Source organism: Hippocampus zosterae, chromosome 19 (assembly GCF_025434085.1).
Source record: "Hippocampus zosterae strain Florida chromosome 19, ASM2543408v3, whole genome shotgun sequence".
In the NCBI taxonomy this organism is placed as follows: domain Eukaryota; kingdom Metazoa; phylum Chordata; class Actinopteri; order Syngnathiformes; family Syngnathidae; genus Hippocampus; species Hippocampus zosterae.
This window is the reverse complement of record NC_067469.1, coordinates 11,392,460-11,536,638: the sequence shown is the minus strand read 5'-3', so window position 1 is coordinate 11,536,638 and position 144,179 is coordinate 11,392,460. Positions and strand designations below refer to the sequence as shown.

At 46.6% G+C, this 144,179-nt stretch overlaps 2 protein-coding genes and 2 long non-coding RNA genes across 7 annotated transcripts; 1 reads left to right on the top strand and 3 right to left on the bottom strand.

Annotated features, from left to right (window-relative positions):
- Positions 1 to 21,589: 21,589 nt before the first annotated feature.
- Positions 21,590 to 25,431, bottom strand: LOC127591894 (gastrula zinc finger protein XlCGF57.1-like). 3 transcript variants are annotated; one of them, XM_052052174.1, is made up of 3 exons: positions 24,991 to 25,431; positions 22,372 to 23,081; positions 21,590 to 22,119 (listed from the first exon to the last, which is right to left on the bottom strand). In XM_052052174.1, the coding sequence occupies exons 1-3, from the start codon at positions 25,112 to 25,114 to the stop codon at positions 21,832 to 21,834; spliced, it is 1,122 nt and encodes a 373-aa protein (XP_051908134.1). In that variant the 5' UTR covers positions 25,115 to 25,431; the 3' UTR covers positions 21,590 to 21,831. The 3 variants fall into 3 exon arrangements, with proteins under 3 accessions (XP_051908134.1, XP_051908133.1, XP_051908132.1); XM_052052173.1 differs by having other exon boundaries at positions 21,590 to 22,166; positions 22,419 to 23,081; XM_052052172.1 differs by having other exon boundaries at positions 21,594 to 23,081; positions 24,991 to 25,429.
- A 33,518-nt stretch (positions 25,432 to 58,949) lies between these two features.
- On the top strand, positions 58,950 to 125,377 carry LOC127591902 (gastrula zinc finger protein XlCGF17.1-like). 2 transcript variants are annotated; one of them, XM_052052190.1, is made up of 4 exons: positions 58,950 to 59,394; positions 120,794 to 121,474; positions 121,643 to 121,938; positions 122,140 to 125,377. In XM_052052190.1, exons 1-3 carry the CDS (start codon positions 59,268 to 59,270, stop codon positions 121,816 to 121,818), a joined length of 984 nt encoding a protein of 327 aa, XP_051908150.1. In that variant the 5' UTR covers positions 58,950 to 59,267; the 3' UTR covers positions 121,819 to 121,938; positions 122,140 to 125,377. The 2 variants fall into 2 exon arrangements, with proteins under 2 accessions (XP_051908150.1, XP_051908149.1); XM_052052189.1 differs by having other exon boundaries at positions 120,794 to 121,938; positions 122,140 to 122,696.
- On the bottom strand, positions 59,737 to 60,891 carry LOC127591939 (uncharacterized). The gene is made up of 2 exons (XR_007960034.1): positions 60,468 to 60,891; positions 59,737 to 60,394 (listed from the first exon to the last, which is right to left on the bottom strand). It is a non-coding gene; the product is annotated as an uncharacterized LOC127591939 (long non-coding RNA).
- A 15,501-nt stretch (positions 125,378 to 140,878) lies between the features above and the next one.
- LOC127591935 (uncharacterized) lies at positions 140,879 to 143,846 on the bottom strand. The gene is made up of 2 exons (XR_007960029.1): positions 143,779 to 143,846; positions 140,879 to 142,528 (listed from the first exon to the last, which is right to left on the bottom strand). It is a non-coding gene; the product is annotated as an uncharacterized LOC127591935 (long non-coding RNA).
- Positions 143,847 to 144,179: the final 333 nt, after the last annotated feature.

Below are 144,179 nucleotides of genomic sequence, written 5' to 3'. Positions count from 1 at the left end.
ATTTGCTCCGGCGCTGCACCGATGTATTTTGTTGCGATATATTTTGCACTGCAGCAAATTGTGTGGAGCGTTCACACGTACAAAGCCGCTGAGCATGACGGCATCGGCACAGCGTCGGCGCAGCCCCACTTGCGTTCACACGGCAGTTTCTGCAGCGGAGCAAAACAACAGAAAACAAACGAGCTGTCGTGTTGGTTCTTTTTAAAACGTACTGTATATACACAACTCAAGCGACTACTGGACCGGCACTGTCACATTTCGGTTTTTCGGTCTGGTGCTGGCAGGAGCGGTCTCTCTAGCACACCTGCTGGCAATCATTAATCAATAGAGACACTATTTAAGGACTCCTACGTTCGACACCTGTTGTGGGAGTATTGTTTTTGGCATTGCTTACCTCATTGCTCATTGACTAGTGGCTTTTGACCTCGTCGTGTTTTCGCGTGTCGCCTCGGTACCAAGTTTGTGTGTGAGTACCATTTTGTTTTGATGATCTGGCTTTTCTTGCGTGTACAAAGTGTTACATTGTTTTTCGTTCGTAGTTTGTGGACTTTACTTTCTTTTTCTTGCTCTTTTGTGCAAGCACCTTTTGTTAGTCGTTTTTGATCTACCTCCTGGTTCTCATTGTGGACCAGCGCTTTATGTTCTCGCTTATATTCGGTTTGGACATTAAATTGTCTTATTTCGGAGACCTTGTTTTTGTCTACGTTTTTTGGATCCCCCTTCCTAACTCGGTTTACCCGAGTTCGTAACAGAATACTCCCACCATAATGGATCCTGTAGACATTAACAAGATCATGACCGCCTTGACCAGCCAGGGGCAATTAGTGGGCCAGCAACGACAGGAGCTCTCGGAGCTCCGGGAGGCAGTCGCCGTCCTAGCCCAGCGGCTGGAGATATTGTGTTCCCAAGGGGAACACGCGACCCCCCGAGAAACGCCACCCCCAAGGGTCCCGGCGGCTTCATCCGGGACACCCTCTTCCCCGATCATTGGGCGAGAGCCCAATCTCCCCCACCCCCCTCGCTACGGGGGAGAACAGGCTCTCTGCAAGCAATTTTTACACCAGTGCTCTCTGATATTCGACCACCAACAAGCTACGTACGAGAAAGATAGCACGAAGGTGGCGTTCATTATGAGCCTGTTGACTGGTCAGGCGGCGTCTTGGGCAGTAGAGATCAGCAATGCTCAACCCGGGCTTCGGTCTTCCTACCCAGAGTTTGTGGCCGAGTTCCGGCGCGTATTTCAACATCCGGTTATGGGAAGGGAGGCCGAAGGTCGGCTATTAGCTATTCGGCAAGGACGACAATCCGTTGCCGAATACTCCATCTCTTTTCGCATTTTGGCCGCCCGTAGCGGTTACGGGGACCGCGCCCTGTGTGGTTTGTTTCGCCGCGGGTTAAGTGCGGCGTTAAAGGACGAACTGGCAACCCGCGACGATAGCCGCAACTTGGAGGAGCTCATCGATTTGGCCCTCATTGTGGACAACCGCATGCGGGAGCGTGAGAGGGAACGTACGGAAGAGCGAGGAACTACCCGTGTCCCACCCCGACGTACGGGTCGTCGGCCGGCTGAGCACGAGTCCTGGCGACCACCCGGACCCGAGCGTCATTCGTGTTCCGATCCAGCCGACGCAGAGGAGGAGCCCATGCAGCTGGGAGGCGGACGCCTGGGACCAGCGGAGAGAGAGCGTCGGATTCGGGATCGAGCCTGCTTCTACTGCGGCCAATCTGGACACCGGGCTTCCAACTGTTCCTTGACTCCGTCCCGCCCGTCCGGGCGCCCCGAAAACTGTGAGTTTGTGCCCGATACTGCGCCACGAGAGTCGAGACGGGAGGAGGTCCATCCGGGACATCCACCAAGACTCGAGTTGGACGGAACTCTTTATGGTCCGTTACGGGTCATTTCTGTTCGGGCCTTGGTGGACTCTGGGGCGGACAATTGTTTTGTAGACCCCAGCCTAGCTAAGGAACTGGGTTGCCAGGTTGAGGTCCTAAGGGAGACAAAGCGGGTTCACGATCTTGATGGGCGACTCCTGGCGGAAGTGAAAGAAATCACCGCGCCGGTGAAACTAACATTATCAGGCAATCACACCGAATACCGTAGATTCTATATCATGCGGTCTCGATCCGTACCGTTAGTGTTGGGGTTGCCGTGGCTGCGCGAACATAACCCTGTCATTTCCTGGGAACGTCCGGCAATCGAGAGTTGGAGCGCATTTTGTTATACTCACTGTTTGCGCTCGGCGGCAGAAAAGAGAGGGCCGACCCGGAACGAGCCACCAGAAGTTATTGGTTTACATAAGGTTCCGCGTATTTACCATGACCTACGCCAAGTGTTTAGTAAAGACCGTGCCCAGTCCTTGCCGCCTCACCGACCGTACGACTGCGCCATCGATCTTTTGGAGAACGCCTTACTCCCGAATTCCCGTCTATATCAGGTCTCTCAGCCGGAACAAGAGGCGCTGAGAGAATATATCGATAGCTCACTCTCGGCTGGCCTCATTCGGCCGTCTAAATCCCCGTTGGGGGCCGGATTCTTCTTCATCGAAAAGAAAGACAAGACGTTACGCCGGTGTGTCGATTATCGGGGCCTGAACGAGATCACCATCAAGAACAAATACCCACTTCCGTTATTAAATTTGGCGTTCGCCCCCCTCCAATCCGCCACTATATTCTCCAAACTCGATTTACGAAGCGCTTACCATCTGGTCCGTATTCGTGAGGGGGACGAATGGAAGACGGCATTTAAGACCCCATTAGGGCACTTCGAATCCCTAGTCATGCCATTTGGGCTGACCAACGCGCCCGCAGTATTTCAGTGTCTCATTAACGACGTATTAAGAGATTTTCTGAACCTGTTTTGTTTTGTTTATTTAGATGACATCTTAATTTTCTCTCGGACTCTTGCAGAACATCAACACCATGTCAGGCTGGTTTTGCAGCGTCTACTAGAGAACCGGTTATTCGTAAAAGCAGAAAAGTGCGAGTTTCACGTCGAGTCCATCTCCTTTCTGGGGTTTATTATCGAGAAGGGTCAGCTGAGAGCTGACGATGCCAAAGTTAAGGCCGTAGTAGAGTGGCCCACGCCCACCAACAGAAAGCAGTTGCAACGTTTCCTGGGTTTCGCTAATTTTTACCGCCGCTTCATTCGCAACTACAGCCAGAGAGCCCTGCCGTTGACCCGGCTAACCTCGTTCAAGATCCCCTTTAGGTGGGACACTGATGCTGACCACGCGTTCGCCGAACTAAAGAAAGCCTTCACGAACCCTCCAGTATTACAGCATCCTAACCCCTCTATTCCGTTTGTCGTCGAGGTGGACGCGTCGGAATCCGGCGTGGGGGCCGTCTTATCGCAGCGATCCCCAGTCAACCAAAGACTTCTCCCCTGCGCCTTCTTCTCTCGTCGCCTCAGCCCAGCAGAAGCCAACTACGACGTGGGGAACCGCGAACTGCTAGCCGTCGTTTTGGCATTACAAGAATGGCGACATTGGCTCGAAGGTACTGAAGAGCCATTCACTGTGTACACTGATCACAAGAACCTTGCCTACATCCGGTCAGCCAAGAGACTAAACTCCCGCCAAGCACGGTGGGCGCTTCTCCTCACTCGCTTCAACTTCACGCTCACCTACTGCCCGGGCTCAAAGAACATTAAACCGGATGCCCTCTCCCGCATCCATGACCCTGCGGAGAGGGACAACGAACCCCAAAGCATTGTTCCGGACCATTGTATTGTGGGGGCACTGAGGTGGGCCGTCGAACGAAAGGTCAAGGAGGCCCAGAACGGAGTTCAAGTCCCGGCTGGTTGTCCGACCGGGAGACTGTTTGTGCCCCCACCTCTGCGCGCAGAGGTGTTACAGTGGGGGCACACTTCTAAGGTGGCATGCCATCCAGGGGTGAACCGGACCTTGGACCTCGTGTCGCAGCGGTTTTGGTGGCAGGAGCTACGCAAGGATACCCAGGACTATATCAAGGCCTGTTCCACCTGCGCATGCATTAAGGCGTCCCACCAACTGCCGGCTGGTTTGCTGCAACCGCTGCCTACCCCTTCTCGACCATGGTCCCACATTTCCCTGGATTTTGTCACCGGCCTGCCTCCTTCCTGGGGAAAATCCGTCATACTCACCATAGTTGACCGCTTCTCTAAATCTGCCCATTTTGTTGCGTTGTCCAAACTGCCCTCTGCTCAGGAAACCGCCGACCTCCTAGTGAGACACGTCTTCCGTCTTCATGGAATTCCGGTGGACATTGTGTCAGACCGGGGCCCTCAATTCATCTCCAGGGTATGGAAACGTTTCTGCCAGGCCATGGGGGCCACGGCGAGTCTGTCTTCCGGATACCACCCACAGTCCAATGGTCAAACGGAGCGCATGAACCAAGATTTGGAGGCAGCTCTGCGCTGCGTTTGCCTCGATCGCCCCTCCTCGGCCCACGCAAGGTCGGCCCACCTGCCTTGGGTGGAATACGCCCACAACACCCTCGTCTCATCAGCGACCGGTCGGTCTCCTTTCATGGCAGCACATGGTTATCAACCTCCTCTGTTTCCTTCTCAGGAGGGTCAGGTGGAACTCCCTTCCATACAGCTCCACCTGAAACGGGCTCATCGGCTGTGGAGTGAAACCAGGGCTGCGCTATCGCGCACGGCTGCGAGGAACCGCCGGATTGCGGATCGGCGCCGTCGCCCTGTGCCGAGCTATCAGGTGGGGCAGAAGGTATGGCTGTCCGCGAGGGATCTACGACTGGCGGGGATGTCGCGCAAATTGGGGCCTCGCTTCTTGGGACCTTTCGAGGTGGAGTCCATCATCAGCCCCGTCTCCGTCAGGCTCCGGCTGCCTCCCTCCATGAAGGTGCATCCCGTCTTCCATGTTTCCCTGATTAAGCCTGTGACCGCAAACCCCCTGGCTCCTCCGCCCACATCGCCACCCCCTCCGCGGATTATTGATGGCGATCCGGTGTACACAGTGCGGGAGATCTTGGACTCACGGCGCAGGGGTAAGGGGTTCCAGTACCTGGTCGACTGGGAGGGCTACGGCCCGGAGGATCGGCAGTGGGTCCCCGGCTCCTGGATCTTAGACCCGTGCCTGCTTCGGGAATTCCATGCAGCGCACCCGTCGAAGCCGGGTGGTCCGCCAGGAGGCGTCCGTTGAGGGGGGGGTACTGTCACATTTCGGTTTTTCGGTCTGGCCAGCAGGTGGCAGGAGCGGTCTCTCTAGCACACCTGCTGGCAATCATTAATCAATAGAGACACTATTTAAGGACTCCTACGTTCGACACCTGTTGTGGGAGTATTGTTTTTGGCATTGCTTACCTCATTGCTCATTGACTAGTGGCTTTTGACCTCGTCGTGTTTTCGCGTGTCGCCTCGGTACCAAGTTTGTGTGTGAGTACCATTTTGTTTTGATGATCTGGCTTTTCTTGCGTGTACAAAGTGATACATTGTTTTTCGTTCGTAGTTTGTGGACTTTACTTTCTTTTTCTTGTTCTTTTGTGCAAGCACCTTTTGTTAGTCGTTTTTGATTTACCTCCTGGTTCTCATTGTGGACCAGCGCTTTATGTTCTCGCTTATATTCGGTTTGGACATTAAATTGTCTTACTTCGGAGACCTTGTTTTTGTCTACGTTTTTTGGATCCCCCTTCCTAACTCGGTTTACCCGAGTTCGTAACAGGCACGTCGTTCTCTTTCTCGGTCTCCGTGCCTTCTGCTCGAGAGTGACCGCCCAAGAAAACGTAAATCAACAATGACTTCAATGACACTCAGAAAAGCAAACACTAATGCGCCAAACAGAAAATCAAGAGAGGAAATCACAAAATAAATTATATGGGGGGCGGGGGGTTGTGAACAAACAACAAAGGAACAAACGACTCTGAGACAGTCCAGTCTCCTACAAAAGGAAAGATGTTACCAGCAAAGTCTTGTGTCGTAAACAAACGCATTACGTAAGTCCGACAGAGCACGAAAGCAACGCATTCTCGCCATACGTACTCTTCACAAGCATTTGCTCTGGAGCAAATGTAACCCAGTTGTGTTCACACGTGCAAATTTACATCGGTGCTGCTTCGCAAACGAGCATTTGCTCCAGAGCAAATTTTTAAACCACCTCCCTGAGGTGGATCAAATTTGGTCCGGTGTAAGCCTTTTTCCGGGGCTACGCCGGAGCTAATTTGCACGTGTGAACGCTCTACTGGGGCAGCCCCGGCGTAGCACCGGACCAAATCTTGCTGTGTGAACAGCCCTATAGAGAGGGTGACCTCCTACAAGTACCTGTGTTCAGTTATTTCCATTTTTCACGGCCCTCTGAATAGGGATCGTCAGTCAGCATGGAAGGATTACTCGCTCTGTACTTTTTTGATCATTTATTGAAGCACTTTTCAGCAGAAGTAGTCGAAGCAGTATCGGTAGCAGAATCAGTATTCAGGAGCAGTATCCGTATTCAGAAGCAGGTAATAACCTAAAATACACAAATTAATATATTTCTTTATACATAATTGACTTCAATACCTTCATTTGCAATAACTCACCAAGTTTATAAACCATGATTTCACACTATGTGTTATCATCACCATCATTATTCATTTTTCTAAACGTAAAAAAAACATACAACACAAACATATCAAGTAGACTCGAACAAAAGAACTACAAGTCTCAACGGTCAGAACCCGGAAGTGGAGCGCCGGCATGATTAACTCCAGCCGTAATGCAAATTACTTACTCCAAACATTCTAGTGCAGCCGCACAAACGTAGACAACTATGTAAAAAAACAAAATAAAGACACCACTGTTCCAGCAACGCTTTAGCCCACGGTGTTTAAACTGCCGATTGCGAACAGTAACTGACTGTGATTGTGATGCGGCAAACATAAAGCACAATGGACGCAAGGCAAAGCAGACAAACAAAGCACCCCCTCCAGTCAGCCCTGACGGCACGAGGTAGCTCCTTCAGCCAGAGACTGTCACACCCGCGCTGCAAGAAGGAGAGATACAGCCGCTCGTTCCTACCGACTGCTCGGGCTGCTGAATAAACATACTTGAAAACCTGTAACCATTGTAAATAGCACAGCCACCTTATGCTGCATATATGCAGTTGCATATCTGCTTATATCTACAGTATATCTTATATTTATATTGCATTCTGTACTGTGTACAGTTATTTTTCTGAAACATTTATATTGTGCATGCAACACTGTTTTTTCTTTTCTACCACTCCTTCAATTTTGCTGCTGTAGACTGCAAATTTCCCCATTGTGGGACAAATAAAGGTTATCTTATCTTATGATGTTTTCAATGCCCAGAGGACATTGCAGCTAACGTTTGCGCAAAGCAACATGTAGTAATTTTATGATTCTGGCTCTACTCTTGTAAAAAACAAAATATAAATGTGTGATTGGATAGGAATTTGAACTAAACCGCGATAGTACAAAAATGATAATCACAGTAATCCAATTTTACAACGATATCCAGGACAAGAGAAAAAGAAAACACTGTCTCTCATCTACTAAATGTCATTGCACACACCACACTCAGCCGAGACTATTGCGGAACAAATTATCGAGAATTGCCGTGCGGCAATCGACAATACCTGGCTTCTCCTGGTCAGAAGTGGTCAGCGCAACCTTTTGAAAGAATCTCATATTTCTTGCTCCCCTCTAAAAATCAACAATAACGCAAGGTGATGCCACAAGCAAGCTGCACTCGAAACCCAAACCAATTCCCGGTGGAAGCAATACAATAAACCAGTTTTTGTGAAGATATATGAATGCCGAAATCAAGTACAGTAAATATTTTTTGTATAAAAAGACCAACTTTAAACTAAACTTTATGAGATGCAGTGGCGTTCCGTCAGGGCCAGCAAGGGCCCTCTCTGCTGGCCTAAACATTCTTCAGAAAGGTAAATTTAATAAATGTACTTTTCTGAGAATAACAAATTTATTTTATTTTCATAAATATGTAAACAAAATTATTCTCTGTATTCTTTAAGTCATATTATTTCTACTTTGTCGAGTGGCTTTCAACGTTATTTTAAATAACATTGAAAGCCACTCGATAAATAACTTGGTTATTATGGTAGAGTTTTTAACCAATCATATTTTAGCTAGCTTCTGTTGCCAGGAAAATTAAACTTGCTCGGGGCCTTGTTAGAATAGAAAAAGACAATGTTGTTATGTTTTAAAGTTTCATCTTGTTACATGCTTGATTGTCCTCGAAATGCTTGGGTTCAGAGCATCTTTCACACAATGAAAGCATAGAGAGATCAAGGGACCCGATCAGATGGTACCTGACTACATCATTAGTAGACACAGTGGTGCCTGTTATCTGACTTATCTGACAAACTTGGAAAGAAAGATTTAACCTTGGACGAAAGAGAGTACTTGAACACTCCATGAGAAAGGGTCTCGAGCCAGAATTACAGACATATCAATTCAAGGAGACACTGCTTGTTAAAATGTACATGTGTCTGTTAGTTTTTGGATGCTCGTGCTGGTACCAAGAGAATGCTTTGTCTGAGGAGCGACCCAATGGGGCCGTCCAGAGGTGTGTCATGTTAATGAAGATGGGAGTGTTTTTCTGATATATTCCTTGTAATTTGCATATATAGTCAATAAAAGGGCTGGCCGGCACAGGTTGCAGAGGTCAGGTGACACTGGGGAGCGCACACTGAGTGGCTTCATGGAGAACTGCACCTCCTGCCGGCAGTGAAGGTCGATCTGTTCCTGGGTTCAAGCCTTTGTCAACTGTCCGACTGAAAATCTCTTACATTACTTCAGATTAAACAGAGCAGGCCCCCGTGCACTGTATATGAACGGGCACAGTCAGGCTGCAATAGCCAATCAGATCACGAGTCTGCGTACCAGGGCCAGGTAGAAGGGCTTACGTCGAGATTGGCCGTGCGCGTTCGGCGATTGGATGAGCACCTGCTAGAGCTATGACTGCATTTTAACCCAAAATGGCTGAAGGAGAAGACGTTGATCTTGTTGCAGAACTACTTTCCACACAATTTTCAAGACGGACCTTCCACAAAAAGCTGGATATTGTGCGAAGAGGTCGCCCAACTCCTGCTCTAGCTAGCCTGTCCCAGCAAGGAAAAGGGTTTGTCCGTCCCTTTCAGACGAGCAATTATGAACGGTGCCCGTGGATCACAGCCTCTGAGAAACGCTGCAAATTGTACTGCTGGGAATGCCTATTGCTTGCTACTGACAGATTTGGTGTTTGGAGCCACACTGGATTTACCAATTTAAGTTGTTTTACCAAGGCAGCAAAGAAAGATCAGAGGCCACGGCTGGGCACTTACAAGCTCCAGTGCGTTTAGGGGACACTTGCGTTGATCTGCAGCTCAGTAAACAGGCACTACATTGGTGAGTAAATGAATTTTATTTTACATTTCTCTTTGTCATTTTATTTTGTTAGTATTAAATTAATGGTCATGAAATAAAATGACAAAGATGCAAAAATGTATCAAATAAATCTGCTCACCTGCAATTTAATGGCGCATTGTCGTCCCCTTCGTGCATTAAAGTTCGTTCAATCTCAGCTGCTGTTGTATAGCCTATTCTCAAAATGCAAATGATCTGTTAAATTTATTTTCAAAGAATAGTTTGTTTTATTATTGTTTGGTTGGTGTCTTGCGACATTGCAGTTTTGTGAAACTGCGACATTGCGCAATTTATTGGACAGACTTGTTTCAGATCACACAGCGTAATTTGGGTGGCATTTTATTTAGTATTTTTAAATCGTATTTTTATTTTTGACAATATCTGTAAATTTAGTTTCCTGCTCTTAACTGTGAATGCATACTTGATGGTTTTAAACACTCCTGAAATTAAGTGCTGCTTGACGAGCCTATATTTTGTTCATGTATGTGACGTCACTGAAGGCCTACGGTTGAAATGCACGGCCCGCCACTGACTCCTCCTTCGCCATAATACTGCAATATCTGTTTCTTGTTTGTGTGTTCAAGGGCTGGGTTACTTGAGTCACGGGTGACGTCATAGAGAGGGGACGAGCCAAGTTGGGGAAATATCCGCGCCAAAGTTAGGCTGAGTGTGGAGCGCATGGGCGTGAGTTGTGGCCAGCAGCAGCTCCTGTGAATACTGTACGTTTATTTTCTGCCTCCTTTTGTTTATTAAAAACGAACACATTGCATCCGCGACTACACTGAAGGGAATTACAAGACTGTAAGAAAACGATCGAGTGTCCGATCACGACTAACGAGGGGGTACAGTCAAAGATTTGTAAACCAAGTGTACGGTTTTCAAAACCAGCCTTTTACTATCTTATCTAAAAATTCCCCTCACGTGGGCTTTTTCATCTTATTTTGTGATATTTGACGGGATTTGATTTCCTTTCTGTAAAATTAAGAAAACAATGTCTTTTTTGCTTGGCTCTCGACCAATGCTTTTCTGCTCAGCCCCACTCTCTCCTTGCTCGCCACTCGTCTACGTGCTGTCTGTGTCTAACTTTCCTAGCCTCCTATCGTATTTTCATCCTAAGAACAAACCATGGAATTGGTTGGCTGGTCTCTCGATGCAATAGACAAAAAATTTTCGATGAAAAGAGCAGGCAGTCGGGAGCCTACTTGCCCCTCGGGGACATTTGCTGCCGGGTACACCTTTGATCAATGGAGAAAGTGGAGAATGGTGTGCATGTCAATACTGTCCGTTGAGGATGTGGAAGACATTTACATTATCGGCCTTCTGATAACAGGTATGCTGCTGTTTGGTGTTAGCAGTTTCCTGTTCTATCGCAAAATCCAACCGACGGGAGCAGCTTTATTGGAAGTGAAAGCTGCCGGTCATTCTCCATGGTCTAGCGTGAATGTCCAACACTCAGACTCAAGCGGTGACTGAGCTCAACCGCAATATGGATGTGGTTCTTGAGTGCCTCCGTACGATCGTCAACAACATGGAAAAGTTGGAATTCCCGCTTTGGAAAGGAATTGAGGATTTGGCTGATCGGCGCCAGTGAAGGGGTACAGCCACGGACTCAAGGCCACCTGAAATTGTTGGCGGCCGTCCCAAAACAAAACAACGCTATCTGGACCTTTCCCCTGAAGGTACACATGGAAGCTAGTGCCCCCACCATCACCCCCTCCTTCTAGGCCATGGACTGATAAGCCAGGACTATCTTCATGAGCAGACCTTGACGAAGCAGCTGCGGCCTGTCCTTATCATCATCGCCTTCATTGTTCCTGGCTTTTCCCCATGATGTGATCTCCCTGATCTGCTGTGCGGTGAATGGACTGACAGCACGCCGGTCGGGCTGCGTCGCCAATGTGTGGCCAATGTATGGCCAATGCATGTGTGACATCAGTGAGATCTTCACAGAAATAAAATAACAGGAGCTGACCAAGGTTGTGGTGACAGCAATTTATTCCCTGTATGCTGACATCAAAATGGGTATGAGAGTCATCTATGTCAGCAACTGGCATTCTTTCAATTGAAAGATAGTACAGCGTAAACACGAGCCATTTCCACGAGGAACTTTAAAACATTTGAACAAAACATGTCAAAGATTCATTCGATTAATTAAGAGCAGCGAATTAACTCAACGCGCACAAAATAACTTCTTGAGGCTCGCAACATCCATCCATCCATTTTCTGACCCGCTTATCCTCACAAGGGTTGTGGGGGGTTCTGGATCATATCCCAATGATCTTTGGACAGTAGGCGAGGTACAACCTGAACTGGGTGTCAGACAATCTCGGTACCTCTGCACTGTGAGGTTGTCACTTGAATTTATTCAATCACTGAGTTTGTAATACTTTGTCCAGGGTGGCCCGGTGGTCAACAGGTTAGCACGTTGATCTCACAGTGCCAAGATCGTGGGTTTGATCCCGTCTCAGGCCTCCCTGTGTGGAGTTTGCATGTTCTCCCTGTGCCTGTGTGGGTTTTCTTCAGGTAATCCGGCTCCTCCCCCATTCCCAAATCATGCATGGTAGGTTAATGGAACACTCTCAATCGTCACTCGGTGTGAGTGTGCCCTGCGATTGGCTGGAAACCAGGTCAGGGTGTCCCCCGCCTACGGCCCAAAGATGGCTGGGATAGGCTCCAGCATGCTTGTGAGATTCATGTAGATCAGGGGTCTCCAACGTGGTGCCCGCGAGCACCAGGTAGCCCGTGAGGACCACACCAGTAGCCCGCCAGTGCTAGGATTGTGATTTGCTCGTAGAAATTATGATTTAAAAATGCAAACATGGGCAGTATTATAGATTCTATAGCTACCTATTTAGCTATCTAACTAGCTAGCTACAGTATATATCTAGCTAGCTAATGTTCTAATATTATTAAATGTAATTTGTACAAATGTTATTTCAGACGCGTATCAATTTGGTAGCCCTTTACACAATCAGGACACATGAAGTAGCTCTCACTCTCAAAAAGTTTGGTGACCCCTGATGTAGATAGTACTATGCATTTGGATTGTACATGTGTGGTTTAGCAACTTTCAGCATTTTATTGGAGCTGAGCCTGCCACATTTGCTAGGCAGCTTGCCCAAAATCGGCCTCCTAATTAATGTCTGAGCTGCCTTGCCAATATAATTTAAGAGAAACGAGGAAGCAAAATACACATGAAGTATCCAATGAAATAAACTCAAGAGAAAACAAGGTATGAGGGTCCACGACAGAGCTGAGTAAAGTATTAAAAAAAAACCGACAAATAAGGCAATTGCATCATCGAGCACGGAAGAGTTGCAGCTCTGCGACTCTGTGAGCCATCCGGTGAGACCACGCCCCCAACTTCACTGACAACATGAGACGGGTGCATGTGTTTTTGTGGTGACACGACAGTCCGCGTGGCCTCCAGGACGCAATCGAAAACCCCCGATAGCTGGGCTTCACGCGCTCGATATGCAGAAAAGCTTGCGGTAATGGGTCGATCGCGGGAAGTATGTTGATCAAAAAGTAGATTTTTGGGCACCCCTGCTCTATAGGATAAACTGCATGGGGAAAATAATTTTCATCATGAATGCTCATTGTGTATTTGTAGCCAACTTAGTCATCTTGACAGTAGGCTTTCGTAGCTCATATAGACAAAACAGCATGTGTTGCCTTCATTTTCGGCTTTTAATTTTTTTGCGGCTCCAGATATATTTGTTTTTGTTTTTTGGAGCAGGCCTCGCTCGACGAAAAAGATTGGAGCCAACAGCAACAACAAAAAAAACCCTGTTACAACAAGAATAAGAATTGGAGCAGGCAATCATTCAGTGTTCACACACACACACACACACACACACACACACACACACACAAGATATTGAAATAAAATACATCTCCATCCATCCATTTTCCGAACCGCTCATCTTCAAATTCATTTGTTCACATAACTAATTATCATGAATTTTGAAATCGTATTTACCGTGTCAAAGACGGTTTGAGTTCGTCAAGACCTCGGCGACAAGCTTTCAGGGAGCCGGAAGGGAATCCCCCACATCTTGAATTTACGAGGACAGTGGAAATGATGAGTTCTTCAGCTTATTTTTTTGTGAAGAAGGTTGCGCAGTCTAATTCTCGTCCATCTCCCCCTCAAGCATTCATTCATTCATTCATCTTCCGAGCCGCTTGATCCTCACTAGGGTCGCGGGGCCCCCTCAAGCAGTGCTTCTTAATTATTTTCTCTCATGCCCCCCATGAGCATCCCCCCAGCCCCAGTAAGAAGAAAACATCTCACACCCTCTTCATTGGGTGACAATAATTAGTATCATTTGTCTAAAAAATTGTTAAAAGTACACCTCTGCATGACAATGTATCTGTATTAACGTATAAGAGAATACAAAAAGAAAGAAATATGGAGCAACTCATAACAAAGAATAGCGTTATTTACTGTCACAGAAAAGATTTAAAGTGCATCATAAATTCAAAAATAAAATTAAATCCTGAATTAAACTGGAAACATTTTTTGACTGACCATGTCAAACCAAACGATATTGAAAAATAAAATGACATAAAATCAATAAATAATACATTCAAACTGATCACCAACATTAACTCGGGAGCACAATATTAAAAAATACTTCAACCTGCAAAACAAAAATATATGAAATAATTTGTGCTGATTTTTTTTTCATCAAAGAGGATGACTGGATTAATGACTACAATGAGCACGTTTTGCAATGCACAGCTTTTCGAAGCGAGGGTGAAGCAGGACACAGAGACTCTCGGCTCCTGCTCAATGTGTAGCTCGGACCTGTATTTTAGTTTACTGAAGTAGCAGTCACAAAGCGGGATGATTGTTGGCAATATCCAGCCCGTTTTCGCTGAAAAAACCCAAGCGGCTTATCAGTGTGATTGGGGTGTAATGTCTTTCAGTGACGCCTTAATTTATTTGGCTTCATAGTGTCCGCTGCCAAAATTTTTAGACACAGTTAAGCACACCGGTCTTTCCTCGTCTCCCACCGTAGTCAAAGTAAAGCCAAGCGCTACATACGCTTTGTCTTATTGATGATGGCTAAGGGTGTCTGCTCCTTGTGTTCAGGCCACCCCTCCATGACCAAATCCTTCAACATTTGAAGACAGGTGTCACTCACTGTGTGGTCTCTGATTTGTGTCAAATGCTGATTAGTGACGTTCAGGTAGTCGGCTTGATTAATGTCTTGAGCTTTGTCTTGCGCCCTCTGTAGCATGCACACAGACTGCCGATAATAGGCCTCATTGCCTGTGTTGACTGGTACTGTGGCGCTACTAAGTGCATCGCTGATATGCATGTCGGTGCCCTGTTTGTATGTTACCTTGAGGTTGTAGTTTTGCAATGCAAGAAGCATGCTCTGGAGACGCTTCGGAGCACACAGGAGAGGCTTGTTGAAGATAGCGATGAGCGGCTTGTGATCTGTCTCTGCTGATATTTCTTCTCTGCCGTAGAGGTAATGGTGGAATCGTTGACATGCAAACACGATGCTCAAACACTCCTTTTCAATTTGATCGTAGTTTTGTTGGGTCTGTGTTAATGCACGAGATGCATAGCTAACTGGTTGGCCATTCTGGAGAAGGCAACACCCAAGACCCTTCTGGCTGGAATCACTTTGTACGGTAACAGGCTTTGTCACATCATAGTATTTCAACAGTGGTGCTGACGTCACAAGCCTTTTGATTTCCTGAACAGCTGCATCATGCTTAGGCAGCCAGTGAAACATGACATCTTTGTCGAGAAGCCTTCGTAGGGGTTCACATATTTCTGACAGGCGGGGAAGAAACTTCGCAAGGTATGTAACAAACCCAATAAATCTTTGCAGCGACTTCACATCCGTGGGGTGGGGCATCTCTTGAACTGCCCTGATCTTCTCTGGGTCTGGGTGGAGACCATCGGATGACAAAACATGCCCATGAAACTTGAGCTCCCTGACCTTAAATTGCAGTTTCTTTAGGCTGAGTCTCAGTTTGATCTCCCTGCATCTTTCCATCAGCGCGATTAGTTTACCGTCGTGGTCCTTGATCGCTTGCGCATCTGTGTCCCCGCATCCGACAATCAATATGTCGTCAGCTATTGGTTCGATTCCAGTAAGCCCTGACAATAGCTCATCTTGTTTGCGTTGAAAGACCTCCGGAGCGACCGACACGCCCTTGGTATCTTCCCCACGGAGTCCAGAACGTCGTCATGAAGCTGCTCTCTCTGTCCCGTTTACACTGAAGAAAAGCATCCCGTGTATCCACAAGCGTAAAGACACAAGCTTTCGGGAGTTTGTACAGCACGTCGTCAAGTGTAGGCATTTGGTAGTGCGAGCGTTTTAATGCTTTGTTGAGGTACTTGGGGTCAATGCAGATCCTCATTTTCTCTGGCTGCTTAACGATAACCATATTGCTGATCCACTCTGTAGGCTCAGACACAAGGGTAATATGACCATCACGTTCATGTATATCCAGTCGGGCTTTTACCGCTGTTCTGAGGGCCACTAGGACTTTTCGTGGTGAAGTTTGTACCGGGGTCACAGAACTGTCAAGCTCAAAGCGTACCTCACCCGGGAGCGCCTGGACTGGGTCCGTGAACACATCTGAGAAAGACTCAACCAGTTGCTGCTTGGTAAGTGGCCCAGTGCTGCTCTGCCCTATCAGATTCAGTTCTTCTGGGATGGTGAAATGCATTAGCCGCAACTTCACACTCGTTGAGCCCGACAGGAGGGGGCGCTGTTTGCACCTCACAACCTCAAAGTCTATGATATGCCTTTTGCCATGAACCACACATTCAGTTCTAAAAACCCCAATTGAGTTGAGCGTTTCTCCAGAATGCAAAACTAGCTTGGTCTTGCTTGAGAGTAGAGGAACGTTGGGCGCTTCCTCTTGTCTCTGATGCTCATTACATTGCACGTGCCCCGAATCCAACTGACATCTCTGGGGTGCTCCGTTTAATGAGAGAGTAGAGAACCATTTTCTTCCATGACCATGTACAGCACCAATGCTCTCCGCAGCATAGATATCATCCTGTTCTTCGTCAAACTGTGCGTCTTCCGTGATATTAACTCTCTGGTTGGATTGAACTTTTCTCATGCACACATTTGCGACATGTTTTTCCAAATGCTGGGCACGCATCCGCTCCCTGTTTGTGTGAGCCACCACAATATTTGCACTCGACAATGTCCCTTCTTCTCTCTCCATCTTTGGGTTTATACATGCCTCGCGTGCCCCGATGCTGTTGCTTGTCTGATACGTGAATACTCTCTGAAATGCACTCTGGCGTCATGAGTTTCAATTTCATACCCGTCATTTCAGCCTCTCTGCACATATCAATGGCCGATCTTAGTGTCAGGTCTTTCTCCATAAGTAGGCGTCTTCTCACATTTTCGTCAGTGATTCCAAGGACCAGCCGGTCGCGTAGCAGCTCTTCTTTTAGCTCTCCGTATTCACATGAAGCGGCCCTCTCGCGCAGTCTCGTAACAAACGAATCAATTGGCTCACCGTCATCTTGCTTGCAGATTCCAAGCACGTATCTCTCGAATATTACATTCCGTTTTGGTTTGGAATAATTCTCCAACGCGTCCAATATCTCTTTCACGTCCTCCTGTTGTGCCACAGACAGGTTCAGGTTGTGTTTGTACACATGGCGGCAATCGCCCCCATAAGTCTTCTCAGAGCAGCAGCCTGCACTCTTTTGTCTTTATCTCCCAAACCGGATGCCAAAGAATAGTCTTCAAATTCAACACGAAGGTTATCCCAGTTGTTTGCAACATCTCCAGTCAACTTCATTTCCTCCCGGGCTGGGATGCTAATGTTAGCCGCCATGTCCTCAGCCTCGTTGCTATCACGGTCGCGATACTGCACTCCCACCTGCGTGTCCCGCACACAATAAACTCACAGCTGCGACGGCACTAATCGAAAATAGCAGTGGGTAGGATCACTTCTGACACCATGTTTGTCTTATTAATGACACAAGTCATTATGGCATTTGACTGATGCTTTAATAGCATGAAACGCAACTCATGGTAACGATGGCAAGCCGCACGTTGCCTCTTGGGTTATACCAATTTAACTAGCCCGGGGGCGATTAGTCCCCAAACAGACGCAGGTGTGTATGCCCCCGCTTCTCACTCCGAGCTCTTTTAAATTCAGATCTTCCTTCTGATCTTTCTTTTGCCCTTCTGCTTGGACTGTGGGTGCTGCGATTGATATGACTTGAATCATCACTCGTCTGATCAATCTAACCCCATTGTGGCTTAGTCTGCGGGCTAACGCCGGTAGCTTGTTCTAGCTCATGCTAACTAGCTGTCACCACACCGGCTTTCCTCCCCCGACATGGGGCTCAAAAACCTCCTCGCCCCACCTGCTTTTAAGTCCATACTCCCGACGTTCTGCCATCATCCAGTGGCAGGACTGCTCCAGTGTTCTTGTCACAGATCTTCTCTGTATCCGGTGGATTGCATCGGAGCCTCCGCCACCGGAGCTGCACCATCATCCGGACATCGCTCACCTACCTCGACGTCGCTATATCCACTGCGGGTCGAGCAAAAAAACTCTGGCTTAATATACTCGACCTGGTCCACTTCTCGACGCCCTTCCAGAAACTGCGGCCGTAATATCAACCATCATGCATTAGTCCGCCTGGCTAGCAGCTAACAGCACTGCTGCCGTCAAACACGACACCTCCGCCGTCAACTTTGGTCTGCTGAACATCCGCTCACTCACGAGCAAAGGACACCTCATCCAAGATGTCCTCGCCAACCATCAACTCGACTTTCTCGTTTTAACAGAAACCTGGCAACAGACGAACGACTTCTCTGTTTTGAATGAATCAACTCCTCCTGGCTTTGTTTACATCTGCCGTACCTGTGGCAACGGTCGTGGACTGGGTCTAGCGGTTATCCGCCGCGAGAAATGGAAAGTCCTGCCCGTCTCAGTTCCTGCATCAGGCTCTTTTGAATGCCTGGTTTTTAAGCTCCCTGGACCCTCGCCAACGATCATTGCTACAGTTTATCGCCCCCCCCCCCCCCAAGCCACATAGTGATTTTATCAGTGAATGTTCTAGCCTAATCACACATCTATTCACTCTCTCGCCAAATTTAATGTTGCTTGGAGATTTCATTATTCACATGGACAATCTTAACCTGCCACTCACCAGAGACTTCATATCCTGTCTGAAGAGCCTTGGGTACATTGTCTCATCGACTTCCCCACCCACATCAAAGGCCACACTTTGGACTTGGTTTGCTGCTCTGGTCTCTCCCCCTCCAAGCCCACTGCCGATGCTATTCCTGTAACTGATCATTTCCAGCACATCACCCCCGTCCTTCAGCAACTCCACTGGCTCCCTGTCCATTACCGCATCAATTACAAACTGCTCTTATATACATATATGGCCATCCACAATCTGGCCCCTCCCTACCTGTCCGACCTACTTCAGGTGCATACCCCCACTCGCTCCCTCAGATCCTCATCCTCCCTCTGCCTGTCGGTGGCCCCTGCCCGCCTCAACACCATGGGAGCCAGAGCCTTTAGTCGCGCTGCTCCAAAGTTCTGGAACAATCTACCCCGGACCTCCAAAACTGTACACCTCTCTCCACTTTCAAGTCCCGTCTAAAAACACACTTGTTCAGGACTGCCTACAATACATAACTGTTCCATTTCCTGTTTTGTGATTTTATGTCTTGTTTTTATACAATATTTCTATTATTTATTTTTACATTGTATTGTCTGTACAGTGTCCTTGGATAGCATGAAAGGCACTTACTAATGAAACTTATTATTATCATTATTATTATTATTAGCATTGTTAGATGTCAAATTCCCATTACACTGGCCAGCAACCAGTTCGGGGTGTCCCCCGCCTGCTGCCCCAAAACAGCTGAGATAAGCTCCAGCACGCCTGAAACCCTTGTGAGGATAAAGCAGATTGGAAAATGGATGAATGGATGATGTTTTGCGATTCACAGTCTTTGTCTCCATGGGGATCCTCTCTGATGAGTGCATTTGGAGTCTTTTTTTCCCCTGACTTTGGGGCTCGGACCTCCCAGTTCAAAGCGGCGTTCAAAAATTCCATTCTGACCTAACTTGAGACATAATGAAGATGAATATTGAAAAACAGGCTAACCTGTTCTTGGGCTCCTATTTTTATATCTCACTCCAGGGACATAGTGCCTCACCAGTCAAGAATCTCACCAATGTTGTGAAGATATTGAAGAAGACTCAAGCTGATCAAAGTTTTTTGAGCCAAGAGAACTTTATTGGCCAGCAAGCAACACAGCAAATAACAATACATTTGGATCCATCATACATTTCATGACAAAAGGGAAGATGTCCATTTTTATTTTATTCAGGATCGCATCCAATAAAAGACGATGAAACAAGTCTCGATACATGGGGTACTGTCCATACAAGAACGGTTCCGTTTTGGAAAAACAAAACAAAACAAAAAAACAAAGAATGAATCCAAATGACCAAGCCTCTCTGAGAACGAATGACAACAAACGACATTGAAAATCCACAATTCAAAACCAAATAAAAACTAACAGAAATGAAGAATCCAAAAGTATTATAACTATACCTGTCAATTTAGCGCGTTTTCATTGGCATTAATTTAAATAAATTTTAAAGGGATTAAATTTTTTCGCACGAGATTAACGCGGCACACGTCACAAGCGGACGTTACGTTGCTCTACGAATACACCAGAACAAAACAACAAGCGCGCTGCAGAAGTCCACGCCCATGTCTGTTTTGCCAGCCACGGCAGCACGAGACACCGAAAACGGATACTTAAAGACTTTATGAATGGAGAGTTTACTTTTAAAAAGTTGCCCGATTGCTCCACTGACAAGACAAAAATGATCTGTTCTTCTCTCTCTCTGTATCATACAGGTATACGATGTATGCCACTGACACGATTGTCACTTGTTTGGAACTTTTTTGTGTGGAAGGTTACAGTGTTCTGCGTCCATATAAATAGAGCGGGTTTAAATTACTTTAAATAGAGCGGGTGCAGCTTGGAGTGTTTGTCTGACCGTGGTAGCGACCTAGCGAAAATAAAACGTCTCCAGTGTTGTCAGCGAACCAAGTGTAGTCATTCGAAATGAGGTCTATACAAAAATTGTAGAGAGACTTCCGCACAAGAAGGACCAACACAATCAACATAGCCTGACTGTGTTAGGGGGAGTGGACCCCCCCTCCTTTCAGAATGGTTTGCCCCAACAGCACGGGGGAAGTGCGTGCTTTTTTGTACGGCGGGCAGTTTTGAATACAGCACATAATGAACACTGGTGTCCGGTGTCTCGTTATTCTTCAACAAACATACAGAAACAGACTGCTGTGTTCAAAGTAAACTTGAAAAAAACGAAGTATGCAGCCATGGTTTAAATCTACTATAGGCTGAGTACTAGTTTACCTTAGATGTGCACTTTATAATGTTTTATTGCTCTGTTTTGATTTTATTTTTAATAAAAAGCTGTTAAAGCAGCTGTTGTGTGACAAAATATTGTTTTCACTGTTGTTGATGGAGCGGCCCGGTAGTCCAGTGGTTAGCACGTCGGCTTCACAGTGCAGAGGTACCGGGTTCGATTCCAGCTCCGGCCTCCCTGTGTGTTTGCATGTTCTGCCCGGGCCTGCGTGGGTTTTCTCCGGGTGCTCCGGTTTCCTCCCACATTCCAAAAATATGCATGGCAGGCTGATTGAACACTCTAAATTGTCCCTAGGTGTGAGCGTGGATGGTTGTTCGTCTCTGTGTGCCCTGCGATTGGCTGGCATCCGATTCAGGGTGTCCCCCGCCTACTGCCCGGAGACGGCTGGGATGGGCTCCAGCACCCCCCGCGACTCTAGTGAGGATCAAGCGGTACGGAAGATGAATGAATGAATGAATGTTGTTGATGGACAGTAATATTGTGTGAGAGATTATGTGTGAATAACTGCTCCAAGTGAAAAATGTTCTTGTAAAATTGAAAATCAAAATTGTTATTTCAGTAAATATTTGCATTTGGCACATAGAAAACTGATTCATGATTCCATGTTGATGAGAGCATTAAAATGGGGGGAAAATAGGACAAAAAATGTCGAAGGAAATTCAGAAACGATAAAAAATGTGTGAGTAATCACGATTAATTTTTTAGTCCAGTTGAGTTAATTATGACAGTTGCATTTTTAATTATATTAAATATTTTAGTCGTTTGACAGCTCTAATTATAACGGCAATTACAATGCGAGATTTCCTAATTCATTCCAGACAAGAAAGAAAAAACTTTCCAATGCAGTCAAGGAAAATAAAACTTCAGCATCCCAGTTTGAAGGTACATAAAATACAACCAGCCTGATGAAGGCTACTCAGATCAGAAGTGAAATTTCAAATTTCATTGATAACTGTTCATCTCATCACACTTGGGATACTTAATCTGATACTTCAATGAGAATCTTTGGCCACAAACCGAGCAGGAAAACGGTTATTCAGCAGTGTGGGTTATTGTGTGGGAAACTAATTGTACTTTCTGACAGAATCTTTTGCCACAATCCGAGCAGGCAAAAGGTTTCTCACCAGTGTGTCTTCTAGTGTGTGTTTTTAAGGTTCTCTTCTCAGAGAATCTTTGGCCACAAAGTGAGCAGGCAAAAGGTTTCTCACCAGTGTGAGTTCTTGTGTGATTTTTTAAGTGTCCCTTCTCAGAAAATCTTTGGCCACAAACTGAGCAGGCAAAGGGTTTCTCACCAGTATGTGTTTTTGTGTGCCTTTTTAAGTGTCCCTTCTCAGAGAATCTTTGGCCACAAATTGAGCAGGAAAAGGGTTTCTCACCAGTGTGTGTTCTTGTGTGGTTATTTAAGTGTCCCTTCCGAGAGAATCTTTGACCACAAGCTAAGCAGGAAAAAGGTTTCTCACCAGTGTGGCTTCTTGTGTGGTGAATTAAGTGTCCATTCTGAGAGAATCTTTGGCCACACACTGAACAGGCAAAGGGTTTCTCACCCGTGTGGATTCTTGTGTGGCTTTTGAGATGTCCCCTCTCAGAGAATCTTTGGCCACAAATTGAGCAGGAAAAAGGTTTGTCACCAGTGTGTGTTCTGGTGTGTGTTTTTAAGGTTCCTTTCCGAGAGAATTTTTGGCCACACACTGAGCAGGAAAAAGGTTTCTCACCAGTGTGGGTTCTTGTGTGGCGAATTAAGCTTCCCTTATGAGAGAATCTTTGACCACAAGCCAAGCAGGAAAAAGGTTTCTCTCCAGTGTGGGTTCTTTTGTGATCATTTAAGCTTTCCTCCTCAGAGAATCTGTGGCCACAATCTGAACAGATAAAAAGTTTCTCACCTGTATGTATTCTCATGTGTCTTTTTAAGTTTCCCTTCCGAGAGAATCTTTGGCCACAATCTGAACAGGCAAAAGGTTTCTCACCGGTGTGGGTTCTCACATGTCTTTTCAAAGCCCTCATACCAGTAAACATCTTCCCACACCGAGAACATTTCCAGAGTTTGTTGTCAGTGTGACATGTCAGATCACCATCAGACTCTTCATCCTCATCACCATCAATATTTGATGATGTGTTGTCACCATCTTTCGTGCAAGGGCGCTCTGGCTCCTCCTCTTTTTTAATGTAAAGGGCCTGGGCCTCCTCTTCCACCTGAAAGTGGGAGACCTCTCTGCTCTCCTCTTCCTCTTTAATGTGAGAGGGCTCTGCATCCAGCCGCTCAGGACAACCATCTTCACTGATGTCTGCAAGACACAAGGAGACAAAAACACACGTGGAATTATGATTTACACTTAGTTCAGATTATAATTAAATATGTGACATTACCAACATCACATATTAGTAGTGGATTTTTCTTTCTTTCTTTGATTATTTTTATCCTTGGTGGTGGTTTAATTCTTTTTTTACCCTTGGTTATTTGTCAAAAGAATTGTCCAAAGTGTGACATTGCACATTTTGAGTGGTGGACAAGTCCAGAGCGCAAATTCTACCTTGTGCTTTTCAGCTTTCGCAGGGCGTTTCGTTTAAAATCAAACTCTTCAGGGGGCAACGCTTTTTTTTCTCAAATCAAATCTCTATATAATTGTCTTGTTTTGCCACAAATCGTATCTTGGCTAAGACTGTCCCCTGCTAGCCGTTTCTCATTTATGAAAATAAGCATACGTTTCTCCACTTCCTCTAATATTTGTTCACTAAACACACGAGATCCTTTAGCCACATCACTGACTTTATGACAGTCTTTCTTTTTTCTGATGCTGTTGATTTCGGCATGCCAAAGTCCTTAACCAACACAGACACATGCACACCTGATTCATATTTCACTCTCAAATCTTTCTTAAATTCAATAGTTTTGCACACTATTTTCCTCTTTTTTTCAGCAGCTTTACTACTTTCACTTGCTTTCTTTTGTGCCATGCAGAAATAACAGTCCAATTTGCGTCGATCTTAACAGACTTTTTTTTTTTAATCTTGATTGAACACGTTTGCTCTAACGGACGCACAATGGAAGCTCTTTCTTTTAAAAATATATATATTTATTGAACACGTCTGCTCACAACGGATGCGTCACTTCTTCGTCAACCCAAGAAAGCATCACTTCCTCGTGTGAGGAAGTCAAGAGAAGTCGAGTGGCGCATTCAAGTGCTCAAGCGCTCAGTTTGGTGGAGAACTGAATGTCGGTCGTAATCCAAGGCATAAAAATCTCAAAATTTATTGGTCGAAAACCGATTTGGTCGAGAACAGAGACGTTTGAAAACCGAGGTTTGACTGTATTTCTTAGTTCTGGCTAAATACCATGGGCCACAAGTAAACCTGACGCTGTTAATATTATTGTGTGTGTGTGTGTGTGTGTGTGTGTGTGTGTGTGTGTGTGTGTGTGTGTGTGTGTGTGTGTGTGTGCGCGTGTACTATTTTTGTCAATCAACATAATATCAATGACTCCTCACCCCTTTATCAATGCCAAAGCATGGAATAGGAATTGAATGATTAAAATCATGTGATGCATCTTTAAAAATAATGAACTTATGATATATAGACTTCAATACTTGCCTCGGAATCATGCCTCATATCGAATCTCTTTCATGTTTTGTGCGTACATCACACGTGAGCTGAGTGATACGCCCTTGTTCGGATGATTCGGATTAAAAATCTGACTAGCATTCCCATTTCTTAAAAGTTGTAGGTAATGCACCTTTCAGTGTCGTTTTCGCCGCCAACTCAATCCATCATCCACGCGCTTTCTCAGCGTGCGGGTGAACATATCAACCCTAATGCGCACGTAATGTTTCCTAACCCCTCCCCCCCATGAAAAATCCAGAAACGGTTATAAGCTTTTGTTTGAGTTTCTGGAAAACAATGTTTTTTTTTTACGTTTAAGTACTCTTACAGTTACAGTTTTTCTGTGACAAACTGACCCCGGCCACCCATCAGAGAAGCGAAAAGTTACGTGGCCCTCACGGGAAAGTTTGGGGACCACTGATTTATGCTTAGGGCAACAAAATGGCGAGCGCCGGCCACACCCGCACGCACGCACGCACGCACACGCACACACAAACGACGAAAATTACAACAACACTGTGTGCATGTGTGTATACAAGAAAAACATGTGAACGCTGTGAACAAGAGACACGCGTGAGAATAACAGTGTGATCGAACCTGCTCCGTAAAGAACAATTCTTGGATGCATCCTGCTCATGGCGTCCAGTAGTTGACGTTGTCGCTTGTGTTCCTCTTTTTCTCCACAAAGTTCCTCCTCGTACTCTGCTGTCCTTGCGCACATTTTCACACGAAATTTACAACAACACTCTACGCTTACGATCTCTCTCGGAGCGTTGTGTTGAGCACGAGCGCCTCTTTGTTAGCAGCTAGTAAGCTAAACGAAGCTAAAATCGGCCGAGAAAAACACCAACGTACACCGAGACGACTTTAATCGGACACAAAGATTCAACAAAAGATCTTCTGGTCCAGCGAGATGATGGTGGACGTCCCGAGTGAAGGTTTGACCACGTTAACTTCAAAATTCAGGAGAATTTTGAAAAGGGTATCTATGCTTCATTGCGGCCAGTCATGGACAGCGCTCAAGTCAGCGATTACTAAAACTCTGTATTACGGTAACGTGCCGCCAGCCAGCGTCGTTGCCCCCCTTCAAAATAAAGGCTTGCCAAATAATGTATTCCCGTTCCTGGTTTGTAATAAAACATATCTTAGCGGTCAGGCAACGATAGGTGCATCCAGGGTGAATGGAAACTGTCTCAGAATAGTACCACGAAGCATTCTGAAGTTACGACAGAAAATGAACTCCATATTAACTCTCCATCAATAACTAAAATTTTACCTCATTTTTTAAAAAAAGCATGAACATTTGAATTTTATTTATCTCAGAACCAAACCAGGCCACCTCAGGTATCAAATTTTCATTGAGATCTAATATTACATTTCAAAATTAAATCCCCCTAAAGTCTGACATTTTGACCTTTACGCCTGATTTGACAAAATCATTAAAAAATTCAATTTTGTTATCTCGCAACCAGTCCAGGACAAGGGCACACGAGGCCCGCCGGGGTATCCAACCACAGTACAGATACAGATACAGATCCAAACAAAAATATTTTTCTGAGCTTTATATTTTGTTCAAGCCAATCAATATTGTTATGGAAAACAATTGTTTTGCACGCACAAGCATAATGTGTTTTGTTTTTTGTTGTTTACTATGGCCACCTGCTTTTGAACAAAGAATAAACCATGACTGATAAGAAGCCAAAAGGCTATTTATTTTTCACACTGTTATCTTGCCTCCCCAAACTGCTTGGAAGTTACTCTTTGGAAAAGGTACCAAACTGACTGTGGAAAAACATGGGATAAAACAAGAAAAAAAAAACGACATTCTTTGTGCGCATTTTTTAACACTGCTAACCCTGCTCATGTTTGCAGGGGAGCTGAATAATCACATAGTGGATGTTGCCATACACCTACACACTGGATTAGGATCATGCGAACAATGTGATGCTGTGAATTATGTATGAGGTTCAAAACAGATCTCATGAGGTTCTTGTGAAGAAATCAACTAATGTGACAAGATCCGGCAAGTTACATTTTGTAATCGGTACCAATTGACAGTGGAGGCCTGGAGGTTATTTATTTATTTGTTTATTTAATGAGCATACATAGTTTTGTCTTAATTACAATCTGAAACAGAAATTTACCCAGTGGATATTTTTTTTGGGGGGGGGGTTGTTTTTTTGTTTGTTTGTTTGAGCCTCACATTGTGTGAATGTGTACTTGATGTTTGCATGCAGGACCAGATTGAGGGTTGACCCTGGTGAGTGGAAACATGGTGTCGTCCGTTTGGCGGCTCAATTAAATGAAATTTGGGAATTTGGTTGTTTCATGTGTACGCGCTTGGTGTAAAAACTTCACAAGCTCTGTCACCAACTTAATGTGAAAATCTGCGTCCGACTTCGTGCCTTCTCTCCTCTGGTTCGACTCGAGAGGCGTTCAAAGACAACCTCCGAAAAACGGAAATGAATTATCACCTCAATGACACTAAGAAAAGCAAAAATCAACCAATACAGAAACTCAAGCGATGAAATCACAAAATAAATTCTATGGTGGCGTTTGTGAACAGTGGTGTTTCTGGGGAGGGGCCAACAGGGGCCAGTGCCCCTGTAGCACTAGTTGTAGACCCCCCTGTGCCCCTCCTCCTCCCCCAACGAACGTTATGCAGTTGCGCTGAGTCGCCAAAGCCAAGGTGGAACGGAAGTGCGTGGTTTAATATTCTAGTCAGACCTTTTAGTGCACTGCAACACTGAACAAAGACAAGCGCGAAGGTGAAGCATCCCTCAGAGAAGCAGTCCCAAGATTACCACGACGACGAGTGTGATTATATTGTCAAGCAGTGGCGGATGCTGGTCTGTCAAGGAGGGGAAGCTCAATTTCGGGCTACATCATAAAATGTGTCCGTTTACTTATTCATGAATTCTACTCTCCGCTCCTTTTCAAGAAAATGATATGTGACCCTTTCATACCAACAAGGAGTCTTTTCCAGGGATTTAACTGGGGTGATATAAGTCATTCTGCGAACACAAGCAACTACAATATGTTGAGTGACGATGTATGCCATTGGCACTATGACTAAATGTTTGGTACTATTTTGAGTGGAGAGATACAGTGTTATGGGGTGTATATAAATAAAGGGGGTGGAGCTTCCCTGCAGTTCGCTTCTGGCAATGACAGTGCACTGAGGCACGTCGGGTGTTCAGTGACTTAGTGTTAGCGACCACACAGAAAAATAAAGGTCTCCAGTCTTGTGCCTCGAACCATCTCCATCAGCCTTTGAAACGTTGCTGGGGCGTTGGTCAGTCCCATTGGCATCACTTTAAAGTGATAGAGTCCACTTCCTGTCGTGTCCACTTCCTGTCGTGGAAGCGGTCTTCTCGCGATCTTCCTCTTTCAGTATCTGTGCTGGAGGTCCATGATGGAAACCCAAGCACAACGTGTGAGCGCATCCAAGGCATCGTCCATTCTTGGCAGAGGATGTGAATCTTCGATGGTTACAGCGTTAAGTTTTCTATAATCCAAATAGAAACGCCAAGATCCATTCTTCTTGCAGACCAGAACGACAGGCGCGGCCCAAGGACTGTAGCTCTCTTCGATGACGTCCACTTTCAGAAGCTTGTCAACTTGGCGCTGGATTTCCTGTCGCTGGTCTGGTGTCACCCGGTACGCTCTCTGCTTGATTGGTGATGCATCACCTGTGCGAATGCGATGCTTTATGATACCTGTTCTACCTTGGTCGTCTTGTTGATTGCTGAACACGACAGAGTACTTGGACAGTAAGGCTTTCAGTGTGTTGGAGTCAGACAGGTTTCATCTATCTCAACAGGAGGAGCAGTCATATCAGAAACATGTGAAGCAGCACAGCGTGACTCTTCTACAGCTACAGTGTCAATAGATGAGGTGGAATGAAACTCACCAAGGTGTTGACTGACATGCAGCTCGATGTCTTGTTTGGTCGTGTTTAGAACACGAACAACAGTCATTCCATTCTGTACTTCGCTGAGATTATGGGCCATAACAACTTCAGATGAAGGGTTGGGCATCAGGACTCCAACATAGTCGGTTGGCACTGGAGATGTGGCTGTCACACCCGCAACACATGAGGTGATGATGGTTTCACTCCGAGCAGGAATGCAGGCAGGTGTCATCATGGAGACGTTGCAGTAGGCTGCTACTTCGTGGTTCTTTGGGAGTAGAGGGAGATTCATGTCCCAGAGTATCAGCTGGCCTTTGCCAACATCAAGGAGGGCATGGTACTGGTTCAGGAAGTCCCATCCTAAGATCACAGAATGATGAGCTCCTCTGATGACCTGGAAGTCGTGCTGCAACAGTTCCCTTCCTAAGCGGATGCCTAATGACAAGGTCCACAGTGTGTCCAAGCATTGACCATTAACTCATTGAATACCAACCCTTTTCATTGGAGCAACCCCATCAATCCCTCACTTTTTACTGAATTTCGACTGAATTGCAAGGCCCACAGAATTTTCTGTTCTATGGCTATATATTGTTAAGGAATTATTCCGCTAGAAGTAGTAGTAGAACATTGTTGAATTTCATCTTGGTATGAGAACTATTGACACTAGTCTCTCTCCTGAACATCTGCTGAAGTAGTTAAAACAAAGGATGTACTTTGAAGTTTAGAGCCCATCTCCCTTTGGTTAATTAACAGCCCCCCAAGGGTTTTTATTGCCTCCACTTCCTCATAAAAGTCCCTGAAGGCTCTCAAGTGCCCTCAAAGAGGAACCCTAATCTCAAGATCTGTGACCAGCAGCAGTGGTCTATACGTTGTCATCATATCAAGATCGAACTTTGCTTGATCTTCCTTATTTCTGCTTTTTACTTGGTTATGGTGTTGTTCCTTCCTGTTTGTTCAGACACTGAAAGAAACAATGTACAAATGCGGTTGAAGGTATTTCCTGCTCAATGTTATTACAATCAACTTTAGTGCCCTCGGCCCCCACCACTTCTGGGGCCCCCCTCCGCGGGACATGTTTTAGAGGAGCTGTTATCTCCGGTATCTTTGTTCCTGCCATCGCACCAAATGGGGGGTAGTGGTGGTCTGGTCTCACCTCACCGCTCCTGGCTTCCTCCGGCCACACCGGGTCAGATGACATGTTACTTTCTTTGTTTCGGGATTTGCATGGGAGGCGTACCTCCCCGCCTCTCATTATCATATTGTCTCTATATAATCTCATGAATGTGTTTCTTCGGGGCTTCCTGATGAAATCTGAGACTCACAGGAGCCCGAATCGATTCGTGTTGCGTTGCGATAAACTGAAGAAAAGACTACGTGGTGTTGGGTCTTCTTCCACCTTATAGAGAGATAAAAGAATCTGTAACCAAGGAAGGGCCAAGAGCAAATTGACAGCTCCCATTCCTCAACAAAATATACATACAACCCGTCAAAACAAAGGTGAGACTCTCTTATCTTTCTCCGTTCGTTGGCAATCAGAATTAGAAAACAGCAAAGTTTTATGGAAAACGCCGATTTTCTGCAGAAATCCAGAGAAAATGAGCTTTTTGTAAAAGCATGCATTTCAAGCATCATTTCAAGTTTTACACTATTTTTTGCTTTTGTGACAGCTCAAATACCTCAATAATGTGTTCCTCCTACAAAAGAACATTACAAATAATGTTTTATAGCAAAATAATTTATTTGCACACATCAAAACTATTGAACTATGAACAAAAGTGCAGCTGTGGAGAAGATGGTTTTTGGCTTCCATCTAGTTTGTCACCACATCACCACCACATCAAGTTTGTCACTTTCTTTCCACCACCAAAGCCAGGAGTCGTCATCTTTTGGCTTCTGGTTGGACAATCTGTAATTTATAGAAGTATGTACAATTACCACACTTTTATTTTTCAATTTTTTTATTGTTGCTTTTCACTTACATTTCAACATCTCTCACACACACATACATGCTCGCACAGTGCTATTGACACCCTTCATTCCACATTGCTCAGCATCCAATTTGAAATGAAATGGAAAATGAATTTAACACTAGTGATTTTAGCCGAGCTGAGCGGACCAAATGTGTCCTTTTTGTTTTGTTTTTTTTAAAACCTATGGCGACATGCAAGTCAGCACATTTACGGCGCATATTTTCATCCACATCTACGAGACGCATCAACCATACATAAATGATTAGTGTTACTGGCAACTTTATAGTATAGCGGGGAATGTAGCGGTACATAAAAGTGACTGATGAGGCATAAGAAATGATGAGGTTTTGAATGGGAACTTGCATGCTGGTCAGCAGTTACCTCCTTGTTCCAGCGGCTCTGGTGAGGACTCTCAGCTGCTTTCCGTTATGTCCGAAGGCACGTATTCGTCCGACATATCGGGATATAGTTGAGTAATAACCCCTTCTCTAACCCCTCCCCCTTCTCTAAACTGCAGCGCACGTGTGTGTGTGTGCGTGCGTGTGTGCGTGTGTGTGTGCGCGCGTGCGTGTGTGCGTGTGTGTGTGTGTGCGTGTGCGTGCGTGTGCGTGTGCGTGTGCGTGTGTGTAACCCTCCCCTTCCGGCTCCCAGTGAGGTGGGAGCCGGCTCCCATCGTTCACTTCAAAGAGCCGGTCTAGGAGCCGGCTCGTTCGCGAACGACACATCACTACTACAAATCCCCGTGCTCAAACCCGGAAGTGGAACTATCAACTCCAGCCGTAACGCAAATTTCTCTTTTAAACTTTCCAGTGCAGCTGGATAAACATGACATGGCAACTATGCAAAAGAAAAAAAGCATAAAGACACCACAGTAATCGAAAGATGTCGGCCCACGTTTAAAATGCCGATTGCGAACAGGCACGAACTGTGATCGTGATGTACCAAACATAAAGTGCTACGGACACAACGCATAGCAGACAAACAAAGCAAGTGAGTATGATTAAATCTAAAAGGTAACTCGACAGATCTGCATGGTCGGCGCTAGCCATTTTGATGCCCAAAGCATAAAGGCTTAATGGTGCCCTCAACCCCCACACATCCCCTGGACCACCCCTGACAGAAGTGGCGATTATCTGAGTGTTTTTCAGTTTTGCTTTATTTTCCAAAATAACATGTCACGATTATAATAAAAACTTCCACAAAAATAAGAGCTAAACACAAATTTTTAAATGTGACATAAAACACCAAGAATGGCCTACATTTAAAATAGGGGAACATGAAAATTTCAACATTCTGCCTTGATAGACAAGGACTGCTTGGGCTCAATATTCTGGACATAATGTCAAAATCGTGAATATGAAAGAGAGAAATTGACACAGCTTTGCAGTCGTTGCATATAAAACAACTTTGTCTCCTAACATTCCATTTAATTTTCATAGCTTAATCAATCAACATTTATCAGAAATATTATATCGTGTTATTATAATTCAGATTTTTTTGTGTGGTGGGGGTGGTACTGTGGTCGGAAACACGTAGATTTATTGAAATATATGAATAATCTGGGTACATGTAAAACCACCTTTAGCAGTTAAACTGTTAGAGGTAATATCGGGTCCAAGAAATTCAGCCCGACATGGCCCGCTCGTATTTAATCCCGACCCGGCCCAACCAATTAACTTGATTTGCAGGCCCGAGCCCGGAGCAAATCCGAAATTTCCTATTTTATTTGTGAGGACTCGGCAGAAGGAAGGGTGATTTATGATAACAAATTAAAGCCTGTCTTTTGTCACAAAATCTAAGTTAAACATGACTGTATACATATTTACATGTTTTATACATGTATTTCTGTTTCTGCAGAGGGTACCTTAACAGAGAATTTTCCATCATTGATGGATTTTTTTAGGAGTTGACGGGAAAAATTTAAGGCCGCCCGTCATTTTGACGCGTTGAAAATTGGGCCATTAGCCACAGCAGCAGTACGTTCTTAAGAAATTAGCGCGGCACTTTAAGAGAGAGAAGCAGAGAGACAAAGAACAATGACCGGTGGATAGTAGAGACAGGAAGGAGTTCTTTGAATTGTCATTGTAAGAGTTTAGTACGGTACGTGTTGGGATGAGGCGACTTCTGTTCTTTTTTTTTTGCGAACCACGGTCTCTCGTGGCCAAAACTATTCACGGCCTCGAAACGAAAAACAAAAAAAGAAAGAGAAAAATGCAACACCAATAAGAGATTCTGGTCATGTCACATAGTGAGTCGTAATCTGAACTCATCTGACTCTCCGAGTACCGTTCATCGTAAATTTAAACCATAATTCCAAGTGTGTTTGTCTTCTCATGTCTTTCAGACATCAGTGAAGATGTTTGTCCTGAGCAGCAGGATGCAGAGCCCTCTCAAATTAAAGAGGAAGAGGAGAGCAGAGAGGTCTCCCACTTTAAAGAGGAAGAAGAGGCGCATGCCCCTTACATTAAAAAAGAGGAGGAGCCAGAGCACACTTGTACAAAAGATGGTGACAGCACATCGTTAAATGTTGATGATGATGATTACGATGATGAGAATGATGATGAGGATGAAGGGTGAGGTCACCCTCGCATGGTGGGATGCCTCCACGTGGCGCGAGGGGGAACGCCGGGGGACTCGAGCCCCTGCTGCGGCTAAATACCTACCAGCTGACGGGGAAGGAGGAAGGACCTCACCGGAAGGAGAGACACCTGATGCTCGCCCCGTCGGAACGGAGGGAAGTGGGAGTAGCCGCCCCACAACCCTCCTTAAGTAAAAGTCAGGCGAGGGCCCTTCTAGGACCCGCACGTGGCACGACGAGGTGGAAAAAAGGTTCCCCAGGGGGCGAGTTGGGGATGGTAAGAAGAAAGCGCAAGCAAGGCGGGATGGACCAAAGACATTTGGGAGGGTGGGTGAAAGACAGACTGGTGGGGATTCACCCCCATCCAGGCCCTGAAAGCAAGAGGGGAGCAAGGAGCAGAAACAATAAAAGAAGAGAGAGGAATGAAAGAAGGGGAGAGAGGAGGAGAGGAAGGGCGGGGCGGGAAGGGGGAAACAGAACTGAGACTCGGGACAAGAACGGTGAACGAGTGATAGTCACATGGAATGTGAGGAGATTGAGTGTGAGAGAAACATTTAGAAAGCGGTTGAGGAGAGTAGCAGAAAGAGTCAACAAAGAAAACTGGGAAGTAGTGCTGATGACGGAACTAAAGGCAGATGAAGCCGGGGTGGTGTGGTTGGGTGAGGAGGATGAACAGGTAGTGCTTGTTCATGGGAGGAAAGCCGGAGTGATGCTGAGGGGAACGGCATTAAGGACGTGGATAGAGGAAGGACAGCAGAAGTGGCTGGGAGAGAGAGTGGTGGCGGTGGTGCTGGGAGGGCTCAGGTTGGTATCGGTCTACCAACCGAGCTGGGGAACGGACGAACGAGAGATGGAGAGATGCCGACGAGATATGGGGAGCCAGGTGGGAATGGGACGGAGGGAAAGACTGATAATTGGAGGAGACTTCAATGCGAGTGTGGGAGCGAATGTGAAGATAGGAGGAGTCTGTGGGGGGCATGGGTTGGGGAGGATGAATGAAGCCGGAAGGGATTTAATAGAATGGTGTCGGGAGCACGATCTGGCATACGTTAATAGCTATAGGAGGTTTAGAAGGAGGGGGACGTGGCGACACATGGCAAGCGGGAAATGGTATGAGCTGGATGGATTTCTTGTGAAAGGGAATGAGAGACATCGCATGGTGAAAAGGATGTGGACCATGAATGAGTATGAATTGTCAGACCATAGACCGGTGTGTATGAAGGTGAATGGGGAGTGGAAGAGATGGAGGACAGAAGAGAGGACCCAAAGGAGAACGGTGCAAGCGAAGTGGGAGGTGTTGAAATTGGAGGAGAAGAAAAGAGAATATGAGGAGAGGACAAGAGAGAAATTGGAGGAGTTGAACAAGGAAGGACGGGGAAAGGAGAGTGGGTGGACAGAGCTGGCGAACATAATGGTGGAAACAGCAGTGGAGGTATGTGGAAGGGAGAGAAGAGAAATATCCAACCCTTGGACGATAGGGAGAGAGGAGGAGATAGAAGAGATGAAGAAGAGGATAGGGGAGAGGGTAGACAGAAGGAATAAGAAATTGGAGACACTGAATGCGAGGAGAAGGTTGAGAGTGAGGGGAGGAGGGAAAGGAGTGGAGGAGATGGAAGAAGAACTCACCAGGCTAAAAGCGGAAGTGAAGGAAACGCGAAAGGAATTGAAGAAGCTGCTGAGGAAACTGGAAAGAGATTGGTGGGAAGGAGTGATTGAGGACTGTCAGGAAGCATGTTCTAGAGGAAGGATTGGTGACATGTACAAATGTTTGAGGAAGTTGGGAAAAAGGGATAGACCGGCCGCTCGGAGCACGACGGTGACAACAGAGGAGTTCAGGGAGCATTTTGAAAGTGTGTCGAGGGAGAGGTACGAGGAAGAACCAAGAGTGATAGAAGAGGCAGTTCAAGGAGCAGTAGATCTCAGAAACGATAGCAGAGCGAGTGAAGCAAACAAGACCATGAATGAGGTGCCAGAGAGGGAAGAAATCATGGAGGCTATGGGGGAGATACGAGAGTCAGCACCGGGAGAAGATGGGGTGAGAATAGGTTTTATACGGAGCGCATGTGAGGAAGTGAGAGAAAGAGTGATTAAGATAGTGAGGCAGATGTTTGAGCAGAGGGCGGACCGATGGGAGGGTAGTGTAAAAGTGGGACTTATGGTACCGATACATAAGAAGGGGGATAGGAATGACAGAAACAACTATAGAGGAGTGTGCCTGCTGAGTATGGGCAGCAGGGTATTAGGGAGAATATTAGCGAAGCGACTGAGTTGGTGGACCGAACACCTGGGGCTCCTTGACGAAAACCAAGCGGGCTTTAGGAAAGGGAGGTCCACAGCAGATGTAACGCAAATGATGGTACGCATTCAGGAGGATGTAGAAGATTGTAAGAAGAGAGTGACCCAGGAAGGGGTACGGGACATGAAGGATAACAACTGGCCATGTGCAAGACTGTTAGATTTTAAAAAGGCGTATCCGAGAGTGAGCAAACCAGCGCTATGGATGTTACTAGAAAGGTACGGGTTGAAAGGCAGATGTCTGGACACCATTATGGACTTGCATGAGACGACAGAGTATAAGGTGAGGGGAAGGGAGGGAGTGAGTGGAGGATGGATGCCAGCGAGAGGGCTGAGGGAAGGATGCTCAACATCACCGATCCTCTTTAACATCTACCATCAGGCGGTGATGAGGCAGGCACTAGCGGCGAGGAATCAAGGTAACAGGGAGGAAAAAATGGTGGTGTGGAGGTGGATACCAGGAGGGTCATTCGCAGGTGAACATGGCTGGGAGAGAGGGAGCTCGGAAACAAAGGAAGTGAGGGTATCGAGCGCCTTGTTTGCGGACGACACTACTGTAGTGGGGACGAAAGGAGAGATAGACGAGAGTGTAAGGAGAGTGAAAAGTGTAATGGCCCAGTGGGAAGAGAGGAATAATGAGGAGAAGGAGGAGGTGCTGGAGTTTGGAACGCAAGAGGGGGAGGAGATTAGAGTGTTGGGAAGCTGGATTGGGACTCAGGCAGATGTGAGAAACAGGATCAAGAGGGCAGGAAAGCTATGGGGGAGTGTGAAGGGGTGGTTGAAGGGGACACGACTATCTAAGAGGTGGCAAGGGAGAGTAGTAGAGGCGTGTGTGGAGAGCAGCTTGCTATATGACTGTCAAGTAAGAACATGGATGAAGAAGGATGTGGGGAAACTTCAGAAGTGGATGGATAGGTGCTACAGGTATGTGTGGAGTGATAGGAACGGAGAACCACTGAGGCAAATGCAAGAAAGAGGACTGAATATGTATGATGTAAGGAAAATGTTGGGAGTAAAATCCATCGAGTGGAAAATCGAGAGGCGAGTGTTGCAGAGAATTGGACATGTGATGCGTATGGGAAATGAAAGACTAACAAAAGCTATGGTATTGGGATGGTGGGAGGAACTGGAAGGAAGAGGGAAGAGGATGGGGCGCAAAAGGAAAACGGTGTTGTACTGGAAGAGAGTGATGAGGAATGCAGGGATGGACTGGACGGAGGTAGAAAGATTGACGAATGACAGGGAAGGATGGAAGCGGAGAGTGAGAGAGCGAATGGATCACCTGTATGAATGGGAAAATCAGAAAGGTCACAGATATGAGGTGGGAAGGAACGAGGAAAGACTGGAAAGGAATGTGAGGAGGGTGAATGATGGGTTGGTATGTCGGTATGACGGGTGCGGAAAAGTATGCAGGAGTAGAGCTGGTCTAACCATGCACGAAAAACGCATACACCGCAGGAATGAGGAACAGGTGGAGTTTGAGTGCAAGAAGTGTGAGAGGAGGTTTGCGTCGAAAGGAAATAAAATGAGTCACCAAAGGAGTTGCACGGGAGCGTGTGAGGAGAAGGGAGAAAGGAGACAGTGTGGAGGGTGTGATAGGTGGGTAACGAAAGCAAACTATGCCAGACACGTGAGGGGGTGTGAAAGAGTCTGCAGAGAGTATGAGGGGGAGAGGTAAGGAGGGAGAGGGGAGGGAGCGGGCGTGGCGCGTGAAGGGAGGGCAGGGGAGGGGTGAAGGGCGAATGGAGAGGGGGGGGCGCGGAGGGAGAAGGGCAGCTTGCGGGAGGTGTGGGAAGGAAATGTTGGCGGGGAACCTTGCGAGACACCAACGGGATTCGTGCCGGGTGTGGGACCCGGGAGGGGGGGCAAGTCCCTGACGGGGGCCGATTGCCCAGGATCGAAGGGTCAGGTGATAATGTGACATGTCACAGTCATAAGAAACCCTGGAAATGTGCTTGGTGTGGAAAAACGTTTGCTGACAAGAGTGCTTTGAAATCACATATGGGAATTCACATTGGTGAGAAACCGTTCACCTGTTCAGACTGTGGCCCGAAATTCTCTCAGACGGGAAACTTAAAAAAAACCACACAAGCCACACTGGTAGGAAAACCTTTTTCATGCACCGACTGTGGCCAAAGATTCACACGAAAAAGGATCACTTAAAAAGTCACTCAAGACAGCACATTGGTGAGAAACCTTTTGCCTGCTCACATTGTGGACAAATATTCGCTCACAAGAGTAACTTTATAAAACACTCAAGAACCCACACAGGTGAGAAACCTTTTGCCTGCTCAGATTGTGGCCAAAGATTCTCTCACAAGGAAAACTTGTCACAAAAGAACACATGCTGATGAGAAATCCTTTTCGTGCTCAGTTTGTGGCCAAAGATTCTCTCAGAGACCAAACTTAAAAGTACACTTGAGAACCCACACTAGTGAGAAACCCTTTGCCTGCTCTGTTTGTGGCCAAAGATTCTCTCTTAAGGGAAACCTCAATGTTCACAAAAGAACCCACAATAGTGAGAAATCTTTTGCCTGCTCAGTTTGTGGCCAAAAATTCATGTGGAAATATCAGATTAAGAATCACAAGTGTGTTGATGAGATGAACAGTTGTCAATAAAGGTTTCACCTCTCATCTGACCAGGCTTCATGATTTCACGCAACGAGGCTGATTAAATTTTGTATACTTTTCTTTTTCTTGACTGCATTGAAAAGTTTTTTTGATTGTTAGCAACTGACGTCAAAGCTAAGATCATGGCGAGAATGAAAGCTGGGCAACCTAGAAACCGATTAAAACGGCTATGTGAAGTACCACCTGAGAGTCTCATGGAAAGTGTGAATGCAGCACTGAGGGCGATCCCTACCGTAACGATCACGGAAACCAATGAGCTGATATACGCTTCAGCATTAGTGATGCTAGAAATACTTGGCTGTAAGAGCAACCATGGAAGCCATGAGATACGTTACCCACCATGGAAAAGACAGTTGGAGGCTAAGATCAAGGCGGCTCGGAAAGATGTGAGTCAATTGACGGAGGCCAAGAGGTGTGATGAAAAGGCAGATACCCGAGAGGTACATCCAGATTGCCATACTTAAAGCACTCAAAATTGCCAAACAAAGGCTCCAAGCCTTGTCCAGCCGCCTAAATCGGTACACAAAAGAGAATGAGGCTAGACGAATAAACAGGCTGTTCGCAACACAACGTGCCAGAGTGTACGCTCAGTGGCAGGGTCATAACAACAGAGCTGACCCACCAAGACTGGAAATTGGAAGGTACCGGAAAGGCATATGGGAGAAGGAGGTTGCACATAACAGCAAGGCACAATGGCTGGTGACCCTGAGAGAGGAGCACAGCAACCTCCCTGAACAGAACCCAGTTACCATAACAGTGGCAGACATACAGGAAAGAGTCTCAGAACTGGACAGCACCAGGCCCGGACATGATCCACACCTACTGGCTAAAGAAACTCACAGCACTCCATGAGCGCCTAGCAGCACAAATGAACCAGCTGCTGAGGGATGAGACTCACCCAGGATGGCTAACTGAAGGACGAACGATCCTGATCATGAAGGATCCCTCAAAGGGTGCAGCGCCATCCAACTATCGGCCAATAACATGTCTCTCAAGCCAAACATCAGCTCCTGGTTGACAGAACAGTCGCACAAGAATGCAGGTCCCGAAATACCCACCTGTGCACATTTTGAATTGATGACAAGATGACTATGACTCAATGCCACATACATGGATCACTGAATGCTTGGAGTTGTATACGGTGAACCGGACCATAAGAGCCTTCGATGGAAACTCGATGAGGATGTGGAAAACCACACTTGAAGCCAATGGCAAGCCACTTTCCCAAGTGTCCATCAAATGTGGCATATACCAAGGTGATGCACTATCCCCACTGCTGTTCTGCATAGGACTGAACCCCCTAAGCCAAGTAATCACCAAAACAGGCTATGGATACCGCCTCAGAAACGGAGCTACGATCAGTCACCTCCTCTACATGGATGACATAAAGGTGTATACTAAGAGCGAAAGGGACATAGACTCCCTGATCCACACAACCAGGATCTACAGCAGCGACATCGGGATGTCATTCGGGCTTGAGAATTGTAGTCGGATGGTGACTAAGAGAGGAAAGGTAGTCCGCACTGAAGGGGTCTCACTCCCTGAAGGAACAATAGCAGACATTGAGGACAGCTACAAGTACCTCGGTATACCACAATCCAATGGCAACCTCGAACTGGCAACAAGGAAAGCGGTCACGGCCAAATACCTGCAGCGAGTGAGGCAAGTCCTAAGAAGCCAGCTCAATGGCAAGAATAAGACCCGAGCAATAAACAGTTATGCCCTGCCAATGATCAGATACACTGCAGGAATAATAAGGTGGCCAAAGGAAGAGATTCAGACCACGGATGTTAAGACCCGAAAGCTCCTAACCATGCATGGAGGGTTCCATCCCAAATCCAGCACCCTGAGACTGTACGCAAGCCAAAAGGAAGGAGGCCGGGGACGAGCGAGCCACTGAAATATCCAATCTCCATGAATACATCAAGGAGAAGGCTCCAACGGATGACGTACTCAGAGAATGTCTCAGACAATGGGGAACAGAAGATGAGGAGCTGGAAGAGGGACCATCATGGGAGGACAAGCCCCTACACGGGAAGTACCACCGGACCATAACCGAAGTGGCTGATCTCAAGAAGTCCTATCAGTGGCTACAGAGGGCTGGCCTGAGGGATAGAACTGAGGCACTCATCCTAGCTGCTCAGGTGCAGGCCCTGAGCACCAGAGCCATTGAGGCCCAGATATACCACACCAGACAAGACCCAAGGTGTAGGTTGTGCAAAGAGACACCTGAGACAATCCAACACATAACTGCAGGGTGTAAGATGCTGGCAGGGAAAGCCTACATGGAACGCCATAACCAGATGGCTGGCATAGTCTACCGAAATATCTGTGCGGAGTATGGACTGGAAACCCAAGGTCAAAATGGGAAACACCTCCAAAGGTGGTGGAGAATAACAGAGCGAAGATCCTGTGGGACTTCCAGATCCAGACTGACAAGATGGTAATGGCGAACCAACCAGATATCGTGATCATAGATAAAGGGCAGAGGAAAGCCGTTGTAGTGGATGCAGCGGTCCCAAGTGATGGAAACATCAGAAAGAAGGAACACGAGAAACTCGAGAAATACCAAGGGCTCAGAGAGGAGCTGGAGAGAGCCTGGAAGGTAAAGGTGACAGTCGTGCCTGTGGTGGTCGGAGCACTCGGGGCAGTGACCCCCAAACTAGATGAGTGGTTGCAACAGATCCCCGGAACAACATCGGACATCTCAGTCCAGAAATGTGCAGTGCTGGGAACAGCAAGGATACTGCGCAGAACCCTCAAGCTCGGGTATAGGACCCGAGATGAATGAGGGACGGACACCACCCAAGGGGTGAGACGAGAATTTTTTTTTTTAAATAATAAAAAATCCAAAAGTATAACACCATTAACAATGCTAATTTTCTAATTCAACAAACACACAAAAAATGGCAATGCACTCAAGAAAAAGAAAACTTCAGCATCCAAATAAGAAGGTAAATGAAATCCAATTCGCCTGATGAAGACTATTCAGATGGGAGGTGAAAATTTCATTGATAACTGTTCATCTCATCTTCACACTTGTGATTCTTGTTTTGTGTGGCTAATTAAGTGTCCCTTCTGTTACGAACTCGGGTAAACCGAGTTAGGGAGGGGAATCCAAAAAACGTAGACAAAAACAAGGTCTCCGATGTAAAGACAATTTAATGTCCAAATCGAATCGGAAATAAGCGAGAACATAAAGCGCTGGTCCACAATGAGGACCAGGAGGTAAATCAAAAAAACGACTAACAAAAGGAGCTTGCACAAAAGAGCAAGAAAAGGAAAGTAAAGCCACAAACTACGAACGAAAAACTATGTAACACTTTGTACACGCGAGAAAAGCCAGATCATCAAAACAAAATGGTACTTACACACAAACTTGGTACCGAGACTACACGCGAAAACACGACGAGGTCATAAGCCACTAGTCAATGAGCAACGAGGTAAGCAATGCCATAAACAATACTCCCACAAACAGGTGTCGAACGTAGGAGTCCTTAAATAGTGTCTCTATTGATTAATGATTGCCAGCAGGTGTGCTAGAGAGACCGCTCCTGCCACCTGCTGGCCAGACCGAAAAACCGAAATGTGACACCTTCTGAGAGAATCTTTGGCTTCGACGGGTGCGCTGCATGGAATGCCCGAAGCAGGGACGGGTCTAAGATCCAGGAGCCGGGGACCCACTGCCGATCCTCTGGGCCGTAGCCTTCCCAGTCAACCAAATCCTGAAAACCCCTACCCCTGCGCCGAGAGTCCAAGATTTCACGCACGGTGTACACTGGTTCACCGTCAACGATTTGTGGAGGAGGCGGCGACGTGGGCGGAGGAGCCAGGGGACTGGTGGCCACCGGCTTCAACAGGGAAACATGGAACACGGGGTGGACCTTCATGGTGGGCGGCAGACGGAGCTTGACGGAGACGGGGCTGAGGACCGATTCCACCTCGAACGGTCCAGTGAAGCGTGGCCCCAACTTGCGAGATGTACCTGCGAGTCGTAGATCCTTAGTTGCCAGCCACACCTTCTGTCCCACCTGATAGCTGGGTGCTGGGCGTCGGCGACGGTCAGCGATCTGCCGGTTCCGCTGAGCCGTGCATGAGAGTGCTGCTCTGGTCTCCTTCCATACGCGATGGGCCCGTCGTAGATGCAGCTGTATGGAAGGGAGTTCCACCTGACCCTCCTGAGAAGGAAACAGAGGAGGTTGATAACCATATGCTGCCATGAAAGGAGACCGACCGGTCGCTGATGAGACGAGGGTGTTGTGGGCGTATTCCACCCAAGGCAGGTGGACCGACCACGAGGAGGCGCGATCGAGGCAAACGCAGCGCAGAGCTGCCTCCAAATCTTGGTTCATGCGCTCCGTTTGACCATTGGACTGTGGGTGGTATCCGGAAGACAGACTCGCCGTGGCCCCCATGGCCTGACAGAAACGTTTCCATACCCTGGAGATGAATTGAGGGCCCCGGTCTGACACAATGTCCACCGGAATTCCATGAAGACGGAAGACGTGTCTCACTAGGAGGTCGGCGGTTTCCTGAGCACAGGGCAGTTTGGACAACGCAACAAAATGGGCAGATTTAGAGAAGCGGTCAACTATGGTGAGTATGACGGATTTTCCCCGGGAAGGAGGCAGGCCGGTGACAAAATCCAGGGAAATGTGGGACCATGGTCGAGAAGGGGTAGGCAGCGGATGCAGCAAACCAGCCGGCAGTTGGTGGGACGCCTTACTGCATGCGCAGGTGGAACAGGCCTTGATATAGTCCTGGGTATCCTTGCGTAGCTCCGGCCACCAAAACCGCTGCGACACGAGGTCCAAGGTCCGGTTCACCCCTGGATGGCATGCCACCTTAGAAGTGTGCCCCCACTGTAACACCTCTGCGCGCAGAGGTGGGGGCACAAACAGTCTCCCGGTCGGACAACCAGCCGGGACTTGAACTCCGTTCTGGGCCTCCTTGACCTGACGTTCGACGGCCCACCTCAGTGCCCCCACGATACAATGGTCCGGAACAATGCTTTGGGGTTCGTTGTCCTTCTCCGCAGGGTCATGGATGCGGGAGAGTGCATCCGGTCTAATGTTCTTAGAGCCCGGGCAGTAGGTGAGCGTGAAGTTGAAGCGAGTGAGGAGAAGCGCCCACCGTGCTTGGCGGGAGTTTAGCCTCTTGGCTGACCGGATGTAGGCAAGGTTCTTGTGATCAGTGTACACCATGAATGGCTCTGCAGTGCCTTCGAGCCAATGTCGCCATTCTTGCAATGCCAATACGACGGCTAGCAGTTCACGGTTCCCCACGTCGTAGTTGGCTTCTGCTGGGCTGAGACGACGAGAGAAAAAGGCGCAGGGGTGAAGTCTTTGGTTGACTGGGGATCGCTGCGATAAGACGGCCCCCACGCCGGACTCCGACGCGTCCACCTCAACGACGAACGGATAGGAGGGGTTAGGATGCTGTAATACTGGAGGGTTCGTGAAGGCTTTCTTTAATTCGGCGAACGCGTGGTCAGCATCAGTGTCCCACCTAAAGGGGATCTTGACAGAGGTTAACCGGGTCAGAGGCAGGGCTTTCTGGCTGTAGTTGCGAATGAAGCGACCGTTAAAATTAGCGAAACCTAGGAAACGTTGCAACTGCTTTCTATTGGTCGGAGTGGGCCAGTCTACTACGGCCTTAACTTTGGCTTCGTCAGCTCTCAGCTGACCCTTCTCGATAATAAAACCCAGAAAAGAGATGGACTCAACGTGAAACTCGCACTTTTCTGCTTTTACGAACAACCGGTTTTCTAGTAGATGCTGCAAAACCAGCCTGACATGGTGTTGATGTTCTGCTAGAGTCCGAGAAAAAATTAAGATGTCATCTAAATAAACAAAACAAAACAGGTTCAGAAAATCTCTTAATACGTCATTAATGAGACACTGAAATACCGCGGGCCCGTTCGTTAGCCCAAATGGCATGACCAGGTATTCGAAGTGCCCTAATGGGGTCTTGAATGCTGTTTTCCATTCGTCCCCCTCACGAATACGGACCAGATGGTAAGCGCTTCGTAAATCGAGTTTGGAGAATATAGTGGCGGATTGGAGGGGGGCGAACGCTGAATCTAATAACGGAAGTGGGTATTTGTTCTTGATGGTGATTTCGTTCAGGCCCCGATAATCAACACACGGGCGTAACGTCTTGTCTTTCTTCTCAATAAAGAAGAATCCGGCCCCCAGTGGGGATTTAGACGGCCGAATGAGGCCAGCCGTGAGTGAACTATCAATATATTCTCTCAGCGCCTCTTGTTCCGGCTGAGAGACCTGATATAAACGGGAATTCGGGAGTGGGGCGTTATCTATCAGGTCGATGGCGCAGTCGTACGGCCGGTGAGGCGGCAATGACTGGGCACGGTCTTTACTAAACACTGGGCGCATGTCATGGTAAATACGCGGAACTTTGTCCAAACAAATAATTTCTGGTGGCTCGTTCCGGGTCGGCCCTCTCTTTTCTGCCGCCGAGCGCAAACAGTGAGTATAGCAAAATGCGCTCCAACTCTCGATTGCCGGACGTTCCCAGGAAATGACAGGGTTGTGTTCGCGCAGCCACGGCAACCCCAACACTAACGGTACCGATCGAGACCGCATGAGATAGAATCTACGGTATTCAATGTGATTGCCTGATAATTTTAGTTTCACCGGCGCTGTGATCTCTTTCACTTCCGCCAGGAGTCGCCCGTCAAGATCGTGAACCCGCTTTGTCTCTCTTAGGACCTCAACCTGGCAACCCAGTTCCTTAGCTAGGCTGGGGTCTACAAAACAATTGTCCGCCCCAGAGTCCACCAAGGCCCGAACAGAAATGACCCGTAACGGACCATAAAGAGTTCCGTCCAACTCGATTCTTGGTGGATGTCCAGGATGGACCTCCTCCCGTCTCGACTCACGTGACGCAGTATCGGGCACAAACTCACAGTTTTCGGGGCGCCCGGAAGGGCGGGCCGGTGTCGAGGAATAGTTGGAAACCCGGTGTCCAGGTTGGCCGCAGTAGAAGCTGGCTCGATCCCGAATCCGCTGCTCTCTCTCCGCTGGTCCCAGGCGTCCGCCTCCCAGCTGCATGGGCTCCTCCTCTGCGTCGGCTGGATCGGAACACGAATGACGCTCGGGTCCGGGTGGTCGCCAGGACTCGTGCTCAGCCGGCCGACGACCCGTACGTCGGGGTGGAACACGGGTAGTTCCTCGCTCTTCCATACGTTCCCTCTCACGCTTTCGCATGCGGTTGTCCACAATGAGGGCCAAATCGATGAGCTCCTCCAAGTTGTTGCTATCGTCGCGGGTTGCCAGTTCGTCCTTTAACGCAGCACTTAACCCGCGGCGAAACAAACCACACAGGGCGCGGTCCCCGTAACCGCTACGGGCGGCCAAAATGCGAAATGAGATGGAATATTCGGCAACGGATTGTCGTCCTTGCCGAATAGCTAATAGCCGACCTTCGGCCTCCCTTCCCATAACCGGATGTTGAAATACGCGACGGAACGCGACGACAAACTCTGGGTAGGAAGACCAAAGCCCGGGTTGAGCATTGCTGATCTCTACTGCCCAAGACGCCGCCTGACCAGTCAACAGGCTCATAATAAACGCCACCTTCGTGCTATCTCTTTCGTACGTAGCTGGTTGTTGGTCGAATATTAGAGAGCACTGGTGTAAAAATTGCTTGCAGAGAGCCTGCTCTCCCCCGTAGCGAGGGGGATGAGGGAGATTGGGCTCTCGCCCCATGATCAGGGAAGAGGGTGTCCCGGATGAAGCCGCCGGGACCCTTGGGGGTGGCGATTCTCGGGGGGTCGCGTGTTCCCCTTGGGAACACAATATTTCCAGCCGCTGGGCTAGGACGGCGACTGCCTCCCGGAGCTCCGTGAGCTCCTGTTGTTGCTGGCCCACTAATTGCCCCTGGCTGGTCAAGGCGGTCATGATCTTGTTAATGTCTACAGGATCCATTTTGGTGGGAGTATTCTGTTACGAACTCGGGTAAACCGAGTTAGGGAGGGGGATCCAAAAAACGTAGACAAAAACAAGGTCTCCGATGTAAAGACAATTTAATGTCCAAATCGAATCGGAAATAAGCGAGAACATAAAGCGCTGGTCCACAATGAGGACCAGGAGGTAAATAAAAAAAACGACTAACAAAAGGAGCTTGCACAAAAGAGCAAGAAAAGGAAAGTAAAGCCACAAACTACAAACGAAAAACTATGTAACACTTTGTACACGCGAGAAAAGCCAGAACATCAAAACAAAATGGTACTTACACACAAACTTGGTACCGAGACTACACGCGAAAACACGACGAGGTCAAAAGCCACTAGTCAATGAGCAACGAGGTAAGCAATGCCATAAACAATACTCCCACAAACAGGTGTCGAACGTAGGAGTCCTTAAATAGTGTCTCTATTGATTAATGATTGCCAGCAGGTGTGCTAGAGAGACCGCTCCTGCCACCTGCTGGCCAGACCGAAAAACCGAAATGTGACACCTTCTGAGAGAATCTTTGGCCACAAGCTGAGCATGAAAAGGGTTTCTCGCCAGTGTGTGTGTTTGGTGTGTGTGATGAAGATTGTCTTTGGCCACACTCTGAACAGGCAAAAGGTTTCTCACCAGTGTGGGTTCTTGAGTGTACCTTTAAGGTATTCTTCTGCGGGAATCTTTGGCCACAATCTGAACAGGCAAACGGTTTCTCACCCGTCCATCCATCCATCCATCCATCCATCCATCCATCATCTACCGCTTATCCGGGGCCGGGTCGCGGGGGCAACAGCTGAAGCAGGGAAGCCCAGACTTCCCTCTCCCTAGCTACTTCTTCCAGCTCTCCCCGGGGGATCCCGAGTCGTTCCCAGGCAAGCTGGGTGACATAGTCTCTCCAGCCTGTCCTGGGTCTTCCTCGGGGTGTCCTCCCGGTGGGACATGACCGTAACACCTCACCGGGGAGGCGCTCAGGAGGCATCCGAATCAGATGCCCAAGCCACCTCATCGGGCTCCTCTCGATGTGGAGGAGAAGCGGCTCGACTCTGAGCCCCTCCCGGATGACTGAGCTTCTCACCTTATCTCTAAGGGAGAGCCCGGACACCCTGCGGAGAAAACTCATTTCAGCCACTTGTATCCGGGATCTCGTTCTTTCGGTCACAACCCATAGCTCGTGACCATAGGTGAGGGTTGGGACGTAGATCGACCGGTAAATTGAGAGCTTCGCCCTTTGGCTCAGCTCCTTCTTCACCACGACAGACCGATACAACGTCCGCATCACAGCAGACGCTGCACCGATCCGCCTGTCGATCTCCCGCTCCCTCCTACCCCCACTCGTGAACAAGACCCCAAGATACTTGAACTCCTCCACTTGGGGTAAGATCTCCTCCCCGACCCGGAGGGGGCACTCCACCCTTTTCTGACTGAGGACCATGGTTTCAGATTTGGAGGTGCTAATTTTCATCCCAACCGCTTCACACTCGGCTGCGAAACACTCCAGTGAGAGTTGGAGAGCCCCGTTTGAAGGAGCCAACAGCACCACATCATTTGCAAAAAGCAGGGATGCAATACTGCGGCCCCCAAAACTGACCCCCTCAACGCTTCGGCTGCTCCTAGAAATTCTGTCCATAAAGGTTATGAACAGAATCGGCGACAAAGGGCAGCCTTGGCGGAGTCCTACCCCCACTGGAAACGATTCCGACTTACTGCTGGCAATGCGAACCAAACTCTGACATTGGTGGTATAGTGACCGAACCACCCGTATCAGGGGGTTCGGTACCCCATACCCACGAAGCACCCCCCACAGAACTCCCCGAGGGACACGGTCAAACGCCTTCTCCAAGTCCACAAAACACATGTAGACTGGTTGGGCGAATTCCCACATACCCTCAAGGACCCTGCTAAGTGTGTAGAGCTGGTCAACTGTTCCACAGCCGGGACGAAAACCACACTGCTCCTCCTCAATCTGAGGCTGGACTTCCTGACAGACCCTCCTCTCCAGCACCCCTGAATGGACCTCACCAGGGAGGCTGTGGAGTGTGATCCCTCTGTCGTTGGAACACACCCTCCGGTCCCCCTTTTTAAAAAAAAGGGACTACCACCCCGCTCTGCCAATCTAGAGGCACTCTCCCCATTGACCACATGATGTTGCAGAGGCGTGTCAACCAGGACAGCCCCACAACATCCAGAGCCTTGAGGAACTCCGGGCAGATCTCATCCACCCCTGGGGCCTTGCCACTGAGGAGCTTTTTAACCACATCGGTGACTTCGACCACAGAGATAGGAGAGCCTACCTCATGGTTCTCAGACTGTATTTCCTCCAAGGAGGGTGTGTTGGTGGAGTTGAGGAGGTCTTCGAAGTACTCTGCCCACCGGTTCACAACGTCCCGAGTCGAAGTCAACAGTGCCCCATCCCCACTGTACACAGTGTTAGTGGTGCACTGCTTTCCCCTCCTGAGACATCGGATGGTGGACCAGAATTTCCTCAAAGCCGTCCGGAAGTCGGCTTCCATGGCCTAACCGAACTCTTCCCACGCCCGGGTTTTTGCCTCGCCGGCACCAAAGCTGTGTTCCGCTTGGCCAGTCGATACCCATCAGCCTCCTCTAGGGTCCCACAGGCCATAAAGGCCCGATAGGAGTCCTTCTTCAGCTTGACGGCATCCCTTACTGCTGATGTCCACCAGCGAGTACGGGGGTTCCCGCCACGACAGGCACCAACCACCTTACGTCCACAACTCAGATTGGCCGCCTCAACAATAGAGGCACGGAACATAATAATAATAATAATAATGCATTTTATTTAAAAGCGCCTTTCATGCCACCCAAGGACACTGTACAGACAATAGGAAAATACAATGTAAAAATTAGTAAGCGAGATATTAAATAAAAACAGGACATAAAATCATAAAAACATAGGAAATGGAAGAGCTATGTGTTGTAGGCAATCCTGAACAGGTGTGTTTTTAGACGGGACTTGAAAGTGGAAAGAGGTGTGCAGTTTTGGAGGTCCGGAGGTAGGTTGTTCCAAAGCTTTGGAGCAGCGTGACTGAAGGCTCTGGCTCTCATGGTGCTCAGGCGGGCAGGGGGCACTGACAGGCAAGGGAGGACGAGGATCTGAGGGAGCGAGAGGGGATATGCACCTGGAGAAGGTCGGAGAGGTAAGGAGGGGCCAGGTTGTGGATGGCCATATTTGTATATAGAAACAGTTTGTAATTGATGCAATGTTGAACAGGGAGCCAGTGGAGCTGTTGGAGAACGGGGGTGATGTGCTGCTGGGAAGATGTTTTTATGATGATGCGAGCAGAGGCGTTTTGAACCAGCTGGATTTTATGGAGGGACTTTTGAGGTAGGCCAAAGAGGAGAGCGTTGCAGTAATCAAGGCGGGATGTGACAAGACTGTGGACAAGAATAGCAGTGGGGGGGGGGGGGGGGGCGAAGTCTGGTAATATCGCAGAGGTGGAAATAAGCAGTGCGGGTGATGGTGTTGATATGTGAGTGGAAGGTGAGCATGCTATCCAGGATGACACCCAGACTCTTGACCTGGGGGTAGAGGGGCACAAAGGAGCTGTCAATGTTGAAGGAAAAACTGTTAACTTTAGATAAAGTGGATTTGGTGCCAAGAAGGAGGACTTCAGTTTTTATTTAAATTAGCATTTGATTTAAGAAAGTTTGTTGTGAACCATGTTTTGAGTTCAGAGAGGCAAGAGGTGAGGGAGGGGGGTGGGAGTATGGAGTTTGGCTTGCAGGAGAGTTAGAGCTGGGTGTCATTCCATTCGGACTCAATATCCTGCACATCCCCCGGGACATGGGAAAAGCTCTGCCAGAGGTGGGAGTTGCAACTCTTTTTGACAGGGGATTCCGCCAGACGCTCTCAACAAAATCCTCACAATATGTTTGGGTCTGCCAGGACGGACCGGCATCTTCCCCCACCATCGGAGCCTACTCACCACCAAGTGGTGATCAGTTGACAGCTCCGCCCCTCTCTTCACCCGAGTGTTCAAAACATGCAGCCGCAAATCCGATGATACAACCACAAAGTCGATCATCGAACTGCGGCCTAGGGTGTCCTGGTGCCAAGTGCACATATGAACACCCTTATGTTTGAACAAGGTGTTCGTTATGGACAATCCGTGACGAGCCCAGAAGTCCAACAAAACACCACTCGAGTTCTGATGGGGGGGGGGGCTTTCCTCCCAATCAAGCCCTTCCAGGTCTCACTGTCATTGCCCACGTGAGCATTGAAGTCCCCCGGCAGAACAAGGGAGACCCCAGCAGGAGTACTCTCCAGCACACCCTCCAAGGACTCCAAAAAGGGCGGGTACGCTGAACTGCTGTTTGGTGCATATGCACAAAAAACAGTCAGGACCCGTACCCCCACCCGAAGGCGGAGGGAGGCAACCCTCTCGTCTACCGGTGTGAACCCCAATGTACTGGCACTGAGCCGGGGGGCAATGAGTATGCCCACACCTGCCCTCCGCCTCTCACCATGAGCAACTCCAGAGTGGAAGAGAGCCCAACCCCTCTCAAGAGAACTGGTACCAGGATCCAGGCTGTGTGTGGAGGCAAGTCCGACTATATCCAGTCGGAACTTCTCTGCCTCACACACCAGCTTGGGCTCCTTCCCTGCAAGAGAGGTGACATTACACGTCCCTGGAGCTAGCTTTTGCAGCCGAGGATCGGACCGCCAGGGTCCCCGCCTTTGGCTGCTGCCCAGGTCACATTGCACCTGACCCCTTTGGCCCCCTACCATGGGTGTTGAGGGACCCACGTTGCCTCTTCGGGCTGAGACCGGTCGGGCCCCATGGGTGTCGGCCCGGCCACCAGGCGCCCGCCAACGAGCCCCACCTCCAGGCCTGGCTCCAGAGGGGGGCCCAGGTGACCCACGTCTGGGCAAGGGAAACTGAGTGCCATTTATTTCATTCATAAGGGGCTTGTGAGCCGTGCTTTGTCTGGTCCCTCACCAAGGACCTGTTTGCCATGGGTGACCCTGCCAGGGGCATAAAGCCCAAGACAACCTAGCTCCTAGGATCATTGGGACACACAAACCCCTCCACCACAGTAAGGTGACGGCTCACGGAGGGGTAGAAAAAAAATCCCTTGGCTTTATCCAATTTCCACAAACAAATACTTTTGGCTTGGTCCTTGAAATATAAATATAATTTCCCCCCTCATAAATGCTTTATTTAGGATAATCGTTACATCTTAGACAAGAATAGATGATTATTTCTCCATAATTGGTTCAGTAATAAAATAATCCTGGTCAGTCAACTAATCAATAATCAAGGTTTCCTTTTAAGTTACTCTGAATTTTTAACCCTTGTAGTGCACCGCTTGCGATAAATGATAAAATGATGTCTTTGAATCAAAGGCAAAGGCATTCAGAAAAACATGAGAGAGCTGAAACTTATGGAGGGGTTCTAAAATGGCGTAAATTTCATAACGTCACCGGCTGATAATTCGCAGGCATTGCAGCAATAATAAAAAAACGTTTTGATACCTTAATCTTCACAATTTACATATTTTGCACCATAGGGACCCATTATAATTCATATTTTTGAATGCATCGTAAACCTAATGTGTATACATGCATTCCACGCGATTTTTACGTCAATCGCTTTGTTTTCGCTTGGACAGACGTAAGCATGCCACATTGTTGGGTTGAGGTCATTCCAATTTTGCAACTTTAGGTGGCGTCAGAGGATCGCAAATGAGTTTGCATTTTTCCAGGAGGCTTCAAAGCAATGCATTTTACATGAACACGTCCGGGTGCTCCGGTTTCCTCCCACATTCCAAAAACATGCATGGTAGGCTGATTGGACGCTCTAAATTGTCCCTAGGTGTGTGTGTGAGTGCGAATGGTTGTTCGTTTCTGTGTGCCCTGCGATTGGCTGGCAACCGATTCAGGGTGTCCCCCGCCTACTGCCCGAAGACAGCTGGGATAGGCTCCAGCACCCCCCGTGACCCTAGTGAGGATCAAGCGGCTCGGAAGATGAATGAATGAATGAATGAACACGTCCGATTGTTCGTAGGGCTTGGATGGGATCCAGACACAATTTTTTTTTCCCTTTTGCAAAAACTAAAGAATAAAAAATCCCAAAGAACTAATAAAAACTATATATGTATGGATAGCACAGGTGCCTCTGAACATTTTGGGTGTTTGAAAAAAAAAAGAATGTTTTTATAACACAAAATACATCATTAGAAAAATTTTAAAATGCGTAACTTAAGGCCTTTTTAATTTGGAGCACACAATTAAATAAATTTAATCTACCTGTCACCCCAAAGGAATGTGCTCCAGTCGTGGATGCTATTCCTTCTGGAATCTTAACCTGTCACGTTGGGTCCGAAGCGATAAAGTGATCGCTTCGTGCCCAACAAGATAATGAGGTGGATCCCCGAAAAAGCAGACAAAGAAAAGGTGTTCCGAGAACAAATGAATTTTAATACCAAACACAAAATACCCGTCCGGGAGCAACAAACAGAAAACGCTGGTCAAAATCAGGACCAGGAATAAAAGGAAGTAAACAGAAAACGCTTGCGAGAAAATGGCAAGGAATATGGTTGGTAATAATAGGAATAGACAATAGTAGATTTTAACGACGCGTAATCACAATCGCAAGGCTACACGGCAATGAATAGAATAGGGTAATAATCGAGAGAATTGGCACGGCGTTGAATTCTCCGGCAGTAAGTCAACTGCCCGAGCACAAAGATAAAGCCTGTGTAATTAGTCCTTGATGGGTGACAGGTGTGTCGGCGGTAGGCAGGAAAAGCCTGCCCCCTGCTGGCAAACACGGGACGTGACAGTACCCCCCCCTCAACGGACGCCTCCCGGCGGCCTACCCGGCTTGGTCGGATGAGCTGCGTGGAAGTCGCGCAGAAGGGACGGATCAAGGATCCAGGAGCGGGGCACCCACTGCCGATCTTCAGGCCCGTAGCCCTCCCAGTCGACCAGATACTGGAAACCCTTACCCCTGCGCCGAGAGTCCAGGACGGTACGAACCGTGTACACCGGGTCACCGTCGACGACCCGCGGAGGGGGGGGCGGAGTGGAAGGCGGAGCCAAGGGACTGGAAACCACTGGTTTGAGCAGGGAAACGTGGAACACGGGGTGAACCTTCATGGCGGGCGGCAGCCGGAGCCTGACCGTGACGGGGCTGACGATGGACTCGACCACGAACGGACCAGTGAATCGGGGCCCCAGTTTCGCGGACGTGCCGGCCAGGCGGAGATCCCTCGTAGCCAGCCACACCTCCTGCCCCACCACGTAAGTAGGTGCCGGGCGCCGACGACGGTCCGCGATCTGCTGGTTCCGGGTCGCCGTGCGGGCCAATGCAGCTCGGGCCTCTTTCCACACGCGGTGGGCTCGCTTGAGGTGATGCTGCACAGACGGGACCTCCACCTGTCCTTCCTGGGACGGGAACAGCGGCGGTTGATACCCGTAGGCCGACATGAAGGGGGACCTACCAGTGGCTGAAGAGACGAGGGTGTTGTGTGCGTACTCCACCCACGGTAGATGGTCGACCCAGGAGGAGGGACTGCGCAGGCATACACAGCGGAGGGCCGCCCCCAGATCCTGGTTGGCACGCTCGGCTTGTCCGTTGGACTGGGGGTGATATCCTGAGGTCAGACTGACCGTGGCCCCGAGGGATCGGCAGAACCGCTTCCATACGCGGGACACGAACTGGGGCCCCCGGTCCGAGACGATGTCCGTCGGGATCCCATGGAGACGGAAGACGTGTTGGACTAGGAGGTCGGCGGTCTCCAGTGCAGATGGCAACTTAGACAGCGGAACAAAATGAGCCGCCTTAGAGAACCGGTCCACGATGGTGAGGACGACCGACCGCCCACGGGATGGAGGAAGGCCCGTGACGAAATCCAGGGCGATGTGTGACCAAGGTCGAGGAGGGATGGGCAATGGCTGGAGCAGGCCTGCCGGAGGCCTATGTGAGACCTTGCCGCAGGCGCAGGCGGAGCAGGCATTGATATAGTCCACCACATCCTTCCGAAGCTCCGGCCACCAGAACCGCTGGGTGACGAGATGCACAGTCCGGTTCACCCCAGGATGGCAGGCCACCTTGGACCCGTGCCCCCACTGCAACACCTCCGAGCGCAGAGGTGGGGGAACAAACAATCTCCCTGTGGGGCATCCAGCCGGGACCTGGACACCATCCAGGGCTTCCTGGATCTTCTGTTCAATCTCCCACCTCAACGCCCCCACGATGCACCGGGTCGGGAGGATGGTCTCTGGTGACCGGTCCCTCTCCACGGGGTCGTGGAGACGGGAAAGGGCATCGGGCTTGGTGTTCTTAGAGCCAGGAGAGTAAGTGAGGATGAAATTAAACCGGGTTAAGAATAGTGCCCAACGGGCCTGACGGGGGTTGAGTCTTTTAGCCGAGCGGAGATATTCCAAGTTCTTGTGGTCGGTGTAGACCGTGAACGGTTCCTTAGTCCCCTCGAGCCAGTGGCGCCATTCCTGTAGGGCGACGATTACAGCTAGCAGTTCACGATTGCCCACATCGTAGTTGGACTCTGCTGTACTGAGTCGACGAGAGAAAAAGGCGCAGGGGTGCAATTTCTGGTCGACCGGGGAACGCTGCGACAGAACAGCCCCGACCCCTGAATCCGAGGCGTCCACCTCTACGACAAACGGGAAGTCCGGGTTAGCATGGTGCAACACCGGGCGATTTGTGAATGCGGCCTTTAAGCCAGAGAATGCCGACTCCGCAGCCGAGTCCCATTTGAATGGGATTTTTGTGGACGTCAGACGGGTCAACGGGAGTACCTTTTGGCTGTAGCCGCGAATAAAACGACGGTAGAAGTTAGCGAACCCCAAGAAGCGTTGCAACTCCTTCCGGTTAGTCGGTGTTGGCCAGTTCGTCACCGCCTCCGTCTTGGTGGGGTCTGCTCTCAGCTTGCCCTGCTCAATAATAAACCCCAGAAAGGAGATGACAGGTACATGGAATTCGCACTTCTCTGCCTTGACGAAGAGCCTGTTCTCTAATAAACGCTGCAATACCAGTCTGACGTGTCGCTTGTGTTCTTGGATAGATTGGGAAAAAATTAAAATATCGTCGAGATAGACGAAACAGAAAATGTTCAGCATGTCTCTCAACACGTCGTTGATGAGATTCTGAAAAACGGCGGGAGCATTTGTCAGCCCGAAGGGCATAACCAGATATTCAAAATGTCCGAGCGGGGTCTTAAAAGCAGTCTTCCACTCGTCACCTTTCCGGATGCGAACCAGGTGGTAGGCACTGCGTAAATCTAATTTTGAAAAGATTGTGGCTGATTGTAAAGGAGCGAAGGCGGAGTCTAGCAACGGTAGCGGATACTTATTTTTTACCGTGATGTCGTTCAGACCTCGATAGTCCACACACGGTCGCAGGGATTTGTCCTTTTTCTCAACAAAGAAAAACCCCGCACCTAACGGCGATCGCGATGGTCTAATTAGACCTGCAGCGAGCGAGCTGTTGATGTATTCCGTGAGTGCCTCGCGCTCGGGTTTAGACACCTGATACAGCCGTGAGGTTGGTAACGGAGCGCCCGCCTGCAGGTCTATGGCGCAATCGTAGGGTCGGTGCGGGGGCAAGGAGCGTGCGCGATCCTCGCTGAACACCTGTCGCAAGTCATGATAGCAGTCTGGCACTCCGTCAAGGCAGATAGTTTCGGGGATGTCGTCACCGGCACGTTCGTGCTGCCCTACGGCTGATCCTAGACAACGTTCATAACAGTTCCGGCTCCAACTCTCTATTGCCGGACGCTCCCAGGAAATTACGGGGTTGTGAGTCCTGAGCCAGGGCAAGCCGAGAATAACCGGGGCGTTACGACACTGCATTAAATGGAACCGTAGATGCTCAACATGGTTGCCGGATAATTTTAGTTTTAGTGGTTCTGTTCTTTGCGTCACGACCCCCAGGAGGCGCCCATCGAGATCACAAACCCGCTTCTTATCGGCCAACTTCTCGACATAACAGCCCAGGTCAGCGGCGAAGTCGGTATCCATAAAACAACCATCAGCCCCCGAGTCTATCAGAGCCCTAACCCGCCGCGATCGGGACCCCTCAAATATCTCACCCTCGAGTTCCAGTCTCCCGGTGTGTCCCGGCCGGGAGTCAGTTCGCCGAGGCGTGGGGGACTCTGCGCGGGGTCGGGACTCACAGTTTTTGGAGGGCGAGGATGGGGAATGTCCCGGTCGGCTGGGAGCAGCATGAGGTCCCCGTTGACAGCTGTCAGACCGAGCCCGATCGTCGAATCGGCGCCATCTCTGCTCCGGTCCTACGTTTTCGCCACCCAGCTGCATCGGCTCCTCCCCGCAGTACGTGGCACACCGGGACGGAGAACGATCACCTCCCCGCTCCCGGTTTCTCTCTCTCAGGCGGTTGTCCAGTCGCAGGGAGAGCTCGATTAACTCCTCCAGGTTGGAGCTGTGGTCGCGAGTCGCCAGCTCATCCTTGAGCTCGGTGTTTAATCCACGACGAAACAGTCCGCACAACGCCCGGTCGCCGTAGCCACTCTGGGCGGCCAGAATCTGGAACTCGATGGAGTAGTCCGCAACCGATCGCCTCCCCTGGTGGAGTTCAAGAAGCCGGCCCTCAGCCTCTCTGCCCCGCACGGGATGGTAGAACACCCGGCGAAACGCCGCCACGAAGCCGTGGAATGAAGACCGGAGGCTCGGCTTCGCGTCGCTTGTCGCCATCGCCCATGACGCCGCCGGACCTGTCAACAGGCTCATAATATATGCCACCTTCGCGGCGTCAGTAGCATAGAGGGAAGGTTGCTGGTCGAAAACGAGCGAGCACTGGTGGAGGAAGTACCCACACTGCCCGTGCTCACCCCCGTAACGTGGGGGGTGTGGAAGCGAAGGCTCACTCATCATTGTGGGAAATGATGCGGGTGCCTCAGGGGTGGCAGGACGAATCACGGAGGGAGGTGCTCTCCGTTCCTCCACCCGTACAAGACGGGGTTCGAAATCATCGAACCTGTGAGCCAGCATGGAAACCGCGCGGCTGATTTCCGCAATGGCTTGGCCCTGCTGACTCAACTGTTGCTCTCGGCAGGGCAGAGCGGAAAAAATCCTTTCTAAGTCTGCGGGATCCATGGTGGCCGGAGAATTCTGTCACGTTGGGTCCGAAGCGATAAAGTGATCGCTTCGTGCCCAACAAGATAATGAGGTGGATCCCCGAAAAAGCAGACAAAGAAAAGGTGTTCCGAGAACAAATGAATTTTAATACCAAACACAAAATACCCGTCCGGGAGCAACAAACAGAAAACGCTGGTCAAAATCAGGACCAGGAATAAAAGGAAGTAAACAGAAAACGCTTGCGAGAAAATGGCAAGGAATATGGTTGGTAATAATAGGAATAGACAATAGTAGATTTTAACGACGCGTAATCACAATCGCAAGGCTACACGGCAATGAATAGAATAGGGTAATAATCGAGAGAATTGGCACGGCGTTGAATTCTCCGGCAGTAAGTCAACTGCCCGAGCACAAAGATAAAGCCTGTGTAATTAGTCCTTGATGGGTGACAGGTGTGTCGGCGGTAGGCAGGAAAAGCCTGCCCCCTGCTGGCAAACACGGGACGTGACATAACCCTCTTGAAAGGGGTGGACAGAACAACATCCACACCAACCCTGGACCCAAAAATGACTGCTATCAGCAAATCCTGTTTTACGTCAACATCAGTCAGAAATAACACTGTTACATATGTTCCCTGTTTCAAAGATATTTCAACAACCCCACATATTATCACTTATTGGTCTGGTTTTTTTCATAATCCACACTTGGGAAAAATTCTGGTCCGTCCCATACAAATACCTCCTGACAAATAAAGTAAGGGAAATATCTTTTGAAATGATACACAAATACTATCCCACTAAACATTTTTTGGAATGTACCCTGAAACGATGGTTCACTTGTTCTGGCAATGCCCGTACACCAACACATTTTGGAAAGCTGTATCCAGATTTATTATTGAATGTATTGATTCTGACTTTATGCTGCACTGGAAAAATGTACTATTTGGGTTCTACAAAAATAAGGAAAAAGACACTAAACAAACCTTCATTATAACTTTAATGATCATTCTCGCTAAGTTCCATATCCACAAATCCAGATGGAGTAATTCAAAACCTATTTTATTAATTTTTGAAACAGAAACAAATCAGTACCTGAGTTCTATTATAGATTCCAAAAACAAGAAAGCTGTTAAGACTCTGGCTCTATGCTCATTATTTGAATTTTTTGTTTAAAAATCCCCTGGCTTCTTTCTGTTTAAATGTTTGTAATGTAGGCATGTATTAAAAACCTGTTCGTTTTTTTCTGTTTACTGAGAATTGTATCCTGGCTTGTTCAATAAAGATTGTAAAAAAAAACACACACATTCAAGCGCCCGACTCTGCACTCGCCGTCTGCAAGAACGCTGACTTGTCGCTGAGGGGGCGGGGCTGTTCTGAAGCGGTGACATCACACACAACAGAAGTCGTGTACAATATTGCTGTGAAGAGTGGAATGAGCCTCTGAGTCGCATCAGCGCATTGTGGTTCGTCATTATCTTGATTTGAATCGTAACATTTGACATAAAATAAATGCGTATTTAATCAGCACATCATTGTTTCACGCAGTTTTATTGAAATTTGTGTGGAAAAAATAAACTGAATTTAAAAGTAGTATTTGCGTCCAAACCCTTGAATTGAAGATCATAAAAAGAAAACTCAAGCTGAAATCAATGCTTTCTAATAAAACAAAATCAAAGCAATTTTAAGGTTAACTCAATAAAACAAACAGTTAATTTCACCCAAATAAATTAGCAGTAGAAAGGTAAAAATTGCCGATTTATGAGGCCTTTTATTTTGAAATGAAACATCAGATCATAATGAAAGTACAGTACTGTGGTTAGATACCTGGGGGTGGCATAGTTTGCCCTAGACTTAGTGTAGTTGCGGGAAAACATTTAATTTTTAAATGACGTGATAATTTAGTGATTTATGGAGAGATGACTTTATTTTCTTTCTCAACTTCAGAAACCTTTTCGGTGCTATTCTGAGAGAGTTTTCATTCTCTGTGGGTGAACTCATCGTACCCTGACCGCCAAGAAATTATTTTAAAACATGCTAAATCCAAACCGCTGATAGTTTGTAAAGCTTTTATTTTGAAGGTGGTCACGGCGTTCGCTGTCGGCAGATTTCCGTAATGCAGAGCGTGAACAATCGCTGGTTTGACCGCAGTGCGGGACTGGGGCGCCAGGAGGGAATGACGCTCTTTACCAAATTCTTCTGAATTTGTAGTCAACGTGCTCAAACCTCCACTCGGGGCGCCCACCATCATCTCGCTGGATCAAAATATCTTTCGTTGAAGCTTTGTGTCCGATGGAAGTCGTCTCGGTGTACGTTGATATTCCTCGGCCTAGTTTAGCTTCAGTTAGCTTGCTAGCCGCTAACAAAGAGGCCCTCGTGCTCAACACATCGCTCCGCAGAGCTCATAAGCGTAAAGTGTTGCTGTAATTTTTGTGTGAACAATGTGCGCAAGAAGAAGAGCAGAGTTTAAGGAGGAACTTTGTGGAGAAAAAGAGGACCACAAGGGACAACGTCAACTGCTGGACGCCATTGGCAGGATGCAGCCAGAAATTGATCTTCACAGATTAGGTTTGGTCACAGTCTTCGTCTCACTTGTTTCGTATGCTTTAATAACAGCCTTCAGATGCTGTCTTTGTTGGACGCAGTGTGTGTGTTCGTGTGTACAATACAATACATGCTGATTTATAGAGCGCTTTCACAACAGCGGCAGCTGTAACAAAGCGCTTAACAAAACAGTTAACAAAGTAAAATAATAAACACAACACATAACAAAACACGGACAGTCGTGCAGTCCTAACCACTTTTCCGTCACACGCTTTGTTGTTTGAAGCAGTTTGAGATGAAAGAGGAGAGAGTCAAATGTACATATGTATATATTTATTATTTAAATACACACACACACACAGATACATATACACAGACACAATCACACGCACAGGTATACAGTAAATATTCTCTAGTATGGACTCGTGTTTGCGCTGTCCAATTTGTGCTTATAACAGAAATTCCTCATTTGGGAAATGAGCATGGTACATGTCTTTTATGAATCTGCAAGTATGTTGACAAAATGCATGTGTAACAACACAATCAATAAAATAGACAAATATACTGTTTATATAACAAAAACTGCAATACAGGTTTATCCCAAAAAATCACAACAGTAAAATACATACAGTATTTTAATATTTATTTTTTCTGTCTTGGGGAAAAATGTGTATTTTGGATTGTTTTGTTGGATGCATTCTTTGGTTTATGAGAATGTTTGTCCGCGTGTTATACAGTTTTCTTGCTAGTTGCAAGTAACTGTCCCTTTGATCACCGATGTCTGGTAATTCTTGTGCATACTGAAGGATTTATGCTGCCATTTGCATTGCTTCCTTGCTGGATGGTGGCTGGTCATCAGGAGTTGAATCGATGCCTTGTTTTTTAAAGTTTCGTAGATTTGCGTCTTTCTGACTCCAAGTGTCGACTGGGTCTTTTTAACTTTGTGTCCAGCCTCGCTCAAACGGATGCTTTTCACCCGCTCCGCTCCAGTCGTTACAGTTCTTCTACGTTTCGATGCGATGATCTACACGACGTAATTGAATAGTTAAAATCTTTTGCAATTACAGTAAAACGCACGCCAATAAAAAGTCGCTGACACGCCTTCGTTTCGAATCTGATGAATGAAAACGGCAAAGCGAACACGTTTCTTCTGTCATGTCGAGTGGGTGCTGCTTTTCAGCTCGTGCCGCGTTCTCCAGGACGGAAGTGAATAAAGTTAAAATCATTCACAATTACAGTAAAACGCACGGCAATAAAAACTCACGTATACGTCGTCCTTTAGAATCTGCTGATCGAAAAACGCGAAGTGAAAACTTGTTTTAGCGTTGTCTTTTCCGTCGCATCGGGTGGGCGTTGCGTGTATTTAAGGTCCCGCGGAATTACACCTCCATCCGGGTTACGGGTAGTGGAATTTCCGCTTACGCAAGTTCCGGTAACACGTAATATCATAGTCAAAATGTTAATGCCTAGGATTTTATTCCGGGGGAAGAATGTTCCTTTCCATAGAATTCCGGGGATGGGAATATTGACTGTATATCTATCAGTGGCGGATGCTGGTCTGTCAAGGAGGGGGAGCTCAATTTCGGCCTACATCATAAAATGTTGCCATTTATTTTTAACAAGGCGGCTTTTCCAGGGTCTTAACTGTGGTGAAAGAAGTCAGTCTGCGAACACAAGTAATTACAATAAAACCCACCAGAAATAAAAGACTAATTTGTCGTGAGGTTTTTAACAGTGTGTCGCGAAGATGATTGGAAGAAATCTCCAGTTCAACTCAGAACAGAATGAGAATTGAAAAATGCTCCCACGGATGATGACACCAAAAGATCGGTGATTGGCTCATTTCGCTGTCAATCAAAAGAGATTCCACCTCGGACAGATCATCCAACCATGCAGAAAAGCTGAGCGTCCATTTTAGGGGAGGCTAAGCTTCCCTTGCAGTCTGAGAGCAATCGCCTCGCATATATATATTATATGATTTACTGTAATTGTATATATATATGAGCGTTTTTATTGGCATTAATTTAAATGAATTTTAACGGGATTACATGTTTTCTCGCGAGATTAACGTGGCACACGTCACAGCGGATGTTACGTTGCTCTATAAATAAACCAGAAACAAAACAACAAGCGCGCTGCATAGGTCCACACACGTTTGTTTTGCCAGCCACAGCAGCGCGAGACACTGAAAACGGATACTTAGAGTTTATGAATGGAAAGTTTACTTTTAAAAAGTTGCCAGATTGTTCCAGTGACAAGACCAAAGTTACCTTTATGTTTTGCAGTCGTAAACTGAGCTATCATCATAGCACGTCGAGTCTGAAATACCACTTAATGGCCAAGCACACAGCTGACGTGAGTACTCCGCCCCCTCATCTCAGACAGACAGCTATGGATCATTTCAAAGCGAAGAAAATGGACACGACGAAGAACAAATTTGCTAAAGCCATAGCTAAATGTATGGCTACTGCATGCAAGCCTGTCAACATTGTCCACAGCTCGACTCGAGCTGAAATCATTCGCATTGCATTGAACGACTCCACAACGGATTGCCAGCGAGAGCCTCCATTACAAGCTGTGTATAGAGATTGTACGTAGCGGAGAAGGTTAAGGTACACCAGGCGGGAGAAGATGCTGTCTCGGGAGAGAAATAAGTGTCCATATAAATAAAGCGGGTGGAGCTTGTATGTGTTCGTCTGACAGTGGTGCGCTTAGCGAGAGTTCAGCGGTGCAGTGGTAGCGACCTAGGGACCACAATGAAAATAAAACGTCTCCAGTGTTGTCATCGAACCAAGTGTACCGGTAGTCAGATGTAGACACAAAACCATAGAAAAACTTCCACGCAAGAAGGACCAACAGAATCTACATAGCCTGACTGCTGTGTTCAAAGCAAACTTGAGAAAAATGAAGTCTGCAACCATAGCTTAAATCCACTATAGGCTGAGTCCTAGTTTACCTTCGATGTGCACTTTATAATGTTATATTGCTCTGTTTTGATTCCAGATGAAGAGCTGTGAAAGCAGCTGTTGTGTGACAAAATATTTTTTCACTGTTGTTGATGGACAGTAATATTGTGTGAGAGATTATGTGTGAGTAACTGCTCCAAGTGAAAAATGTTCATGTGAAATTGAAAATCGAAATTGTGATTTCAGAAAATATTAGCATTTTGCAAATAGAATTGATAGAAGTAATCACAATCATCTTTAATGGCCAAGTATGTAGAACACACAAGGAATTTGTCTCCAGTATAACACGCTGTATTAGTATCATAATAAACAAGGACATGACAAATGGGTATCGAAGGACATTTCATAATGCAAGTGAACCGTAGTACGGTGGTACCATCCAGTGACAACTGTGAGACGATGTGCAAAGTATCAAGCAGAGCTCAAGTTATCAGTGGTAGAATACAATACTATGACAGTGTGTACAGTTGGTGAAGAAAATCATTGAACCATTTTAGAGTGACCAGTAGCAGTATTTGTTGTACAAAAAGAGTGACTATGTCAGTGACTGTTTAGGGAGTTAATAGCAAGAGGGAAGAAGCTGTTTAAGTGTCTGCTGGATTTGGTGCGCATGGATCTGCCGCGCCTGCCTAAGGGGAGTAGCTGGAAAAGGTGGTGGGCAGGGTGCGGGGGATCCAGGAGGATTTTCTGTGCCCATGTTTTGATTCTTGCATTGTGCAAGTCCTCAAGAGTGGGTAGGGGGGTGCCAATGATTTTTTCCGCCGTCCTAACTGTCCGTTGGATTTTGTCCTTTTTTTGTGGTGGCCCCAAACCAAACCGTGATGTAAGAACACAGGATTGATTCAATGACTGCCGTGTAGAACTGACGTAGTACCTCCTGTGGCAGGCCATGCTTCCTCAGCAGCCTCAGGAAGTACATCCTCTGCTGGGCCCTTTTCAGGGTGGAGATGGTGTTGACTTCCCACTTCATGTCCTGGGAGACTGTGATTCCCAGGACCTTGAAGGTCTCGACAGTTGACAAAGGGCAGTTGGATAATGTGAGGGGCAACTGTGGAGAAGGATGTTTCCTGAAGTCCACGATCATTTTACAGTCTTGATTCATGATTCCATGTTGATGAGAGCATTAAAATGGGTAAAAATAGGACATAAAAACTATAAAAGGAAACTCAGAAACTAAAAAAAAATGCGTGAGTAATCACGATTAATTTTTACTGAATTTGAGTTATGACAGTTACATTTTTAATTAGATTATTTTAATGGTTTGACAGCTCTAATATATATATATATATTATATATATACACTGTGTGTGTGTGTGTGTGTGTGTGTGTGTGTGTGTGTGTGTGTGTGTGTGTGTGTGTGTGTGTGTGTGTGTGTGTGTGTGTGTGTGTGTGTGTGTGTGTGTGTGTGTGTGTGTGTGTGTGTGTGTGTGTGTGTGTGTGTGTGTGTGTGTGTGTGTTTGTACGGCTATACTTGTGAGGACCACTGTGATTATAAGACCAACGTAGTGAGGACATTTTTGACAAGTGAGGACATTTTGGCCAGTCCTCACAAGTTTTTCATTCTAAAGGCCTCTAGAGGGTTTATATAGGCATCTCTCAAAGTTTCAGAGAGGTCCTCACAAATATACCAAAAATGATTTTTTGTGTGTATTTTCATTTAAATTCAATACACACACTTTTTACTCACTACCGCCACCTATTGATTTCTGAAATATTTTTGTTCCAACAAAACTGAAACTATAGAAAACAGTCTCATGGGTTTATTAGAAAGTAAAACAATGATGTATTTTTTATTATATCTAATATTTGTCTAAGTTTAACTTTTTTAACAAACATCTTGTTATGAAATAGAACTTGTTATGCAAACCCAAATCTGGAATATGGCCTCAGACCCACACGAAATTACACCTTAAATCAAACCACTAAATAAAAAACCTAAAATAATTTAGTGAAGTACACACTTATTCCATTTGTGACATTGAGGTTTTAGTTGTCATTTCATAGCTCCACATTTGTAATTTGAAGTGCACATTTCTAACATTAAGCAAAGCTCTCTGAGTATTTTTACTGAGTAATGTTTTATATTCTATTGTATACTACTGATGGAACTATTATTTACTATTATATTTAGGGCATCAGTCTCATCTTTTCCATAAGGACACAAGGACAGAGGTGGCAGAATAAATGTGCACTCAATTGTATTAGTGTTACTTTTGAAAAATATGACATGTAAAAAAAAAGAATCCTTGAATAAGAGTAAATATGTACGTAGTGGGGCAGCCCGGTAGTCCAGTGGTTACCACGTCGGCTTCACAGTGCAGAGGTACCGGGTTCGATTCCAGCTCCAGCCTCCCTGTGTGGAGTTTGCATGTTCTCCCGGGCGTGGGTTTTCTCCGGGTGCTCCGGTTCCCTCCCACATTCCAAAAACATGCTGAGCAGGCTGATTGAACACTCTAAATTGTCCCTTTGGTGTGAGTGTGAGTGCGAATGGTTGAACGTTTCTGTGTGCCCTGCGATTGGCTGGCAACCGATTCAGGGTGTCCCCCGCCTACTGCCCGAAGACAGCTGGGATAGGCTCCAGCACCCCCGCGACCCTAGTGAGGATCAAGCGGCTCGAAAGATGAATGAATGTACGTAGTGAAAGAATCACAAGTACTGAGTAATTGGTGAGGAACTTCTTATTTATATTTTCAAACTACCACATTAAATAGAAATAGGAAAGTGCAATTAAATTAAAAAAGTTAAAGCTGTAAGCATATTTACGCCCTCAGGCATGTCGGAGTTCTCATTGTAACATACATTCAGTCATTTTCCGATCCGTTTTATCCTCACAAGGGTCACGGGGGGTGCTGGAGCCTATCCCAGCCGTCTTCGGTCAGTAGAGAGGGGACACCCTGAACCGGTTGCCAGCCAATCGCAGGGCACACACAGACAAACAACCATCCGCGCTCACACTCACCACCAAGGGACAATTTGGATTGTTCAATTAGCCTGCCATGCATGTTTTTGGAATGTGGGATCTGGAGAGAACCCACACAGACCTGGGGAGAACATGCAAACTTCACACAGGGTGGCCGGAGCTGAAATTGAACCTGGTACCTCTGCGCTGTGAGGTCAACACGCGGACCACTAGTTCACCAGGCCGCTCCCCAGAAAATCCATCCATCCATGCATCATCTACCGCTTATCCGGGGCCGGGTCACGGGGGCAACAGCTTTAGCAGGGAAGCCCAGACTTCTCTCTCCCTAGCTACTTCTTCCAGCTCTCTCCGGGGGATCCCGAGCCGTTCCCAGGCAAGCTGGGTGACATAGTCTCTCCAGCGTGTCCTGGGTCTTCCTCTGGGTCTCCTCCCGGTGGGACATGACCGGAACACCTCACCGGGGAGGCGCTCAAGAGGCATCCGAATCAGATGCCCAAGCCACCTCATCTGGCTCCTCTCGATGTGGAGGAGAAGCGGCTCGACTCTGAACCCCTCCCGGATGACTGAGCTTCTCACCTTATCTCTAAGGGAGAGCCCGGACACCCTCCGGAGAAAACTCATTTCGGCCGCTTGTATCCGGGATCTCGTTCTTTCGGTCACGACCCATAGCTCGTGACCATAGGTGAAGGTTGGGACGTAGATCGACCGGTAAATTGAGAGCTTCGCCCTTTGGCTCAGCTCCTTCTTCACCACGACAGACCGATACAACGTCCGCATCACAGCAGACGCTGCACCGATCCGCCTGTCGATCTCCCGCTCCCTCCTACCCCCACTCGTGAACAAGACCCCAAGATACTTGAACTCCTCCACTTGGGGTAAGATCTCTTCCCCGACCCGGAGGGGGCACTCCACCCTTTTCCGACTGAGGACCATGGTTTCAGATTTGGAGGTGCTGATTCTCATCCCAACCGCTTCACACTCGGCTGCGAAACGCTCCAGTGAGAGTTGGAGAGCCCCGTTTGAAGGAGCCAACAGCACCACATCATCTGCAAAAAGCAGGGATGCAATACTGAGGCCCCCAAAACTGACCCCCTCAACGCTTCGGCTGCGCCTAGAAATTCTGTCCATAAAGGTTATGAACAGAATCAGCGACAAACGGCAGCCTTGGCGGAGTCCTACCCCCACTGGAAACGATTCCGACTTACTGCTGGCAATGCGAACCAAACTCTGACATCGGTGGTATAGTGACCGAACAGCCCGTATCAGGGGGTTCGGTACCCCATACCCACGAAGCACCCCCAACAGAACTCCCCGAGGGACACGGTCAAACGCCTTCTCCAAGTCCACAAAACACATGTAGACTGGTTGGGCGAATTCCCACATACCCTCAAGGACCCTGCTAAGGGTGTAGAGCTGGTCCACTGTTCCACGGCCGGGACGAAAACCACACTGCTCCTCCTCAATTGGCGGCTCGACTTCCTGACGGACCCTCCTCTCCAGCACCCCTGAATAGACCTTACCAGGGAGACTGAGGAGTGTGATCCCTCTATAGTTGGAACACACCCTCCGGTCCCCCTTTTTAAAAAGAGGGACTACCACCCCGGTCTGCCAATCCAGAGGCACTCTCCCTGTTGACCACGCGATGTTGCAGAGGCGTGTCAACCAGGACAGCCCAACAACATCCAGAGCCTTGAGGAACTCCGGGCGGATCTCATCCACCCCTGGGGCCCTACCACCGAGGAGCTTTTTAACCACATCGGTGACTTCAACCACAGAGATAGGAGAGCCCACCTCAGAGTCCCCAGGCTCTGCTTCCTCCAAGGAAGGCGTGTTGGTGGAGTTGAGGAGGTCTTCGAAGTACTCTGCCCACCGGTTCACAACGTCCCGAGTCGAAGTCAGCAGCGCCCCATCCCCGCTGTACACAGTGTTAGTGGTGCACTGCTTCCCCCTCCTGAGACGTCGGATGGTTGACCAGAATTTCCTCGAAGCCGTCCGGAAGTCGGCTTCCATGGCCTCGCCGAACTCTTCCCACGCTCGGGTTTTTGCCTCGGCGACCACCGAAGCCGCGGTCCGCTTGGCCAGTCGATACCCGTCAGCTGCCTCTGTGGTCCCACAGGCCATAAAGGCTCGATAGGACTCCTTCTTCAGCTTGACGGCATCCCTTACTGCTGGTGTCCACCAGCGAGTACGGGGATTGCCGCCACGACAGGCACCAACCACCTTACGGCCACAACTCAGATTGGCCGCCTCAACAATAGAGGCACGGAACATGGGACTCGGACTCAATGTCCCCCGTCTCCCCCGGAACATGGGAAAAGCTCTGTCGGAGGTGGGAGTTGAAACTCCTGACAGGGGATTCCGCCAGACGCTCCCAACAAACCCTCACTATACGCTTGGGTCTGCCAGGACGGACCGGCATCTTCCCCCACCATCGGAGCCTACTCACCACCAGGTGGTGATCAGTTGACAGCTCCGCTCCTCTCTTCACCCGAGTGTCCAGAACATGCGGCCGCAAATCCGATGATACAACTACAAAGTCGATCATCGAACTGCGGCCTAGGGTGTCCTGGTGCCAAGTGCACATATGGACACCCTTATGCTTTAACAAGGTGTTCGTTATGGACAATCCGTGACGAGCACAGAAGTCCAATAACAAAACACCACTCGGGTTCTGATCGGGGGGCCGTTCCTCCCAATCACGCCCCTCCAGGTATCACTGTCATTCCCCACGTGAGCATTGAAGTCCCCCAGCAGAACAAGGGAGTCCCCAGCAGGAGTACTCTCCAGCACACCCTCCAAGGACTCCAAAAAGGGTGGGTATGCTGAGCTGCTGTTTGGTGCATATGCACAAACAACAGTCAGGACCCGTCCAGCCACCCGAAGGCGGAGGGAGGCGACCCTCTCGTCTACCGGTGTGAACCCCAATGTACAGGCACTGAGCCGGGGGGCAATGAGTATGCCCACACCTGCTCTGCGCCTCTCACCGTGAGCAACTCCAGAGTGGAAGAGAGTCCAACCCCTCTCGAGAGAACTGGCACCAGAACCCAGGCTGTGTGTGGAGGCAAGTCCGACTATATCCAGTCGGAAATTCTCTGCCTCACACACCAGCTCGGGCTCCTTCCCTGCCAGAGAGGTGACATTCCATGTCCCAAGAGCTAGCTTCTGCAGCCGAGGATCGGACCGCCAGGGTCCCCGCCTTTGGCTGCCGCCCAGCTCACATTGCACCCGACCCATTTGGCCCCTCTCATTGGCGGTGAGCCCATGGGAAGGGGGACCCACGTTGCCTCTTCGGGCTGTGCCCGGCCGGGCCCCATGGGTGTAGGCCCGGCCACCAGGCGCCTGCCAACGAGCCCCACCTCCAGGCCTGGCTCCAGAAGGGGGCCCCGGTGACCCGCGTCCGGGCAAGGGAAACCTAGATCCATTTATTGTATTCATCATTGGGGTCTTTGAGCCGTGCTTTGTCTGGCCCCTCACCTCGAACCTGTTTGCCATGGGTGACCCTGCCAGGGGCATAAAGCCCCAGACAACTTAGCTTCTAGGATCATTGGGACACACAAACCCCTCCACCACGGTAAGGTGACGACTCACGGAGGGCCCCAGAAAATCCAATTCATTTTATTCTGCTTTGGACATTGAAACTGGAAAATATGACTTGCATTCAATAAGTAAAGAATTCCAATTCCAAGAAACCAAGAAACGATTAAATTCCATATTAGAGTTTGGAATTATGTTGCTTTAAAAACAATTCTAAATTTTTAAGTCAGTTTAAATATACTGTGTGTGCGGTTGTGTTTGTGAACATATATATAATTTTATTTGCTGTAATTATTTTAGGAGTATGTGACATTGGTGATCCTCGTTACTCAAATACTGTATGTAGATGTTGCTCAAAATTTATCATGCTCTCCTTCACATCAGACCTCAAAGTTCACAAAGGCTGTGGGAACTTTGATAATTGACTTAATCATTGGCCAAGAAGAGGAGCGGCTGTTACCTGCTCCAAAACGAAGTTTTTGCAGCACCCCTCCCCCCAGACATGAGTTTGTTTACATTTCATTTAGCAGAGCTGCGCAGAAGCCAGCCACAACGCTTTGCAAGAAAAAAATGAGTTAGGTACTGTATTGCAGAAGTGTCCCCAGCATATCCAATTTATTTCATTCAGCTTTGGACATTGAAACTGGAAAATATGACTTGCATTCAATAAGTAAATAATTGTTTCATCTAAATTCCATATTAGAGTTTGGAATTATGTTGCTTTAAAAACAATTGTAAAATTGTAAGTCAGTTTAAATATACTGTGTGTGCGCGGAGTATGTGACATTGGTGAGCCTAGTTACTCAAATACTGTATGTAGATGTTGCTCAAAATTTATCATGCTCGCCTTCACAGCAGACCTCAAAGTTCAAAAAGGCTATGGCAATTTTGATAATTGACTTAGTCATTGGCCATGAAGAGGAGCGGCTGTTACCTGCTCCAAAACGAAGTTTTTGCTGCACCCCTCCCCCCAGACATGAGTTTGTTTACATTTCAATTAGCAGAGCTGCGCAGAAGCCAGCCACAACGCTTTGCAAGAAAAAATGAATTAGGTACTGTATTGCAGAAGTGTCCCCAGCATATCCAATTTGTTTCATTCTGCTTTGGACATTTCAACTGGATCATTATGATTTGCATCCAATAAGTAACAACAGTAAGTATTCTTTAGTAAGAAATCATGTTTGCGTTGCTCAATCAGTCTTGATAACAGAATTTCCTTATGTGGGACATGACTACGGTACACGTCCTTTATGAACATGCAAGTGTGTTAACAAAATACATGTGTAAGAACACAAGCAGTAAAATGCAAAAATATATGCTCCAACAACACAAATAACACAAAAACGGCAGTATACAGTACAGGTATATGAACAAAATACATTATAACAAGAGTAGTCACAAAATGAGGGCTCTTTGCTCCAAAATGAGACCTATAACAGCTGGTGGCTTTTCTTTCCAATCACTCACTATCTCGAACTTGACCTCCCCTCGATCACCACCCAAGACAGCATTGCTCAGCTGATGTTGTGCAACAAATGTCTGAAGGCATCCACGGGACATCTTCAAAGTCCTCCATGCCCATAGCGCGATGGAACTCGCCTTCTCTCTGATTAGCGCTCCAGTTAGCGCAAATTGTTTTCAAATCTCTAAATGACCTTTTCAAATCTCTAAATTACCTCGTGCCACCTTACCTCGCTGACCTCATCTGGTCTGCGGACCAGACATTATTAGAAGGACCAAGAACTAAACTGAGGCTCAGAGGGGATGGAGCCTTTTCTGTTGCTGGTCCCTCTCTCTGGAATGACCTCCCACTGAACATTCGGCAAGCCTCCTCGCTGCCCATCTTCAAAACGCGCCTCAAAACTCACTTGTATTCTTTGGCATTTGACTCACCATGACTTAGATTTGTTCTTGGTTTTGCTGTTCTGTGCTTTCTACCGTATTTATTACAGACTGCGTTACTGTTTGTTGTATATGTTAAATTGCTCCATGTAAAGCACTTTGTATGCAGCGATGGCTGTTTGAAAGTGCTCTATAAATAATGTTGAGTTGAGTTAGCATGATAGCAGGTCAAGCATTCCAGGAAACGTTCATTTACTCTACAGTCCGTCGAGGGTTGGACTGTATGAGGGTTGGAACGTAGATCAACCGGTAAATTGAGAGCTTCGCCCTTTGGCTCAGCTCCTTCTTCACCACGACTGACCGATACAAAGCGCGCAGAGCAAGCAGCAGCCGCTTCACCGCTGCGCCTGTCGATCTCTCATTCCCTCCTGCCCTCACTTGCAAACAAGACCCCAAAATACTTAAACTCCTCCACTTGGGACAAGATCTCCTCCCCGACCCGGAGAGAGAACTCCACCCTTTTCCGACTGATTTTCATCCCAACCACTTCATACTCAGCTGCGAAACGCTCAAGTGAGAGTTGAAGGGCCCTGCTTGAAAGAGCCAACAGTCCCACATCATCTGCAATAAGCAGAGATGTAATACCGAGGCCACCAAAATGGACCCCCATCAACACTTACACTGCGCCTAGAAGTTGCCAATGTCCGTAATGTTTATGAACAGAATCGATGACAAAGGGCAGCCTTGGCGGAGTCCAACCCTCACTGGAAACGATTCTGACTTACTGCCGGTAATGTGAACCAAATTCTGACATCTGTGGTGGAGGGACCAAAGTGCCCGCATCAGGGGACTCGGTACCTCATACTCCTGAAGCAATCATATAATGTAATATCGTACTCAAATGTGTAATGCATAGATTTTTATTCTGGGTGAGGGAATTTTCGTTTGACAGAAGTCAATAGATGGCAATACTTACTGTAATTATGTTTCATTGAACAATTATAATATTTAAGTCTGGTTTAAAAAATATGAACAGGTATATACATTTGTGTTATTACAGTTGCTGAAACATATAGATGTTGCTTGAAATTTATCATGCTCCCAGACCGCAGAGTAAAATAAAAGTTAAAGGCTGAGCAATTTTAGTTTATCGTTGGCCATGAAGGGGGGAGGGGCTGTTCCCAGCTCCAAACCCTCGCAGTTGCACTGTTTGAACCTAGTTTATTCAGCTCCCCTCCCCCACACTAGTTTGAGCACGTGATCAACTAGGAGCGCGGTTCATACAGCAGCAACAAAGCTTTGCAAGAAGAGTTGAGTGTTGCAGTCGTGTCCCCAGAAAATCTAATTCGTTTTATTCTGCTTTGGACATCGAAACTGTATAATACGAATTGCATCCAATAAGTAAATAATAATGATGTTTCATCACAATTCCATATTAGCATTTGGGAATAATGTTGCTTTCAGAACAATTACAATATTTTAAGTCGTTTTTAAAATATGTGTGTGTGTGTATATACTGTATATATATACAGTATGTATATACACACACATGTATATATGCTGTGCTCATTTTAGGAGTACATGACATTGGTGTAAACAAGAGTTCATAAAATATGTTGATATTGCTTGACATTTACTATGCCCCACTTCAAAACGGACCTCAGAGGAAAAGTGAAGGAGTTTTGGTTATGAAGGGGCGGGGCTGTTTTCACACCCCAAAACGTCACAGTTACGTTGCAGGAAACGAGTTTCTACAGCTACCCTCCCCCACATCACACTCGCTGACCATCAATTAGGAAACGCGCGCTTTGCTACCTGCACAAAAGGAAGGCGTTGAGAAGAGTGAGCGTACGAGTCAGCAACATCGAGAAAACCCCAGAAAGTGACAAATACTTCAGAATTAAAGCAGGTAAGACACTCAAGTTTTGAATATTTTCTTACAAGTTAGTTATTCTAAGTAATTCGGGCAGGCTCAAAGGTTCGTGTTATATCAGCATTAGAGTGAAACCAACTATATGAATAACTCTACTATGCTGTACCTAAGGAGTTGTCACCAAGATAGAAAGTTTCCTCTCAAACAATAAACTTTCAATAGGCCGTCAGACACACAATACAGCGCCACAGAATAGGCCGTTGGTGTGGTAAAATGAAGTTTTAACACCCCCCCCCCCGCCGCTGTCGTCTCGCCGTCGTCGCCATTTTAGTTGAGCAGAAAATTAGTTGCAAATGACCCAGCGTCTTTCGCCGCCGCCGCCATCTTAGTTGAGCAGAGAATTAGTTGCAAATGGAACCAGTGTCTTTCCATATACAGAAAGTAACTGCAAAAAGACGATGTAAAATACCAAGCAATTTACAGATAAAGTGGGTTGAACGAAATATTATACTGTGAACCATTATCAACACAAAAGTTAAAATTAAATAATAAATGAATAAAAAACAATAATAAAGGTTAAATGTGTGGATCACCAAAACCTATGCATTTTGGGCTGAAAAACCCCCCACTTATATGAGGAGAGATGCATATTTTCTATGTTTGTTAAGCTTTCTACTATTTTATGGGGACATTTTGATGATTTTTTTTGTGGCAACATACATTGTCACTGTCATCAACCTTTGCGATTTGTAACCACACTCGCTCATCGTTTATTGATCCAAATATCCTTATTGGCAAAGCCGAATTAGTGGTGATTGAAACTTTGACTTTTCAAACGTCAAACCAGTTATTGGCCCAGGCTTATAAAAACACACTAGTGATGCATTCTCAGCATGAATCTTAACCTTATCATACTCATATCAACTTAGTGATTAGACGTTAATCGGCAAATTAGTGGATGAATGTTGATGTTGATTTTCTGAAATATCGATTGCTGGTATTGGCAGCCTCCACGATAACCTTAAAATAATGCCAGTATCAGCCTGATACCATTATTTGGTTTCGGCACTTACCTATCTTTGCCAAGCACTGGAAATGAGTGATATAGACATTTTTAAAAATTATAATAAGTCGACTTTTAATTGATTACCCGGTCAGTTTCAAATGCTGTATTTGCCCATATTAAACAAAATAAGTTATTTCTATAAGGTATTTCTGTTTTGCCATGTTAATGTGTTCGATTAATATTTTATCCCACAGAACTATCTTGTCATGTAAGCCTGAATTATCAGTACTATTCTCTAACATCATTAATTGCAATGGTATTTTCTGATCTTTTTTTTTTAAATAACAGATGGACAATCCCACTGAAGATGGTGATTATTCTGACTCAAGTCTTTTTGGATCAGATGAGGAATACAAACCAACTAAGACATCCTCTGAGTCGAGTGATGACGAGGAGATATTCCATCCAAAGGTAGAAAAATTGTTCTTATGATACATCCAGTGAAGACTCTACAAGTCATCAGACATATGAAGCAGAGGAGCACAGTCATGTCTGCAATTCGTAAAGAAGGTAACCCATTAACCTATGTAAAAACAAAAGATGAGCAAAGAAGATCCTTCTTTAACCATAAAAGCATTTACAAAAAGGGAAGGCAAACGAGTTTGGCACAGAAGTCATTATTGCTTCTACTGTGGCCAATCAAATTTAAAGATGGCAAGGCAATTGGAAAGGAAACATAAGGCATCACAAAATAAATTCTGTGGGGGGGTTTGTGAACACATAAAGGAACAAACTACAAACTCTGAGACGGTGCAGTCTCCTACAAAAGGAAAGATGACAGAAGTACAAACGAGCACGAAAGCAACACATTCTACCCGTATGTAATCAACTCTTTTCACGCGTAGCAAGTCTACTCCTGTAGCGTTCACACGTCCCATTTTATATCGGTGCTGCCACGCATACTAGCATTTACTCCAGAGTAAATGTTTAAACCACCTCCTGAGCAGGGTTACATTTGCTCCGTTTTAAGCTGTTTTCAGGGGCTACACTGGTGTAACTTTGTACGTGGCAACGCTCGACATGGGGGCAGTCGGCTTTTGGGGTGGGGGGGGGGGCAGAACGGATGAATGGACATGTCAAGAGTTTTAATTTCTCCATATTTTGTTCCGGTCAGTTGTCACGCAGTATGAGGAACATATATAAATTATATTTAATCCTTGTGTATTTTTAGCCGTTATAAATCAAATGTTTCTTGGGGGAAATAATGCGGCGTAAATTCACTCTAGCACCTAAAGCACTATGAAATGACATACAACAAAAATTTCTACTGTACAATATTACACGATCGATTACAGCATTGTTTTGGGTATTTTTGTATTTAGATTCATGTTCTTACCATTTCATTTATCAAATGCATTGCCCACATTGGACAATGTAATCTATCAATATAAAAGTTGTTTTTCGAAACCCCTGCTATTCGTGTTCAATAGAGACCAGGCTCGTTCACTGGCTGCCACTGGAATGCACTTGAAGGGGGAAGATAATTTATGGATGATGGTTATTTTGAATCAGGAATCAGTATTTTATTTCTGCCAAATATTTGCATTGGTCTAACAAAATTTTATTATGTCCGTTGGTTCACACTGACTAGCATGAAATCATACAAGATGTTCTTGTAACATACCTTTCAAATGTTATATGTTGCCCAGTAAATCTTCTCTATTCTTAATGGAAGCACGAACTTGTATTTAATACATAATACAATGATTTGCATGTCATGTTCAACCTCTATTTAATTGGCTACCCTACTATGTTGGAATTGATGGCTGCAACACGTTCCAAACAAGCTGGGACAAGGTGGTTTTGGATGCAGTGCTCTCTGATGGGTCGAAGGTCATGGCCTTTGAATGTTATCTGTTTTTGGCCTTGCCGCTTACATGCACTGATTGGTCCAGATTCTCTGAACCTTTTGATATTATGGACCAAAGATGACGTAATCCCTCAATTCCTTGCAATTATACGTTGCGAAACTCTGTCCTTCAACGATTCAACTTGTGGTGACCCTCACCCAATCTTTGCTTGTGAATTCAGGATAGCTACTTTTTGACCCAATCATGGCACCCACCCATTCAGTTAGCCTGTTCACCGGTGGGATGTGACAAACAGGGGTTTGATGAGCATTTCTCAACATTATTTTTTTTGCTAGCAGTTCCATCTTTTATGGAACGCATTACAGCCATTAAATTCTAAGTTAAATATTATTGGAAAAAATTAAATGTACCAATTTGAACATTGAATGTTGTCTTGTCTTTGTAATGCTTCACTTAAATATAGGTTGGACATGATTTGCAAATCATTGTATTCTGTTTTGATTGATGAGCATAATGTCCCAATTTCACTGGAATTGGGTTACTAAATGAATGCCTTGATAGCATATTTTTGTTCAACACTGATTTAGTAAAATGTGTCACTTTGTTCTCCTTTTCATGTGGTGGTATCGACCTTTAGCCCCAAAAAGGGAAAAGCATCTCTCCAAAAGAGGGAAGACTGAATTGGATGGTAAGCTTTGGATGAGGAACTATATCTCTTTTTTCATAATTTAACCAGTTAAAATGCATGCAACGTATTTGACAATGAGTGTCAAATCAGGGATGTCCCATTTCATTGCAGATTCGAGTCCAGGCGGGGACCCTGGCGGTCCGATCCTTGGCTGCAGAAGCTAGCTCTTGGGACAAGGAATGTCACCTCTCTGGCAGGGAGGGAGCCCGAGCTGGTGTGTGAGGCAGAGAATTTCCGACTGGATATAGTCGGACTTGCCTCCACACACAGCCTGGGTTCTGGTACCAGTTCTCTCGAGAGGGGTTGGACTCTCTTCCACTCTGGAGTTGCTCACGGTGAGAGGTGCAGAGCAGGTGTGGGCAATGCTCACGTGGGCAATGACAGTGATACCTGGAGGGGCGTGATTGGGAGGAACGGCCCCCCCGATCAAAACCCGAGTGGTGTTTTGTTATTGGACTTCTGTGCTCATCACGGATTGTCCATAACGAACACCTTGTTCAAACATAAGGGTGTCCATATGTGCACTTGGCACCAGGACACCCTAGGCCGCAGTTCGATGATCGACTTTGTAGTTGTATCATCGGATTTGCGGCCGCATGTTCTGGACACTCGGGTGAAGAGAGGGGCGGAGCTGTCAACTGATCACCACCTGGTGGTGAGTAGGCTCCGATGGTGGGGGAAGATGCCGGTCCGTCCTGGCAGACCCAAACGTATAGTGAGGGTTTGTTGGGAGCGTCTGGCGGAATCCCCTGTCAGAAGGAGTTTCAACTCCCACCTCCGACAGAGCTTTTCCCATGTTCCGGGGGAGACGGGGGACATTGAGTCCGAGTGGACCATGTTCCGTGCCTCTATTGTTGAGGCGGCCAATCTGAGTTGTGACCGTAAGGTGGTTGGTGCCTGTCGTGGCGGCAATCCCCGTACTCGCTGGTGGACACCAGCAGTAAGGGATGCCGTCAAGCTGAAGGAGTCCTATCGAGCCTTTATGGCCTGTGGGACCCCAGAGGCAGCTGACGGGTATCGACTGGCCAAGCGGACCGCGGCTTCGGTGGTCGCCGAGGCAAAAACCCGAGCGTGGGAAGAGTTCGGTGAGGCCATGGAAGCGGACTTCCGGACGGCTTCGAGGAAATTCTGGTCCACCATCCGACGTCTCAGGAGGGGGAAGCAGTGCACCACTAACACTGTGTACAGTGGGGATGGGGCGCTGCTGACTTCGACTCGGGACGTTGTGAACCGGTGGGCAGAGTACTTCGAAGACCTCCTCAACTCCACCAACACGCCTTCCTTGGAGGAAGCAGAGCCTGGGGACTCTGAGGTGGGCTCCCCTATCTCTGTGGTTGAAGTCACCGATGTGGTTAAAAAGCTCCTCGGTGGCAAGGCCCCAGGGGTGGATGAGATCCGCCCGGAGTTCCTCAAGGCTCTGGATGTTGTGGGGCTGTCCTGGTTGACACGCCTCTGCAACATCGCGTGGTCAACAGGGAGAGTGCCTCTGGATTGGCAGACCGGGGTGGTAGTCCCTCTTTTTAAAAAGGGGGACCGGAGGGTGTGTTCCAACTACAGAGGGATCACACTCCTCAGCCTCCCTGATAAGGTCTATTCAGGGGTGCTGGAGAGGAGGGTCCGTCAGGAAGTCGAGCCTCCAATTGAGGAGGAGCAGTGTGGTTTTCGTCCCGGCCGTGGAACAGTGGACCAGCTCTACACCCTGAGCAGGGTCCTTGAGGGTATGTGGGAATTCGCCCAACCAGTCTACATGTGTTTTGTGGACTTGGAGAAGGCGTTTGACCGTGTCCCTCGGGGAGTTCTGTGGGGGGTGCTTCGTGGGTATGGGGTACCGAACCCCCTGATACGGGCTGTTCGGTCACTATACCACCGATGTCAGAGTTTGGTTCGCATTGCCAGCAGTAAGTCGGAATCGTTTCCAGTGGGGGTAGGACTCCGCCAAGGCTGCCCTTTGTCGCCGATTCTGTTCATAATCTTTATGGACAGAATTTCTAGGCGCAGCCGAAGCGTTGAGGGGGTCAGTTTTGGGGGCCTCAGTATTACATCCCTGCTTTTTGCAGATGATGTGGTGCTGTTGGCTCCTTCAAACGGGGCTCTCCAACTCTCACTGGAGCGTTTCGCAGCCGAGTGTGAAGCGGTTGGGATGGAAATCAGCACCTCCAAATCTGAAACCATGGTCCTCGGTCGGAAAAGGGTGGAGTGCCCCCTCCGGGTCGGGGAGGAGATCTTACCCCAAGTGGAGGAGTTCAAGTATCTTGGGGTCTTGTTCACGAGTGGGGGTAGGAGGGAGCGGGAGATCGACAGGCGGATCGGTGCAGCGTCTGCTGTGATGCGGACATTGTATCGGTCTGTCGTGGTGAAGAAGGAGCTGAGCCAAAGGGCGAAGCTCTCAATTTACCGGTCGATCTACGTCCCAACCCTCACCTATGGTCACGAGCTATGGGTCGTGATCGAAAGAACGAGATCCCGGATACAAGCGGCTGAAATGAGTTTTCTCCGCAGGGTGTCCGGGCTCTCCCTTAGAGATAAGGTGAGAAGCTCAGTCATCCGGGAGGGGCTCAGAGTCGAGCCGCTTCTCCTCCACATCGAGAGGAGCCAGATGAGGTGGCTTGGGCATCTGATTCGGATGCATCCTGAGCGCCTCCCCGGTGAGGTGTACCGGTCATGTCCCACCGGGAGGAGACCCAGGACACGCTGGAGAGACTATGTCACCCAGCTTGCCTGGGAACGACTCGGGATCCCCCGGGGAGAGCTAGGGAGAGGGAAGTCTGGGCTTCCCTGCTAAAGCTGTTGCCCCCGCGACCCGGCCCCGGATAAGCGGTAGATGATGGATGAATGGAAAAAACCTTACACCCAAAGAGCAGGCAAAATCTAAATTGGAGAAAAAGACAAGTACTTTTATTTTTTTTTACGTATGAAATCCACATTGTAAAGCTATCACAAGGTGGTCTTTGTGAGTATCATTAAATTGCAATTGTCATCATATTTAGGGTCTCCCAGAGCAAATTTGAGGAGACCATGGAATGAAGAAGAAAAGGCTGCTGTGGAAAAACACCTGGGGAGACTTATAAAAGGGTGTCAAGCAAGAACAATGCACTGACTGCAAAATGAAAGAGCCGCAGGCCTTGGCTCAAAGAACCTGTAAAGACGTAAAGAACTTCAAGAAAAGATCTGCTTCTCGAGTTCTTCATTTTTAAATTTAAATTTTCTTGCTGGAGTATTTTTTTTTCAATTCTTTTCTACTCTTCCTGAGCAGTGTTGTTAAAAATGTTCTACTTGAGGTGAGATTTAATGTTGACATGTACTTATAAAGTTTTACAATATATTTGATTTAGTTCCGTAAATTAATTGGCCAAAGCATGGGTCACTTTTATTGTAGTAGTAATTGTACAGCAATCAATCGGTTCAAGTTGTGATTGATATATAATGTATAAATGAGGAACTCTGCTTATCTTGAGTTGAAACTATCAAATTATTCATAAAACGGACTACTCACACTTTTTAAAATTAAAATACAAAATGTCTGCTGTGTAATAGCAGGTTAATAAGAGAGGAAAAACTCTGAAGGCCATACCAAAAGTTGATTTGTATGCTTAACTGCAACAAAACCAAAAAAGATAAGATATTTTAACCAAAGTCACAACAGGAGTGAGGACTTTGAATGTGCCCATTCAGAGTCCTCACTCCTGCTATGATTTCAGTTTCAAGTCTACTTTTTATTGCTCTGTTTTTTAAAGAAGTTGAAGTGGGGAAAGTAGTTGGGGTGACATCTAGTGTACAAATCTAAGACTAGTTCCTCTCTAAACCTATCAGAAAGGGTGGTCCTCACTCCCTATCTGGAGTTACCCGGACCTCACAAATATAGTCGTACAGGAATGTGTGTGTGTGTGTGTGTGTGTGTGTGTGTGTGTGTTTGTACGGCTATACTTGTGAGGACCACTGTGATTATAAGACCAACGTAGTGAGGACATTTTTGACAAGTGAGGACATTTAGGCCAGTCCTCACAAGTTTTTCATTCTAAAGGCCTCTAGAGGGTTTATATAGGCATCTCTCAAAGTTTCAGAGAGGTCCTCACAAATATACCAAAAATGATTTTTTGTGTGTATTTTCATTTAAATTCAATACACACACTTTTTACTCACTACCGCCACCTATTGATTTCTGAAATATTTTTGTTCCAACAAAACTGAAACTATAGAAAACAGTCTCATAGGCTTATTAGAAAGTAAAACAATGATGTATTTTTATTATATCTAATATTTGTCTAAGTTTAACTTTTTTAACAAACATCTTGTTATGAAATAGAACTTGTTATGCAAACCCAAATCTGGAATATGGCCTCAGACCCACACGAAATTACACCTTAAATCAAACCACTAAATAAAAAACCTAAAATAATTTAGTGAAGTACACACTTATTCCATTTGTGACATATTGAGGTTTTAGTTGTCATTTCATAGCTCCACATTTGTAATTTGAAGTGCACATTTCTAACATTAAGCAAAGCTCTCTGAGTATTTTTACTGAGTAATGTTTTATATTCTATTGTATACTACTGATGGAACTATTATTTACTATTATATTTAGGGCATCAGTCTCATCTTTTCCATAAGGACACAAGGACAGAGGTGGCAGAATAAATGTGCACTCAATTGTATTAGTGTTACTTTTGAAAAATATGACATTTAAAAAAAAAGAGTCCTTGAATAAGAGTAAATATGTACGTAGTGGGGCAGCCCGGTAGTCCAGTGGTTACCACGTCGGCTTCACAGTGCAGAGGTACCGGGTTCGATTCCAGCTCCAGCCTCCCTGTGTGGAGTTTGCATGTTCTCCCGGGCGTGGGTTTTCTCCGGGTGCTCCGGTTCCCTCCCACATTCCAAAAACATGCGTAGCAGGCTGATTGAACACTCTAAATTGTCCCTAGGTGTGAGTGTGAGTGCGAATGGTTGAACGTTTCTGTGTGCCCTGCGATTGGCTGGCAACCGATTCAGGGTGTCCCCCGCCTACTGCCCGAAGACAGCTGGGATAGGCTCCAGCACCCCCGCGACCCTAGTGAGGATCAAGCGGCTCGAAAGATGAATGAATGTACGTAGTGAAAGAATCACAAGTACTGAGTAATTGGTGAGGAACTTCTTATTTATATTTTCAAACTACCACATTAAATAGAAATAGGAAAGTGCAATTAAATTAAAAAAGTTAAAGCCGTAAGCATATTTACGCCCTCAGGCATGTCGGAGTTCTCATTGTAACATACATTCAGTCATTTTCCGATCCGTTTTATCCTCACAAGGGTCACGGGGGGTGCTGGAGCCTATCCCAGCCGTCTTCGGTCAGTAGGCAGGGGACACCCTGAACCGGTTGCCAGCCAATCGCAGGGCACACACAGACAAACAACCATCCGCGCTCACACTCACCACCGAGGGACAATTTGGATTGTTCAATTAGCCTGCCATGCATGTTTTTGGAATGTGGGATCTGGAGAGAACCCACACAGACCTGGGGAGAACATGCAAACTTCACACAGGGTGGCCGGAGCTGAAATTGAACCTGGTACCTCTGCGCTATGAGGTCAACACGCGGACCACTAGTTCACCAGGCCGCTCCCCAGAAAATCCATCCATCCATCCATCATCTACCGCTTATCCGGGGCCGGGTCGCGGGGGCAACAGCTTTAGCAGGGAAGCCCAGACTTCTCTCTCCCTAGCTACTTCTTCCAGCTCTCTCCGGGGGATCCCGAGCCGTTCCCAGGCAAGCTGGGTGACATAGTCTCTCCAGCGTGTCCTGGGTCTTCCTATGGGTCTCCTCCCGGTGGGACATGACCGGAACACCTCACCGGTGAGGCGCTCAAGAGGCATCCGAATCAGATGCCCAAGCCACCTCATCTGGCTCCTCTCGATGTGGAGGAGAAGCGGCTCGACTCTGAACCCCTCCCGGATGACTGAGCTTCTCACCTTATCTCTAAGGGAGAGCCCGGACACCCTCCGGAGAAAACTCATTTCGGCCGCTTGTATCCGGGATCTCGTTCTTTCGGTCACGACCCATAGCTCGTGACCATAGGTGAGGGTTGGGACGTAGATCGACCGGTAAATTGAGAGCTTCGCCCTTTGGCTCAGCTCCTTCTTCACCACGACAGACCGATACAACGTCCGCATCACAGCAGACGCTGCACCGATCCGCCTGTCGATCTCCCGCTCCCTCCTACCCCCACTCGTGAACAAGACCCCAAGATACTTGAACTCCTCCACTTGGGGTAAGATCTCTTCCCCGACCCGGAGGGGGCACTCCACCCTTTTCCGACTGAGGACCATGGTTTCAGATTTGGAGGTGCTGATTCTCATCCCAACCGCTTCACACTCGGCTGCGAAACGCTCCAGTGAGAGTTGGAGAGCCCCGTTTGAAGGAGCCAACAGCACCACATCATCTGCAAAAAGCAGGGATGCAATACTGAGGCCCCCAAAACGGACCCCCTCAACGCTTCGGCTGCGCCTAGAAATTCTGTCCATAAAGGTTATGAACAGAATCAGCGACAAACGGCAGCCTTGGCGGAGTCCTACCCCCACTGGAAACGATTCCGACTTACTGCTGGCAATGCGAACCAAACTCTGACATCGGTGGTATAGTGACCGAACAGCCCGTATCAGGGGGTTCGGTACCCCATAACCACGAAGCACCCCCAACAGAACTCCCCGAGGGACACGGTCAAACGCCTTCTCCAAGTCCACAAAACACATGTAGACTGGTTGGGCGAATTCCCACATACCCTCAAGGACCCTGCTAAGGGTGTAGAGCTGGTCCACTGTTCCACGGCCGGGACGAAAACCACACTGCTCCTCCTCAATTGGCGGCTCGACTTCCTGACGGACCCTCCTCTCCAGCACCCCTGAATAGACCTTACCAGGGAGACTGAGGAGTGTGATCCCTCTATAGTTGGAACACACCCTCCGGTCCCCCTTTTTAAAAAGAGCGACTACCACCCCGGTCTGCCAATCCAGAGGCACTCTCCCTGTTGACCACGCGATGTTGCAGAGGCGTGTCAACCAGGACAGCCCAACATTTCCCCCGGAACATGGGAAAAGCTCTGTCGGAGGTGGGAGTTGAAACTCCTGACAGGGGATTCCGCCAGACGCTCCCAACAAACCCTCACTATACGCTTGGGTCTGCCAGGACGGACCGGCATCTTCCCCCACCATCGGAGCCTACTCACCACCAGGTGGTGATCAGTTGACAGCTCCGCTCCTCTCTTCACCCGAGTGTCCAGAACATGCGGCCGCAAATCCGATGATACAACTACAAAGTCGATCATCGAACTGCGGCCTAGGGTGTCCTGGTGCCAAGTGCACATATGGACACCCTTATGCTTTAACAAGGTGTTCGTTATGGACAATCCGTGACGAGCACAGAAGTCCAATAACAAAACACCACTCGGGTTCTGATCGGGGGGGCCGTTCCTCCCAATCACGCCCCTCCAGGTATCACTGTCATTCCCCACGTGAGCATTGAAGTCCCCCAGCAGAACAAGGGAGTCCCCAGCAGGAGTACTCTCCAGCACACCCTCCAAGGACTCCAAAAAGGGTGGGTATGCTGAGCTGCTGTTTGGTGCATATGCACAAACAACAGTCTGCTCTGCGCCTCTCACCGTGAGCAACTCCAGAGTGGAAGAGAGTCCAACCCCTCTCGAGAGAACTGGTACCAGAACCCAGGCTGTGTGTGGAGGCAAGTCCGACTATATCCAGTCGGAAATTCTCTGCCTCACACACCAGCTCGGGCTCCTTCCCTGCCAGAGAGGTGACATTCCATGTCCCAAGAGCTAGCTTCTGCAGCCGAGGATCGGACCGCCAGGGTCCCCGCCTTTGGCTGCCGCCCAGCTCACATTGCACCCGACCCATTTGGCCCCTCTCATTGGCGCTGAGCCCATGGGAAGGGCGACCCACGTTGCCTCTTCGGGCTGTGCCCGGCCGGGCCCCATGGGTGTAGGCCCGCCCACCAGGCGCCTGCCAACGAGCCCCACCTCCAGGCCTGGCTCCAGAAGGGGGCCCCGGTGACCCGCGTCCGGGCAAGGGAAACCTAGATCCATTTATTGTATTCATCATTGGGGTCTTTGAGCCGTGCTTTGTCTGGCCCCTCACCTCGAACCTGTTTGCCATGGGTGACCCTGCCTGGGGCATAAAGCCCCAGACAACTTAGCTTCTAGGATCATTGGGACACACAAACCCCTCCACCACGGTAAGGTGACGACTCACGGAGGGCCCCAGAAAATCCAATTCATTTTATTCTGCTTTGGCCATTGAAACTGGAAAATATGACTTGCATTCAATAAGTAAAGAATTCCAATTCCAAGAAACCAAGAAACGATTAAATTCCATATTAGAGTTTGGAATTATGTTGCTTTAAAAACAATTGTAAATTTTTAAGTCAGTTTAAATATACTGTGTGTGCGGTTGTGTTTGTGAACATATATATAATTTTATTTGCTGTAATTATTTTAGGAGTATGTGACATTGGTGATCCTCGTTACTCAAATACTGTATGTAGATGTTGCTCAAAATTTATCATGCTCTCCTTCACATCAGACCTCAAAGTTCACAAAGGCTGTGGGAACTTTGATAATTGACTTAATCATTGGCCAAGAAGAGGAGCGGCTGTTACCTGCTCCAAAACGAAGTTTTTGCAGCACCCCTCCCCCCAGACATGAGTTTGTTTACATTTCATTTAGCAGAGCTGCGCAGAAGCCAGCCACAACGCTTTGCAAGAAAAAAATGAGTTAGGTACTGTATTGCAGAAGTGTCCCCAGCATATCCAATTTATTTCATTCAGCTTTGGACATTGAAACTGGAAAATATGACTTGCATTCAATAAGTAAATAATTGTTTCATCTAAATTCCATATTAGAGTTTGGAATTATGTTGCTTTAAAAACAATTGTAAAATTGTAAGTCAGTTTAAATATACTGTGTGTGCGCGGAGTATGTGACATTGGTGAGCCTAGTTACTCAAATACTGTATGTAGATGTTGCTCAAAATTTATCATGCTCGCCTTCACAGCAGACCTCAAAGTTCAAAAAGGCTATGGCAATTTTGATAATTGACTTAGTCATTGGCCATGAAGAGGAGCGGCTGTTACCTGCTCCAAAACGAAGTTTTTGCTGCACCCCTCCCCCCAGACATGAGTTTGTTTACATTTCAATTAGCAGAGCTGCGCAGAAGCCAGCCACAACGCTTTGCAAGAAAAAATGAATTAGGTACTGTATTGCAGAAGTGTCCCCAGCATATCCAATTTGTTTCATTCTGCTTTGGACATTTCAACTGGATCATTATGATTTGCATCCAATAAGTAACAACAGTAAGTATTCTTTAGTAAGAAATCATGTTTGCGTTGCTCAATCAGTCTTGATAACAGAATTTCCTTATGTGGGACATGACTACGGTACACGTCCTTTATGAACATGCAAGTGTGTTACCAAAATACATGTGTAAGAACACAAGCAGTAAAATGCAAAAATATATGCTCCAACAACACAAATAACACAAAAACGGCAGTATACAGTACAGGTATATGAACAAAATACATTATAACAAGAGTAGTCACAAAATGAGGGCTCTTTGCTCCAAAATGAGACCTATAACAGCTGGTGGCTTTTCTTTCCAATCACTCACTATCTCGAACTTGACCTCCCCTCGATCACCACCCAAGACAGCGTTGCTCAGCTGATGTTGTGCAACAAATGTCTGAAGGCATCCACGGGACCCTTCAAAGTCCTCCATGCCCATAGCGCGATGGAACTCGCCTTCTCTCTGATTAGCGCTCCAGTTAGCGCAAATTGTTTTCAAATCTCTAAATGACCTTTTCAAATCTCTAAATTACCTCGTGCCACCTTACCTCGCTGACCTCATCTGGTCTGCGGACCAGACATTATTAGAAGGACCAAGAACTAAACTGAGGCTCAGAGGGGATGGAGCCTTTTCTGTTGCTGGTCCCTCTCTCTGGAATGACCTCCCACTGAACATTCGGCAAGCCTCCTCGCTGTCCATCTTCAAAACGCGCCTCAAAACTCACTTGTATTCTTTGGCATTTGACTCACCATGACTTAGATTTGTTCTTGGTTTTGCTGTTCGGTGCTTTCTACCGTATTTATTACAGACTGCGTTACTGTTTGTTGTATATGTTAAATTGCTCCATGTAAAGCACTTTGTATGCAGCGATGGCTGTTTGAAAGTGCTCTATAAATAATGTTGAGTTGAGTTAGCATGATAGCAGGTCAAGCATTCCAGGAAACGTTCATTTACTCTACAGTCCGTCGAGCCACAAGCAACTTGCTTTGAGCATCTAATCGGATGCATTCCATGTTCCCTTCCACAGTCATTACCATTCCTTTGTTTGGATGCAACGATCGACAGGACGTAAATGTAAATGAATGGAATAGAAAGTCGTTCACGATTCCAGTAAACTCATGCTAATAGAGAGATTCTGCTGTTTTTGTGCCAAAGAGAGTAAAAAGTGGTGCAGACAGTTATTCCGCGGTATCGAACGGGACTTGCTTGAGTTTGCTCTAATTCGAGCTTCCGTATGGCTTCCAGGTTCCAGGTATCGGAACGTTCGTCCGTTGTTATGAATCGATCACTAATGTAATATCCATCCATCCATATTCCACCGCTTATCCAAGGTCGGGTAACAGGGGCAGCAGCTTTAGCAGGGAAGCCCAGACTTCCCTCTCCCCAGCCACTTCTCCTAGCTCTTCCCGGGGATTCTGAAACGTTCCCAGGCCAGCTGAGTGACACAGTCTCTCCAGCGTGTCTTGGGTTGTCCCCGGGGCCTCCTGCCGGTGGGACATGCCCGGAACACCTTTAAAACTCATTTCGGCCGCTTGTATCTGGGATCTCATTCTTTCGGTCACGACTCATTGCTCATGACAGTAGATGAGGGTTGGAACGTAGATCAACCGGTAAATTGAGAGCTTCGCCCTTTGGCTCAGCTCCTTCTTCACCACGACTGACCGATACAAAGCGCGCAGAGCAAGCAGCAGCCGCTTCACCGCTGCGCCTGTCGATCTCTCATTCCCTCCTGCCCTCACTTGCAAACAAGACCCCAAAATACTTAAACTCCTCCACTTGGGACAAGATCTCCTCCCCGACCTGGAGAGAGAACTCCACCCTTTTCCGACTGATTTTCATCCCAACCACTTCATACTCAGCTGCGAAACGCTCAAGTGAGAGTTGAAGGGCCCTGCTTGAAAGAGCCAACAGTCCCACATCATCTGCAATAAGCAGAGATGTAATTCTGAGGCCACCAAAATGGACCCCCATCAACACTTACACTGCGCCTAGAAATTGCCAATGTCCGTAATGTTTATGAACAGAATCGATGACAAAGGGCAGCCTTGGCGGAGTCCAACCCTCACTGGAAACGATTCTGACTTACTGCCGGTAATGTGAACCAAATTCTGACATCTGTGGTGGAGGGACCAAAGTGCCCGCATCAGGGGACTCGGTACCTCATACTCCTGAAGCAATCATATAATGTAATATCGTACTCAAATGTGTAATGCATAGATTTTTATTCTGGGTGAGGGAATTTTCGTTTGACAGAAGTCAATAGATGGCAATACTTACTGTAATTATGTTTCATTGAACAATTATAATATTTAAGTCTGGTTTAAAAAATATGAACAGGTATATACATTTGTGTTATAACAGTTGCTGAAACATATAGATGTTGCTTGAAATTTATCATGCTCCCCTCAAAACAGACCGCAGAATAAAATAAAAGTTAAAGGCTGAGCAATTTTAGTTTATCGTTGGCCATGAAGGGGGGAGGGGCTGTTCCCAGCTCCAAACCCTCGCAGTTGCACTGTTTGAACCTAGTTTATTCAGCTCCCCTCCCCCACACTAGTTTGAGCACGTGATCAACTAGGAGCGCGGTTCATACAGCAGCAACAAAGCTTTGCAAGAAGAGTTGAGTGTTGCAGTCGTGTCCCCAGAAAATCTAATTCGTTTTATTCTGCTTTGGACATCGAAACTGTATAATACGAATTGCATCCAATAAGTAAATAATAATGATGTTTCATCACAATTCCATATTAGCATTTGGGAATAATGTTGCTTTCAGAACAATTACAATATTTTAAGTCGTTTTTAAAATATGTGCGTGTGTGTATATACTGTATATATATACAGTATGTATATACACACACATGTATATATGCTGTGCTCATTTTAGGAGTACATGACATTGGTGTAAACAAGAGTTCATAAAATATGTTGATATTGCTTGACATTTACTATGCCCCACTTCAAAACGGACCTCAGAGGAAAAGTGAAGGAGTTTTGGTTATGAAGGGGCGGGGCTGTTTTCACACCCCAAAACGTCACAGTTACGTTGCAGGAAACGAGTTTCTACAGCTACCCTCCCCCACATCACACTCGCTGACCATCAATTAGGAAACGCGCGCTTTGCTACCTGCACAAAAGGAAGGCGTTGAGAAGAGTGAGCGTACAAGTCAGCATCATCGAGAAAACCCCAGAAAGTGACAAATACTTCAGAATTAAAGCAGGTAAGACACTCAAGTTTTGAATATTTTCTTACAAGTTAGTTATTCTAAGTAATTCGGGCAGGCTCAAAGGTTCGTGTTATATCAGCATTAGAGTGAAACCAACTATATGAATAACTCTACTATGCTGTACCTAAGGAGTTGTCACCAAGATAGAAAGTTTCCTCTCAAACAATAAACTTTCAATAGGCCGTCAGACACACAATACAGCGCCACAGAATAGGCCGTTGGTGTGGTAAAATCAAGTTTTAACACCCCCCCCCCCCGCCGCCGTCGTCTCGCCGTCGTCGTCGCCATTTTAGTTGAGCAGAAAATTAGTTGCAAATGACCAAGCGTCTTTCGCCGCCGCCGCCATCTTAGTTGAGCAGAGAATTAGTTGCAAATGGAACCAGTGTCTTTCCATATACAGAAAGTAACTGCAAAAAGACGATGTAAAATACCAAGCAATTTACAGATAACAAAGTGGGTTGAACGAAATATTATACTGTGAACCATTATCAACACAAAAGTTAAAATAAAATAATAAATAAATAAAAAATAATAATAAAGGTTAAATGTGTGGATCACCAAAACCAATGCATTTTGGGCTGAAAAACCCCCCACTTATATGAGGAGAGATGCATATTTTCTATGTTTGTTAAGCTTTCTACTATTTTATGGGGACATTTTGATGATTTTTTTTGTGGCAACATGCATTGTCACTGTCATCAACCTTTGCGATTTGTAACCACACTCGCTCATCGTTTATTGATCCCAAATATCCTTATTGGCAAAGCCGAATTAGTGGTGATTGAAACTTTGACTTTTCAAACGTCAAACCAGTTATTGGCCCAGGCTTATAAAAACACACTGAATCTGTAACCAAGGAAGGGCCAAGAGCAAATTGACAGCTCCCATTCCTCAACAAAACACACTAGTGATGCATTCTCAGCATGAATCTTAACCTTATCATACTCATATCAACTTAGTGATTAGACGTTAATCGGCAAATTAGTGGATGAATGTTGATGTAATTCAAGGAGAAAAAAAATGCTCTGGCGTGCAGAGATTTAGTGAATATGCGTTCATTTTAGTCGCCACATACTAAGAGAAATTTCTTCTGGGAATATAATAGGATGAACGTGGAAGGAATTCAAACAAATTTGATTAAAAAGTACACATGATGCGTTCAAAGAATTAATGTAAATATTGTAATTATATACAGAAATTGCATCTTAATAGGTGTATGAAAAGATTGACCTGGGTACAGCTCACGTGGAAAATTGTTCTCTCCGCACTCTGTGTCGGCCATCATTGTTATTGGATTGCCAAATACTTGGAAATAAGCCTCTCTTTGTGACGCAGATGATTCGCCAAATGTGTAGTGGCAACTAGTACAGTATTAAATTTACATTTATTAAGTTTTTAATTTTCTGAAATATCGATTGCTGGTATTGGCAGCCTCCACGATAACCTTAAAATAATGCCGGTATCAGCCTGATACTATTATTTGGTTTCGGCACTTACCTATCTTTGCCAAGCACTGGAAATGAGTGATATAGACATTTTTAAAAATTATAATAAGTCGACTTTTAATTGATTACCCAGTCAGTTTCAAATGCTTTATTTGCCCATATTAAACAAAATAAGTTATTTCTATAAGGTATTTCTGTTTTGCCATGTTAATGTGTTCGATTAATATTTTATCCCACAGAACTATCTTGTCATGTAAGCCTGAATTATCAGTACTATTCTCTAACATCATTAATTGCAATGGTATTTTCTGATCTTTTTTTTTTTTTAATAACAGATGGACAATCCCACTGAAGATGGTGATTATTCTGACTCAAGTCTTTTTGGATCAGATGAGGAATACAAACCAACTAAGACATCCTCTGAGTCGAGTGATGACGAGGAGATATTCCATCCAAAGGTAGAAAAATTGTTCTCTTATGATACATCCAGTGAAGACTCTACAAGTCATCATACATATGAAGCAGAGGAGCACAGTCATGTCTGCAATTCGTAAAGAAGGTAACCCATTAACCTATGTAAAAACAAAAGATGAGCAAAGAAGATCCTTCTTTAACCATAAACGCATTTACAAGAAGCGAAGGCAAACGAGTTTGGCACAGAAGTCATTATTGCTTCTACTGTGGCCAATCAAATTTAAAGATGGCAAGGCAATTGGAAAGGAAACATAAGGAATCACAAAATAAATTCTGTGGGGGGGTTTGTGAACACATAACAAAGGAACAAACTACACAATCAACTCTGAGACGGTCCAGTCTCCTACAAAAGGAAAGATGACAGAAGTACAAACGAGCACGAAAGCAACACATTCTACCCGTATGTAATCAACTCTTTTCACGCGTAGCAAGTCTACTCCTGTAGCGTTCACACGTCCCATTTTATATCGGTGCTGCCCCGCATACTAGCATTTACTCCAGAGTAAATGTTTAAACCACCTCCTGAGCAGGGTTACATTTGCTCCGTTTTAAGCTGTTTTCAGGGGCTACACTGGTGTAACTTTTTACGTGGCAACGCTCGACATGGGGGCAGTCGGCTTTTGGGGTGGGGGTGGGGGGGCAGAACGGATGAATGAACATGTCAAGAGTTTTAATTTCTCCATATTTTGTTCCGGTCAGTTGTCACGCAGTATGAGGAACATATATAAATTATATTTAATCCTTGTGTATTTTTAGCCGTTATAAATCAAATGTTTCTTGGGGGAAATAATGCGGCGTAAATTCACTCTAGCACCTAAAGCACTATGAAATGACATACAACAAAAATTTCTACTGTACAATATTACACGATCGATTACAGCATTGTTTTGGGTATTTTTTTATTTAGATTCATGTTCTTACCATTTCATTTATCAAATGCATTGCCCACACTGGACAGTGTAATCTATCAATATAAAAGTCGTTTTTCGAAACCCCTGCTATTCGCGTTCAATAGAGACAAGGCTCGTTCACTGGCTGCCACTGGAATGCACTTGAAGGGGGAAGATAATTTATGGATGATGGTTATTTTGAATCAGGAATCAGTATTTTATTTCTGCCAAATATTTGCATTGGTCTAACAAAATTTAATTATGTCGGTTGGTTCACACTGACTAGCATGAAATCATACAAGATGTTCTTGTAACATACCTTTCAAATGTTATATGTTGCCCAGTAAATCTTCTCTATTCTTAATGGAAGCACGAACTTGTATTTAATACATAATACAATGATTTGCATGTCATGTTCAACCTCTATTTAATTGGCTACACTACTATGTTGGAATTGATGGCTGCAACACGTTCCAAACAAGCTGGGACAAGGTGGTTTTGGATGCAGTGCTCTCTGATAGGTAGAAGGTCATGGCCTTTGAATGTTATCTGTTTTTGGCCTTGCCGCTTACATGCACTGATTGGTCCAGATTCTCTGAACCTTTTGATATTATGGACCAAAGATGATGTAATCCCTCAATTCCTTGCAATTATACGTTGTGAAACTCTGTCCTTCAACGATTCAACTTGTGGTGACCCTCACCCAATCTTTGCTTGTGAATTCAGGATAGCTACTTTTTGACCCAATCATGGCACCCACCCATTCACAGTTAGCCTGTTCACCGGTGGGATGTGACAAACAGGGGTTTGATGAGCATTTCTCAACATTATTTTTTTTGCTAGCTGTTCCATCTTTTATGGAACGCATTAAATATGATTGGAAAAAATTAAATGTACCAATTTGAACATTGAATGTTGTCTTGTCTTTGTAATGCTTCACTTAAATATAGGTTGGACATGATTTGCAAATCATTGTATTCTGTTTTGATTGATGAGCATAATGTCCCAATTTCACTGGAATTGGGTTACTAAATGAATGCCTTGATAGCATATTTTTGTTCAACACTGATTTAGTAAAATGTGTCACTTTGTTCTCCTTTTCATGTGGTGGTATCGACCTTTAGCCCCAAAAAGGGAAAAGCATCTCTCCAAAAGAGGGAGGACTGAATTGGATGGTAAGCTTTGGATGAGGAACTATATCTCTTTTTTCATAATTTAACCAGTTAAAATGATGCAAAGTATTTGACAATGAGTGTCAAATCAGGGATGTCCCATTTCATTGCAGATTCGAGTCCAGGCGGGGACCCTGGCGGTCCGATCCTTGGCTGCAGAAGCTAGCTCTTGGGACATGGAATGTCACCTCTCTGGCAGGGAAGGAGCCCGAGCTGGTGTGTGAGGCAGAGAATTTCCGACTGGATATAGTCGGACTTGCCTCCACACACAGCCTGGGTTCTGGTACCAGTTCTCTCGAGAGGGGTTGGACTCTCTTCCACTCTGGAGTTGCTCACGGTGAGAGGCGCAGAGCAGGTGTGGGCATACTCATTGCCCCCCGCCTCAGTGCCTGTACATTGGGGTTCACACCGGTAGACGAGAGGGCTGCCTCCCTCCGCCTTCGGGTGGGTGGACGGGTCCTGACTGTTGTTTGTGCATATGCACCAAACAGCAGCTCAGTATACCCACCCTTTTTGGAGTCCTTGGAGGGTGTGCTGGAGAGTACTCCTGCTGGGGACTCCATTGTTCTGCTGGGGGACTTCAATGCTCACGTGGGCAATGACAGTGATACCTGGAGGGGCGTGATTGGGAGGAACGGCCCCCCCGATCAAAACCCGAGATGTGTTTTGTTATTGGACTTCTGTGCTCGTCACGGATTGTCCATAACGAACACCTTGTTCAAACATAAGGGTGTCCATATGTGCACTTGGCACCAGGACACCCTAGGCCGCAGTTCGATGATCGACTTTGTAGTTGTATCATCGGATTTGCGGCCGCATGTTCTGGACACTCTGGTGAAGAGAGGGGCGGAGCTGTCAACTGATCACCACCTGGTGGTGAGTAGGCTCTGATGGTGGGGGAAGATGCTGGTCCGTCCTGGCAGACCCAAACGTATAGTGAGGGTTTGTTGGGAGCGTCTGGCGGAATCCCCTATCAGAAGGAGTTTCAACTCCCACCTCCGACAGAGCTTTTCCCATGTTCCGGGGGAGACGGGGGACATTGAGTCCGAGAGACGGGGGACATTGAGTCCGAGTGGACCATGTTCCGTGCCTCTATTGTTGAGGCGGCCAATCTGAGTTGTGGCCGTAAGGTGGTTGGTGCCTGTCGTGGCGGCAATCCCCGTACTCGCTGGTGGACACCAGCAGTAAGGGATGCCGTCAAGCTGAAGAAGGAGTCCTATCGAGCCTTTATGGCCTGTGGGACCCCAGAGGCAGCTGACGGGTATCGACTGGCCAAGCGGACCGCGGCTTCGGTGGTCGCCGAGGCAAAAACCCGAGCGTGGGAAGAGTTCGGTGAGGCCATGGAAGCGGACTTCCGGACGGCTTCGAGGAAATTCTGGTCCACCATCCGACGTCTCAGGAGGGGGAAGCAGTGCACCACTAACACTGTGTACAGTGGGGATGGGGCGCTGCTGACTTCAACTCGGGACGTTGTGAACCGGTGGGCAGAGTACTTCGAAGACCTCCTCAACTCCACCAACACGCCTTCCTTGGAGGAAGCAGAGCCTGGGGACTCTGAGGTGGGCTCTCCTATCTCTGTGGTTGAAGTCACCGATGTGGTTAAAAAGCTCCTCGGTGGCAAGGCCCCAGGGGTGGATGAGATCCGCCCGGAGTTCCTCAAGGCTCTGGATGTTGTGGGGCTGTCCTGGTTGACACGCCTCTGCAACATCGCGTGGTCAACAGGGAGAGTGCCTCTGGATTGGCAGACCGGGGTGGTAGTCCCTCTTTTTAAAAAGGGGGACCGGAGGGTGTGTTCCAACTACAGAGGGATCACACTCCTCAGCCTCCCTGGTAAGGTCTATTCAGGGGTGCTGGAGAGGAGGGTCCGTCAGGAAGTCGAGCCTCCAATTGAGGAGGAGCAGTGTGGTTTTCGTCCCGGCCGTGGAACAGTGGACCAGCTCTACACCCTTAGCAGGGTCCTTGAGGGTATGTGGGAATTCGCCCAACCAGTCTACATGTGTTTTGTGGACTTGGAGAAGGCGTTTGACCGTGTCCCTCGGGGAGTTCTGTGGGGGGTGCTTCGTGGGTATGGGGTACCGAACCCCCTGATACGGGCTGTTCGGTCACTATTCCACCGATGTCAGAGTTTGGTTCGCATTGCCAGCAGTAAGTCGGAATTGTTTCCAGTGGGGGTAGGACTCCGCCAAGGCTGCCCTTTGTCGCCGATTCTGTTCATAACCTTTATGGACAGAATTTCTAGGCGCAGCCGAGGCGTTGAGGGGGTCAGTTTTGGGGGCCTCAGTATTGCATCCCTGCTTTTTGCAGATGATGTGGTGCTGTTGGCTCCTTCAAACGGGGCTCTCCAACTCTCACTGGAGCGTTTCGCAGCCGAGTGAAGCGGTTGGGATGGAAATCAGCACCTCCAAATCTGAAACCATGGTCCTCGGTCGGAAAAGGGTGGAGTGCCCCCTCCGGGTCGGGGAGGAGATCTTACCCCAAGTGGAGGAGTTCAAGTATCTTGGGGTCTTGTTCACGAGTGGGGGTAGGAGGGAGCGGGAGATCGACAGGCGGATCGGTGCAGCGTCTGCTGTGATGCGGACGTTGTATCGGTCTGTCGTGGTGAAGAAGGAGCTGAGCCAAAGGGCGAAGCTCTCAATTTACCGGTCGATCTACGTCCCAACCATCACCTATGGTCACGAGCTATGGGTCGTGACCGAAAGAACGAGATCCCGGATACAAGCGGCTGAAATGAGTTTTCTGCGCAGGGTGTCCGGGCTCTCCCTTAGAGATAAGGTGAGAAGCTCAGTCATCCGGGAGGGGCTCAGAGTCGAGCCGCTTCTCCTCCACATCGAGAGGAGCCAGATGAGGTGACTTGGGCATCTGATTCGGATGCCTCCTGAGCGCCTCCCCGGTGAGGTGTACCGGTCATGTCCCACCGGGAGGAGACCCAGGACACGCTGGAGAGACTATGTCACCCAGCTTGCCTGGGAACGACTCGGGATCCCCCGGGGAGAGCTGGAAGAAGTAGCTAGGGAGAGGGAAGCCTGGGCTTCCCTGCTAAAGCTGTTGCCCCCGCGACCCGGCCCCGGATAAGCGGTAGATGATGGATGGATGGAAAAAACCTTACACCCAAAGAGCAGGCAAAATCTAAATTGGAGAAAAAGACAAGTACTTTTATTTTTTTTACGTATAAAATCCACATTGTAAAGCTATCACAAGGTGGTCTTTGTGAGTATCATTAAATTGCAAATGTCATCATATTTAGGGTCTCCCAGAGCAAATTTGAGGAGACCATGGAATGAAGAAGAAAAGGCTGCTGTGGAAAAACACCTGGGGAGACTTATAAAAGGGTGTCAAGAAAGAACAATGCACTGACTGCAAAATGAAAGAGCCGCAGGCCTTGGCTCAAACAACCTGTAAAGACGTAAAGAACTTCAAGAAAAGATCTGCTTCTCGAGTTCTTCATTTTTAAATTTACATTTTTTTGCTGGAGTATTTTTTATTCAATTCTTTTCTACTCTTCCTGAGCAGTGTTGTTAAAAATGTTCTACTTGAGGTGAGATTTAATGTTGACATGTACTTATAAAGTTTTACAATATATTTGATTTAGTTCCGTAAATTAATTGGCCAAAGCATGGGTCACTTTTATTGTAGTAGTAATTGTACAGCAATCAATCGGTTCAAGTTGTGATTGATATATAATGTATAAATGAGGAACTCTGCTTATCTTAAGTTGAAACTATCAAATTATTCATAAAACAGACTACTCACACTTTTTAAAATTAAAATACAAAATGTCTGCTGTGTAATTGCAGGTTAATAAGAGAGGAAAAACTCTGAAGGCCATACCAAAAGTTGATTTGTATGCTTAACTGCAACAAAACCAAAAAAGATAAGATATTTTAACCAAAGTCACAACAGGAGTGAGGACTTTGAATGTGCCCATTCAGAGTCCTCACTCCTGCTATGATTTCAGTTTCAAGTCTACTTTTTATTGCTCTGTTTTTTAAAGAAGTTGAAGTGGGGAAAGTAGTTGGGGTGACATCTAGTGTACAAATCTAAGACTAGTTCCTCTCTAAACCTATCAGAAAGGGTGGTCCTCACTCCCTATCTGGAGTTACCCGGACCTCACAAATATAGTCTTACAGGAATGTGTGTGTGTGTGTGTGTGTGTGTGTGTGTGTGTGTGTGTGTGTGTGTGTTTGTACGGCTATACTTGTGAGGACCACTGTGATTATAAGACCAACGTAGTGAGGACATTTTTGACAAGTGAGGACATTTAGGCCAGTCCTCACAAGTTTTTCATTCTAAAGGCCTCTAGAGGGTTTATATAGGCATCTCTCAAAGTTTCAGAGAGGTCCTCACAAATATACCAAAAATGATTTTTTGTGTGTATTTTCATTTAAATTCAATACACACACTTTTTACTCACTACCGCCACCTATTGATTTCTGAAATATTTTTGTTCCAGCAAAACTGAAACTATAGAAAACAGTCTCATGGGCTTATTAGAAAGTAAAACAATGATGTATTTTTTATTATATCTAATATTTGTCTAAGTTTAACTTTTTTAACAAACATCTTGTTATGAAATAGAACTTGTTATGCAAACCCAAATCTGGAATATGGCCTCAGACCCACCCGAAATTACACCTTAAATCAAACCACTAAATAAAAAACCTAAAATAATTTAGTGAAGTACACACTTATTCCATTTGTGACATATTGAGGTTTTAGTTGTCATTTCATAGCTCCACATTTGTAATTTGAAGTGCACATTTCTAACATTAAGCAAAGCTCTCTGTGAGTATTTTTACTGAGTAATGTTTTATATTCTATTGTATACTACTGATGGAACTATTATTTACTATTATATTTAGGGCATCAGTCTCATCTTTTCCATAAGGACACAAGGACAGAGGTGGCAGAATAAATGTGCACTCAATTGTATTAGTATTACTTTTGAAAAATATGACATGTAAAAAAAAAGAGTCCTTGAATAAGAGTAAATATGTACGTAGTGGGGCAGCCCGGTAGTCCAGTGGTTAGCACGTCGGCTTCACAGTGCAGAGGTACCGGGTTCGATTCCAGCTCCGGCCTCCCTGTGTGGAGTTTGCATGTTCTCCCTGGGCCTGCGTGGGTTTTCTCCGGGTGCTCCGGTTTCCTCCCACATTCCAAAAACATGCGTGGCAGGCTGATTGAACACTCTAAATTGTCCCTAGGTGTGAGTGTGAGTACGAATGGTTGAACGTTTCTGTGTGCCCTGCGATTGGCTGGCAACCGATTCAGGGTGTCCCCCGCCTACTGCCCGAAGACAGCTGGGATAGGCTCCAGCACCCCCGCGACCCTAGTGAGGATCAAGCGGCTCGAAAGATGAATGAATGAATGAATGTACGTAGTGAAAGAATCACAAGTACTGAGTAATTGGTGAGGAACTTCTTATTTATATTTTCAAACTACCACATTAAATAGAAATAGGAAAGTGCAATTAAATTAAAAAAGTTAAAGCTGTAAGCATATTTACGCCCTCAGGCATGTCGGAGTTCTCATTGTAACATACATTCAGTCATTTTCCGATCCGTTTTATCCTCACAAGGGTCACGGGGGGTGCTGGAGCCTATCCCAGCCGTCTTCGGTCAGTAGGCAGGGGACACCCTGAACCGGTTGCCAGCCAATCGCAGGGCACACACAGACAAACAACCATCCGCGCTCACACTCACCACCGAGGGACAATTTGGATTGTTCAATTAGCCTGCCATGCATGTTTTTGGAATGTGGGATCTGGAGAGAACCCACACAGACCTGGGGAGAACATGCAAACTTCACACAGGGTGGCCGGAGCTGAAATTGAACCTGGTACCTCTGCACTGTGAGGTCAACACGCGGACCACTAGTTCACCAGGCCGCTCCCCAGAAAATCCATCCATCCATCCATCATCTACCGCTTATCCGGGGCCGGGTCGCGGGGGCAACAGCTTTAGCAGGGAAGCCCAGACTTCTCTCTCCCTAGCTACTTCTTCCAGCTCTCTCCGGGGGATCCCGAGTCGTTCCCAGGCAAGCTGGGTGACATAGTCTCTCCAGCGTGTCCTGGGTCTTCCTCTGGGTGTCCTCCCGGTGGGACATGACCGGAACACCTCACCGGTGAGGCGCTCAAGAGGCATCCGAATCAGATGGCCAAGCCACCTCATCTGGCTCCTCTCGATGTGGAGGAGAAGCGGCTCGACTCTGAACCCCTCCCGGATGACTGAGCTTCTCACCTTATCTCTAAGGGAGAGCCCGGACACCCTCCGGAGAAAACTCAATTCGGCCGCTTTTATCCGGGATCTCGTTCTTTCGGTCACGACCCATAGCTCGTGACCATAGGTGAGGGTTGGGACGTAGATCGACCGGTAAATTGAGAGCTTCGCCCTTTGGCTCAGCTCCTTCTTCACCACGACAGACCGATACAACGTCCGCATCACAGCAGACGCTGCACCGATCCGCCTGTCAATCTCCCGCTCCCTCCTACCCCCACTCGTGAACAAGACCCCAAGATACTTGAACTCCTCCACTTGGGGTAAGATCTCTTCCCCGACCCGGAGGGGGCACTCCACCCTTTTCCGACTGAGGACCATGGTTTCAGATTTGGAGGTGCTGATTCTCATCCCAACCGCTTCACACTCTGCTGCGAAACGCTCCAGTGAGAGTTGGAGAGCCCCGTTTGAAGGAGCCAACAGCACCACATCATCTGCAAAAAGCAGGGATGCAATACTGAGGCCCCCAAAACGGACCCCCTCAACGCTTCGGCTGCGCCTAGAAATTCTGTCCATAAAGGTTATGAACAGAATCAGCGACAAACGGCAGCCTTGGCGGAGTCCTACCCCCACTGGAAACGATTCCGACTTACTGCTGGCAATGCGAACCAAACTCTGACATCGGTGGTATAGTGACCGAACAGCCCGTATCAGGGGGTTCGGTACCCCATACCCACGAAGCACCCCCCACAGAACTCCCCGAGGGACAGGGTCAAACGCCTTCTCCAAGTCCACAAAACACATGTAGACTGGTTGGGTGAATTCCCACATACCCTCAAGGACCCTGCTAAGGGTGTAGAGCTGGTCCACTGTTCCACGGCCGGGACGAAAACCACACTGCTCCTCCTCAATTGGAGGCTCGACTTCCTGACGGACCCTCCTCTCCAGCACCCCTGAATAGACCTTACCAGGGAGGCTGAGGAGTGTGATCCCTCTGTGGTTGGAACACACCCTCCGGTCCCCCTTTTTAAAAAGAGGGACTACCACCCCGGTCTGCCAATCCAGAGGCACTCTCCCTGTTGACCACGCGATGTTGCAGAGGCGTGTCAACCAGGACAGCCCCACAACATCCAGAGGCTTGAGGAACTCCGGGCGGATCTCATCCACCCCTGGGGCCTTGCCACCGAGGAGCTTTTTAACCACATCGGTGACTTCAACCACAGAGATAGGAGAGCCCACCTCAGAGTCCCCAGGCTCTGCTTCCTCCAAGGAAGGCGTGTTGGTGGAGTTGAGGAGGTCTTCGAAGTACTCTGCCCACCGGTTCACAACGTCCCGAGTCGAAGTCAGCAGCGCCCCATCCCCGCTGTACACAGTGTTAGTGGTGCACTGCTTCCCCCTCCTGAGACGTCGGATGGTTGACCAGAATTTCCTCGAAGCCGTCCGGAAGTCGGCTTTCATGGCCTCGCCGAACTCTTCCCACGCTCGGGTTTTTGCCTCTGCGACCACCGAAGCCGCGGTCCGCTTGGCCAGTCGATACCCGTCAGCTGCCTCTGGGGTCCCACAGGCCATAAAGGCTCGATAGGACTCCCTCTTCAGCTTGACGGCATCCCTTACTGCTGGTGTCCACCAGCGAGTACGGGGGTTGCCGCCACGACAGGCACCAACCACCTTACGGCCACAACTCAGATTGGCCGCCTCAACAATAGAGGCACGGAACATGGTCCACTCGGACTCAATGTCCCCCGTCACCCCCGGAACATGGGAAAAGCTCTGTCGGAGGTGGGGGTTGAAACTCCTTCTGACAGGGGATTCCGCCAGACGCTCCCAACAAACCCTCACTATACGTTTGGGTCTGCCAGGACGGACCGGCATCTTCCCCCACCATCGGAGCCTACTCACCACCAGGTGGTGATCAGTTGACAGCTCCGCCCCTCTCTTCACCCGAGTGTCCAGAACATGCGGCCGCAAATCCGATGATACAACTACAAAGTCGATCATCGAACTGCGGCCTAGGGTGTCCTGGTGCCAAGTGCACATATGGACACCCTTATGCTTTAACAAGGTGTTCGTTATGGACAATCCGTGACGAGCACAGAAGTCCAATAACAAAACACCACTCGGGTTCTGATCGGGGGGGCCGTTCCTCCCAATCACGCCCCTCCAGGTATCACTGTCATTCCCCACGTGAGCATTGAAGTCCCCCAGCAGAACAAGGGAGTCCCCAGCAGGAGTACTCTCCAGCACACCCTCCAAGGACTCCAAAAAGGGTGGGTATGCTGAGCTGCTGTTTGGTGCATATGCACAAACAACAGTCAGGACCCGTCCACCCACCAGAAGGCGCAGGGAGGCAACCCTCTCGTCTACCGGTGTGAACCCCAATGTACAGGCACTGAGCCGGGGGGCAATGAGTATGCCCACACCTGCTCTGCGCCTCTCACCGTGAGCAACTCCAGAGTGGAAGAGAGTCCAACCCCTCTCGAGAGAACTGGCACCAGAACCCAGGCTGTGTGTGGAGGCAAGTCCGACTATATCCAGTCGGAAATTCTCTGCCTCACACACCAGCTCGGGCTCCTTCCCTGCCAGAGAGGTGACATTCCATGTCCCAAGAGCTAGCTTCTGCAGCCGAGGATCAGACCGCCAGGGTCCCCGCCTTTGGCTGCCGCCCAGCTCACATTGCACCCGACCCATTTGGCCCCTCTCATGGGTGGTGAGCCCATGGGAAGGGGGGCCCACGTTGCCTCTTCGGGCTGTGCCCGGCCGGGCCCCATGGGTGTAGGCCCGGCCACCAGGCGCCTGCCAACGAGCCCCACCTCCAGGCCTGGCTCCAGAAGGGGGCCCCGGTGACCCGCGTCTGGGCAAGGGAAACCTAGATCCATTTATTGTATTCATCATTGGGGTCTTTGAGTCGTGCTTTGTCTGGCCCCTCACCTAGAACCTGTTTGCCATGGGTGACCCTGCCAGGGGCATAAAGCCCCAGACAACTTAGCTTCTAGGATCATTGGGACACACAAACCCCTCCACCACGGTAAGGTGACGACTCACGGAGGGCCCCAGAAAATCCAATTCATTTTATTCTGCTTTGGACATTGAAACTGGAAAATATGACTTGCATTCAATAAGTAAAGAATTCCAATTCCAAGAAACCAAGAAACGATTAAATTCCATGTTAGAGTTTGGAATTATGTTGCTTTAAAAACAATTGTAAATTTTTAAGTCAGTTTAAATATACTGTGTGTGCGGTTGTGTTTGTGAACATATATATAATTTTATTTGCTGTAATTATTTTAGGAGTATGTGACATTGGTGATCCTCGTTACTCAAATACTGTATGTAGATGTTGCTCAAAATTTATCATGCTCTCCTTCACATCAGACCTCAAAGTTCACAAAGGCTGTGGGAACTTTGATAATTGACTTAATCATTGGCCATGAAGGGGAGCGGCTGTTACCTGCTCCAAAACGAAGTTTTTGCAGCACCCCTCCCCCCAGACATGAGTTTGTTTACATTTCATTTAGCAGAGCTGCGCAGAAGCCAGCCACAAAGCTTTGCAAGAAAAAAATGAGTTAGGTACTGTATTGCAGAAGTGTCCCCAGCATATCCAATTTATTTCATTCAGCTTTGGACATTGAAACTGGAAAATATGACTTGCATTCAATAAGTAAATAATTGTTTCATCTAAATTCCATATTAGAGTTTGGAATTATGTTGCTTTAAAAACAATTGTAAAATTGTAAGTCAGTTTAAATATACTGTGTGCGCGCGGAGTATGTGACATTGGTGAGCCTAGTTACTCAAATACTGTATGTAGATGTTGCTCAAAATTTATCATGCTCGCCTTCACAGCAGACCTCAAAGTTCAAAAAGGCTATGGCAATTTTGATAATTGACTTAGTCATTGGCCATGAAGAGGAGCGGCTGTTACATGCTCCAAAACGAAGTTTTTGCTGCACCCCTCCCCCCTGACATGAGTTTGTTTACATTTCAATTAGCAGAGCTGCGCAGAAGCCAGCCACAACGCTTTGCAAGAAAAAATGAGTTAGGTACTGTATTGCAGAAGTGTCCCCAGCATATCCAATTTGTTTCATTCTGCTTTGGACATTTCAACTGGATCATTATGATTTGCATCCAATAAGTAACAACAGTAAGTATTCTTTAGTAAGAAATCATGTTTGCGTTGCTCAATCAGTCTTGATAACAGAATTTCCTTATGTGGGACATGACTACGGTACACGTCCTTTATGAACATGCAAGTGTGTTAACAAAATACATGTGTAAGAACACAAGCAGTAAAATGCAAAAATATATGCCCCAAACAACACAAAACGGCAGTATACAGTACAGGTATATGAACAAAATACATTATAACAAGAGTAGTCACAAAATGAGGGCTCTTTGCTCCAAAATGAGACCTATAACAGCTGGTGGCTTTTCTTTCCAATCACTCACTATCTCGAACTTGACCTCCCCTCGATCACCACCCAAGACAGCGTTGCTCAGCTGATGTTGTGCAACAAATGTCTGAAGGCATCCACGGGACCCTTCAAAGTCCTCCATGCCCATAGCGCGATGGAACTCGCCTTCTCTCTGATTAGCGCTCCAGTTAGCGCAAATTGTTTTCAAATCTCTAAATGACCTTTTCACATGTCTAAATTACCTCGTGCCACCTTACCTCGCTGACCTCATCTGGTCTGCGGACCAGACATTATTAGAAGGACCAAGAACTAAACTGAGGCTCAGAGGGGATGGAGCCTTTTCTGTTGCTGGTCCCTCTCTCTGGAATGACCTCCCACTGAACATTCGGCAAGCCTCCTCGCTGCCCATCTTCAAAACGCGCCTCAAAACTCACTTGTATTCTTTGGCATTTGACTCACCATGACTTAGATTTGTTCTTGATTTTGCTGTTCGGTGCTTTCTACCGTATTTATTACAGACTGCGTTACTGTTTGTTGTATATGTTAAATTGCTCCATGTAAAGCACTTTGTATGCAGCGATGGCTGTTTGAAAGTGCTCTATAAATAATGTTGAGTTGAGTTAGCATGAGAGCAGGTCAAGCATTCCAGGAAACGTTCATTTACTCTACAGTCCGTCGAGCCACAAGCAACTTGCTTTGAGCATCTAATCGGATGCATTCCATGTTCTCATCCACAGTCATTACCATTCCTTTGTTTGGATGCAACGATCGACAGGACGTAAATGTAAATGAATGGAATAGAAAGTCGTTCACGATTCTAGTAAACTCATGCTAATAGAGAGATTCTGCTGTTTTTGTGCCAAAGAGAGTAAAAAGTGGTGCAGACAGTTATTCCGCGGTATCGAACGGGACTTGCTTGAGTTTGCTCTAATTCGAGCTTCCGTATGGCTTCCAGGTTCCATTTATCGGAACGTTCGTCCGTTGTTATGAATCGATCACTAATGTAATATCCATCCATCCATATTCCACCGCTTATCCAAGGTCGGGTCACAGGGGCAGCAGCTTTAGCAGGGAAGCCCAGACTTCCCTCTCCCCAGCCACTTCTCCTAGCTCTTCCCGGGGATTCTGAAACGTTCCCAGGCCAGCTGAGTGACACAGTCTCTCCAGCGTGTCTTGGGTTGTCCCCGGGGCCTCCTGCCGGTGGGACATGCCCGGAACACCTTTAAAACTCATTTCGGCCGCTTGTATCTGGGATCTCATTCTTTCGGTCACGACTCATTGCTCATGACAGTAGATGAGGGTTGGAACGTAGATCAACCGGTAAATTGAGAGCTTCGCCCTTTGGCTCAGCTCCTTCTTCACCACGACTGACCGATACAAAGCGCGCAGAGCAAGCAGCAGCCGCTTCACCGCTGCGCCTGTCGATCTCTCATTCCCTCCTGCCCTCACTTGCAAACAAGACCCCAAAATACTTAAACTCCTCCACTTGGGACAAGATCTCCTCCCCGACCCGGAGAGAGAACTCCACCCTTTTCCGACTGATTTTCATCCCAACCACTTCATACTCAGCTGCGAAACGCTCAAGTGAGAGTTGAAGGGCCCTGCTTGAAAGAGCCAACAGTCCCACATCATCTGCAATAAGCAGAGATGTAATACTGAGGCCACCAAAATGGACCCCCATCAACACTTACACTGCGCCTAGAAATTGCCAATGTCCGTAAAGTTTATGAACAGAATCGATGACAAAGGGCAGCCTTGGCGGAGTCCAACCCTCACTGGAAACGATTCTGACTTACTGCCGGTAATGTGAACCAAATTCTGACATCTGTGGTGGAGGGACCAAAGTGCCCGCATCAGGGGATTCGGTACCTCATACTCCTGAAGCAATCATATAATGTAATATCGTACTCAAATGTGTAATGCATAGATTTTTATTCTGGGTGAGGGAATTTTCGTTTGACAGAAGTCCAAAGATGGCAATACTTACTGTAATTATGTTTCATTGAACAATTATAATATTTAAGTCTGGTTTAAAAAATATGAACAGGTATATACATTTGTGTTATTACAGTTGCTGAAACATAGATGTTGCTTGAAATTTATCATGCTCCCCTCAAAACAGACCGCAGAGTAAAATAAAAGTTAAAGGCTGAGCAATTTTAGTTTATCGTTGGCCATGAAGGGGGGAGGGGCTGTTCCCAGCTCCAAACCCTCGCAGTTGCACTGTTTGAACCTAGTTTATTCAGCTCCCCTCCCCCACACTAGTTTGAGCACGTGATCAATTAGGAGCGCGGTTCATACAGCAGCAACAAAGCTTTGCAAGAAGAGGAGTTGAGTGTTGCAGTCGTGTCCCCAGAAAATCTAATTCGTTTTATTCTGCTTTGGACATCGAAACTGTATAATACGAATTGCATCCAATAAGTAAATAATAATGATGTTTCATCACAATTCCATATTAGCATTTGGGAATAATGTTGCTTTCAGAACAATTACAATATTTTAAGTCGTTTTTAAAATATGTGTGTGTGTGTATATACTGTATATATATACAGTATGTATATACACACACATGTATATATGCTGTGCTCATTTTAGGAGTACATGACATTGGTGTAAACAAGATTTCATAAAATATGTTGATATTGCTTGACATTTACTATGCCCCACTTCAAAACGGACCTCAGAGGAAAAGTGAAGGAGTTTTGGTTGTGAAGGGGCGGGGCTGTTCTCACACCCCAAAACGTCACAGTTACGTTGCAGGAAACGAGTTTCTACAGCTACCCTCCCCCACATCACACTCGCTGACCATCAATTAGGAAACGCGCGCTTTGCTACCTGCACAAAAGGAAGGCGTTGAGAAGAGTGAGCGTACGAGTCAGCATCATCGAGAAAACCCCAGAAAATGACAAATACTTCAGAATTAAAGCAGGTAAGACACTCAAGTTTTGAATATTTTCTTACAAGTTAGTTATTCTAAGTAATTCGGGCAGGCTCAAAGGTTCGTGTTATATCAGCATTAGAGTGAAACCAACTATATGAATAACTCTACTATGCTGTACCTAAGAAGTTGTCACCAAGATAGAAAGTTTCCTCTCAAACAATAAACTTTCAATAGGCCGTCAGACACACAATACAGCGCCACAGAATAGGTCGTTAGTGTGGTAAAATCAAGTTTTAACAACACCACCCCCCCCCCCCCCGCCGCCATCATCTCGCCGTCGTCGTCGTCGCCATCTTAGTTGAGCAGAGAATTAGTTGCAAATGGAACCAGTGTCTTTCCATATACAGAAAGTAACTGCAAAAAGACGATGTAAAATACCAAGCAATTTACAGATAACAAAGTGGGTTGAACGAAATATTATACTGTGAACCATTGTCAACACAAAAGTTAAAATAAAATAATAAATAAATAAGAAAAAAATAAAGGTTAAATGTGTGGATCACCAAAACCTATGCATTTTGGGCTGAGAAACCCCCCACTTATATGAGGAGAGATGCATATTTTCTTTGTTTGTTAAGCTTTCTACTATTTTATGGGGACATTTTGATGATTTTTTTGTGGCAACATACATTGTCACTGTCATCAACCTTTGCGATTTGTAACCACACTCGCTCATCGTTTATTGATCCCAAATATCCTTATTGGCAAAGCCGAATTAGTGGTGATTGAAACTTTGACTTTTCAAACGTCAAACCAGTTATTGGCCCAGGCTTATAAAAACACACTAGTGATGCATTCTCAGCATGAATCTTAACCTTATCATACTCATATCAACTTAGTGATTAGACGTTAATCGGCAAATTGGTGGATGAATGTTGATGTAATTCAAGGAGAAAAAAAATGCTCTGGCGTGCAGAGATTTAGTGAATATGCGTTCATTTTAGTCGCCACATACTAAGAGAAATTTCCTCTTCTGGGAATATAATAGGATGAACGTGGAAGGAATTCAAACAAATTTGATTAAAAAGTACACATGATGCGTTCAAAGAATTAATGTAAATATTGTAATTATATACAGAAATTGCATCTTAATAGGTGTATGAAAAGATTGACCTGGGTACAGCTCACGTGGAAAATTGTTCTCTCCGCACTCTGTGTCGGCCATCATTGTTATTGGATTGCCAAATACTTGGAAATAAGCCTCTCTTTGTGACGCAGATGATTCGCCAAATGTGTAGTGGCAACTAGTACAGTATTACATTTACATTTATTAAGTTTTTAATTTTCTGAAATATCGATTGCTGGTATTGGCAGCCTCCACGATAACCTTAAAATAATGCCGGTATCAGCCTGATACCATTATTTGGTTTCGGCACTTACCTATCTTTGCCAAGCACTGGAAATGAGTGATATAGACATTTTTAAAAATTATAATAAGTCGACTTTTAATTGATTACCCGGTCAGTTTCAAATGCTTTATTTGCCCATATTAAACAAAATAAGTTATTTCTATAAGGTATTTCTGTTTTGCCATGTTAATGTGTTCGATTAATATTTTATCCCACAGAACTATCTTGTCATGTAAGCCTGAATTATCAGTACTATTCTCTAACATCATTAATTGCAATGGTATTTTCTGATCTTTTTTTTTTTTTAATAACAGATGGACAATCCCACTGAAGATGGTGATTATTCTGACTCAAGTCTTTTTGGATCAGATGAGGAATACAAACCAACTAAGATATCCTCTGAGTCGAGTGATGACGAGGAGATATTCCATCCAAAGGTAGAAAAATTGTTCTCTTATGATACATCCAGTGAAGACTCTACAAGTCATCAGACATATGAAGCAGAGGAGCACGGTCATGTCTGCAATTCGTAAAGAAGGTAACCCATTAACCTATGTAAAAACAAAAGATGAGCAAAGAAGATCCTTCTTTAACCATAAAAGCATTTACAAAAAGGGAAGGCAAACGAGTTTGGCACAGAAGTCATTATTGCTTCTACTGTGGCCAATCAAATTTAAAGATGGCAAGGCAATTGGAAAGGAAACATAAGGAATCACAAAATAAATTCTGTGGGGGGGTTTGTGAACACATAACAAAGGAACAAACTACACAATCAACTCTGAGATGGTCCAGTCTCCTACAAAAGGAAAGATGACAGAAGTACGAACGAGCACGAAAGCAACACATTCTACCCGTATGTAATCAACTCTTTTCACGCGTAGTAAGTCTACTCCTGTAGCGTTCACACGTCCCATTTAATATCGGTGCTGCCCCGCATACTAGCATTTACTCCAGAGTAAATGTTTAAACCACCTCCTGAGCAGGGTTACATTTGCTCCGTTTTAAGCTGTTTTCAGGGGCTACACTGGTGTAACTTTGTACGTGGCAACGCTCGACATGGGGGCAGTCGGCTTTTGGGGTGGGGGGGGGCAGAACGGATGAATGGACATGTCAAGAGTTTTAATTTCTCCATATTTTGTTCCGGTCAGTTGTCACGCAGTATGAGGAACATATATAAATTATATTTAATCCTTGTGTATTTTTAGCCGTTATAAATCAAATGTTTCTTGGGGGAAATAATGCGGCGTAAATTCACTCTAGCACCTAAAGCACTATGAAATGACATACAACAAAAATTTCTACTGTACAATATTACACGATCGATTACAGCATTGTTTTGGGTATTTTTGTATTTAGATTCATGTTCTTACCATTTCATTTATCAAATGCATTGCCCACACTGGACAATGTAATCTATCAATATAAAAGTTGTTTTTCGAAACCCCTGCTATTCGCGTTCAATAGAGACCAGGCTCGTTCACTGGCTGCCACTGGAATGCACTTGAAGGGGGAAGATAATTTATGGATGATGGTTATTTTGAATCAGGAATCAGTATTTTATTTCTGCCAAATATTTGCATTGGTCTAACAAAATTTAATTATGTCGGTTGGTTCACACTGACTAGCATGAAATCATACAAGATGTTCTTGTAACATACCTTTCAAATGTTATATGTTGCCCAGTAAATCTTCTCTATTCTTAATGGAAGCACGAACTTGTATTTAATACATAATACAATGATTTGCATGTCATGTTCAACCTCTATTTAATTGGCTACACTACTATGCTGGGACAAGGTGGTTTTGGATGCAGTGCTCTCTGATAGGTCGAAGGTCATGGCCTTTGAATGTTATCTGTTTTTGGCCTTGCCGCTTACATGCACTGATTGGTCCAGATTCTCTGAACCTTTTGATATTATGGACCAAAGATGACGTAATCCCTCAATTCCTTGCAATTATACGTTGTGAAACTCTGTCCTTCAACGATTCAACTTGTGGTGACCCTCACCCAATCTTTGCTTGTGAATTCAGGATAGCTACTTTTTGACCCAATCATGGCACCCACCCATTCACAGTTAGCCTGTTCACCGGTGGGATGTGACAAACAGGGGTTTGATGAGCATTTCTCAACATTATTTTTTTTGCTAGCTGTTCCATCTTTTATGGAACGCATTACAGCCATTAAATTCTAAGTTAAATATTATTGGAAAAAATTAAATGTACCAATTTGAACATTGAATGTTGTCTTGTCTTTGTAATGCTTCACTTAAATATAGGTTGGACATGATTTGCAAATCATTGTATTCTGTTTTGATTGATGAGCATAATGTCCCAATTTCACTGGAATTGGGTTACTAAATGAATGCATTGATAGCATATTTTTGTTCAACACTGATTTAGTAAAATGTGTCACTTTGTTCTCCTTTTCATGTGGTGGTATCGACCTTTAGCCCCAAAAAGGGAAAAGCATCTCTCCAAAAGAGGGAAGACTGAATTGGATGGTAAGCTTTGGATGAGGAACTATATCTCTTTTTTCATAATTTAACCAGTTAAAATGCATGCAACGTATTTGACAATGAGTGTCAAATCAGGGATGTCCCATTTCATTGCAGATTCGAGTCCAGGCGGGGACCCTGGCGGTCCGATCCTCGGCTGCAGAAGCTAGCTCTTGGGACATGGAATGTCACCTCTCTGGCAGGGAAGGAGCCCGAGCTGGTGTGTGAAGCAGAGAATTTCCGACTGGATATAGTCGGACTTGCCTCCACACACATCCTGGGTTCTGGTACCAGTTCTCTCGAGAGGGGTTGGACTCTCTTCCACTCTGGAGTTGCTCACGGTGAGAGGCGCAGAGCAGGTGTGGGCATACTCATTGCCCCCCGCCTCAGTGCCTGTACATTGGGGTTCACACCGGTAGACAAGAGGGTTGCCTCCCTCCGCCTTCGGGTGGGTGGACGGGTCCTGACTGTTGTTTGTGCATATGCACCAAACAGCAGCTCAGCATACCCACCCTTTTTGGAGTCCTTGGAGGGTGTGCTGGAGAGTACTCCTGCTGGGGACTCCATTGTTCTGCTGGGGGACTTCAATGCTCACGTGGGCAATGACGGTGATACCTGGAGGGGCGTGATTGGGAGGAACGGCCCCCCCGATCAAAACCAGAGTGGTGTTTTGTTATTGGACTTCTGTGCTCGTCACGGATTGTCCATAACGAACACCTTGTTCAAACATAAGGGTGTCCATATGTGCACTTGGCACCAGGACACCCTAGGCCGCAGTTCGATGATCGACTTTGTAGTTGTATCATCGGATTTGCGGCCGCATGTTCTGGACACTCGGGTGAAGAGAGGGGCGGAGCTGTCAACTGATCACCACCTGGTGGTGAGTAGGCTCCGATGGTGGGGGAAGATGCCGGTCCGTCCTGGCAGACCCAAACGTATAGTGAGGGTTTGTTGGGAGCGTCTGGCGGAATCCCCTGTCAGAAGGAGTTTCAACTCCCACCTCCGACAGAGCTTTTCCCATGTTCCGGGGGAGACGGGGGACATTGAGTCCGAGTGGACCATGTTCCGTGCCTCTATTGTTGAGGCGGCCAATCTGAGTTGTGGCCGTAAGGTGGTTGGTGCCTGTCGTGGCGGCAATCCCCGTACTCGCTGGTGGACACCAGCAGTAAGGGATGCCGTCAAGCTGAAGAAGGAGTCCTATCGAGCCTTTATGGCCTGTGGGACCCCAGAGGCAGCTGACGGGTATCGGCTGGCCAAGCGGACCGCGGCTTCGGTGGTCGCCGAGGCAAAAACCCGAGCGTGGGAAGAGTTCGGTGAGGCCATGGAAGCGGACTTCCGGACGGCTTCGAGGAAATTCTGGTCCACCATCCGACGTCTCAGGAGGGGGAAGCAGTGCACCACTAACACTGTGTACAGTGGGGATGGGGCGCTGCTGACTTCGACTCGGGACGTTGTGAACCGGTGGGCAGAGTACTTCGAAGACCTCCTCAACTCCACCAACACGCCTTCCTTGGAGGAAGCAGAGCCTGGGGACTCTGAGGTGGGCTCTCCTATCTCTGTGGTTGAAGTCACCGATGTGGTTAAAAAGCTCCTCGGTGGCAAGGCCCCAGGGGTGGATGAGATCCGCCCGGAGTTCCTCAAGCCTCTGGATGTTGTGGGGCTGTCCTGGTTGACACGCCTCTGCAACATCGCGTGGTCAACAGGGAGAGTGCCTCTGGATTGGCAGACCGGGGTGGTAGTCCCTCTTTTTAAAAAGGGGGACCGGAGGATGTGTTCCAACTACAGAGGGATCACACTCCTCAGCCTCCCTGGTAAGGTCTATTCAGGGGTGCTGGAGAGGAGGGTCCGTCAGGAAGTCGAGCCTCCAATTGAGGAGGAGCAGTGTGGTTTTCGTCCCGGCCGTGGAACAGTGGACCAGCTCTACACCCTTAGCAGGGTCCTTGAGGGTATGTGGGAATTCGCCCAACCAGTCTACATGTGTTTTGTGGACTTGGAGAAGGCGTTTGACCCTGTCCCTCGGGGAGTTCTGTGGGGGGTGCTTCGTGGGTATGGGGTACCGAACCCCCTGATACGGGCTGTTCGGTCACTATACCACCGATGTCAGAGTTTGGTTCGCATTGCCAGCAGTAAGTCGGAATCGTTTCCAGTGGGGGTAGGACTCCGCCAAGGCTGCCCTTTGTCGACGATTCTGTTCATAACCTTTATGGACAGAATTTCTAGGCTCAGCCGAAGCGTTGAGGGGGTCAGTTTTGGGGGCCTCAGTATTACATCCCTGCTTTTTGCAGATGATGTGGTGCTGTTGGCTCCTTCAAACGGGGCTCTCCAACTCTCACTGGAGCGTTTCGCAGCCGAGTGTGAAGCGGTTGGGATGGAAATCAGCACCTCCAAATCTGAAACCATGGTCCTCGGTCGGAAAAGGGTGGAGTGCCCCCTCCGGGTCGGGGAGGAGATCTTACCCCAAGTGGAGGAGTTCAAGTATCTTGGGGTCTTGTTCACGAGTGGGGGTAGGAGGGAGCGGGAGATCGACAGGCGGATCGGTGCAGCGTCTGCTGTGATGCGGATGTTGTATCGGTCTGTCGTGGTGAAGAAGGAGCTGAGCCAAAGGGCAAAGCTCTCAATTTACCGGTCGATCTACGTCCCAACCCTCACCTATGGTCACGAGCTATGGGTCGTGACCGAAAGAACGAGATCCCGGATACAAGCGGCTGAAATGAGTTTTCTCCGCAGGGTGTCCGGGCTCTCCCTTAGAGAAAAGGTGAGAAGCTCATTCATCCGGGAGGGGCTCAGAGTTGAGCCGCTTCTCCTCCACATCGAGAGGACCCAGATGAGGTGGCTTGGGCTTCTGATTCGGATGCCTCCTGAGCGCCTCCCCGGTGAGGTGTACCGGTCATGTCCCACCGGGAGGAGACCCAGGACACGTTGGAGAGACTATGTCACCCAGCTTGCCTGGGAACGACTCGGGATCCCCCGGGGAGAGCTGGAAGAAGTAGCTAGGGAGAGGGAAGTCTGGGCTTCCCTGCTAAAGCTGTTGCCCCCGCGACCCGGCCCCGGATAAGCGGTAGATGATGGATGGATGGAAAAAACCTTACACTCAAAGAGCAGGCAAAATCTAAATTGGAGAAAAAGACAAGTACTTTTATTTTTTTTACGTATAAAATCCACATTGTAAAGCTATCACAAGGTGGTCTTTGTGAGTATCATTAAATTGCAATTGTCATCATATTTAGGGTCTCCCAGAGCAAATTTGAGGAGACCATGGAATGAAGAAGAAAAGGCTGCTGTGGAAAAACACCTGGGGAGACTTATAAAAGGGTGTCAAGCAAGAACAATGCACTGACTGCAAAATGAAAGAGCCGCAGGCCTTGGCTCAAAGAACCTGTAAAGACGTAAAGAACTTCAAGAAAAGATCTGCTTCTCGAGTTCTTCATTTTTAAATTTAAATTTTCTTGCTGGAGTATTTTTTTTTCTCAATTCTTTTCTACTCTTCCTGAGCAGTGTTGTTAAAAATGTGCTACTTGAGGTGAGATTTAATGTTGACATGTACTTATAAAGTTTTACAATATATTTGATTTAGTTCCGTAAATTAATTGGCCAAAGCATGGGTCACTTTTATTGTAGTAGTAATTGTACAGCAATCAATCGGTTCAAGTTGTGATTGATATATAATGTATAAATGAGGAACTCTGCTTATCTTAAGTTGAAACTATCAAATTATTCATAAAACAGACTACTCACACTTTTTAAAATTAAAATACAAAATGTCTGCTGTGTAATTGCAGGTTAATAAGAGAGGAAAAACTCTGAAGGCCATACCAAAAGTTGATTTGTATGCTTAACTGCAACAAAACCAAAAAAGATAAGATATTTTAACCAAAGTCACAACAGGAGTGAGGACTTTGAATGTGCCCATTCAGAGTCCTCACTCCTGCTATGATTTCAGTTTCAAGTCTACTTTTTATTGCTCTGTTTTTTAAAGAAGTTGAAGTGGGGAAAGTAGTTGGGGTGACATCTAGTGTACAAATCTAAGACTAGTTCCTCTCTAAACCTATCAGAAAGGGTGGTCCTCACTCCCTATCTGGAGTTACCCGGACCTCACAAATATAGTCTTACAGGAATGTGTGTGTGTGTGTGTGTGTGTGTGTGTGTGTGTGTGTGTGTGTGTGTGTGTGTGTGTGTGTGTGTGTGTGTGTGTGTGAGAGATATATATATATACAGTAAATATTACAACCCCCGGAATGCTATGAAAAGGAATGTCCTTCACCCTATACTAAAAACCTATGCATGAACATTTTGACTACGATATGTGTTACCGGAACTTATGTAAGCGGAAATTCCACTAGACGTAACCCGGATGGAGCCGTCATGGAGCTTAAATACACGGAACGCCCACCCGATGCGACAGAAAAAACACGACGCTGAGACATGTTTTCACTTCGCGTTTTTCATTCATCAGATTCGAAACGACGAGGTGTAAGTGACTTTTTATTGGCGTGCGTTTTCCTGTAATTGCGAAAGATTTTAACTTCATTCACTTATGTCGTGTAGATCATGGCATCGAAACGTAGAAGAACTGTAATGACTGGAGCCTACCGTCTCGGCCAGATTTGCACAGTCGGCTCAACTCATCTTCTCCACCACGACTCTGAAGATGTTATTCTTAGTCCACAGGTTTAATGATGGAGAAAAGTGAAACTGTAACATAAAATACAAGGCAATATTAATTTGAAGTCACAACGAACGGAATAAAATAACATTACCTCAACCGCGACATTAGCGAGACGTCATGGTGCTAATGCAATTAGCGAGCGCTAGCTCAAATCCTAACACGTTCTTTTTGCACATTGCCGAGCAGCATTTCTAACAAAGTGCCACAGAACTGTTCACCAATAACAAAACAAACTTGTACATACCCACGATGCTACCAAAGGTGTGAGATGTATGTGGATTGTGCTGAATTAGACTCGACTACCATCATGTTTCTCTCTTCGTGACGATCTATCACTCTACTTCCGTCTTTCGCTTTCATGACGTCACGTCCGGTTGTAAACTACGCTGCTTTCAATGAATCAATAAAGTTACGTTGCATAAAGAAAATACTCTTAACTATGCATAGAAATATTAACGTTACTTCAGTGTAACTTAAATACAACATTCAAACTTAGTTGGGAGAGAACAGTTGCGGAGCGAGTGAAATGCATCCGTTTGAGCGAAGCTGGACACAAAGTAAAAAACATCCAGCAGACACTTGGAGTCTGAAAGACGCAAATCTACGAAACTTTAAAAAACGAGGCATTGATTCAACTCCTGATGACAAGCCTCCATCCAGCAAGGAAGCAATGCAAATGGCAACAAAAATCCTTCAATTTGCGCAAGAATTACCAGACATCGGTGATCAACAGGACAGTTACTTGCAACGAGTAAGAAAACTGTATGACACGCAGGCAAACATTGTCATAAACCAAAGAATGCATCCAACAAAATAATTCAAAATAGACAATTTTTTTTCCCAAGACAGAAATAATTAAACGTTAAAATACTGTACGTATTTTACTGTTGTGATTTTTTTTTTAATGGATACACCTATATTGCAGTTTTTGTTATACAAACAGTTTTTGGACAGAATACTTTTGTATTTTATTGATTGTGTTGTTACACGTGCATTTTGTCAACATACTTGCAGGTTCATGAAGGACGACGTACCATGCTCATTTCCCAAATGAGGAATTTCTGTTATCAGGACAAATTGGACGGCGCAAACACTAGTCCGTATTAGAGAATATTTACTGTATACAGTATGTATCTACAGTGATAATTTTACAGTTTACCACCAGCGAGTCCCAGGGACTCGCTGATCAGAAAAGTACGAGTCCCATTTTGCATTTCGAGAGTCCCAAATTTCGAATTCTGAAATGGTCTACTTATTCAATTCATATCATATGATAATAACACAAACAACAACATATACATAAAATTATAAATAAACGCTGCAAAAATGTAAATAATTCAGTAGCAGGCCTGAGGATTTCGGGAATTCATGGTAACCGGTTTTTGGCTCCGTCGGATTACCCAATGGGAAACCACGGTAACTAATTTTGGGTTCCGTACACAGTGTGTTCCAAAAGTTTTGGGCACATTTGAAGTCGCCATATCTCCTTAACTATGAGTGGTAGTAAGATTAAAGTCGTGCCATTTTAAAGCTACCGTATTTTCACGACCATTCGCCGCACCGTATGGTCGGGCGCAGTCTCATTAATGGGTGCTATTTCTGTAAGACAAAACGCCCTGTATTATTGGCCGCAGTTTTAAAGTGGTAAAACATACGCCAGCTTAAACATACGGCATGTATGCTCGCACGCTAAAAACACGTTAGGTTGAAGCATGCGGTAGCATGCCAAGACATACAGATACAAGCTAAAAACATGTTTTTAAAAAGGCAACGGAAGCAAAACTGAGTTCCGTTGTATTTTATTTAGCCATCGTACAATGTACTCACGTTTTTCGATCAATCATCACCCAGAAATCCATCAAAGTCCTCATCCTCTGTATCAGAATCGAACAATTGTGCAAGTACCGGTAATACATCAAAAATGCCGTGTTCCCTCTCGTCAGAGTCACTCTCATTGCCATGTGGCTCCACAGAAATGTGCCGGCTTTGCCAAAAACTCGAACAACAGTGCAGGCAGACACGTTCGTCCAAGCAGCCACGATCCATTTGCAAATTGTGGCGTAACTCAGCCAACGCTGCCTCTCACTCTTTATAAAGTTGTGTTTGCCATCGATCATCCATTGTTCCCATGCCGTTCGCAACTTTACTTTGAACGCCCGGTTGATGCCGATGTCCAGCGAGCGGTTGGAGTTCTTTAGTCAAGCCGCCACAGCGCCGCTCAGGCAGTGGCTCACTACGATCGCGCGGTAATCTTGGTGAAAAAATGTTGTCTGCCCACAAGCATTGCAGTGAAATTGTTAGTTATTTAGTAGAGCTAAACATCTCTTTATTTTCGCGATAAGCAATGAAGATGAACAAAAAGTTGAACCAAGCAACAACACTTTTGTGGGCCGAAGGCCCACCTTACCAGCCTTCCGCAGGAACTAGCTGATGAGCCGCCGGGAGGGCGGCGAACCACCACCTTACCAGCCTTCCGCAGGAACTAGCTGATGAGCCGCCCGGAGGGCGGCGAACCAGCTAGTATATATATAATGCTGGATAGCTCAGTTGGTAAGGCATCGGTTTGGCATACGGGAGACGGGGGTTCGAATCCTGCTTGGGGCAAAAAATGAGCACATAACACCATCCAGTGTGGGTCCTTGGGCAAGATCCTTCACGCTAATGCCTACCTCATACAATGATGAGAGACAATAAAATGAATACCATGCCGGCTCAGACGTCGTCCGGCCAAACAAGGTCTGCGTCAGGTGCTGGGGAACCAGAGCACCTTGATGAAAAATGGGCTACTGGAACAAAGCGGAGATGGGCGAGATGCGATAACATGGCTCTGTTGGAAAGCTACTACTCAAGCAACCCTAGTCAGAGGGGTTACATGCAGAGAATGTGGGCCAAATGGTTACTTTGAAACCCACAGTCACGGTTGACCACGAAGCAACTAGTAACTCAGTGTTCCAACATCCACAAACGGCAACTGCTGTCACAACTTGAGATTGATGAGGTACAACGCAGGTTCCATGGTGAAGGGCCCCAGGCTGCCAGATCAGAGGTCATACCAGAGATTGGGAGGCAAGCCCCAATGAATGCAGATGATGAGATTGGGAGGCCAGCCCCAATGAATGAAATACTGAGTGAGGCAGCAACTGACCTGAAAGCTAAGATCATGGCGAGAATGAAAGCTGGGCAAACTAGAAACTGATTACAACGGCTATGTGAAGTACCACCTGAAAGTCTCATGGAAAGTGTGAATGCAGCACTGAGGGCGATCCCTACCGTAACGATCACGGAAACCAATGAGCTGATATACGCTTCAGCATCAGTGATCCTTGAGTTGCTTGGCTATAAGGGCAACCATGGAAGCCATGAGATACGTTACCCACCATGGAAAAGACGGTTGGAGGCTAAGATCAAGGCGGCTCGGAAAGATGTGAGTCAATTGACGGAGGCCCAGAGAGGTGTGATGAAAAGGCTGATACCCGAGAGGTACGTCCCGATGACCATACCTGAAGCACTCGAAACTGCCAAACAAAGGCTCCAAGCCTTGTCCAGCCGCCTAAAGCGGTACACGAAAGAGAATGAGGGCAGATGAATAAACAGGCTGTTCGCAACACAACCTGCGAAAGTGTACGCTCAGTGGCAGGGTCCTAACAACAGAGTTGACCCACCAAGACTGGAAATTGGAAGGTACTGGAAAGGCATATGGGAGAAGGAGGTTGCACATAACAGCAGTGCACAATGGCTGGTGACCCCGAGAGAGGAGCACAGCAACCTCCCTGAACAGAACCCAGTTACCATAACAGTGGCAGACATTCAGGAAAGAGTCTCGGAACTGGACAGCACCAGGCCCGGACATGGTCCACACCTACTGGCTAAAGAAACTCACAGCACTCCATGAGCCCCTAGCAGCACAAATGAACCAGCTGCTGAGGGATGGGACTCACCCACTGAACATTCGGCAAGCCTCCTCGCTGCCCATCTTCAAAACTCACTTGTAGTCTTTGGGATTCGACTCGGCATGACTTAGATTTGTTCTTGGCTTTACTGTTTGGTGCTTTCTACCGCCTTTATTACCGATTTGTCTTACTGTTTATTGTGCATGTTAAACTGCTCCATGTACAGCACTTGGTATGCAGCGATGGCTGTTTGAAAGTGCTCTATAAATACTGTTGACTTGACTTGACAGGAACTCGATGAGGATGTGGAAAACCACACTTGAAGCCAATGGCAAGCCACTTACCCAAGTGTCCATCAAATGTAGCATATACCAAGGTGATGCACTCTCCCCACTGCTGTTCTTCATAGGACTGAACCCCCTAAGCCAAGTAATCACCAAGACAGGCTATGGATACCGCCTTAGAAATGGAGCTACAATCAGTCACCTCCTCTACATGGATGACATAAAGCTGTATGCTAAGAGCGGAGGGGACATAGACTCCCTGATCCACACAATCAGGATCTACAGCTGCGACATCGGGATGTCATTCGGGCTTGAGAAATGTAGTCGGATGGTGACTAAGAGAGGAAAGGTAGTCCGCACTGAAGGGGTCTCACTCCCTGAAGGAACAATAGCAGATATTTAGGACAGCTACAAGTACCTCGACATACCACAAGCCAATGGCAACCTCGAACTGGCAACAAGGAAAGTGGCTACGGCCAAATACCTCCAACGAGTGAAGTCCTAAGAAGCCAGCTCAATGGCAAGAATAAGACCGGGGCAATAAACAGCTATGCCCTGCCAGTGATCAGATACCCTGCAGGAATAATAAGGTGCCTAAAGGAAGAGATTCAGACCACGGACGTTAAGACCCGAAAGCTCCTAACCAGCGTCCACAGTTACAGCCATCTGCTTGCTTTAAAATCAAACTCTTCAGGAGTAATGGTAGGATCTTTTTTTTTCTTCAAATCTCCATACAATTGTCTTGATTTGCCACAAATCGCATCTTGGGTAAGACTGTCCCCTGCTAGCTGTTTCTCATTTATGAAGATAAGCAAACATTTCTCTACTTCCTCTTAGATTTGTGGTCTTTCTTTTTGGCATGCCGAACTCCTTGGCCAACAGAGACATGCACACCCAATTCATATTTCATGATCAAATCTTTCTTAAATTGAATAGTTTTGCGCACTGTTTTCCTATTTTTTTCAGCAGCTTTACGAATTCCACTTGCTTTCTTTGGTGCCATGCAGAAATAACAGTCCAATTTGCGTCCATCTCAACAAACGCGTCTACTTTTTAAAAAATCTCTATTGAACACATCTGCTCACAACGGAGGCGTCACTTCTTCGTCAACCTGAGGAAGTGTCACTTCCTCGTGTAAGGAAGTCGAGAGAAGTCAAGTGGCAAATTCAAGCGCGCTCAGTTTGGTTGAGAATCGAGTTTCGGTCGTAATCCGATTGTGATTGAACGAAATCCGTAGATGGGAATACTTACTGTATATATACAGTACATATATACACACACACACACACACACACACGGCTGCGCACGGAGCAAGTAGAAGAGACAGTATGCCAGAGAATCAACAGCGTGACGTGACACAAGGCTTTCTCGTCGTGCTGTGTGGGACTGCTAAGATGCACAACCAATCAGCTCACGGGATAAATCCACTCGCCCTGTCATTGGTCGACGTCGTACCCGAAACCAATCATGCGCCTTGAATGAGTGCTTGTTGCCGATTCAGTCCAGGCATGGACAAAACCTCTGAGTCGTTAAGCATTTTTTTAATGAACCAATTACTTTGGGAAAAAAATACAATGTACTGAAACCACGATCAATGAAGCGCCATATCGCGAGGGATCACTGTATCTGTCACTTTTTTCACGGTTCAGAAATGCTGCGCGAACAGCACGAGGTAGAATTTGCGCTCTGGATTTGTCCACCACTCTAAAATGTGCAATGTCATACTCTGTAAAAGTCTTCACAAATAACCACGAATAAAAAAATAATTAAATAACCAACCACCAATGGATAAAAATAATCCAAGAAAGAAACATTCACCACTACAGTGATGCTGGTAATGTCACATATTGAGTTGTAATCTGAACTCATCTTGCTCTCTGAGTAAACCTTCATTGTAATTATAAACCAGAATTCCAAGTGTGTTTGTCTCCTTGTCTTGTAGACATCAGCAAAGATGCTTGTCCTGAGCGACTTGTTGCAGACCCCTCTCACTTTAAAGAGCAAGTGGAGAACAAGGAAGTCTCCCACTTTAAGGAGGAAGAGGAGGAGCAAGTCCTCCACATTCAAAAAGAGGAGGAGCCAGAGCACCATTGCACGAAAGATAGTGACAACATGTCATCGAACGTTGTGAATGATGTTGCTGATGAGGAGGACCAGGATGAAGAGTCTGATGGTGATCTGACATGTCACACTGACAACAAACCCTGGAAATGTTCTCAGTGTGGGATGATGTTTACTTGTAGGAGGGCTTTGAAAAGACATGCGAGAACCCACACTGGGGAGAAATCTTTTTCCTGCTTAGTTTGTGGCCAAAGATTCTCTCTAAAGCATCACTTAAAATTACATTCCAGAAATCACACTGGTGAGAAACTTTTCTCCTGTTCAGATTGTGGCCAAAGTTTCTCAGAGAAGGGACACTTAAAAAGTCACATGAGAATACATACTGGTGAGAAACCGTTTGCCTGCTTAGCTTGTGGCCAAAGATTCTCTAGTAAGGGTAACTTAAATGCGCACAAAATAACCCATACTGGTGAGAAACCTTTTGTCTGTTCAGATTGTGGTCAAAGATTTTCTTGGAAGGGATGCTTAAAAAGGCATGTAAGAACCCACATTGGTGAGAAACCTTTTCCCTGTTCAGATTGTGGCCGAGGTTTCTCAGGGAAGGAATCCTTAAAAAGTCACATGAGAATACACACAGGTGAGAAACCGTTTGCCTGTTCAGATTGTGGCCAAAGATTCTCTCAGGGGACAAACTTAAAAACACACAAGAGAATACACACAGGGGAGAAACCTTTTGCCTGTTCAGATTGTGGCCAAAGATTCTGTCAGAATATACACTTAAAAATGCATGAAAGAACCCACACCGGTGAGAAACCTTTTTCCTGCTCAGAATGTGGCTATAGATTCTTATGGAAATATCAAATTAAGAATCACAAGTGTCATAATGAGATGAATATTTATCGATGAAAATTTCACCTCTTATCTGAGCAGGCTTCATCACCTTGATTATGCTTTATGTACCTTCTTCATGGGATGCTGACGTTTTCTTTTTTCAAGATGGACCCGCAAGAATGGCTGCCTGTACAGCAGCGCCTATCCCCGCTTGAGTGTCTTTTCGTCATTTAATTTTATTCATTTCCTCTTCTGATTTAGTTTTGTGTCCTTTTGTACCCTAAATCGGGTGGGGGGGGGCAACATGGGAATCTTCATTCGTGTTAATCTCCCTTATTTTCTTTTACAATTAAACTCTTCTACAACGAAACCTATATGGGCGAAAATATCCCCGAGTGTGAATAAATCTTCATGCATTAAAACCTCCCACTTTTTTGCTCCCCCGACAACGAAAAATCCCACTGTTGCATTATACCAAATCTTTTCCTCTGACCTTGCCTCTGATCGATATTCACTACAACGAAAACAGACCTTCTGCAAAAGTCAAATCCAACCTCAGCTGACAGTAACTCCTACCTACTGCTTCGCTCGGAAATGGCAACAGCAAACACCACAGTGGTTTACACGTGCAGTCGTACAGGAAGTATTTGTTATTGTTCGTTTCAGACCCAGCACAAACGTTGCATTGTTAAAACGGCTACAAAAACAGACATTTGCAGACCAAGAAGTGAAGAAAAGATGAGCTCTAAAGCTTGAAGACATGATAAAAATAATAAAAATGCAAGATGGGAGGGAGCAAAGTAAAAGACATTACGCAGGAAATTGATGTAAAGTGAAAGTGAATGCTGATCATAAATTTAGCAATTTCTTTCCCATTTTTTTCCTTTTCTACGCTAGCTATGTGAAGTGTCGGTTCATACTTATCCACTATTGGAATAAAAAGAGTACACATACGTTTGTGTGTGTGTCTGTTTACATCTGAGGTAATTTGCTACAGTGAAAAGTCCCCTGTTCTGAAAAATTTCTTGCTGCAATCATGATTTTGTTGTAGAGAAGTTTCACTGAACTCTTCAATTTACTGTGTCGGGAGACCCCGCTCACAAACTGTCGTTTTCCCTACCTTTGCCAAGTATGTAACCCAGAGGTGGGCAAACTTTTTGGCTCAGGGGCCACATTGACTTTTAAAATTTGATAGACGGGCCGGGTCAGCACAAGATAGATTTATTAACATATCAGAACATATTAAACATAAACAGAACAAAAGCATTAAAGTATTAACATACTTTTTAATGGGAGCAGTCTGGTTGGAATCGTGTTGTCGCAATTCTCAGAACAGATCTGAGGTGTTTATCACTCATCTGGGATCTGTGGGGTGCTTTGTTGGTGTTCATCACACTAAAAGTCTGTTCACACACGTCGAGCCAAACAACACCAGTATTCTCCGTGCCATATACTGGACGTTTGGAAATTAGGCTGCACTTAACGAAGCATAAAACTCATTCAGTTTCAGGAAGTGTAACTTGTCCTTTAACATCATGTCACATTGGAGATCTATCAGTTCCAAATGCAACTCCTGTGGCACTGTCCGGGTCTTGTGAGAAGGGACATGACACCAGCTGAAGTGCCCTGTCAATTTTTCCAAAATCACAAAAGCGACGGTAGAATTCCTCATGCAGGTCATCCGGTGATTTTCTGTATTTTTTCACATGTTGTGGGGCCTCCTTTATCGTAGCCAGTGTGGGGAAATGAGCAAATGACTTGGTTGACATTTGCTTCGAAAATTAAATCTACCCACAGCTTTTGAAGGCTTTGACGTTTGCTTGCATTTCATGCACAAACTGTTTTTCCCCTTGGAGCTTCATATTTAGTTCATTCATATGTGTTAGTATGTCCACAGTAAAAGCAAAATCACAAAGCCAATCTGTGTCATTCAGCTCAGGAAACTTTCACTGTTCTCAAATTGCTCTAAAAATGAAATAATCTCCCGTTTGAGCTCGCACACACGTTGACATACTTTCCCCAACTTAACCAGCGGATATTAGAATGGTACAATAAGTCCGTGCGATCATCGTCAGCTTCTTCGATGAATTGAATAAATTGACGATGGTGAAGTCCCCTCGCTTGAATAAAATTGACAAGTTTCACAACTGGCTTCACGACGTGGTCAAGCTGCAGCACGGATTAACACAGTGCTTCGTGGTGAATTAAGCAGTGTAGGAAAATTACCTCCTGCTGAGGGTTGTCTTCTTTCACCCTGTCCTGAACTCTCTTCGGCATCCCGATATTTTTTCCTGTCAGATTCGGTAATCCGTCTGTGGTAACGTTGGTGAGCGTTCTCCAAGGTAATTTGTGCCTCTGTATGACCGCCTTCTGGCTCTTGCTAGTTTGAATGTCAGTAAAAAAACTTGTCATCGTTCTTGCTTCTTGGATGGAAGTTGATCGAGTAAAGGTGTTTTGTTGAGCCTGCAAACTTGCTAGTAACCTGTCAGCGGTGGCTGTACGTTCTTGTGTTGAAAGGTTGCTGGCGTAATTAGCATGTTTAGTGGAAAAGTGACGGCTGATGTTGTATTCTTTTAAAACCGCAACGGTTTCTTGGCATATATGACATACAGCCTTGAATCGGACTTTGGTAAAAAAGTGTTTAGGCCTTCCTTCTTAAACACCCGGCACTCACTGTCGACTTTTATTTTCTTTGACATTGCTGCAGATGGCTTGCGATCTAACCAGTAGAAGTAGAGCGATTACTGAATTGGAAATGGCTCACTATCTAGAGTGCTCGCTCTGTTTCTTTCTCTCTCGTATTCTTTCGGGGTACAGGCACTGCAAAATAAAGTCACAGCGCCACTTGGTGTTGAACGCCAGTCATTGCAAGTAGAAATGAAATAAATTGCGGGAATTCACATCAAACCTTTTACTGTATTCTGAACCAATCTTCGGCGGGCCGGATCTGGCCCGCGGGTCGTAGTTTGCATATCACTGATGTAACCTGTGCCACCAGAGACAATAACATTTTTGACTTGTTTTATGCCAACACCAAGGAGGCATATACACTCCCTCCCCTGTCCCCTCTTGGAAGGGCGGACCACATCATGGTGCATCTCCAGCCTGTGTACAAACCCCTTGAACACAGGCAGCCATCTGTGACCAGCATGGTCATTAATGGTGCACGGAGGCTGAAGAGGCTCTGCTAGACTCCTTCGACTAACCAGGTGGGAGCTCTTCAGTGAGGTTCATGGGGAGGACATTAATTCACTCACCACCACCATCACAGACAACAAACTTTTGTGAGGGGAACACCATCCCCACCAGGACTGCAGTGTTTTTCCAGCAACAAACCGTGGAGTACTCCCGACATAAAGGGCCTCCTGAAGCAGAAAAAGAGGGCTTTTGTGTCGAAAAACAGAGTAGCTGAAGGACCCAGCTGAAGATGAGAATCAGAGAAGGGAAAAAGGCCTACAGGTTGAAAATGGAGGACTAGCTGCAGATCAGAAATGTTACTGGTGTCTGGAAAGGACTGAAAACCAATTCAGGACACAAAAGCCCAAAGATAGAGACTTGAACACGTCTGCTCACAATGGATGCTCTTTTTTTTAAATGTTTGAATACGTCTGCTCACAATAGATGCGCTTCCTTTTTTTTAAAAAAATCTCTATTGCAGGGGTTCCCAACTGCGGACTGGTACCGTTTTATTTATTTCGGAATATGAAAGATGTTTTATTTTGAAAATTTACCAGAGACTCCGTTACACCCGCCTATATCACGCTTGACACACGTCAAGCCACGCTTCTTTCTCACGTGACCGATTACGCTAAAAACACAATGAGTTAAAAAAAACTGCTGGAGATCGAATGACGGCAACCTTAAAAGTACGTTCGAGACAACTGGATTAAAGTTATGTCTGAATATTCTGAGATCGCCACAATAGCACTGTTGCTATTTCAGACATGCTACCTGTGTGAGGTGGGGTTTTCTGCAGCAACTGCGACTAAAACAAAATTACGAAGTAGACTGGGCATAAAACCCACACTTGAGGTGTCATTGTCTCCTATTACCACGAGATGGTACCGTCGTTGCAGAAAATCAAGCTCGGGGCTGTTGTGAGTCGTCATTTTCATGCACTTTGAATTTGCATTGTATCGTATTTTGAAGGCATTAAACATGACCATCGCGATCAGAGTGTTGCGGCCAGATTAGACGCTCCTTGTGTTTATTATTATAGTACGAAAACAGCACTGTTTTCATGTAGCTCATACCATATTATTTTGTCGTATTATTTACGCCACACCTTAAATGCTGGTCCCTGCAAATATTGTCTGACATAAACCGGTCCGTGGGGCAAAAAAGGTTGGGGACCCCTACTTTATTGAATAGGTCTCTCACTACGGAGGCGTTGCTTCTTCGTTCACCCGAGGAAGCGTCACTTCCTCATGTAAGGAAGTCAAGATAAGTCGAGTGGTGCATTCAAGTACACTCAGTTTGGTTGAGAACCAAATTTCAGTCATACTTCGCGGCACTGCGGCCCGGTAGTCCAGTGGTTAGCACGTCGGCTTCACAATGCAGAGGTACCGGGTTCGATTCCAGCTCCGGCCTCCCCTGCGTGGGTTTTCCCCGGGTGTTCCTGTTTCCTCCCACATTCCAGGCTGATTGAACGCTCTAAATTGTCCCTAGGTGTGAGTGTGAGCGTGGATGGTTGTTCGTCTCTGTGTGCCCTGTGATTGGCTGGCAACCGATTCAGGGTGTCCCCCGCCTACTGCCCGGAGACAGCTGGGATAGGCTCCAGCACCCCCCGCGACCCTAGTGAGTATCAAGCAGTTCGGAAGATGAATGAATAAATGAATGAATTCGAGGCATAAAAAACTCAATTTTTGATCGAGAAAATGAGTTTGTTTTAACTCATTTTCAGAGGCGGTTTGGTTGTTTGATTTAATTCTTAGTTTTTTGTTTTTTTTACTGAAACGTCTTTGACTGTACAGCAACCCGTGTGTTGTGAGGTGTTGCCTTTTATTGGATGTGATCCTGAATAAAATGGACATTTTCCATTTTGTCATGAAATGTGTGATGGAGCCAGTTGTATTGTTTGATTGTTGTGTGTTTCTTGCTGGCCAATAAAGTTCTCTGCTCAAAAAGCTTGGATCAGCCTAGTCTTCTTTAAATCTCGACCTCGATATTGGTGCGGTTCATGGCTGGTGAGGCACCATTTCCCTGCAGTGAGATATAAAAACAATAGCCCAAAAATAAAAGGTTTTACTGTAATTAAATGTTGACCTTCATTATAACATGTCTCAAATATGGTCAGAATGGAATTTTTTAACACCCTTTGAACTGGGACGTCCAAGCTCTGAAGTCAGTAAAAAAAGACCCCAAATTCACTTGTCAGAGATGATCCGCATTGAGACGAAGACTGTGAATGGCAAAACATCATCCATCCATCAAGGGCCACCGGCGTGCTGAAGGTTATCCCAGCTGTCTTCGGGCATCCTGAACTAGTTGCTGGCCAATTGCAAGGCACACATAAACGAAGAACCATCCATGCTCACACTCATACCGAGGGACAACTTAAGGCGTTTCGTTAACCTGCCATGCACATTTTGGGGACGTGGGTGAAAACCAACCCAAGCACGAGGAGAACATGCAAATTCTACACAGGAAGTACGGTCCATGAGGCCTCATGAGGCATGTCGACACAATGACACACTGTGTTGATACTGTGCTGATACTGTGTCGCTGTCCACTGCCACCTGCTGGACCTTCAAAATCCCTGCAGCCAACCCACTTGACAGACTGAACAGACTGATTTGATGATGAAGTGTATACAATGCACTAGCTCACTCTACCCACAATAGCCACAAGCGCCATTGTTTATGTTGTTGTTTATGCTGTTTATATTGTCTATACTGTTCAGATTACGTCTTTTTTTATACAGTGTAGCTGCTGTCCTTTCTTAGCTGTGTTTAATACACATCATGTTTGCATGCATATATGCACTGAGGATAGAGAGGAAGAAATTCCATCTATGCTGCATGTCATACATAGAGCATATTTGACAAGATGACATTGACCCTTGACAATATCCATCCATGCATTCATATTGTATCATTCAATGTGTTTCAATAATGTGAAAATCATGTGAATGAGGATGCTTGTGGGCTTTGTCTTCACAAATTTTGATTCAGAAAAATAACATGCTGTTTTAAATTTCAGTCTGTTGCGTTTAATACATGCTATTTCCCCTGTTGTGGAGAGCACACACACAATGGAATAAGACATGTCAAAATCCGAGAGGCACTTGGTGAGACGAGGAGTAAAATCTCCTTGTAAATACCTTATTCTCCAAAAGGAGATCAAAATGGCTCTACACGGCGGACAATTTGTGTTTGTTCGGAAGCTGCTCCATAATATGCAAGTACTGTAGCAACGTCACTCGAGTGAAGCTCGTCTCGGCAGTCGATAGTCTGCTGCTCTCAGCTGTGCGCGCGAGAGCGCGAGCACGTACTCGCGGCGCCGACCCAACCCAAGCCACATACTACTAAGCTTTGAACTATGACAACAGCTAAGCTACCCTAGCCGATGTAATGATGGTCAGCAGACAAGGTTTACGTTTTATGTGACTTTTAAAAACAACATGGCTGAGTCATCAAACATGCGGTGTGCTCACTCGCAGTCACTTTCTGGAACTCCCCCTTATAGGCGGGACCTCTCAATCTACTGGAGTATGACGTACAGTACAAACGTTCATAAAGCACTTCTCATGTAATAATATGACAGCCAACATGACGCTCGAAGTCAGACGGACACATTTTTTTCTGATAATCAGTGTGTTTTCCGTATTGCCCAAACATATATTTTTATTCGAGCGTGAGTCAGGTCTGGCTTGTTTCGACAGGCGGCATCGTGTCGCCAGACGCACTTCCTTATAAACACTGTGCGGCGGGCTTTTGCTGCGTCAACACCCCCTGCACTGAGTCGATGCCCCCTGGACTAAGTGGCGCAGCCTGGACTGTGCCAAGCAGCCTGGACTGTGTCGACCCAGCCGATGCAGTCTAAACTGCGCCGTGCAGTTCACGTGTCAATCACGTGACGTAATAATGCAGCACATGCACCGACACGTGGTTTGCTCTGTGAGCCCGGTGCATGCGTCAACGCATCGGTGTCGCTGGAGCCATCACTATTTGATACTTTGACTTTGTTTTGGATTTAGTTTTCTGAGTTTTAATATAATCTTTTAAGTACACCCTGCTCCTCCCTCCTGCCTGCTTTTTGGGGTCCACCAGCACCACGCAAACGTGACAGAAAGACCCGACCACCTGGACCCCGCAGGTACTAAGGACCGGTCCCTATTCCACCATATGCCCGGCGGAGCACATCTCCGGCCGACACCCTTTTCCCCTTCAGGCAGCGCTTGTGATGCGGCTGTCCCATGTTTTCGTCTCATCAAGCCACGTCTACCGTGGGCCGAGCCCCGTCTACGTTGAGCCGAGGCTCGTCACGTGTATTCGAACTGAGTCACATTCACATCCACGACGAGCCGTGCCACGTCCACGCCCGTGTCAGGCCCCTGGTCACGTCCAGCTGTCCCATGTCCCCCGCTACGTCAAGCTCCGTGCACATCAGGTCAAGCCCAGCCAAAAGGTCCCTGTCGCTTTTGTTCCTGTTCTCCAGCGAGGCAAGCCTTTTGGACAACTTTGGGACATCTGGGATCCGTCCCTTGAGGTAGGGGTACTGTCATGGGACCAACAGGTGGCACTGTAGGGCTCTCCCTGCAGCTGCACACCTGTTGGTTGTTATGTAATTCGTGCTTTAAAAGGACTCCTAGCCCGAGCACTCATGGTTGGGTCATTTTTTGTTTGTTGGCTGCTGTCATGTTTGTTTCAGTCAGGTTTTGGTCATTATGTTTTATCTTCAGTCATGCGTTTTGTTTGATACTTTGGACTTTGTTTTGGATATTTTTTCTGAGTTTTAATACAATCTTTCAAGTTGCTTTTTGGGGTTCACCACCACCACGCAAACGTGACAGTCACGGTCTGCAGACCAGATATGGCCCGCGAGAAGGTTTTCAGCTGCCCCTGGAATGATATTGATATATTCTTAGAACCGGCCCGCAGACCGCAGCAAGCCGGTAGCCCGCAGATTTTTTACACGCATTATTTCACACAATGCAACGGTGACGCGCCTTATTTGAATATGTATAAGTGCAGCAGTCGTTCGCATAACTCTGATGTTAACTTTCAGATACCCATCAAAACAGAAGGTGGACACCGACAACCGGGGGTTTCAAACAAGGTGGGAGTACATGTTCATGGACGTAGCTGGAAAACCTGTGTGTCTTCTGTGCGGAGAAAGTGTGGCGGTAAGAGTATAATCCGAGAAGACGTCATGAAACGAAACATGCAAACAAAAACAAGAAAATGGACATGGAACAAAGGCTACGGAAGGTTGAGGAATTAAAACAAGCCCTCAAATCTTAACAGGCTCTTGTCACGTAGCAAGGTGGTGGTGGACCCCAAAAAGCAGGCAGGAGGGAGGAGTAGGGTGTATTTGAAGAAGTGTTTTGATAAAACACAGAAAACTAAATCCAAAACAAAGTCATGAAAACAAAATGAATCCAAAGTAACAAACAAAAACCATGGCAGAAACTAAAAACTCTCAATAACAAAAACATGACTGAAACAAACATGACAGCAGCAAAAAGCAACAATGGCTCGACACTGAGTGTTCGGGCAGGAGTCCTTTTATATAGCATCCTCGTCTCGAAAGGCGATGGTCGACGCGTAGGGGGGGATTAGGTCCTGTACTGGACGCATGAGCGCGAGTGGCTGAAGAGCCCTATTCTTGAGTGGCATTCCCGCTGGCATTTCACGCAGGTGAATGTTGAGGATGGTGGAGTGGTGCGTGGAGCAGCTGCGCGGCACTTTCTCGCTGCCCGCTTCTGTGAGGCCCGGTCCTGCTCTTCCACCGCAGCCTCGGCGATCCCTTTGCGGATGGTGTTGCGCCAGGTGGCTCGGTCTGCTGCTGCACTCTCCCATCTGTTGGGATCCACCCGGACCGCCTTTAGGTCATGTTTGACAGTGTCCTTGTAGCGCAGCGTCCCTCAAGCAGCTCGCCATAGAGGATTTCCCGCGGCAGCCGGTGGGGGTCCATGCGGAAGGTATGGCCGATCCAGCGGAGCCTTCTCTTCATCAAGGTGCATTGGATGCTTAGGAGGCCGGCTTGTTGGAGGACCGCGGTGTTTGGAATCCGGTCCTGCCACCTAATGCGCAGCAGCCGCCGGAGGGCACGTAGATGAAAGGTGTTAAGTCGCCGTTCCTGCCTAGCGTAGGTGGTCCATGACTCACTGCCGTAGAGTCAGGTGGAGAGGACGCAGGCCTCGTACACCATAACCTTGGTTTTTGCACTGAGAAGGCTGTTTTCCCAGACGCGTTTCGACAGCTTCGCCATCACACCGGCAGCCTTGGCGATCCTCGAGCTGATCTCGGCGTCGAGTGTTGTTGCACATGTGACGGTTGAGCCTAGATAGGTGAAGGAGTCGACATTTTGCAGCGGCGTGTCCTCGATGGTGATAGAGGGGGCGACGGTGGTTCCCTGGGCTAGTATATTTGTCTTCTTTAGGCTGATCGTGAGCCCGAAGTCCCTGCACGCACGCGAGAGTCTGTTCACCAAGTGCTGGAGTCCTGCCTCACTATGGGAAGTGAGGGCAGCATCGTCTGCAAACAGTCGTTGTCTTACCAGGATGTTGTAGGTTTTAGACTTGGCGCGCAGTCTTGCCATGTTAAAGAGGCTACCATCTTGCCGTGTGCGGAGGTATACCCCCTCTTCGCAGTCGGAGATGGCATACTGGAGGAGGATGGAAAAGAAGATTCCAAATAGGGTTGGTGCAAGGACGCACCCCTGCTTCACTCCACTGCTGACTGGGAATGGCTGGGAGGTAGCGCCGTTGAAGCGGACTGTGCTTTGCATGTCTTGATGGAAGGAGCGGATAACGGTGAGCAGTTTTGGTGGACAGCCTATCTTCTCCAGTATTCTCCAGTATAATAATAATTAAATGATGTGAAGGTGAATTGTAAATAGTACTGTGATTTATCCATTTGTGTTCATATTGTATTTAATTGAAAGATGTTTGTTGTTGTTTTTTTCCTTTCTCTTCTTCTTTCTACATACATTCTTGCTGCTGGAGGCTGTAAATTTCCCCATTGTGGGACAAATAAAGGATATCTTATCTTATCTTATTTGAAATAGCCCGCTCCGGCTGACCAGGTCGAACGCTTTGGTCAGGTCAACGAAGGCAATGAACAGAGGTCTTTGCTGCTCGCGGCACTTCTCTTGAAGCTGGCGGAGGGAGAATATCATGTCCACTGTCACTATCATGTCTTTTAGCCCTGAAGCCACACTGCGATTCGGGGTAGACTCGTGAGGTGAGGCGCTGAAGCCGTTTCAGGGCGACGCGGGCGAACACCTTCCCAACGGTGCTGGCGGAGGGAGAATATCATGTCCACTGTCACTATCATGTCTTTTAGCCCTGAAGCCACACTGCGATTCGGGGTAGACTCGTGAGGTGAGGCGCTGAAGCCGTTTCAGGGCGACGCGGGCGAACACCTTCCCAACGGTGCTGAGCAGAGAGATGCCCCGATAGTTGTTACAGTCGCTGCGGTCCCCCTTGTTCTTGTAGAGGGTGACAATGGAGGCATCCCTCATGTCTTGGGGGATGTGGCCCTTTTCCCAGCAGAGGCTCAGAAGCTGGTGCAGCGGTTGCAGGAGCGTGTGTTTCCCATGCCGCAGTACCTCAGGGGGGATGCCATCCTGGCCTGGTGCTTTGCCATTGTTTAGAGCGTCGATTGCTTTCGCAAGCTCGTCAGGCGAGGGTGCGCTGTCCAGTTCCTCCATGAGGGGAAGGTCAGGCAGGGAGTTAAGGGCTGCTCCTGCGACGGTGTTTTGAGTTGCATATAGCTCTAGGTAGTGCTCGACCCACCTGTCCATTTGCCTGCTTTGGTCTTGGATCGTGTGACCGGTCTTGGACTTGAGAGGGGCGGTTTTGTTGCATGATGGACCCGTTGCCGTTTTGATCCCCTCATACATGCTCCTGGTCCTGCCCTGGTCAGCAGCTGACTGGATCTCCATGCAGAGGTCCTGCCAGTATTTGTTAGCACAACGGCGGGCTGACTGCTGGGCTTTACTCCTGGCACCACGGAGGGTTTCTCGGGTGTTGGGGCAGGGGTTGTTCTTGTGCTCAAGCATTGCCTTTCTCTTGGCTCCTGTTGCAGGCTCCATTTCTAGCCAGTGCGCATCGAACCAGTCTGCGTTTTTCCGCACTCTCTTCCCAAAGGCGAGCATTGCAGAGTCGTAGATGGCGTTTCTGAGCTGGTCCCAGAGACGGACGGGGTCTTCTGTGGTGTTGTCATATTTCTCTTTCAGCTTATCTCTGAATGTAGTGGAGAAGCAGTTCACCTTTTCCGGGTCGGCAGTGCCACAGGTGTTTATGCGCGGCTTACCCTTGGTCTTGGCGTGGTGGATTCTGCGAGGCTGCAGCCTCACCTTACTGGCGATTAGGGCGTGGTCGGTGTCGCAGTCTGCGCTGTGGTAGCTCCTCGTGTGGAGGATGGCGTTCAGGCTGGATCTTCTTGTAATTGCTAGGTCCAGCTGATGCCAATGTTGGGATCTAGGGTGCCTCCAGGACACCTTGTGGCGGTCATTGCCTGCGAAGAAGGTGTTGGTGATACAGAGGCTGTGGTGGCAGCACAGCTCGAGGAGGCGTTGGCCATTCTCATTCAGTCGGCCAACTCCATGTGGGCCGAGTCAAGAGGGCCAAGCCTGCCAATCGCCCCCCCACACGTGCGTTGAAGTCGCCGAGAATCAGGAGGAGTTCGGTCTTGGGGATACGTCTCACTTCATTTTCGAGAGTTTCGTAGAACTCATCCTTGGCTTCTGGGGAGGACGTCAGGGTGGGGGTGTAGGCTGAGATGATGTTGGCATACCCTGCTGTGGTCTTCATGCGCAGGGAGAGGAGACGGGACGTGCCGCCGGTCGGTGTTTCCACTGCGTGGAGCAGGGAGTTCCTCACTGCGAAGCCCACGCCATGCTGGCGCGGTTCCTTCTGCGGCCGACCCTGCCAGAAGAAGGTGTAGTTTTCTCCCCTGAGGGATCCGCTGTCTGGCAGGCGTGTCTCCTGGAGGCAGGCCACATCGATGTTCAAGCGGGCCAGTTCCTTCCCAATGATGGCGGTCTTTCTTAGGTCAGTGATCTGAGTCGGGTCGGGGACATTCCGGGGCACATAGTTCTGACGTTCCAGCTTGCTATGCGAAGTGCTGGGGACTTCTTTCTCTTGCATGTTTTGCCTGGTGCATGGAGGCACTCGCTTTCCGGGTTTCCCCTGCTCTCTACGCACCCAGTAGAGCAGGCGAGTGTGACGGGCTAGCACCCTATTGACCGGGGGCTGCCCAGTTTGGGGCGGGCGGTAGCTAGCCAATGGAGTGCGATGACTCCTCCCACCGTCGGACGAGGCCCCTGGCGCTCCGGCTCCACGCCAATTGGCCGGAGCTCTAATGAACCGGTAACTGCCTCTCCCGTGGTTGCTTTACGAAGTCTTGCGACTTCGGTGGAGACCACTCTCCAGTGCGCGTCGAAGGCTTGGGCGGGGGATATGGAGACACCGAGTTGCCCAGGCTGTAGTGTCCCCCTCTCGGCGTCACCGATCACAGCCCAAGAGAGAAGATGAACCAATACACTTGGGACCGGGTCTGCTGCAGGGGTTGCCAGGGTCGCTGACTGCGTGTCTGACCCTGCCTGTCGGGGCTCCACTCCGGGTACACTGGTAGGGTGTACCACCGTAGCCAATGCCTAAGAGGCAGACCCTGCGAGGCAGCAGGGGGATTTGGATTCAGAGTTGGATTCAGAGTTGCCTTCTCCTAGCCTTTGTCTAAAGAGACCCAACGTACAAGGCAGCAGGTTTTTACAGGGTGAGGTTGTTAACCTCACGCCCAACCCCCCAACCTGGAGGACCAGTTGGATGCAGTTTAACGTCATACCCAGGCCACAGGAGTCCTTTTATACAACTAATAAATACAGAATGACCAACAGGTGTGCAACTGCACGGTAGCCCTACAATGCCACCTGTTAGTCCCAAACCAAATCAGGACAGCTCTGTTCAAAAAAGAAGAGATCGCTAAATCAGCCCGACCATTTATGGAGTGGAATTTCATTAAAACACCATTGCCGAGCGAGTAGAGCAGTTGTCCATTTATCTAAAAGAGCAGCTTGTGAAAAGGGGAAAGCATTTCATCGCATACTCCTTGGCTGTGGATGAGAGCACCAACATTTCTGAAGTTGCCAAGTTGTCAATTTTCATCCGCGGAGTGGATACCAGCCTAAGCGTGACAGAGGAGTTTTTGCCTTTACGTCCTATGCATGGCACAACTACAGGGCATGATTTATTTGAAGTAGTGTCAAGATGTGTCAATGAGATGGGGCTGCCTTGGGAAAAACTCGTGAGTTTGACAACCGACTGAGCCCCTGCGATGTGTGGACACAGGAGCAGACTGGTGGCAAGGACACGGGGAAAAAATGCTGGAGGAAAACGCCACATGTGAGTTGACAGCTTACCATTGCATCATACACCAGGAATCGTTGTGTGGTTAAGCCTTGAAAATGGAACATGCAATGACCACCATCACGCGCACCGTTAACTTTATCAGAGCCCATGGTTTAAAATCACCGCCAGTTCAATGCATTTCTGACAGAGTTCGAAACTGAGCATGGTGATTTGCCCTATCACACTGAGGTGCGATGGCTAAGTTGGCAAAGATGTTTCGAGCTTCGTGAGATTTATCTGTTCTTGGACAGCAAGGGGAAAGACACAACACAACTAACTCAGAGATGAACACCTTCACTCCATTTTGAGAATTTGCTCAGCTCAGAGCCTGACCCCAAATATTGATGAACTTGTAGAAAAGATGAGACACCACCAAGTATCATCTTCAGTCCCAAAGAAGTGAATATTACTGTGCAGTCACATATTAAGAGTTTTTACTCTGTTCAAATATTTGCTTTCACTGCACGTTACTTATTGAAGAAAGTGTTTTTTTTGGTTCATAAATGTTTGCACTTTATTTTTTTGTATTTCAAAACAATTATGTTTTAAAAATATTTTATTCGAGTGAATGATCGAAAATTGCTATTATTTGTTTTTCTTTGAAGTAAATTTAGCCTACTTTTAGTAAAAAAGAAAATATTGGCTATTAATGGTGCCTTGAATAATACCGACTTCTTTCTTTCATGTTATGGGTATTTTTATACAAAGCTAATTTGTCTTTTGTGCCTGTTGAAAATTAAAGTTTACTGACAAAGCCATTAGAAAATGTTGCTTTATTTATCTGATCATATTGGAATATATTTGTTAGGTTTTCAGTCGGTTAAATAAACTATAAGTGGTAATTTTAACATTTTTCAATGAACATTCAATCAGTCCGGCCCTCGGCTTGCAAAAAATGTATTTATTTGGCCCTGCGTCCATTTGACTTTGATACCCCTGCTGTAAAAGGACAGTTCATGGCTAAAGTGAAGAATGAAAATCAGACGGCTGATTTACCACTGACAGTTGTGGGAGTTGAGGGACCGTAAACTCTGTGGACGAGAGTGGCTCGATAAAATGAAACTGGGAAATGATCAAAACAGTCATGGAAAACAAAATGCAAGCATCTCCAAGAGCCAAGTCAATCCAAGAAGTACTTGCAAAACATAATGATGTTTTAAAAGATTAGTTAGGGACATTAAAGCAACAATATCCGTAAAGCCTGACGCAGACCCTCAATTCCACAAAGCCCGTGTTTTGCCCACGATAACAGTGAAGCTATGACAAGCTATTAATACAGAGACATATCCACTACCACGCATCGAGGAGGTGTTAGCCACACATATATATATATATATATATATATATATATATATATATAATGTGGTGAGAAAATATTCTCAAAAATAGATTTGGCTGCAGCTTATCAACAAATTCTTCTCGATGACAACTCAAAAAAGTATACTCCAATCAATACACAGAAATGACTGTTCGTGTACAATCGGCTTTGTTTTGGTCTCAATTCTGCCATCTGAATTTTTCAATGGGTCATGGAGAACCTGATGAATGACCTCAACGTGGTGGTCTACCTGGATGACTTTCTCATTATGGGCCGATATGAATCAGAGTACCTAACGAACCTGGACAGAGTTCTTCAGCGGCTGAAAAAGAATATTATGAGAGTGAAGAAGACCAAGTGTGACTTTGGTAAGACGCAGATCGAGTACCTGGGGCACGTACTGGATGGAAAAGGAGTCTACCCGTCCAAAGATAAGGTCAGGGCCATTCATGATGCTCCAGCACCCACAAACGCTAAAGAGCTAAGAGCCTTCTTAGGTCTCGTGAACTACTATGGACGCTTTGTACCACGCCAAAGTACAGTTTTAGCCCCACTTTACAGACTGCTGAAGGAGAAATGAAAATGGAAATGGAGTAAGGAGGAGCAGAGCATGTTTGACAAATCTAAAGAACTGTTGACAAGTGACAATGTATTCACCCATTACAACCCACGCCTGCCACTTAACACTCGCATGTGATGCTGTCATTCAGCACACAACACCTGATGGGAAAGAACATCCCATCGCTTTTGCTTCTCGAACGCTCTCCCCAGCGGAAAAGAACTACTCACAGATAGAAAAGGAGGCTTTGAGTCTGGTGTACGGAGTAAAGAAATTCCACCAATACCTTTGGGCGTGGAAGTTCGAATTGGTGACCGACCGCAAGCCTCTGCTCGCGCTGTTCGTTGAACACCAGGGACTACCAACTATGGCAGCAGCACACGTACAAAGATGGGCAATCATATTGTCTGCCTATGATTAGGGCATAACCTACAGGCAATCAGAGGAGCACGGTAATGCAGATGGACTGTCCCGTGTCCTCCTGCCTGAGATGACAGACAATGGAACAAAGACAATAACAGCATGTCTAAACACACTGATTTGTGAGCAACTGGATGAGGCGCCATTAAGTGCAAAACAAATATCAAAGGCAACACGCAAAGACACCGAGCTCTCACTCCTACACAGATACATCCAGATAGGGTGACCAACAGAAATTCTCGAAAATTTCAGGGTATATCACAAAAAGAAAGACAAACTTTCTATAGAACAGGGATGTGTTCTGTGGGGAACAAGAGCAGCGCTGCCAGAGAAAACGAGAAGAGCACTGTTAAAAGAGATCCACCGAAGGACACCCTGTTATAGTGAAAATGAAGACAATTACATGACAATATGTCTGGTGGCCAAATATTTACATGGACATCGAGAAGGTCTGCAGGCAGTGTGAGACGTGCCAGCTAAAACAGCACATGCCAGACTATGTCCCACTGCACCCATGGGAGTTTCCTGGAAGGGTGCAGAGAAGGATTCCCGTTGATTTTGCAGGTCCATTCATGAGTCACATGATATTATAATAGTGGTCGATGCTTACTCCAAGTGGCTAGAGGTCTTCAAAATGTCTCAGATAACCTCACACTAAAAATACGTCTAAATGAAAAATAGCAACATGAACAACTAGGTACATCATAACTGAAAAGAAGTAAACATTCGCACTCGGTCCCGTACAATGCCTGCGCAACAAACTATTTCGGCATACATTTATCTTCACAACCGGTTTATTCGGAATTTTATTGCTTCCGCCGGTATTATGTTTTGGTTTATAGTGCAGCTTATGTTCACACGGTGTTCTCAATATGTTATTGCTGATTTTTAGAGGGTCAAAAGAAATACAGGTATGGGATTCATTCAGAATGTTGCAATGATCAACGCTGACCAGCAGAGGTCAGCTATTGCCGGTTGCAGAGCTGAGACGCATCCATCAGGTGGAAAATGGAAATATACATACCTGTCAACTCATACGGTTTAGCCATAGTTCATACGGATTTTGTGGTGAATCTTACGTATATGGCCGTATCGCACAAATCATACGGATTCGAAAAATTTCGTTTTTTTGTTTTTTTACCCCCCTAACAGGGAGTTCCGTTTGCTTTTGCCCAGAATGGTGCTCGTCTACTCTAATTCTTCCATTTCCGGAATACAACTCTGAACACAGTAATGCCACTAAGTAGAATGATGATTAACCAGACATTGTATTATGGAGATCTACAATAAATATCATTGAAAATTTCGCGGGTTTTTTTCTGTGCCGTTATTTTGACATATAAAATGCTTTGGTATGTTATAAGAATTTTTTTGCCCTTTATAAGGATTTTTTTGGTAGTTTATACAGGTTGGCGCTCCGAAAAGTTGACAGGTATGAATATAGCTGAAGAGCGAACCTTGTGAATAAAATACATTATACATGTTTTTGTATAATGTATCTGTCACAATATCCCCCCAAATAACTGTCAAAAGTTGCAAAATTAAGAAAAAAACAATAATGTGAGGCAGATTTCGAGCCGTGTCGATGCAAAAAATAAGTGTAATGGAGAGGAAGCATTCATTTTCTTGAAAATTGGTGTATTTAGATTATTTTTGCTTTCACCTGTATTTGGTTTTAGTTTCAAGTGCAGCTTATGTTCACAGAGTGGATATTTATGTTATCGCTTATTTTTCGAGGGTAAGAAGAAATCATGGTATTCTTGCAGAAGGTTGCAATGACCAACTCTGACTAGCAGAAGGCAGCGTTCATGTTTTGAAATCGTGGTCAGGATGTAATGATATTAGAACGTCCGAGTTTAAAGGCTTTATAAATGTCTCCAACGATAATCAGATTTTTTAACCGACTTGGAAGCGCCGCCCGTTTATTGACTTTTTCGTTCCAACACGTGACAACAACGAACCTTCACTTTGTCAGCTTCTTCTTACATCACCACTAACGAGGCGTGACAAACAGAGAGTAGAGTACTTGACCCAATCTTAAGCTTACAATATGTTTGTGTGTATTTTTATCTTGTTCATTGAATAAGATCGCTTAACGTGAACTTCAGCGTTTAGGTTCCCATTTTTAGAGTCATTCTTTTCCTTTGGTGCCAAAGGATCCCACGTGTGCCAAAGGAGGTGAAGAATTGGTCCAGTTACGGTTATAGCTGCGCAACAGGAAATGGGGGCACGTAACCATTTGTACGCTGTCATGTCGACAGAAGTACACTCTCAGTGGGGTCGATGTCTTGTAAGGTCTTCTGCTGGCCGTATCATGCTTCAGGAACTAAAATACTGCGCCCATCTCGGCACCAGACTTGAGCACACCTTCCTCATTGGGTGCCTTTTTCGAGAAGATCTTCCAATGTGGAAGGTGTATCCAAGTCCTGTTTTTGCTATCTTGATAGCAGTTGGTATAGTCAGCAGTATCGTACAAGGACTATATGCATTTGACCTTACACTGAAAAAAACGACGAGTCACATTTACTTAAAAAAAAAAAAGTATTTGCACTCACTCTAAGTGAGTAAATTTCACTGCTCATATTTCAAGTATATCCCACTCATTCGATTCAAGTAACAATTCGTCAGAGTTTTTCTCGGACAAAGTTAAACAAATGACTGTACACTTAACTCAACTCAACTGTATAAATAGAGCACTTTCAAACAGCCATCGCTGCATCCAAATGCGTTGACGTGATAACTGTGGACTTCAAAAGCCCTCCGCCCTCTGGGCGACACCTTTGTGTTCTTTCGTTTTAGTTATCCCTCATCATCCGAGGAGGTCACACCACCGTCAGACTGTTAAGGTAGCTCAGCTTCCCCTAAAATGTCTAAAAATAAGTGATCAAATATACGTGTGTACATACAATTGTGTGTCCATGTCATTGATTTAATACGCGCTACAACACACTCAACTTTTGTTCCGAAGCAGCTTATTACTGGTTACGATGCGACTGTCTTCTCATTCATTCCTGCAGCTTCACTGTGATTTAAAACGTGTTGATGCTGAGCGTCGACCGCGCGGACACAGGGCGTCGGGAGAGTTCACATAGGTTGTTCTAATGCATTGAAACGAGACGAGTCATTGGATAAACGCTGGTTTTGTCCTGCCCATTGGACGCTAAGCGTCTCTGTTATCGGCTGTTAATCGGCTGACCCAGACACTCAACTTTTCTGATGATCTGTCTGCCGCTGAATCTCTTTTTGATTGACAGCGAATTGAGCCAATCACCAATCTTTTGGTGTCTGCATTAGTGGGTGCATTTTTCAATTCTCATTCTGTTCTGAGTTGAACTGGAGACTTCTTCTCATCATCTTAGCGACACTCTCTTTGTTGAAAACGACTAGCGACAAATTAATCTTTTATTTCTGGTGGGCTTTATTGAAGTTCACGTTAGGCGTTTAGGCCAACTTGTCGGGACCCAGGTCATATTTTCTCTTTTGAGAGGCCTTTTATTCCCAAATGCAACATCGGATTCGAACGAAAGTGGTCGGGTAGGATAGCCGAAGTGCAATAGTTATCCCCTGACCTACAGCCCTCACGGGATAAGAAAGTTTAAATTTTTAGGATTTTTTTCAAAACGGTCAAAAATGTCAACATGTTAGGCGTTCAGGCCAACTTGTCAGAAATCAGGTCAACATGACAGTTTTCAGAAACCTTTTGTTTCAAAATGCAAACTCCGATCCGGGCGAAGGTGATCTGGGTGGAGAGTGCTGGATTCCTTCTTTTAGGATGTTCTATAAATGGGCAAAAAGATCAACATGTTAGAATGCAAGTCATGTCAGAACGGAGGCCATCTTGTCACTTTTCAGAGGCCGACGAGATCCGAATGGTCTTGTGGGACACCTGCAGTGCTCTAGTGTCCTGCAAATCTGGTTTGATTGAGGGATCACTAAAATTCATTTTCAAGAATCTTTTGAAATAAGGAGAGGAGCTCAAAATGTCATTTTTGAGAGGCATTTTAATTGGTAATGGAACATTCGATCTCAACGCCAGTACTGTGGTTGTATACCTGGCGTGCCCGAGTGTGTCGACAACCTGGTGTGGTTGTGCGATCACCGAGATTGGTTTTTTAAATATATACAGTATATTTTTTAATATCAGGTGAAATTGATGGAGAATTACCATTGCAGGGATGGCAATGGCCAGTGATGAAAAAAGCGAAATGGGGCGTGGCCTGGACGGGGCAACCAATCACAACAAGTAAGACATCATACACGTCCAATCACAGGGCTGTTTACAGTCGGAAGATGGAAAGACTGATCGGGAGAGCTCATGAAAACTCGACGATAAGACCCCCCCTAAAATTTTCTCAACGGATTTAGACGATTCACAAAAATGATCAATAAAACAGCGGATTTCCGCGTATCCGTGAAAAATTGCCATCCCTGCATTGGCTTTATTTTCTATCTCCAATTGAGAAAGCTTATTGGTGCTGTTCTGAGAGTTCTTGTTCTTCCTCAGTGAATCTTTACCCGACAGCCAAGAAATTACTTATTTTATACTTTTATTAATTTCTTTTAACCCTAACAAATGACCTTTATGCATGAGTGGTGATTCTTTTATTTTGAAGGTGGCCAACGCCGCTCGCCGGCGACAGATTACCGTAATGCACAGTATTGACAATCGCAGTGGCGGCTCACTTGACTTCGATTTTGCGAGTGGAGGCTGGCTCGCTTGACCGCAGTTGCAAACTCGGCTAAGCTAAACTAGGCCGAGAAACACCAACGTCCGCAGAGACGACTTTAGTCGAACACAAAGCTTCAACGAAAGATGTTATCGCCCAGCAAAGTGATGGTGGATGCCCCGAGTGGAGGTTTGATCACGTTGACTCCAAATTCAGGAGAATTTGCTCAAGAGTGTCGATACCTCATTAGGGATGTGACTCTCAGCACTGAGGACGATTCGATACACATCTCGATGCACTACCAGCGATGCGATACTTAAACTATACATGGAATTTTCTGGCGACACGATGCGATACGTTTCACCGTCTTCACGATGTGATACGATGCGATACACATTTAGTTCAAATCAATGCGATCCGATACGATACGATGCAATTTGTTTTGATATTGTGCAATTAAACATGATGCAAATACGCAAAAAAAAGTTTAAAGAAAAGATGGAATTCAGTATGGTATTAAGAATACCACTTAAACAGTAGAACGTGTAAAACAACTTATTTAAGCCTTTTCACGATTGGGTTTTGTGCAATGAAAATGTAAACAATTTGGCACCTGAGATTCACAGCTGTTGCCGTGGTGTACACACAAACAGATTACTCTGACTGAGTGTCTTACATGAAATATCCATCTCCATAGGACAGAAAAAAAATACAATTGAAACAATGTGGCAGTCACAGCCTCAAAGCTGCTGTGTGTATTGTGGCGTACACAGACCACTCTCACTGAGTGTCAAAATGAAATGCCCAAAAGAGTCATGCATATATAGTTTTTCCTTGAGCGGTCACAATGAGCTGCAAGGGGACCCCCAAAATAAGAGGTGATTTTTTTTTCTGATCCCGACCTGGTTTGCTAAGAGTTTCTCCGGTGTCCAACGAGGAACTGGACGGGGAGGGGGCGGGAAACTTGTCGGTGATGTGGTGCCATCGTTGATTCGTTTTAAGTGGTCTGCATATTTGTGGTGCTGCCGTTGTATGCCTTCGTAGTGCGACATTCTTTGCAAATTACGGAGGTTTTTTCAAGCTTTCCGTCTTTCTTTTCGAAGCCGTAGTATTTCCAAACATAAGCTCTGAATGTTGCGGGTGCATTAAATATACTAGTTTCCTCACTGCTGCTTGCGCGACCTTCCATAGTGTTTCGCGAGTAGTGTATTGCACTGTATGTGACTCACGGCTTCCGTCCGTATTCAACACAAAACGCAAAATAATAATGGTGCATTCATTGCACCTAGGAAAGGGCAGATAGGTGACGTTTAACACGAATAAAACGGCGCTTGAATCGGATTTTACCGATACCCACCAATGCATCGTGATGAATCTAGATATCATTTACCCGTCAATCGCGTCGTACCCAGTGAATGAGCCGATGCCCTTGCATCGCGCACGTGCGCATCGATACATCGATTAATATCGATTCTTTTCCACACCCTTATACCTCATCGCGCCCCATTCCTAGACTGCGGTCAAGGCAGGGATTGTGAATACTCTTCGTTGCGGTAACTTAATAATAATAATAATAATACATTTTATTTGTGGGCGCCTTTCTAGAAACTCAAGGACACCTTACAACAAGCAGTTAAAATCACGAGTACAATGTTAAAAAACTACATCAAATAAGATAAGAAAAAATACAACAAAATAAATAAATAAAACAATGGCTTTATGGTCTGAGTGAATAGGCTTGTCGAAACAGATGTGTTTTGAGGCGGGATTTGAAATGTGTTAATGAGGCTGTATTACGAAGGTCAGCGGGGAGTGAGTTCCATAGCTGGGGAGCAGAGCGACTGAAGGCTCTATTTCCCATGGTGACGAAGCGAGCAGGGGGGACAGAGAGGA

What these genes read in the sequence shown, in the direction of transcription:
- LOC127591894 (XM_052052172.1), bottom strand. Translation starts at nt 25,114, where the DNA reads ATGTGCGCAAGGACAGCAGAGTACGAGGAGGAACTTTGTGGAGAAAAA. An exon ending in AATTGTTCTTTACGGAGCAG is followed by an intron (nt 23,082 to 24,990) that starts GTTCGATCACAC and finishes TGTGTCTTGCAG; the next exon opens with ACATCAGTGAAGATGGTTGT.
- LOC127591902 (XM_052052189.1), top strand. Translation starts at nt 59,268, where the DNA reads ATGTGCGCAAGAAGAAGAGCAGAGTTTAAGGAGGAACTTTGTGGAGAA. An exon ending in AATTGATCTTCACAGATTAG is followed by an intron (nt 59,395 to 120,793) that starts GTTTGGTCACAG and finishes CTTGTCTTGTAG; the next exon opens with ACATCAGCAAAGATGCTTGT.